This window comes from Pan paniscus, chromosome 5, assembly GCF_029289425.2.
Source record: "Pan paniscus chromosome 5, NHGRI_mPanPan1-v2.0_pri, whole genome shotgun sequence".
NCBI lineage: Eukaryota > Metazoa > Chordata > Mammalia > Primates > Hominidae > Pan > Pan paniscus.
In genome coordinates, this window is record NC_073254.2 from 119,955,157 (window position 1) to 120,099,335 (window position 144,179).

Here is a 144,179-nt window from a genome sequence, read left to right on the forward strand (position 1 = left end):
TCTAGTGCCAGCTATTTCTAAGAGCACAGATCTGATTCTGATCCTGCCCTCCTCAAAAAGTTTCAAGGCATCTCACTGCATTTATAAACCAACTTCTTGGCATGGAATCCACAGCCCCCTACTTTCTGAGTACAGCCTGAGAAAGAAGGATATGGTGGAAACCAGGGAGGGCCTAAGAGTCAGGAGCTTCAAATTTTTGCCCTTGTTCTGGCAACAAAAAGCTTTGTGATTTTGAGTTATCACTTTACCCTCTTTGGGCTCCAGTTTCCAAATCTATAAATTAAGTAGTTTAGTTAACAGTTTTTTAAAAAATATTTTCTTCTGTACAGGATGTGCAGGTTTGTTACATAGGTAAATGTGTGCCACGGCGGTTTGCTGCACAGATCAATCCATCATCTAGGTATTAAGCCCAGCATCCATTAGCTATTCTTCCTGATGCCCTCACTCCCCTCACCCTGCTGACAGGCCTCAGTGTGTTTTGTTCTTCCCAATGTGTCCATGTGTTCTCACTGTTTAGCTCCCACTTATAAGTGAGAACATGCGGTGTTTGGTTTTCTGTTCCTGCATTTGTTTGCTGAGGATAACAGTTTCTAGCTCCATCCATGTCCCTGCAGAGGATGTAATCTCATTATTTTTCATGGCTTCATAGTATTCCATGGTGTATATGTGCCACATTTTCTTTATCCAGTCTATCATTGATGGGCATTTGGGTGGATTCCATGTCTCTGCTATTGTGAACAGTGTTGCAATGAACATACACATGCATGTATCTTCATAATAGAATGATTTATATTGCTTTGGGTATATACCCAGTAATGGGATTGCCGGGTCAAATGTTATTTCTGCTTCTAGGTCTTTGAGGAATCATCACACTGTCTTCCACATGGTTGAACTAATGTACATTCCCACCAACAGTGTAAAAGTATTCCTTTTTCTCTGCAACCTCACTAGCATCTGTTGTTTCTTGACTTTTTAATAATTGCCATTCTGACTGGCATGAGATGGTATCTCATTGTGGTTTTGATTTGCATTTCTTTAATGATCAGTTGAGCTTTTTTTCATATGTCTGTCTTGCCTGAATGTCTTCTTTTGAGAAGTGTCTGCTCATGTCCTTTGCAAGGGTCTTACATCTAGTAATTGACCAGGGTGGAACTTAAACCAGGTCTACTGACACCAGGAATTCCAAAGCAGTCAACACAACATTGAAAATTGAGGAGAGGAGGCCCGGCATGGTGGCTCACGCCTGTAATCCCAGCACTTTGGGAGGCCGAGGCGGGCAGATCACAAGGTCAGGAGATCGAGACTATCCTGGCTAACACAGTGAAACCCCGTCTCTACTAAAAATACAAAAATTAGCTGGGCGTGGTGGTGGGCACCTGTAGTCCCAGCTACTCGGGAGGCTGAGGCAGGAGAATGGCATGAACCCGGGACGCAGAGCTTGCAGTGAGCCAAGATCGCGCCACGGCACTCCATCCAGCCTGGGTGACAGAGCGAGACTCCGTCTCAAAAAAAAAAAAAAAAAAAGAAAAGAAAAGAAAAAAGAAAATTGAGGAGAGGAACCTCATTCCTTATTTCTTATTCCTGGAAATAATTTTGTCAATTGCTTAGGAACAGACTTACATATGGCATTTTAGATAGCTGTTATTAAAAGATGTCTAGTATATCTGCCTTGAGTGTTTTTCAGAGAACTAGCAAATGTATTCAGTTTTATAAATTAGGAAGAACAACACATTTAATAAGCTATAGGAACCACCCGTAGTCTCAGTAAAAATCATATAGTGTTTTAGAAATGCTTTTTTCCCCTCTTCTGATTAAAAGGCTACTTTATACTTTCAAATAGGTTTCTGATAGAAGAGAATACCTTTGAAGTAGTATCCCAGAATTACACTCCCAATGATGGTGTGATGAGTCAGAGGTAGCTTTTTATCCTCAAGAAGCTCAAAGCTCTATTTTCATAATGCAGTGTTAAGTTTTTCTGTTGTTAAGTAGCAAGTTCTTGTGGTTTTGCTGCTGCTGCAATATATTTAATTCAAAATTATTCCCATTTTTCTCAGTTCTTACATGAAAAAGGTAAACATTGTTTGTGAGATATTTAATCAATTTTGACCCTTTGATATGATTCACTTTTGTCTTTAAATTCAGACATTAGTAGCAATGAAATCACTTAATGAAGAATCCTTTCATAAACTGATGAGATGAGTACATTTAATCTTAGAAGAAAATGTACTGACAGTTGTCGATACCGTTTTCTTCCCCTCAATTCTGTGATGTGCATTCCACGTGTGTTTCTGAGGGTATATCTATTAATGTGAATGTTGTGTTTTTACCTCCCAAAGCAGTTATTAAATTAATGGTATATTTTATGAATTATATTTTAGAATCAAGAAACCATTGTAGATTGTTCTCTGGGACACCTAATGGGTACAGTTGATCTACAGGAAGCATAGGAGACACTGGATTTTCAGTTCTTGAGATGAGGTAATGTCTTAGGCATTAAAAAAAATTATTCTCAGTGGAGCTCAGCACAGTGGCTTGGAGATAGAGTGTTCTGTAAATATGTGTTAAATGATGAATTTACAAACACAAGAAATCAAGATACCAATTAAGTATAGTTTTTTGAGTGGACTATAGCTACATCTCAACATTGCTAAAATGGCCAAATGGAAAAATCTGATGCTACCTCTGCTAGGGTAGAGTCATAAAGGAATTGTAACTGTAGGAAGTGTAGCGCTGTTCCTAACTTTAGGTGAGAGAGGAGGCGTTTTGTAGAATGAACTAAATTATTGGTGTAGAGAGCTGTCAACAAAAAATCGGGGGCAGTAAAAGAAAATATTGTTAATTTCTCTATTTTGCTTTGGGCTGATTCCATAGAGCTCTGTGAAGAGAATGGATAATTAATGTCTGCCATTCTGACAAGAAATCCAAGTAAATTCTGAGTCAGGTATTTCTTTAAAATTTGACAACTTTTAGAGCATAATTATACAATCTTGATTTACTCAGTAAACTTTTAAGTATTTGTTATAGCTATTAGCAACTGTATCAGTGTTCCACAAGGGAGGGACTATGGTTTGGTAGAAAGGACTCAGGGCTGGTTTCTAGCTGCTTTTTAGGTGTGGGTCTCTGGACCCACAATGAACTGTGTTAAAAATAATTTGGTTTATTTGTGGCTCATTTTTCTCATCTTTAACACTTGACAGTCTCTAAAGTATGTTTCAGATTCAATGTTCCATGACCCTGTGACATTATAACCCACAAAAAGCAGTAATTTCTGAGACATAATACAAGAATCTAGGTTTCCGACAATTTGGTATGATAATGAGTGCCTTCAAACTACTGGCCATATTTAAGATACATTTTACTAATTCAGAAACATTTGCTCTTTGTTGAGGAGAAGCTATTTCTATTAAGAGAATATAAAATCCCTTATAGAAAATCTTAAAAGTAGAAGCTACAAGCCTGAGGTAAATTAATACCTAAGCAATTTTTACTCATTCATTTTTATTAATTGAGATCAAAGTTTAAATGAGGCACCTAGAATTGAATAAGAATAGAATAAGGATACGATTATTATTTGACTGAGTGACAAATACCCAAGTATCATTATTAACTTCATTTGAAAGTAAACATGTATACATATCATGGCCAAACATAGAAAACACACAAAGAATCTCTATCAAATCACCTCTGTAAATCTGCATATAAATATTCTTATGCATAGAAACGCTATGTAAAGGGACAAAAATAAATTTATTAGTCACCCTTTTTATTTTCTACTTTGATTAAATGCTAAATAAAGCTCCTTACAACTCTTAGTAAATATAATTTAAAATAATTTATTGGCCAATTATTTGAGGACTATTGGGACTGCTACTAGAAAAAGGTCTGTGGTTTAAAGCTAAGTCTTTAAAATCATAATATTTTTCTGTATTAAAAAAACAATGAAAGTAAGCAATTGCTCTTCAATTATCACATAATAAGATGTTTCTGACCCATTGTGCTGGGTCTTCAGAAGTCAATATTATTCACTGAGCCCGGACTGTTGCATCTTAGAAAAGTGAGAATGAAGACCCCTGAAACTGTGGCCATGACACAGCTTCTTATTGACGTTTTATAGGAGCATCCAGCTGCATATGTAGGTCTCTAGACCTCAGCTATGGAAATAAAATGTTTCAGATGCTACCTGTCTCAGTGTGTAGTTCTCATGTGGTTTACAGAACCATTCATCCAGATATGCATTTAGATACTATCCAGTTCTGAAATGGTGCCTAAAAATTCTAGAGTAAAATAAATAGGGTTAAAAAATCACATCTGGGTTGATTCAAATACAAGTTTATCCAAACACAATTGAAATATAAAAATGGAGATCAGATATAAAAATGGTTAACTCTTTTTCTAGAAGGGGCTGGTTGAAAATTGGTTTCAGATGTTTACGGAGAAAACAAATTTAATGTATTTAGATGAAGAAGGTGGGTTTACAGACTTTATCCACAAGCAAAAATAACAATATTTGTCTTAGTGTAGAACCCAGGCATTAAATGCATTGTTTCCTTTCCTAACTATATATAAGTCTAAAGAGGAAAAGATAGATATAATGAATACCTATGAAAATTTAAGGGCTAATTACTTTTTGTACCTTAGAACAAACATGTATACTGTAACCAAAAGGGAATGTTTCTTGTTTTTTTGTTTTGTTTTGTTTTGTTTGTTTGTTTGTTTTTTGAGATGACGTCTCACTCTGTTGCCCAAGCTGGAGTGCAGTGGCGTGATCTCGGCTTACTGTAACCTCCACCTCCTGGGTTCAAGCAATTCTCCTGCCTCAGCCTCCTGAGTAGCTGGGACTACAGGCACGCGCCACCATGCTCCGCTAATCTTTTTGTATTTTTAGTAGACAGGGTCTCACTATGTTGGCCAGACTGGTCTTGAACTTCTGACCTTGTGATCCACCTGCCTCCACCTCCCAAAGTGCTGGGATTACAGGCGTGAGCCACTGCACCCGGCCAGGAATGTTTCTTAATTATGCTTAAAGTCCAGAAGTAAAGTATTATTATTAAAGTGCAGATGCCAGTTTCTACAGTTAGCAGGTGTGAGAACAAAGGTAATCTAAAACGATGCTTAAAACATCAACTCATTTCTATCAGACTTTAGTTCTCCTCTTGTAGGGCTACAGGAGAAAGCAAAAGAAACTCCAAGTTACTGGGTTCTCCAGTGTGATAAGTAAAGGTTGTCAAGGTCGTGCAGTAGAAAAGAAACAGGCAGAGCTGAATGTTAGCTCAGCTCTTAGATAGCTGTTGCAGCATTAGGCCTATCATTTCTCCTTTCTGAGCCTTAGCAAACAAAGGTAATAATACTTATTTCACAGGTTTGTTACATGTAATCTTACACATTGCATGTGTGCAATAAATGGTAACTTATTCTAAAAGGTGGGGCTTAGTTGTTGAGGGTATTAGTATTGGACCATATAAAACTGACATTTTTTATAGATAAAAAATAGCCAAATTTCAGACTTCACTCTAAGGTGATACCCTCCTAGGAACCTTGAGGAAACTGTTACAGTGAGGCCACAGTGTGGAGGGCAAGGTCAGGTTCCTTGGTGAGTTTTGAGTCAATGGTCATGGATGGCCATTTTCATTAGTGACTAGTTTATAATATGCTGAAATAATATACACCATCATGAAGCCTGGGTATCTCAGACTATCCCATTCCCTACCCACAATAGAGATCAACATTTTACATCTTGCTAAAGTTAGCATATTAAGCTCATTGTATTTGCATGGTTACACTTCTCTTCCATGCTGCTAAGAGTCACAAGTACACAAGAAGAATGGGCATAAACATATCGGTACACCTGCCCTTTCTAATAATACCAGTAAGATAGACAATCATGTCTAGACTCATGGTGATCCATGTACTTTCCTAAAAGTGTGATTTCAGAGTGTTTCCCATATTGTTGATTTCCTTCTCAGTCACTCTTCTTTGGATTTGAGGCAGACGTTTCTGGAAATTTCCACTCAGCAGGATGTAGAGAAAAGGGTTAATGCTGCTGCTGGCATAGCTGAGACAGATGGAGAGGTAATAACCCACATAGAAGGCCAGTGTGGGCTGTTCCATCTGTAAGTTCACCAGTTGTATCACATGATAGGGGGCAGCACTCAGGATAAAGACTACCACCAGCACCAGCACCATCTTTGTCAACTTCATCACTCTCTGTTTTGGTACACTGGGATTGCAGCTGCAGAGGAAACATTCAGATAGACAGGGTATAAACAACCATAGAAATTATGGGGCAATGTGTTCCTAGAACCTTTTGGACAGTTCATAATGGCTTTGCAGTGAAATATGAAGCTCATTATTATATTCCTACTTACTCGGTGCATTGTGATATATTCTTTTTTATTCTTGTTGAAAACTTTCCAAAGTTTCCAAAGCTGGAACATTTTTTTGTTGTTGTTAATTTTTTTAATTTTTTGTGGGTACATAGTAGGTGTATATATTTATGGGGTAAATGAGATGTTTTGATACAGGCATGCAATGTGTAATAATCACATCATGAAGAATTGGGTATCCATCCCTTGAAGCATTTATACTTTGTATTACGAACAATCCAATTATACTCTTTTAGTTATTTTTAAAAGTACAATTATTATTGACTATAGTCACCTTGTTGTGCTATCAAATGCTAGGCCTTATTCATTCTTTTGAACTATTTTTTAATACCCATTAACCATCCTCTCCTCACCCTCAGGCCCCTACTACCCTTTCCAGCCTCTGGTAACCATCTTTCTACTCTCTATGTCCATGAGTAAAATTGTTTTGATTTTTAGATCCCACAAATGTGTGAGAACATGTGATGTTTGTCTTTCTGTGCCTGGTTTATTTCACTTAACATAGTGACTTTCGGTTCCATCCATGTTCTTGCAAATGACAGTATCTCATTCTGTTTTATGGCTGAATAGTACTCCATTGTGTACACATATCACATTATTTTTATCTATTGATCTGTTGATGGACACTTAGGTTGATTCTAAATCTTGGCAATTTATATAGCCAAGCTTTTCAACTTGATGCGATCCCATTTGTCCTTTTTTTTTTTTTTTTTTTTTGAGACGGAGTCTCGCTGTGTCGCCCAGACTGGAGTGCAGTGGCACGATCTCGGCTCACTGCCAGCTCCGCCTCCTGGGTTCACGCCATTCTCCTGCCTCAGCCTCCCGAGTAGCTGGGACTACAGGCACCCGCCACCACGCCCAGCTAATTTTTTGTATTTTTAGTAAGAGACAGGGTTTCACCGTGTTAGCCAGGATGGTCTTGATCTCCTAACCTCGCGATCCGCCCGCCTTGGCCTCCCAAAGTGCTGGGATTATAGGCGTGAGCCACCGCGCCCGGACCTATTTGTCCATTTTTTGCTTTGGTTGCCTGTGCCTGTGGAGTAAGAAATTTTGCCCAGACCAATGTCCTGGAGATTTTCTCCAATATTTTCTGGTAGAAGTTTCATAGTTTGAAGTCTTAGATTTAAGTCTTTAATCCACTTTGATTTGATTTTTGTATATAATGAGAAATGGGGCTCTAGTTTCATTCTTCTGCATATGGACATCCAATTTTACCAGCATCATTTATTGAAGAGGCTGTCTTTTCCCCAGTGTATATGTTCTTGGCACCTTTGTTAAAAATGAATTCATTGTAGGTGTGTGAATTTGTTTCTGGGTTTTCTATTCTGTTTCATTGGTCTATGTCTCTGTTATTATGCCAGTACCAGGCTGTTTTGGTTACCATAGATCTGTAGTATTATTTGAAGTAAGGTAATGTGATTCCTCTAGTTTTATTCTTTTTGCTCAGGATATATTTGGCGATTCTGGGTCTTTTGTGGTTCCATATAAATTTTAAGATTTTTTTTTTCTACTTCTGTGAAGAATATCATTGGTATTTTGATAGACATTGCTTTGAATCCGTAGATTGCTTTGGGTAGTATGAACATTTTAACAATACTGATTTTTCCAAACAATGAATGTGGAATATCTTTCCATTTTTTGGTGTCCTCTTCAATTTCTTTCATCAGTGTTTTATAGTTTTCATTATAGAGATCTTTCACTTCTTTGTTAAGTTTTTAGGTATTTAATTTTATTTGTGGCTATTATCAGTGGTCTTACTTTTTTATTTCTTTTTCAGATTGTTGACTGTTGGCATATGGAAATGCTACTGATTTTTGTATGTTGATTTTGTATCCTGAAACTTTACCGAATTTATCAGTTCTAATAGTTTTTTTTGTGTGTGGAGTCTTTAGAGTTTTCCAAATATAAAATCATGTCATCTGTAAACAAGGATAATTTGGCTTATTCCTTTCCAATTCAGATGTCCTTTATTTCTTTCTTTTGTCTGATTGCTCTAGCTAGGACCTCAGTACTATGTTGAATAACAGTGGTGAAAGTGGGCATCCTTGTCATGTTCCAAATCTTAGAGGGAAGTCTTTTAGTTTTTTCCCCATTCAGTATGATGCTAGCTGGGGGTCTGTCATATATGGCTTTTATTATGTTGAGGTATGTTCCTCCTATAACTAGTTTTTTTAAGGTTTTTATCATAAAGAGATGTTGAATTTTATCAGATGCTTTTTCAGCATTTGATATTTCTATTTATTATATTGAATTTAAATGATCATATGTTGATCATTTAAATGATCATTCTGTTGATATGATGTATTACATTGATTAATTTACATATGTTGAATCATCCTGGCACCCCTGGGATAAATCCCACTTGGTTATGATGAATGAGATTTCTAATATATCATTGAATTTGGTTTGCTAATATTTTGTTGTGAATTTTTGCATGAATATTCATCAGAGAGATTTGCCTGTAGTTTTCTTTTTTGTTGTGTCTTTGTCTGATTTTGGTATCACAGTAATACTGGTGTTGTACAATGAGTTTGGAATTATTCCCTGCTCTTCTATATTTCAGAGTAATTTGAGTAGAATTTGTATTAGCTCTTTAAATGTTTAGCAGGATTCAATGAAGCCATTGGGTCCTGGGTTTTTGTTTCTTGGGAGACTTTTAATTATGGCTTTGATCTTGTTACTTGTTAGTGGTCATTCAGATTTTGGATTTCTTCCTGGTTCAATCTTGGTAGGTTATATATGTATAGGAATTTGTCCATTTCTTCTAGATTTTCCAATTTAATGGCATACAGTTGCTCATGGTAGCCACTAATGATCCTTTGAATTTCTGCAGTATCAGTTGTAAGGTCTACTTTCCATTTCTGAATTTATTTATTTAGATCTTCTGTCTTTTTCTCAGTTAGTCTGGCTAAAAGTTTGTCAATTTTGTTTAACTTTAAAAAAAATCAGATTTTTGTTTCACGGATCTCTTCTATTGTTTTCTTCATTTTAATCTCATTCATTTCTGCTGTGATCTTTATTGTTTCTTTTCTTCTACTAATTTTGGGTTTGGTTTGCTCTTGCTTTTCTAGTTCTTTAAGGTACATTATTAGACTGTTTATTTGACATTTTTCATCTTTTTTGATGTAGGCACTTACAGCTATAAACTTCCCATTTAGTACTGCTTTTGCTGTATCCCATAGGTTTTGGTATGTTGTGTTTCCATTATCATTTGTTTCAAGAAATTTTTCAACTTCCTTAATTTCTTCATTGACCCACTGGTCATTCAGGAGCATATTTTGTAATTTCCATGTGTTTGTATAGTTTCCAAAATTCCTCTTATTGATTTACAGTTTTATTCTATTGTGGTCAGAGAAGATGTTTGGTATTATTTCAATTATTTGAATTTTTAAAGACTTGTTTTGTGACCTAACATATGTTCTATCCTTGAGAATGATCCATGTGCTAAGGAAAATAATGTATATTCTGCTGCCATTGGATGAGATGTCCTGTAAATATATATTAGATCCATTTGGTCTACAGTGCACATTAAGTGCAGTGTTTCTTTGTCAATTTTCTGGCTGGAAGATTTGTTCAATGCTGAAAGTAAGTTATTGAAGTTTCCAGCTACTATTATATTGGGGCCTATCTCTCTCTTTAATTCTAATAATATTTGCTTTATATATCTGGATACTCCAGTGTTGGGTGAATATATATTTTAAATTGTTATATCCTCTTGCTAAATTGACCCCTTTTTATCATTATATGGTGATCTTCTTTGTCTTTTGTTATAGTTTTCTAATTGAAATCTATTTTGTCTGATATGACTACTCCTGCTTTTTTTGGTTTCCATTGGTATGGTGTATGTTTTTCCATTCCTTTTTTTTCAGTCTATGTGTGTCTTTATAGTTGAAGTGTGTTTCTTGAAGGCAATAGATCAACAGGTCTTGTTTTTTCATTCAGTCAGCCAGTCTTTGTCTTTTGATTGAAGAGTTTAGTCCATTTATATTCAATGTTGTTATTGATAAGCAAGGACTTACTCCTGCCATTTTAAAATTTGTTTTCTGGTTGTTTTGCGTTCTCTTCCTTCTTTCTTTCCTTCCTGTCTTCCTCTAGTGAAGGTGATTTTCTCTGGTAATAGGATTTAGTTTATTGCTTTTTATTTTTTGTCTATCCATTGTATGTTTTCTGATTTGAGGTTGCCATAAGTCTTACAAATACTATGTTATAAGGCATTATTTTAACCTGATAACAACTTAACACTGTTTGCATAAACAAACAAGCAAAAAGAAAACTAGTAAAAACTCTACACCTTAACTTTGTCCCCCAATTTTTAACTTTTTGTTGTTTCAGTGTATATCTTATTGTATTATCTGTCTTGAAAAGTTGTTGTAGCTATTATTTTTGGGTTTTTTTGTTATTTTATTTTATTTTTTATTTTATTATTATTATACTTTAAGTTTTAGGGTACATGTGCACAATGTGCAGGTTAGTTACATATGTATACATGTGCCATGCTGGTGTGCTGCACCCATTATCTCATCATTTAGCATTAGGTATATCTCCTAATGCTATCCCTTCCCCCTCCCCCCACCCCAAAACAGTCCCCAGAGTGTGATGTTCCCCTTCCTGTGTCCATGTGTTCTCATTGTTCAATTCCCACCTATGAGTGAGAACATATGGTGTTTGGTTTTTTGTCCTTGCGACAGTTTACTGAGAATGATGATTTCCAATTTCATCCATGTCCCTATAAAGGACATGAACTCATCATTTTTTATGGCTGCATAGTATTCCATGGTGTATATGTGCCACATTTTCTTAATCCAGTCTATCATTGTTGGACATTTGGGTTGGTTCCAAGTCTTTGCTACTGTGAATAGTGCCGCAATAAACATACGTGTGCGTGTGTCTTTATAGCAGCATGATTTATAGTCCTTTGGGTATATACCCAGTAATGGGATGGCTGGGTCAAATAGTATTTCTAGTTGTAGATCCCTGAGGAATCGCCACACTGACTTCCACAATGGTTGAACTAGTTTACAGTCCCACCAACAGTGTAAAAGTGTTCCTATTTCTGCACATCCTCTCTAGCACCTGTTGTTTCCTGACTTTTTAATGATGGCCATTGTAACTGGTGTGAGATGGTATCTCATTGTGGTTTTGATTTGCATTTGTCTGAGGCCCAGTGATGGTGAGCATTTTTTCATGTGTTTTTTTGGCTGCATAAATGTCTTCTTTTGAGAAGTGTCTGTTCATGTCCTTCGCCCACTTTTTGATGGGGTTGTTTGTTTTTTTCTTGTAAATCTGTTTGAGTTCATTGTAGAGTCTGGATATCAGCCCTTTGTCAGATGAGTAGGTTGCGAAAATTTTCTCCCATTTTGTAGGTTGCCTGTTCACTCTGATGGTAGTTTCTTTTGCTGTGCAGAAGCTCTTTAGTTTAATTAGACTCCATTTGTCAATTTTGGCTTTTGTTGCCATTGCTTTTGGTGTTTTAGACATGAAGTCCTTGCCCATGCCTATGTCCTGAATGGTAATGCCTAGGTTTTCTTCTAGGGCTTTTATGGTTTTAGGTCTAACGTTAAGTCTTTAATCCATCTTGAATTAACTTTTGTATAAGGTGTAAGGAAGGGATCCAGTTTCAGCTTTCTACATATGGCTAGCCAGTTTTCCCAGCACCATTTATTAAATAGGGAATCCTTTCCCCATTGCTTGTTTTTCTCAGGTTTGTCAAAGATCAGATAGTTGTAGATATGCAGCATTATTTCTGAGGGCTCTGTTCTATTCCATTGATCTATATCTCTGTTTTGGTACCAGTACCATGCTGTTTTGGTTACTGTAGCCTTGTAGTATTGTTTGAAGTCAGGTAGCGTGATGCCTCCAGCTTTGTTCTTTTGGCTTAGGATTGACTTGGCAATGTGGGCTCTTTTTTGGTTCCATATGAACTTTAAAATAGTTTTTTTCCAATTCTGTGAAGAAGGTCATTGGTAGCTTGATGGGAATGGCATTGAATCTATAAATTACCTTGGGCAGTATGGCCATTTTTATGATATTGATTCTTCCTACCCATGAGCATGGAATGTTCTTCCATTTCTTTGTATCCTCTTTTATTTCACTGAGCAGTGGTTTGTAGCTCTCCTTGAAGAGGTCCTTCACGTCCCTTGTAAGTTGGATTCCTAGGTATTTTATTCTCTTTGAAGCAATTATGAATGGGAGTTCACTCATGATTTGGCTCTCTGTTTGTCTGTTATTGGTATATAAGAATGCTTGTGATTTTTGTACATTGATTTTGTATCCTGAGACTTTGCTGAAGTTGCTTATCAGCTTAAGGAGATTTTGGGCTGAGACAATGGGGTTTTCTAGATATACAATCATGTCATCTGCAAACAGGGACAATTTGACTTCCTCTTTTCCTAATTGAATACCCTTTATTTCCTTCTCCTGCCTCATTGCCCTGGCCAGAACTTCCAACACTATGTTGAATAGGAGTGGTGAGAGAGGGCATCCATGTCTTGTGCCAGTTTTCAAAGGGAATGCTTCCAGTTTTTGCCCATTCAGTATGATATTGGCTGCGGGTTTGTCATAGATAGCTCTTATGATTTTGAGATACGTCCCATCAATACCTAATTTATTGAGAGTTTTTAGCATGAAGTGTTGTTGAATTTTCTCAAAGGCCTTTTCTGCATCTATTGAGATAATCGTGTGGTTTTTGTCTTCGGTTCTGTTTATATGCTGGATTACCTTTATGGATTTGCATATATTGAACCAGCCTTGCATCCCAGGGATGAAGCCCACTTGATCATGGTGGATAAGCTTTTTGATGTGCTGCTGGATTCAGTTTGCTGGTATTTTATTGAGGATTTTTGCATCAATGTTCATCAAGGATATTGGTCTAAAATTCTCTTTTTTGGTTGTGTCTCTGCCTGGCTTTGGTATCAGGATGATGCTGGCCTCATAAAATGAGTTAGGGAGGATTCCCTCTTTTTCTATTGATTGGAATAGTTTCAGAAGGAATGGTACCAGTTCCTCCTTGTACCTCTGGTAGAATTCGGCTGTGAATCCATCTGGTCCTGGACTCTTTTTGGTTGGTAAGCTATTGATTATTGCCACAATTTCAGAGCCTGTTATTGGTTTATTCCGAGATTCAACTTCTTCCTGGTTTAGTCTTGGGAGGTTGTATGTGTCGAGGAATTTATCCATTTCTTCTAGATTTTTTAGTTTATTTGCGTAGAGGTGATTGTAGTATTCTCTGATGGTAGTTTGTATTTCTGTGGGATCAGTGGTGATATCCCCTTTATCACTTTTTATTGCCTCTATTTGATTCTTCTCTCTTTTCTTCTTTATTAGTCTTGCTAGCGGTCTATCAATTTTGTTGATCCTTTCAAAAAACCAGCTCCTGGATTCATTAATTCTTTGAAGGGTTTTTTGTGTCTCTATTTCCTTCAGTTCTGCTCTGATTTTAGTTATTTCTTGCCTTCTGCTAGCTTTTGAATGTGTTTGCTCTTGGTTTTCTACTTCTTTTAATTGTGATGTTAGGGTGTCAATTTTGGATCTTTCCTGCTTTCTCTTGTGGGCATTTAGTGCTATAAATTTCCCTCTACACACTGCTTTGAATGTGTCCCAGAGATTCTGGTATGTTGTGTCTTTGATCTCATTGGTTTCAAAGAACATCTTTATTTCTGCCTTCATTTCGTTATATACCCAGTAGTCATTCAGGAGCAGGTTGTTCAGTTTCCATGTAGTTGAGCAGTTTTGAGTGAGTTTCTTAATCCTGAGTTCTAGTTTGATTGCACTGTGGTCTGAGAGACAGTTTGTTATAATTTCTGATCTTTTACATTTGCTGAGGAGAGCTTCACTTCCAAGTATGTGGTCAATTTTGGAATAGGTGTGGTGTGGTGCTGAAAAAAATGTATATTCTGTTGATTTGGGGTGGAGAGTTCTGTAGATGTCTATTAGGTCTGCTTGGTGCAGACCTGAGTTCAATTCCTGGGTATCCTTGTTAACTTTCTGTCTCGTTGATCTGTCTAATGTTGACAGTGGGGTGTTAAAGTCTCCCATTATTATTGTGTGGGAGTCTAAGTCTCTTTGTAGGTCACTCAGGACTTGCTTTATGAATCTGGGTGCTCCTGTATTGGGTGCATATATATTTAGGATAGTTAGCTCTTCCTGTTGAATTGATCCCTTTACCATTATGTAATGGCCTTCTTTGTCTCTTCTGATCTTTGTTGGTTTAAAGTCTGTTTTATCAGAGACTAGGATTGCAACCCCTGCCTTTTTTTGTTTTCCATTTGCTTGGTAGATCTTCCTCCATCCTTTTATTTTGAGCCTATGTGTGTCTCTGCACGTGAGATGGGTTTCCTGAATACAGCACACTGATGCGTCTTGACTCTTTATCCAATTTGCCAGTCTGTGTCTTTTAATTGGAGCATTTAGTCCATTTACATTTAAAGTTAATGTTGTTACATGTGAATTTGATCCTGTCATTATGATGTTAGCTGGTTATTTTGCTCATTAGTTGATGCAGTTTCTTCCTAGCCTCGATGGTCTTTACAATTTGGCATGATTTTGCAGTGGCCGGTACCAGTTGTTCCTTTTCATGTTTAGTGCTTCCTTCAGGAGCTCTTTTAGGGCAGGCCTGGTGGTGACAAAATCTCTCAGCATTTGCTTGTCTGTAAAGGATTTTATTTCTCCTTCACTTATGAAGCTTAGTTTGGCTGGATATGAAATTCTGGGTTGAAAATTCTTTTCTTTAAGAATGTTGAATATTGGCCCCCACTCTCTTCTGGCTTGTAGAGTTTCTGTTGAGAGATCCACTGTTAGTCTGATGGGCTTCCCTTTGCGGGTAACCTGACCTTTCTCTCTGGCTGCCCTTAACATTTTTTCCTTCATGTCAACTTTAGTGAATCTGACAATTATGTGTCTTGGAGTTGCTCTTCTCAAGGAGTATCTTTGTGGCCTTCTCTGTATTTTCTGAATCTGAATGTTGGCCTCCCTCGCTAGATTGGGGAAGTTCTCCTGGATAATAACCTGCAGAGTGTTTTCCGACTTGGTTCCATTCTCCCTGTCACTTTCAGGTACACCAATCAGACGTAGATTTGGTCTTTTCACATAGTCCCATATTTCTTGGAGGCTTTGTTCGTTTCTTTTTATTCTTTTTTCTCTAAACTTCCCTTTCGCTTCATTTCATTCATTTCATCTTCTGTCACTGATACCCTTTCTTCCAGTCGATCGCCATCAGCTCCTGAGGCTTCTGCATTCTTCACGTAGTTTTTGAGCCTTGGCTCTCAGCTCCATCGGCTCCTTTAAGCACTTCTCTGTATTGGTTATTCTAGTTATACATTCGTCTAAATTTTTTTTCAAAGTTTTTAACTTCTTTCCCTTTGTTTTGAATTTCCTCCTGTAGCTCAGAGTAGTTTGATCATCTGAAGCCTTCTTCTCTCATCAAATTCATTCTCCGTCCAGCTTTGTTCCATTGCTGGTGAGGAGATGTGTTCCTTTGGTGGAGGAGAGGCGCTCTGCTTTTTAGAGTTTCCAGTTTTTCTGCTCTGTTTTTTCCCCATCTTTGTGGTTTTATCTACTTTTGGTCTTTGATGATGGTGATGTACAGATGGGTTTTTGGTGTGGATGTCCTGTTTGTTAGTTTTCCTTCTAACAGACAGGACCCTCAGCTGCAGGTCTGTTGGAGTTTGCTAGAGGTCCACTCCAGACCCTGTTTGCATGGGTACCAGCAGCGGTGGCTGCAGAACACTGGATTTTCGTGAACCGCGAATGCTGCTGTCTGATTGTTCCCCTGGAAGTTTTGCCTCAGAGGAGTACCTGGCCATGTGAGGTGTCAGTCTGCCCCTATTGGGGGGTGCCTCCCAGTTAGGCTGCTCGGGGGTCAGGGGTCAGGGACCCATTTGAGGAGCCAGTGTGCCTGTTCTCAGATCTCCAGCTGCGTGCTGGGAGAACCACTGCTGTCTTCAAAGCTGTCAGACAGGGACATTTAAGTCTGCAGAGGTTACTGCTGTCTTTTTGTTTGTCTGTGCCCTGCCCCCAGAGGTGGAGCCTACAGTGGCAGGCAGGCCTCCTTGAGCTGTGGTGGGCTCCACCCAGTTCGAGCTTCCAGGCTGCTTTGTTTACCTAAGAAAGCCTGGGCAATGGTGGGCAACCCTCCCCCACCCTCGCTGCTGCCTTGCAGTTTGGTCTCAGACTGCTGTGCTAGCAATTAGCGAGACTCTGTGGGCGTAGGACCCCCTGAGCCATGTGCAGGATATAATCTCCTGGTGTGCCGTCTCCTAAGCCTGTCGGAAAAGTGCAGTATTAGGGTGAGAGTGACCCGATTTTCCAGGTGCCATCTGTCACCCCTTTCTTTGACTAGGAAAGGGAACTCCCTGACCCCTTGTGCTTCCCGAGTGAGGCAATGCCTCACCCTGCTTTGGTTCGCGCACGGTGCACTGCATCCACTGTCCTGTGCCCACTGTCTGGCACTCCCTAGTGAGATGGACCTGGTACCTCAGATGGAAATGCAGAAATCACCCGACTTCTGCGTCGCTCATGCTAGGAGCTGTAGACCGGAGCTGTTCCTATTCGGCCATCTTGGCTCTTCCCTCCATGTCCTTTTACTTCTGATTGAAGTACTCCCTTTAGGATTTCTTGTAAGACAGGTCTAGTGTTGATGAAATTCCTCAGCTTTAGTTCATCTGGGAAAGTCGTTATTTCTCCTTCATGTTTGAAGAGTATTTTTGCTGGATATACTATTCTAGGGTATAAGTTTTTTTCCTTCAGTGTTTAAATATGTTATGCCACTCTCTCCTGTCATGTAAGGTTCAAAGCTGGAACATTTTGAGAGACCAAATAAATAACAAAGCATTAAATTATGACTCAATGTATGAAAGAAACATATCAGTCTATAGTAATATAAATAATATTGAATAAAATGAGGAGAGAAGAGCCAGACCTTTTTTACAGAAGCATTCCAAATAATATAGGGATTCTTACATAGATACTCCCCTTTCAGGAGATGGAGCTTAATTCCCATCTTCCTGCTTCCCCTTTGAAGGTAGGCTATGTTAGTGACTCATTTCCAAAGAATAGAATAGTGAAAGGGATAAATAGTAGTTTCATGGTGGAGAAACCTAGCAAACACCACCTTAACCAGGTAATCAAGGCTAGTATCAACAGTGATGTAACATGGCTATCATGTGACCCCTGATATACTGTGATTAGAAGAGTTGATTTTTTTAAATAAAAACATGTAAGTACAGTCTAATCATGATATAATATCAGGCGAACTCATATTGGGAATGTTCTACAGGATACCTGGCCAGTGCTCAAGACTATGAAGGTCATGAAAAGTAAGGAAAGAGTGAGAAACTCACAGATCAGAGGACACTGGGAAGACATGATAACTAAATCCAATGTGCTATTCTGGATTGAATCTGGAACAGATTTAGGACTTTAATGGAAAAATTAGTGAAGTCCAGTAAAGAATGGAATTTAGTTAACAGTAATGTACTGCAATTTTCTTTGTTTTGACAAATATCCTAGGTAATGTAAGATGTTAACAATGGGAAAACTGAGTGAGGGGTATTTGGGAACCCTCTATACTATCTCTGTACTATCTGTACTATATCTCTACTATCCACTTTTTTAGAAATGCAAATTATTTTAAAATAAAACATATTTTAAAATTCCCATATTTAATCATGTTATGTCATATTTAGGCATTTAATGGAAATTTCCCTGGGACATGGGGGTAACAGATGAATAAAACTTGGGAATAATTTTAAAAGCATGGAAGCTAAAAATCATTTGATTCCCCTGCAATTTATCAGAGTAGGCACTATCATTCCTCTAATTTTTTGCATTTTGATGTGTATGAGATTTGTTTCATAAGATCCTCTTAGCATTTCTGAGAAAAGAGTCAGGAGCAAAATGATCTGATTTGGAGAACTGTTTAAAAAAGGCTCAAGCATTCTCTCTAGCTGTTGGTATCTTTAATATTCCATATGATTTCATTTTAACCTTCTCACCAACTCAGCTCCCTGGGATACATTTATAAGCTAATTTTTTTTTCTGTAACTGTGGCTACTTCCTTTTTCTTCCCAAATGGACCACACTTTACTAGTGCAAGACTTTCAAAGAATTCCAAGAAACTAAGTGGGAAAAAAATGTTGTGAGCCAACAGACTACTTACAAACCTTTGGTTCAAGGGTTTGCCACAAATTTTGAGGAATGGTGGTTAAGTTGCTCACATTTTTTTAAACAAAAAGTTTGTAAAATTTGTAAATTTGTAGTGTGCAGGGAAACCCAGCAAACTTGCCTTTTCATAAGAAACACAAAAATATATTTAAAATATAATGTTTAATAAATGTAAGTGTGTTTTTAACCAACAGGTTATATAATTACTGACTTATTCATTTGAACAAGTAGATTGTGGAATACACAATCTCAAGGTGAAAATAATTTAGATTTATTTATGCAGCTTTAGAGACAAGTATCTTCAAAGGTCCTTCTCAAGTTTATTGACTTTAGGTTAACTCTTTGGTTTCATTTGCTCCTAATTAATCTTTTAATATTAATAAAACCCTTCCTTTAAAATTCAAATATTAGTGAGACTTTTCTCCTTTAAATTAAAAAAATTGAAACACAAAAATTAAAAGGTTGCACATAACATCTAAGATATTTACATATGCATGCAACTCTGCAAAATGTGCAATGAAAACAGTTAAATAACTTAATAACAAATATAAAATTATTCTTTAAATAGAATCTTAAGTTCCGTATGCATTTTAATGAAACCATTACATCTGTGATTTCAACACTCATCACTGAGAGATTCTTAAGCAGTTTATTTAGTACATGTCTTATTTTCCAAAAATTTTTTCTATAGACATATATCAATGTCCACATGTCTAAATGTGGTATGTTTCAAGTCACTGTTGCCTAAGTTTCTATTGTAGATGTCTTAGGCTATCTAAATTGTTCTTTTAACAAATAAACAAGGCAAACACTTACCATCTGGCATCCTTATTCTGTTGATACATCTCCCAAGTATAGCATAAAATTAAAATATAGCACACCAAAATCAAGGGTAGAGGGAAAAAAAAAGTTGTTATCGTCAAATAAAGTGTATACCTGTAAAATGAGACAGAGAGGAGAGAGAGAGAACAACACCATTACATTAATTGGATTAGGAATTGGCTTTTGCAGTTTCCGAGGCATAATTCTTTCATTTTTCAGGGTCCAGGATGAAAGTCCTTGTGGAAAAGCTCAAGATCTTTGGTTGCTTTATTGTAGAGAAGCCCTGATCTTCGTTGTTCACTAACAACAATGCTTGTCTTTTTTCTAGCCAAACCCAACTGTAATGAGTGTAGAATAGGTGGGGCTACCTATTACCAATCTTCAGTGTTTAATAATGACAGGCAACAGTATGTAACATTTATTATATAGTAGGCACTGTTCTAAGCATTTTGTATATCTTTACTCATTGAATCTGTGAAACCCCATGAGTATGATGACATTAGTGCCCTTATATTACAGAAGAAGAAACTGAGGCACAGAGGAGTCAAGTGGCTTGCCCAAGATTACCCAAGAAGTAACTGGCAGAGGTAAAATTTGAGCCCAGGATAGCCAATGATGGTGGGAGAAGTAATGAATAAACAATATTATCTATGTTTCTTTTAAACAATTTTCGCTGATGCATAATAGATGTATATCATTTCAGAGTATATGTGATAGTTTAATACATTCATATAATTTGTAAAATTCAAATCAGTGTACTTGGGATATCCATCACCTTAAATATTTGCCTTTTTAAAAATGCTAGAAACATTCAAATTATTCTCTTCTAGCTATTTTGAAATGTACAATAGGATATTTTAAAGTATAGTCATCCTACTGATTCACCAAACGCTAGGTCTTATTTCTTTTATTAAAGTGTATCTTTGTATCCACTTAATTATCTTTTCTTCTTTACCCACTTCCTCTACCTTTCCTGGCCTCTGGTAACCACCAATCTACTATCTTTATGTGATTCACTTTTTTAGCTCCCACATATAAGTGAGAAGATGTGATATTTGTCTTTCTGTACTTGGCTCGTTTCACTTAACATAATAGCCTTCATTTCTATTCATGTTGCTACAAATGACAGGATTTCGTTGTTTTTTATGGATGAATGATATTCTATTGTGTATATATATTATACTTTCTTTTTCCATTCACCTATTGATAGGCATTTAGATTAATTACATATTTTGGTTATTGTGAACAGTACAGCAATAAACATGGTAGTTCAGATATCTCTTTGGTATATTAATATTGTTTCTTTTGGATATAAACCCAGTAGTGGAATTGTTGGATCATATGGTAGTTCTATTTTTAGTTTTTCGAAGAGCATTTATAGTGACTGTAATAATATGTATTCCCACCGACAATGTATAAAGGTTCCCCTTTGTTCACATCCTTGTCAGCATCCATTATTGCCTGTTTTTTTGGTAAAAGCTACTTTAATTGGGGTGAGATGATATCTCCTTGTGGTTTTGATTTGCATTTCTCTGATGGTTAGTGATACTGAGCACTTTTTATTTACCCATTGGCCATTTATATGTCTTATTTTGAGAAATGTCTGTTCAGATTTTTGCCCATTTTTTACATTGGATTATTTGGGTTTTTTTGCATTGAGTTGTTTGAGCTCCTGATATATTCTGGTTTTTAATCACTTGTCAGATGGATGGTTTGCAAATATTTTCTTCCATTCTGTGGGTTGTCTCTTCATTTTGTTGATTGTTTTCTTTGCTGTGCAGAAGCTTTTTAGTTTGAGGTAATCCTATTTATCCACTTTTGCTTAGGTTGCCTGTGCTTTTGAGGTCTTGTATGAAAAGTCTTTGCCCAGACCAATGTCCTGGAGCATTTCCCTATGTTTTCTTCTTGTAGTTTTCATAGGTTCAAGTCTTAGATTTAAGTATTTAATTCATTTCGGTTTGATTTTTGTGTATGGTGAGAGGTATGGGTCTAGTTTCATTCTTCTGCATGTAGTTTTCCAGTTTTCCCAGCACAATTTATTGAAGAGACTTTCCTTTCCCCATTCTTGGCTCCTTTGATGAAGATGAGTTGGCTATAAATGTGTGGATTTATATCTGGGTACTCTATTCTGTTCCATTGGTCAATGTGTCTTTTTATGCCAGTACCATGCTGCTTTGGTTACTATAGCTTTCTAGTAAATTTTGAAGTCAGGTAGCATGATGCCTCTAGCTTTGTTCTTTACCTCAGGATTTCTTTAGCTATTCAGGGTCTTTTGTGGTTCCATATAAATTTTAGAATTTTTTGTCCTGTTTCTGCGAAAACTGTTATTGGTATTTTGAGAGAGATTGCATTGAATCTGTACATTGCTTTGGGTAGTAGTGTCATTTTAACAATAGTAATTCTTCCAATTAATCAACACAGAATATCCTTTTTTGTGTCCTATTTCTTGCATCAGGTATTTATGTACATGTGTATTTTTTTAATCAGAGTTTTATAGTTTTCCTTGTATAGATATATCACTTCTTTTGTTGAATTGAATACTAGGTATTTTATATTCTTGGTAGCTATTTTGAAGGCCACTGCATTTCTGATTTCTTTGTCAGATTGTTTATTACTGCATATGTAAATGCTATTGATTTTTATACATTCATTTTGTATCCTGTGACTTTACTGAATTCATTTATCAGTTTTAATAGTTTTTTGGTGAGTTTTAAGTTTTTCTAAACATAATATCATGCCATCTGTGAACAAGGCTATTTGGCTTTTTCCTTTCCAATTTGAATGCCCATTATTTCTTTCTCTTGCCTAATTGCTCTGGCTAGGATTTCTGATATTACATTGAATAAAAGTGGTGAAAGTGGGTATACTTGTCTTGTTGCAGATCTTAGAGAAAAGGCCTTCAATTTTTCCCCATTCAGTGCAAAATTAGCTGTAAGTATGTCATGTATGCCCTTTGTTATTTTGAGGTATGTTCCTTTTATAACCAGTTTGATGAGGGTTTTATCAGAAAGGGATACTGAATTTTATTGAATGATGTTTTGGCATTTATTGAAATAATCATATGGTTTTTGTTCTTGGTGCTGTTAATGTGATGTATCAAATTTATTGATTTGTGTATGGTGAACCATCCTCACATTCCTTGGATGAGTTCTACTTGCTCATGATATACGATCTTTTTAATGTGTTGTTGAATTCTGTTTGCTAGTATTTTGTTAAGGATTTTTGCATCTATGCTCATCAGTAATATTGGTCTGTAGTTTTGTTTTCTTGTGTGTCTCTGGGTAGTTTTGGTATCAGAGTAACGCTGGCTTTGTAGAATGAGTTTCGAAGTATTCCTTCCTCTTCATTTTTTTTTTTTGAAGTTTGAAGAGAATTGGTATTAATTATTTAAGTGTTTGGTAGAATTCAGCAATGAAGTCAGCAGGTCCTGGACTTTCCTTTGATGAAAGACTTTTTGTTACAGCGTCAGTCTCCTTATTCGCTATTGCTGTGTTGAGGCTGTTTATTTCTTCATGGTTCAATCTTGGCAGGCTCTTTGTGTCCAGGAATTTATTTATTTCCTCTATATTTCCCAGTTTGTTGGCTTTTAGTGATTCATTACAGTTTCTAATGACTCTGTATTTCTGAGGTTTCAGTTGTTATGTTTCCATTTTTGTTTCTGATTTTGTTTATTTGGAACTTCTCTGTTTTTCTTAGTCTAACTAAAGGTTTGTTGGTTTTGTTTATCTTTTTGAAAAGCCAACTTTTCATTTTGTTGATCGTCTGTAGTTTTTTTAGTCTCAATTTTATTTATTTCTGCTCTAATCTTCATTATTTATTTCCTGCTACTAATTTTGGGTTTGGTTTGTTCTTGCCTTTCTAATTCTTTGAGGTACATTCGTGGGTTGTTTATTTTAAGTCTTTCTACTTTTTTGATATAGGCATTTATAACTATAAAATTCCTTGTTAGTACTGCTTCTGCTATATCCCATAGATTTTGGTATGTTGTATTTCAACTTTTGTTTGTTTCAAAAATGTTTAAATTTCTTTCTTGATGTCTTCATTGACCCACTAATCATTCAGGAGCATGTTGTTTAATTTACATATATTTGTGTAGTTTCCAAGGTTGCTCTTGTTATTGATTTCTAGTTTTAGTCCATTGTGATCAAAGATACTTGCTATAACTTCTACTTTTTTGAATTTGATTAGATGTGTCTTGTGGCCTGATAGGATTATTCTGGGGGAATGTTCTATATGCTGTTGAAAAGAATTTGCATTCTGCAACAGTTGGGTGAAATGTTCTGTAAATGTCAGGCCTATTAGGTCTAGTGTGTAGTTTAATTCTGCCGTTTCTTTGTTGATTTTCTGTCTGGATGATCTGTCGATAACAGAGAATGGTGTGTTAAAATCTCTTACTATTATTGCATTGCAGCCCTCTCTCTCCCTGCAGATCTATTAGTGTTTGCTCTATATATTTGGGAGCCCCAATGTTGGGTGCAGAGATACTTAAAATTGTTATATCCTTTTGCTGAATTGACTCCTTTATCATTATATAGTGAACTTCTTTGTCTTCTTTTACAGTCATTGATTTGTAGTCTATTTTATCTAAATATAGCTACTCTTGCTCTTTTTGACCTCCAGTTGTATGGAATGTGTTTTCCCATCCCTTCACTCTCAGTCTATGTGTGTCTTTATAGGTGAAGTGGGTTTCTTGTAGGCTGCATATAGTTAAGTCTTGTTTCTTTATCAAGCCTCTTGCTGCCTTTTAATTGGAAAATTGAGACCCTTTACATTCAGTATTATTATTGATAAGCAAGGACTTACTACTGCCATCTTGTTGCTTGTTTTCTGGTTTTGTAACTTTTGTCTTCCTTTCTTCTTTTCTTACTATCTTCCTTTGTGGAAAAGTGAATTTCTCTGGCGGAATGTCTTAGTTCATTCCTTTTTATTTTTAAAATCTATTATGGATTTTTGTGATGTGGTTGCAATGATGCTGACAAAAAATATATATAACAAGTTATTCTAAAGAGATGATAATTTATCTTACATCAAAGAAAAAAGTGGAAAAAAATCTACATTTTAACTCCATTCCCCTACATTTTAACTTTTAGTTGTCTCAGTTTACATATTTCCATATTATCTGTCTCTTAACAGGTTGCTATAGCTGTTACCATTTTTGATAGATTTGTCTTTTGGGCTTCATGCTAGAATTATGAGTGGATTATACACCATAATTACAGTATTAGAGTATTCTGGGCTTGTTAATGTATTTAATTTTATCCAGGGGTTTCATACCTTCAAGTATTTTCTTTTTGCACATTAGTGTTTTTTTTTTTTTCTTTCCAACAGAAGAACTCCCTTTAGCATTTCTTGTAAGACAGATCTGGTGGTGGTAAATTCCTTCAACTTCTGCTTGTCTGGAAAACACTTTATCTCTTCTTCACAGTTGAAGGATAATTTGCTGGATGCAATATCTTGGATGGCAGGTTTTTTTTTTTTTCAGTTTGAAAATGCCATTTCACTCCCTCTTGGCCTGTATGGTCTCTAGTAAGAAGTCCATTTCCAGATGAATTAGAGCTCCTTTATACGTTATTTGCTTCTTTTCTCTTACTGATTTTAGAGTTCTATCTTTGTCTTTGACTTTTGAGAGTTTATTATATGCCTTGGGGTACAGTCTTTTTGGGGTTGATTTTGTTTGGTGTTCTCTGATCTTCCCATATCTGGATATTTACATCTTTCTCAATTTGGGGAAATTTTCTGTTATTATTTCTTTGAATAAGCTTTCTACTCCTTGCTCTTGCTCAACTCCCTCTTGAACACCGATAAGTCTTAGATTTGGTCTTTTGAAGTAATTTTTTCTATATCTTGTATACAGTCTTCATTTCTTTTCATTCCTTTTTCTGACTGTGTATTTTCAAATAGCCTGTCTTTGAGCTCACTAATTCTTTCCTTTGCTTGACCCGTTCTGCTGTTGAGAATTTTTAGTAACTTTTTCAGTTTAGCAAGTGTATTTCTCAGTTCCAAGATTTTTTTTAATTTTTAAAATTATTTCAATCTCTTTGTTAAATTTCTCTGATATATTTCTGAATTGCTTTTGTGTGTTATCTTGAGATCACTGAGTTTCCTAAAAACTACTATTTTGAATTATTGGCCAGAGAGCTCACATATTGCTGTCTCATTAGGGTCAGTTACTGGTTCCCTGATGGTTCACTGTTTGCTGTTGCTTCTTATGGATGTACATCTATGTCTTTGCATTGAGGATTTGCTATTTATTCCAGTCTTCTCTGTCTGACTTGTTTTGGTTTTTATTTCCTGTATTTGCTTAGAGAGTCTTTATCGCTAGGTTGCTGTCTCCTTTTGGCTCTAGGTGGTGCCTTAAGCCCAGGCTTGCTGTGGCTCTAGTGACCCATCAGTCACTGGCTGTCCTGAATTGGGGAAGTCCCAAAGGAGATATCCCAGAGGTGTGGGAAGCCTGGCTAGGGGTTTGTCCAGGGGACCTGCTGAATGTACCTCCTGGAATGTGGTGCTATATAGCCACTCTGATTTAATGTCTCCTTTGGCTGAGTTACAGAGCAACTGTCCCACCTCCCTACTTTGTCTCTGCCTGTTCTCAGGGATATTTCTCCCTTCCAGCACTTATGATACTTCCCATAGGTTAAGGCAGAGACAGGTATTTTGTCAGGGAACCCAAGGTGGTGGGAAAGCTGGTTGTCTACCTTGATCTCGTTTTTTTCAATGTAGAAACTGTGAGTTGGGGGGAAGTTTTTCATGTGTTTGGTGTCAGGCAGAATGGGGGAGAGGGGTGTCATGGATGTGGAAGTCTGATTCTGTTACAGTTGGCTTGGAGGCTTTTTTTTTTTTTCACTTCTCTGAATCCTGAGGAACCATCTCATCCACATATTTGAGTTTTGGAGTTCTGGAGTTCTGGGATATTGCTAATGATAACCTTGGTGCTGTATATTTGTCTTTGATTTTCTGAGGGCTCTGGGAGCGGGGGCATTCAGTCAGCTTGCTTCTATGCTGCCATTTTGGAACTGGAAGTGCAGTCCTATCTACGTTGCACTGTTATGTCCCAAATGTTTGTGTTCCCTCAAAATTGCTATGTTGAAAACCTAACCCCAAATATAATGGTATGAGGAAGTAGGGTCTTTGGGAAGTAATTAAGTCATGAGAGTGGCACCTTCATGAATGGGAATAGTGTACTTATAAGAAGAGACACAAGAGAGCTTGCTTCCTGTCTCTCTCTTTTGCCACATAAGGATAAAATGAGAAGTTGGCAGACTGCAACCTGGAAGAGGGCTGTCATCAGAACTTGATCATGCTGGCACTTTCATCTTGGATTTCCAGCTTCTAGAACTGTGAAAAATAAATTTCTATTGTTTACAAGCCACCTAGTCTATAGTACTTTGTTATACTAAACTGAACTGAACAAGACATGCAAGCATATGAATTTTTTTTTTTTTTTTTTACTGGATTAGCGGATTTGCAGGTCCTTTACCGCCATCTTTCTTTGGCTGTGTCCACATAATGCAGAAATGACTTATCTATTTGACAAGTGATGGAGTAAGAGAAAGTAATCTGCCAGACTGACTTGAGATAGCATATGTAAAAATATCTAACACAGTTATTGGTCATTGGTAGTTGCTCAAATAATTTAATCATGAACTCCAATTCTGTGTTCAAATTTCAAATTGAAGACTTTTAATTTCTTTTTAAATTAAAATGTATAAAACGGCTATGGTAGTTGCATTAGTTTCCTAGGACTGCTATAAGAAATTAGCACAAACTGGATAGCTTAAAACAATAGAAATTTATTCTCTCACAGCTCTGAAAGCTAGACATCTGAAATCAAGGTGCTGGCAAATTTGGTTCTTCAGAGGCTCTGAAGGAGAATCTGCTCTATGCCCCCTCCTACCCTCTCTGCTGGTTTCTGGCAATCCTTGGTGTTCCTTGGCTTACAGACATATCACTCCAATCTCCGCCTCTGTCTTCACCTGTATTCTCTTTTCTGTGTGTCTCTGTGTTTCTTAAAATCTGCTTCTCCTTATCAGGACAATAGTCATTGGGCCCACCCTAATCCAGCATGACCTTAACTTAGCTTGATTACATCTGAAAAAACCCTATTTCCAAATAAGATCACATTCACAGGTATGGGGAGCTGGTGTAGGACTTGAACATGTCTTTATAGGGGACATAATTCAAGCAAACTGCAACTGCATACTGATGAGGTGGAGTCTGAGTGACTCTGGAAATTCCTTACCTCCCTTGATTGCTGCATTCCCACTGCGTCTGGCTGCTATGAATCTTTAAAATCCATGTTTAAATATATTTGTGTCCACTGAGGTTACATGATTGAATTCAAAATCTTTTTCTAAAGGTTACCCTCTCCTTAAAAATCAAACTATCACCTTGATTGTATGTGTGGAGAAACCTAAGTGGAGATACTGGCGAGAAGAGGATCCATAAGGATACTCTTTGAGGCTGCTCACATGTTGACAAGGAGAATGAAGTTCTTCACAACTTAATTCAACTCATTTTTCTTAAGTTTTCACAACTTACCAGAGTACATCGTCAGGGGATGTCAAATCAAAAGCACAACTCTCAACACCGTCTTTAAATTTGATGACCTTTGAGTAGACCCAGACAGGCAATGCCAGGATAAAGGAAGCTGCCCAAAGGCCCAAATTGATCCGGATGGTCTTGTACCTTGTTCTCCAACGTGTCAGTCGAAATGGTTGGACGAGGGCAAAGTACCTGCAAAGGCAGTCAGGAAGAGTTTTGGAACAATCAATAAAAGCACTGAGCTCCAAGGATGAAAGGTTCATGATGAGAGTAAATTATTAGCATTATTTTCCTTTCTGAAGCACACCTCTATCAGGGCAAAAGAAAGTTATATGTATATATATATATTTTAATTTTTATTTATTTATTTATTATTTAATTTTTATTTATTTATTTTTATTATTATTATACTTTAAGTTTTAGGGTACATGTGCACAATGTGCAGGTTAGTTACATATGTATACATGTGCCATGCTGGTGTGCTGCACCCATTAACTCGTCATTTAGCATTAGGTATATCTCCTAATGCTATCCCTCCCCCCTCCCCCCACCCCACAACAGTCCCCAGAGTGTGATGTTCCCCTTCCTGTGTCCATGTGTTCTCATTGTTCAATTCCCATCTATGAGTGAGAACATGTGGTGTTTGGTTTTTTGTCCTTGCGATAGTTTACTGAGAATGATGATTTCCAATTTCATCCATGTCCCTACAAAGGACATGAAAGTTATATTTTTTAAGAGCTGCCTGGTATCTGTAGAGAAAACAATTCTTGACCCTGCAAGTCTGAATAAACCACTCACTGAAATAGTTGTTCCTTCTATGAATACATTGATAATGGTAAAATTCTGCAGTGCAAACTCTTTCTTTACAAAGAGGCTTTTCCTATAAACGAGACTCTGGAAAACTTTGTCTCTGAACAGGGATTTCCTGCAGGAGGAAATGACCCTTTTCCCAGCAACATTTACTGACATAGAGGCAGGAAGGAAGAAAATATGGGGTTAAGAGAATCCCTCAGCAGGAAGGGGTTCAGGCACATAGAACAAACATTTTGCCCCGATGGCTTTATACTTAAGTCACCAGGCTCATGGAGTTTCAGCTCACAGAAGTCACAGTGAGGATTAACAAGTGTGGCTAGTATAGACAATCCAAATTCCTTAAGGAACTTAGGCTAGAAGCCAGAGGGAAGAAATAGGCTAATTTCATGGGGAGGCATTTTTCTTTATTTTTTCTCTTTTCATTTTAGGGCCAGGAAAAAAGGGGTAATCATTAATCAAACTTGAAATTCTGACATATCAAATGTATTTGGTCCTCCAGCAAATCCAAGAATTTTTCAGAGAAAAATGAAAGCTGAGAATGAAAAACAAGCTCAGATTCAGAAGGAAGGCTATTTGAAAAAGCACAGCTTTGCTGGGAGCTGGGGGTGGTGGAGGATAGTATTAGTAGAAATTAAACAAATGTAAAAAATGGTTTTTATGGTCACTTAATTTTCTCCAAGTTTTTGCAAAGCTACTTAATGAAGACTCACAAAAATAACAAATTTCCTGTCCTCTTGCGCTTTCAATTTTGCACCAGAAGCAGGACATTTGCATTCAGTTAAGGGGCCTTTGGTTGCAGAGAGTGGTTTCTGGCCAGGGCTCCTCAGCTACCCATTCTCTGCACACTGCACATGCATTCCGCATGGCTAACGAGGGAAGGGCCTCTTTTCTCCCTGCTGCGGAAGTGGATGACGTAGTGACTGCATAGCAGCCCAGCCATCATTTTTACTGGAATTATAGGATGACGAAGTCATGGGATCAAGCAATTAAGGAATCTTCTCTGATAGCATCCCTCCCCAGCTGAAAACCTTTCAGTGGTTTTCCATCAATTTTCAGAATTCCTCCCATGATCCACAGGTCTTTTTTCCCACCTGGTTCTGCCTGCTGCTCAAGTTGGAGCCTGTGCCAGTCTCTCTCTTGACTTCCTCAAGCTCTTCCCCTTTCAAGGTTAGGCACTTGCTGCTCTACCTGCCTGGCAGGATCTGCCTCTGCTTCTTCTTGCTCTTCCTTCAAGTCCCTATTTAACTGTCTCCCTCTTAGGGAAGACTTCTCTGACCACCCATTCTATAGGAGGGTCCATGACTATAAAAGAAGATTATAGGAGACTCTACTTTTCCCTCCTAGTGTATTATCGCTATGTGGAAATATACAATTACTTGTGGGACTCTTCACTTAATGTCTGTCTACACCACTAGAATGAAAGCCCCATGAGGGCAGGAGCCTTGACTATTAGTTTAAGGCCACTGTATCCCCTGTGTCCGACAATCTCTGGCATATGGTTCATGCTCAATAAATATTTTTTTAATAAATGAATGAATCAATTGCAAATTTTGGGTCATACTTACTGACTCTTGATGTTTTAGAGAATTTATTTATGAGTAGCCACTAATGAAAGTCTAGGTAGCTTTCATTTGAAGGCAAACATTTTTAATATTTTGGATATTTATATATTGTTTTTGTATGGCTATGGAGGTAGAAGCCCACTACTAAATATTCTACACACTTGCAGTTATCACTAATTAGGGAAAGCAAAATGAGTTATTGGAAACACTTGAAATGTATGATCCATTAAACTGGCAATTAAAATGATTTAAATATGTAAACACTAAGGCATACTGATGGCACTGACATTTAGTTATGATCTTACAAAGCGAGCCTCATTTCTCTTTTACAAAATTGCAGATTTTGTTAAACTTTTATGAATTTAGTGGAGTTAGAATTACAAGAAATGTGAGGAAGGAAATGGTTCAGTTTTATAGGCTCTTCACTTGTTTCTTACCACCTGATCTTCCAGAATGAGGGGAAGGAAAGGGCAGAATGTCTTAAATGTGAAATGAAATTTTAGCATACTATGTCCATTGGATTAAAACAAAACAAAACAAAAGACTAGGAGTAAGATACCACGCATGCATGTGTGCACACATATATACACAGAGAAAAACCTGTCAATATTTAAAAACATACACAGTTTGTCTCTTCCAAGGCAGAAAATGCCCATCCACTTCACTTACAGTAAGAGATTTATAGGAGTATACCTGTTTATTTTTTTTCAAAAAAAGCCAATATTCTCCTGCATCCAAGGCACAGTATATAAAGAAGCTCGTATTATCCCCAAGAATGGGATTACTGTTGGTATGGTCTGTACTTTAGGTCACTTTTCTACAGTGAGCCTGGCCTTTTCAAGACCCTCTTCCTGGTATTGGAACCCTGACAAGCTTATGGGGCTTTTCTCATGACACAGCCACATTGGCTGGCATTAGCTGAGCTAACCAGAGCTATGCAGTATATTGATTTAAAAATGTGTTAGTTACAAGTTGAGAAGCACATTCTATATTTTGAAAGTTCTCTTGCAGAAAAACAAAAGGATATTTAAAAATTTACCATTATTATTCATTCTTGTCAGAGTGAATGATTTATATGAACCTTGCAATTCTTTTTTTGTTCATCTGAAGAATGGCTCATCACTTCCCCACCCAAAAGTCTCACTTAGAAGGGTGAAAGAGGCAGGGTTCAGGACAATTTCTGGATGGACCCAGGGAAATTTAACATACCCTTCAAGATATTCATTCATTCATTCATTCATCAATATTTTTTGAGCACCTGAGTGCCAGGCACTGTTACACACACATTTATGATATATTGGTGGACCAAGACCCTGCCTTTGTGGAATTGACATTTGAGGTACAAGGGAACAAGACAATAAATAACACACACACACACATACACACACACGTGATTTATGTAATATATTTGAATCAAAGGAAAAACAGTAGATCAGAGCAAAGAGGATTAAATGTGTTGGGCTAGGGTTGGGTTGGGAAGAAGGCAGATGGAGATTTTAAGTGGGTTGTCCTAGAAGACAGAGTATCACTGTTGGAAGTACTATGGTTGTCTTTAGGCTCTGTTTCTGTTTGGGGTGAGCTGCTAGGACCTGGTGTGGACGTTCTGGCATCTGGATAATGCAGGGCATATCCTAGCTTGCATGCTTCCTAGACAGGCCAGATAGTGAGGCAGTTACAACTATCTGCCATCTCTAGAGTCAGATGGCTTGGGTCTGAACTGGATTCTACCACTTATTGGTTCCATAAGTACTCACCATCACCATCATCTCCTCAAATAACATTAGCTTACATGGATGGTGAAAAGGGCTATGGCACATTTCCAAGACATAGTGGAATACATTTCTAATAATATAAAATAACAGCATTTGTATTAACCAATCACAATAATGTTTGTAAAAGATGATCTCCCTGGCACTGGGAAATTGCTTCATGGTTGTATAATAACATCTATTTACTCCACTGATTCCTTAGAGCTATGAGGCAATAACAAGTGTATGAGACAGTGGACATATCAGAAATAGCCTTGGACAGAGACTAAGGAAACCTACTTTAATTCTTGGTTCTGCCACTAATTCTCTATGTGCTTCTAGCAAATCTCCTCACCTCTCTGGGCCTCAGCTTCTTTACTGTGAAATTGATGGGGGGAATTCATTCTGGTTTCTAATATTTCCTGGTTTTGTGATTTTTTTTTCTTGCACTGAATTGCAAATAAAACTGAGTCGAAAAGAATGATTAGAAAAAAGGAGATTTTTGTGTTTTATGTTTTCCATTAAAAATATTCCTCTGTGAAAGTTGAACAAAATATTCTTAAGTAATCAGTTCTACAATGAAACAAAGGAAGAAAACCTCTGCTGTTATAAACCAAAACTGGTGTTGGAACTGGAATGAGCTTGGGGAAGCACAGGCACCTCTGAATTATATTAAGATATTTCAAAGTCTTTCACTTACCTGTCCACACTCATTACAGTCATGATGGCACTACAGGCAAATTGGTTACAAGTATCCAGGGATGTGATGATGGTGCAGAGAGGTCCCCCAAACACCCACTCTCCCCCTCGGGCCCATTGGTGAATAAGAAAAGGCATTCCAACTATGTGGACCAAATCAGCCACAGCCAGGTTGCAGATATAGATGTCAGGGACTGTTTTTTTCCTGGATCTGAAAGAGATAGAGGAAACTGAGGATTGACATTGAATGTACACAGACTATTCGATATATGCTACCTCATACAAATTTTTAATTGCCATAATGCATTTTAAATGTTAAAGGAAAACCTATACAGATGCATAGAGGAAATGCCTAGTCTTGTGTGTATTTAAGCATTTTGAACTATTTATTTGATAACTTACTGTGGTGGTTTAAAAATATGTCCACAAAATCTTTGATATTCCTTTCAGTAGGTGGAACCTAATTCCCTCTGAGTGCTGACCTTATTAACTTGCTTCTAACAATGAGAATATGGCAGAAGTGACAGTGTGTGACTTTGAAATTAGGTCACAAAGTTTTTGTGGGGCTTTCTCTTTGCTCTTTGTTGGACTGCTCTCCCTGGTGGTAGCCTGCTACCATCTTGTGAGGATACTCAAGCAACACTATGGAGAGGTCCATGTGGAGAGGAATTGGTTAACAACCAGTCAGCACCAGCTTTCCAGGTATGGGAATAAGCTACCTTGGAAGTAGATCCTCCAGCTGCAGCCAAGCCTTCAGATAACTGTAACCCTGGAAGACAGCTTGACAGCAACTTTATGACAGATCATGAGCCAGAACCAACCAGCTAAGCTGCTCCTGAATCCATGACCATTGGACACACGTGAGACAGTAAATGTTTATTGTTTCAAGCCACTATGTTTGGGGTAATTTTTTATGCAGCAACAAGTTATACCAACTTTAAATACACTCAGGCAAAAGATTTAGTCTTTACTCATTCCCAGTATTTAAAACAGCTGAAGACTGAAAATAAATGATTTCTGTTGTCTAATGCATTTTTTTTCTTATTGCAGCTTAGGCCATTGTTAAGATTTCAACAATGACTTAGAAATATTCCAGTAAAATCTAACAAATAGCAAAGACTATTAATAAAGACCCTGAGATCCAGACAGGGAGAGTCATCTGAAAAGAGGGAGCTGGTAGATGGCACTGAGAATGATCTCATGTCTCCTGTGGGGAGCCGGGGGTGGGAGAAGTGAATTCAATGCTATCTAGAAGTGGCCTTCTCATCAGCAGGTGAAATACATTTCTGAGAGCAGAAATTTAAAATTTAGTTGGTTCCTACTTCAAGGAGCTGGCACATTCAATAATAAGCAGGTATCATCTTTATCTGGGAGATTCTGTTCATTAATTCAAAAAACATTTTATTGAGCACCAATTACATGGCAGGCATAATGTTGTGCTCTAAGGCTGTAAAGCTGAACTATGTATAAACCCTGTCATCAAGGAGCTTATAGTCTAGACATGCATAAATAAATGATCACATTACAATTTGATAAGAGAAAACTAGAGACAAGTACAAGGACAAGAAGCACAAAGAAGGGGCCCCCTCCTCTTTCCTGGGAACTGTCAAGACAGGTTTATTGGCAGATGTGGACAAATAAGAATTTAAAGAGCATGTTAAGAACCAGTCCTAAGATTATGCCACAATTGCTAGTTTTTTCCTATTTCAGGGCTAGTGCTCTGCTGTTTGGAAGCTAGTGTGTGTCTTTATTATTCATTGGTTACAACTTCTATAGCCTGTGAACTTCATTTCTCAGCTGTCAGATTCTCATGTGAAACATCAGACTGGGCGAGGCCATCTCTTCTCCAGGCCTTGGCAGCATCCACTGTGTGGGGAAGTTACTGCCATGGAGTCCTTATTCAGCAACCATACTGTACGCATTGTTGCTGCCACTAAAAAAACAGGTTGGTTCCTTTCCCTCAGGAGCTTGGTGCCTCACACCAGAATGACCAAGAGGGAGAGGAGACATGAAGAAAAGATCATGTCAAACAAAAGACCAGCCAGCTGACTGTCCTTGGTCTCTCATCCCCTGTCCTCTTCAGGTCATTAGACTGGGAAATGGAGAGGGGACAGGGAAGAGGGACAGATATTAGTCAGATAGAAAGAGCTCCAAATTAAAAAAAAAATCATAAATCTTAGTCTATAAACAGATGTTATTTGCATGTGAATTGGGATATAAACCATAAGCAGTTGCTTAGGTCTCAATTGCAGCAATTAGATCCATGGCCCTTGCTTTTCTCTAGAGGGGTACCCATCATTTACTGATAATGAATTATGGTAATTCTATTGTGGGAACAGTGCAGGCCATTAACTGGGAATCAAAAAGAATTAAATAAAAGTGTGTCTAGATGATATTCTGTATAGTACAAAGAGAGTTCTGAAGCAACTGATAAATTTATCTGGACATAAGTTACTAGGGCAATATGAATAACACATTATATTTATTATTGTCTTCTTTACTGAAAGCAACAGCATCAAAATTAAAAACAATTAAATAGAAATTGTAAAATTTCTAACTATATAAATTATATCCCTTTTTAGGTCTAATTTATCTTTAGATTTCCTGTTGTCAGACTTCATGAAATTTATATTTCTTACGATGTAAACATTTAATATAAAACACAAAGACTTGTGATAATTTTGGCTAACATGTGCTCCATATGGTTAACATGGTCATATCTAATGCTCATTAATTTGAGGAATGATAAAATAAATTATGGTATTCCACACTACCACACTCAATAGGATGTAGCTGTAGTCATAGTTTGAAAGAATATTTAATCAGATGAGAAAATACTTATACTATTAAGTAAAAGGAAAAAAGAAAGAATATTCATAATGTGTATAGCATGACTCTAAATTTATTTAAACATTTGTTAAAAAATTTGCAGGAACAATATGTCAAGTGATCACAGTGATCATCTATTTGGTAGTAGTATGACTGATTTTTTACTTTATTGTTTGCATTTTCTCACAATTTTTCAAAATTTCTATTAAAACCATGCTTACCTTTTGCCATCAGAAATAACAACATATGATATGAATTAAGTAAAACTAACAAAACATAACACTACGCATGTAGGCTGCTGTGCTTGTCATTCGCCAGCCTGTCCTCAGGCCCCTTTGCCAATTGGCTTCTGATTAGGTTTAGCCAGTCAGAAGCACCAGTGGGAACTGGAGAGTAAGGAGGACAGGAGAAGCCAGAATGTAGCCTTCACTCCATGGTCCAAGATACCAGTGGGGCTCCAGCTCCCACCAGGCAGCCCAGACTCCTGAGGGCTGAAAAACCTCTTTCTCCCTTTTCCCTCCAGCTTGGGGCAGGGAGAGGAAAGTGGTGTTGGGGTGAGGGATGGGATAGGGTGTAGAAGTGGCTTCCTGCTCTTGTTAATCTCTGGGTTGCCTCACCATCCCATCCGGCATTTAACTCTAGTTGAATTAAATTGCTATCATGAGCCTATGCCAGTGGATTAGTAGTCATTTCCTGAAGCACTGTGCTGAGAAGAATTCTGAGTCCTCACACAGGACAGACCTATACAGGACAGATGCTATACAGGACAGACCTGCGTGATTAGAGATGACTGCTAAGGGTAAGAGAGTTTATAGTAGAGTCCTATATTTGCCAACCCTTCCCTAGATACATAGAGTGACAGAGTGGAAAGATAACCTAACTGGGAATTTTATTTTCATTTCTATGCCCTCGCTCATTGTGTCCTTAGGCAATCGATTCAACTTCCTTAGATTCCCAAGCCAGCTTCTCATATTGGCCAACTGGACCACAGCTCATCTGAACAGATGTTGTTGCATGGTACTCTGGCATCGAAAACATATCTGTGCAGCCAAGGGTATGGGTCAATTCCAACAAGAGTCTGTGTATGGCTGACACTTGGAATGGTAGAGGGCTGGGTCAGAGGGAGCTGTTAGTTATTATTTAATCTGGGTGGGGAAAAAAGAGACCTGTGTTCTAAAATGTTTTCCATCCCTGTCAGCAGCTGGAATTCTACCATTAGACAGTATTCCTCTAGGTTAACACATTGTCCATCTCGTAACCTCTGTTTCACGAATTCATGACTTAGTGTGAATTAGTTGACCTGACAGGGAGATGAGGGCAGGAAGTGACAAAATGGGAACTCTATTTTTGGAGGATAGGGCACCTTTTATAGAGACTTTGCCCAGTTGAAGGGAGTCTGTCAGTAAACAGAAGAAAGATGTGTTCAGAAGGTAGATGTGGGGGTCTGACAAAACAAAGTCGTCCCTTTATTGAAGTACAGGTGATTCCCAGGGCCTGCTGTGCCTGTGGAGACCAGTTGAGTAATGGGGTTGAGTTCATCAATCTGTCTCCTGGGAATGCAAGAGGAAAATATTATAATTGGCTCAATTTTCTGCCTACATTTTCTAAACTGGCTTCCTTTCACCTGCTGTAAATTTAATGTACAACAGACTAGTGATGATCAGGCCTCATTATTTTATAGTCACCCTCCTAATGCACAGTTGCTTCTTGCTTTTAAAAAAAGGCACATAGAACATCTTATTCTTGAAGCTTCATCTTCGTTAAACATATTTATTTTATATACGTTTCTAGTCTTCATTTGGCAAAGTCAGAAATTAGTTCATTGCTTGCTTTCCAGCATCATTAATGATTTTATTGACTTTTAGTTCTATTGATGAACAATGGTTTTGATACAATTACTACTGTAAAAGGAAAAGTCATTAAATCTTGTTTAAATGTTACTTATTTCTCCTTATCATTACTGTAGTCTTAATATTTTATTTAATTCACCTGTCTGTTCATAAAGTAACAAATAAAAGATCATGGCAAAGCATGATGAAAACATTAATACAAACTGCCTTAAAATATTTAGAGAGCAATTTACAAAAAAATTGATAAATTCCTAGCCAAATAAATAAATAAATGTAAGTTGCTTTTGAATCACTTTTGAAAGATTAATACATTTTTGGAGAGCCATTTGCAAGGAAAAGTGTTAAAATCTTAGCAAAAAAATTAAAACTGTTGTTTTAATTAAAAGTTGTTCCTGATACTTTTTGAAAGATTAAAATATTTATTTTAAAAGCTCCATTAGCATTTCTTTATCTAATGTATATTCTCGCATTATGTATAAAATGATAATATGAAGAAATGATAGATTTTTCACAATAATGCAAACAAATTGGTCCGTACAATGGCTCAGGTGTTTTTCTCCTCAGTTAAATGATGGTTGACTTTATGTTGAAAATCTGTTTCCATAAGTTACAGCTCAGAATTGAGTTTTAGAAGAGCTCACATTGCCCATGTCTTCCTTTTTTTCAACTTTGTCTCTGTATAAATAGATGGGATTAAGCTGTTATCTATTGGTGTAAATTGAGGGATCCAAGAAATTTCTCTGGCTCCAGACGTCTCTTCAACAGCTTGTCACAAGAGCTGGAATCCCACACTGAAGAGGTTTTGCATATAAAAGTTGCCTGTGAAAATGCAAACATTTCGGAAGGGCTAACACCTAATAAGGACCTGGTTTTTCAATGGTGGTACCAAGGCTTTTGAGTGTAGGACACACCATATGTATCTGTAGAAGAGCAGGGCAGAAATACTGGAGGCCATGAGGGAGAGATGGAAGGAGAACTGGGCAGGTCCAACAGGCAAACGGGAGTGAGCTAGAAACATTCTCAAGTCTGTGGCTATTAACTCTCTACTCAGCACTATTGCCTCTTTGAAGCTCCTTTAGAATATTGATTACTTCCATTTTCTTTCCTGGAACTTATCTGAGCCATCTTTTTTCCCCCAGTTGATTGTTTTTAAAGTCTTTCTTGTATTATTTTTCAAATTATTCCATGAATTTAAATCTCATCTTCCCCACTAGAATATGAACTTTTTAGACAGATGTTGTTTTTTTTTTTTTTTTGGTATTTTCATAAACCCTAGGGCAATGCAGGGCATGCAATAGGTATTTACTAATATATATTGAATTGAATTTCTTCTAGCACTTAAAGAAAACTTTAAAATGCTTGATATTCACAAATAGCTTTACAGGACACAATAAGGAATGCTTGAATTTATTAAGAGTAGAATCCCTATATACTAAATAAATCTTCAGCTGTGACTGGTGTACAAAATACCATTGATCCTCTACTTGTAACCGCAGAGATAGCAAAACTGAAGGTTTGAGAGAGGGCTGGCTGATGAGACGCCACCTGGGGAAGTGACAAGTTACGAGCCTTCTCGGGGTGATAAGCACCATCCGCATGACCATCCTGAGGGCTCCTCTTGCTCTCAATTAAGCCTGTGAGGATTCTTTTATCTTTACAGCAAATCCAACAACTGTCTCTATAATTTTGATGACCTCTTTGTTTTCATTAGTTGTGGAGGAAATAGCCTTGAATTCGGAATAAATCTGAGTTCGATTGCCAGGATCGCTACTTACTAGCTCTGTGATGCTGGACCAGTTATTTACTCATCCGAGCCTCTTGTCTTAAATGGGTATAATAATAGTACTGCTGTGCTTTTTAGGTGTAATATGCTCCACAAAAGTTTGTTGCAGTTATGTGTTAATATGATGCTGAAAACACCTATTAGGTAGTGCAGGTTGGGCATCCCTAACTTGAAAATCCAAAATCTGAAATGCTCCAAAATCTGAAACTTTTTGAGGAATAACATGACCCTACAAGTGGAATGGTCCACACCTGACCTCATGTGATGGGTTGCAGTCAAAACGCTGCTGTATAACACACAGTGTCTCCAAGGGAAAAATGACCCTCCCAGCCCCCTTCAGCTGCTTTCATTTCACAGCTGGTGCAGGTGTTCTGGTGATGTTACTGGGCTGCTTAGTTCCCCTGAACACATTATTTTTCACTGTATTAGCGGTATTAATGGTCATATTTTTTACTGCTAAGTATTGTTGTGTGAATAAGTTTAAGAAAGTGATTGTTTATTGGTTGGATGTCAATATAGAGTCAGGAATGATGGTGATTCCAAACAACCACAGATGTCCACATGGGTGGCTGAGAGAGTGATGCCTTTACTTTCTGATGGTTTGATTTACAAAAACTTTGTCTCATGCATAAAATTATTCAAAATATTACATAAAATTACTTTCAGGCTATGAGTATAAGGTATAAGCGAGACATAATGAATTTTGTATTTAGACTTGGTCCCTTCTGCAGGATATCTCATTATGCATATACAAACAGCACAAAATAAAAAGAAATCTGAAATCTGAACCACTTCTGGTCCCAAGCATTTTGGATAAGGGATACTAAACCTGCAGTCTAGAATATCTTTTATAACATATGAATATGGATGAACGTTTTGAAAATGGCAATTTTAAGTATAATCAGAAACTAGGATGAAAAAGTTAACATCCTATAGTTATTAAAACTAGCAAAACTTACATGTGAAAATAATCAGGATAGTAAATATACCAAGTAGCTATAGGGCTTGTGTGCACTAATTCTGAATCCATTTTGTCAAGTCCCTAGAAAACAAATAATCAGTTCTTATTCTCCAAGTAAAGTTCTTATTCTGTCTCTCTACTTGAGAGGAGGAAATTACCTGAATTAGGTGGGAGATGTGGTGCCCAGGCAGGAGGTACTCAGGGGCAGATGTCTCTCAGTTTGGTTTATATAGGCTGGTCTACATGAAAGGGAACAGCCCACTACCTATGACTTCCTGCATCTTCTGGTGATAACATAAAGTCTCTCTTTTGCCCAAGTGAGTAAAAGAATCTCTTTCACCTGCCTAAACAGGTCAGCTTTTTAGGATAATTCTTATTGCTGGAAAATGAAATGTTGCATTGCAGTTTCAAATCTTACCCGGGCCCTACCCTTAGAGATTCTGAGTTAATGGGTCTGGGGTGAAACTGCATATCAGGAGTTTTTAAAGCTACCCAGATGATTCTAATATGCAGCTAAGACTGAGAGTCATTTCCCTAAAAACTCACTGACCCAGCAGTAAGCATTGGCCTAGGTCTTAGCATGCTGAGATTTGCAACTGAGATGTTACCTAATGCATGAAGTAAATATCTGTAGAATCTTCATTAATTATCTTAATTATCTTAAGCAAATATTTCCAAAATTGCATTTCATTAAGCAAAATGCTACAGGGGAAAGGACTCATTTAGGGAGCTTTGACTGTAGTTTCCTAAAGTATGGAAGGAAAAAAAAAAAAAGGAGCCATTCCTTACCTTATTATAGTGAATACAATGAGGATGTTGCCAACCAGCCCTGTTGAACAGATAATCCCAATCATGGAAGGGAGGATGACTGTATCTACCACACTGGCAGTTTGATAAGCAAACTCTTTATTCCAGGATTTGTTTAAAAGTTCGGCAGAGGTGTTCCAACAAGATGCGTGAAATGGATTCATTGTTCGTGGACTTTCCAGGGATTAAAGCTGTGAAGTAATAGGAAGTGATTTATTTAGTGAACATTCCCTCAATATAACTTCCTTTACCTAATTCAAATAATATTTTTTGGAACCTCTTTTTTTAAAACCAAGATTCCATGGAACACAGGATTCCAGGGTGAGTATGATTGGTCCCTGTTCATAGTAATCTCACAGATTACCATAAGAGATAGGTAAACAGCAAGTTACAGAACAACTTGAGAAGCATCATGATAATCTTTGTATCTTACCACATCTTACTGTACTATATGCTTTGAGCATAGGTGATATTTAGCTAGTATATACTGGTCCTGGTTGTTTACAGATCACGTCTATTCTTATTGGCCTGCAGATCTGTTCATATTGGCTAGTATTCTTGTAACACTTATGTTGTTAAATATATCCTCTCTGTCTGCTATAAAATGCATGGGGTCTACTGAACTCGGATTGTTTAGAAATGGAATGGGTAAGACCTCCTGATGTGATTATTGGACTATCTTGAAGCATGTGGGAGAGTTAGCTCAGCAAAGTAGAGTTGTGGGAAGGGAAAAGTGTTGTAGCCAGTGGAGGCACCATGTGCAAAGAAGTATTCAAGGCCAAATGCTCACTGCCAAAAAATAAACAAGTAAATAAAGCAAAATAGAACTGGAAAATTATTTGCTTGATCAAACTTTTGATAAAAGACATTTTAAAAATATCATCTAAGTCTGGTATTTGGAAATGATAAATTGGATTACTCAGATTAATCTTCCCACTGAAAATAAAATATGCTGGACAAAATGTGTGTGTGTGTGTGTGTGTGTGTGTCTTTATATTTATGTGTGTCTGCGTGTGTGTATACAGCAACTTAAAAATACTCAAGGTCTGAAAAATCAGTGGGCATTCCCTGGCTAGGTTTTGAATGAGATCTTGAAAAGTAAGTGGAATACTGAAGCACCAATGCTATCTTGATTTAGAAGGCACTTATGGATGACATAACATTTGAAGTCTGGTTCCATGTCTGGATGAAGTCCAGAGAAAAATCAGGGTCCAGGGCCTACTGAGGCTGGGGAATCTTACAGGAGATACCCTCCTCTGAGCTGGAGCCTCAGGGGCTTCATAATTAAGTGTATTTTATCTAGTCAGATTAAGAAAGTTCCCTCTATTCCCAGTTCAGCAAGCATTTTTTATCATCAGTAGATTTTTAGTTTAATATTAAAGATGCTTTTTCCATCAATTGAGAGAGAGATGTGATTTTAAAAAAATGTTCTTCATTTTCATTTGGTTCTTTTTCATGTCTGTCATGTTACTTTGATAATTGAATCTCCCCTGAAGAGAACTTTAATCATGAAATGCTGAACATTTCCCTTTCAAAAAATGAAAGAATGTCCACTATCACCACTTTTCTTCAATATTGGACTTTTCTAGTACAATGGGGGAAGAAAAAAATAGGATGTATGAGACTTGGAGAGTAAGAAAGTCTCAGAGTTGTTATTATGTAACTATAAGAGAATTTAGTAAGTTTGCTGGATATAAAAGCAAGCAAAAATTTAATTATATTTCCATATATTTTCTACAAACCATTAGAAAAAGAAAGTTTAAAAGAGTTAACATTTAATTGTTAAAAATATATATACCTAATGCTAAACTCAGCAAAAATTTGTAAGAACTCTGCTGGAAAAATTATAACATTTAACTGATGTTAAAGAAAATTTGTAAATGGAGAAAAATACCAAGTTAATGAATTTGAAGACTCATTAATCTATAGATGTCAATTTTCCCCAGACTGACTTATAGATTCAATGCAATTCCAATAAAATTCCAAGTTTTATTCTGTGAAAGATGATAACATACTACTTCTGAAATTTAAACATAAAAGGCTAAGAATACTAAATAAACTCTTGAAAAAAGAGAATCAGATAGAAGGACTTAATTTATTTGATACTAAGACAAATTATAAAGATACAGTAATCTACACAGTGTGATATTTGAATAGGGATAGACAAATAGGTCAAGGAAACATTAAAGAGAGCCCCCAAACAGACCCATACATATATATTACACTTGATATATGAAAAGATGTCACTTTAGAGAAGTGAGGAAAGAATGGACTCTTCCATAAATGGTGCTGGGACAATTGCCTGTCTAAATGGAAAAAAAAACCAATCTCACCTATATAAATATATATTATACATACACATATACATGAATTCATATATGCTTACATACATTTATATGCACATTGATTTGAAATCTATACGAACATAAAAATAAACTCCATGTGACTTAAAAACAAATGTAAAAGGCTTTTAGAAGTGAATGTAGAGTATCTTTAGGTCCTTGGAGTAAAAAATTCCATAAACAAGACACAGATGTTTAATAAAAACCAGAAAAATTTGATTACAATGAAAAAAAATCTGTTCATTAAAAGACACCATTAAGATGGTAAAATAGGAAATCTCAGACCCTCTTTCTCCCATGGCAACACTGATTCAACAGCCATACATGGAACAATTCCCTTTGTGAGAAATCCAGAAACCAGTTAAGAAACTTGCATCCAAGGCAAATGGGAAGCCAGCTATATCAAAGCCAATAGAAGAACCTGTGGCACCCTCTTGCCATAGTCTCTCTGGCACAGTGCCATATGATCGGGGGAAACTTCCAGCTTCTGGCTTCTCCCTGGGGAGAGAGAGAAAACTGGAGCACATGTCCATTGTTCTAACTTTCAAGGGGCTTCCTTGGGGACAGGTTTTTGTCTCATCTATCTCAGTGTACTGCCAGGAAATGGCATATTCTGGATACCTGGGGGCTCCTTAGAACAAAAGAGCTGGGCAGTGTGCTGCTGCTCCAGAGGACCTGTGGTATAGCTGACAGAGGTCAATGCTGCTTGGCAGTATCTTCCTTAGGAGGAGTGAAGATTGGAGCATATATGCAGTGTTCTGGCTTTTGGGGGGTTTCCAGAGGGACTGGTTTCTCTATAGCCCAAACTGGGGCACTGATGAGACCTCATGTACTCTGGATGCCTGGAAGGCCACTGGGAACAAAAAGAGTCAGATGGCATGCTGCTATTTTGGAGAACCTGTGGTACGAAAGATAGATACCAATGGAAAAAGAAATTATGCGTTCCAGGAAAAAAGAAATTGGTAAATCTCTCTAAGTAGGAACCTAGACACACATGTCCAGAGGAGACATGTCCACAGAAAATGTTTGAGATGTCCCCTGTATCTGTAGCTATGCTGCTTGGTGAAGATGTTTCCCTGTCTGGAGCCAGTCTACAAAGACTGGGAGAGGTAGCTATATTGTTAAAATGTGTAGATACCAATGCAAAGTTACAAGGAACACAAAGAAGCGGAGAAAAATTGCCCAATCAAATGAGCCAAGTAAATTTTCAGAAATTGATACTAAAGAAACAGTTAGATACTAATTTCCTGACAAATAATTCAAAATAACCACCATAAAGGTGATTGATAAACTCATTAAAACAATACAGGAACAAAATGAGAGTTTCAGCAAAGGGATAGAAAATATAAAAAACAACCAAACAGATTTTGGAGCTGAGAAATGCAACAATTGAAATGAAAAATTCACTATAAAGTTTCAACAGCAGACTTGATCAAGCAAGAGAGAGAATCAGAAAATTTGAAGACAACTCATTTGAAATATAAACTAGGCAGAGGAGTAAAAAGAAACAATAATAATAATGATAATAATAATAATAATAGGTAAAAAAAAAAGCCTTAAAGACTATTGGACACCACTGAAAGGATCCATATACATGTTATGGGCATCTCAGAAAAAGAAGAGAAAGAAAGGGACAGAAAGCTTATTTAAAGAAATAATGGCTGAAATCTTCCTAAATCTGGGAAGGGAAATGAACATCCAGATTCAAGAAGACCAGCCTACCTCAAATAGGCTACATCAAAAGAAGTCCACAAAGACAACAGAAAATTTTGAAAGCAGCAAGAGAAAAATTATTCAAGGGACTTCCAATACATCTGTTAGTGGATTTCTTAGCAGAAACCTTGCAAGCCAGGAGAGAGTGGGATGATATAGTCAATGTGCTGAAAGAAAAAAAACTGTCAACCAAGAATACTATGTCCAGCAAAAATATTCTTTGAAAATTAAAGAGAGATAAAGACTTTATCAGATAACAAAAGCTATTCAAGGAGAACTACAAACCACTGCTCAACGAAATAAAAGAGGACACAAACAAATGGAAGAACATTCCATGCTCATTGATAGGAAGAATCAATATGGTGAAAATGGCCATACTGCCCAAGGTAATTTATAGATTCAATGCCATCCCCATCAAGCTACCAATGACTTTCTTCACAGAATTGGAAAAAACTACTTCAAAGTTCATACGGAACCAAAAAGGAGCCCACATAGCCAAGACAATCCTAGGCAAAAGGAACAAAGCCAGAGGCATCATGCTACCTGACTTCAAACTATACTACAAGGCTACAGTAACCAAAACAGCATGGTACTGGTACCAAAACAGATATAGACAAATGGAACGGAACAGAGGCCTCAGAAATAATGCCACACATCTACAACCATCTGATCTATGACAAATCTGACAAAAACAAGCAAGGGGGAAAGGATTTCCCATTTAATAAATGGTGTTGGGAAAACTGGCTAGCCATATGCAGAAAACTGAAACTGGACCCCTTCCTTACACCTTATACAAAAATTAACTCAAGATGGATTAAAGACATAAACATAAGACCTAAAACCATAAAAACCCTAGAAGAAAACCTAGGCAATACCATTCAGGACATAGACATGGGCAAAGACTTCATGACTAAAATGCCAAAAGCAATGGCAACAAAAGCCAAGATTGACAAATGGGATTTAATTAAACTAAAGAGCTTCTGCACAGCAAAAGAAACTGTCATGAGAGTGAACAGGTAACCTATAGAATGGAAGAAAAATTTTGCAATCTACCCATCTGCCAAAAGGCTAATATCCAGAATCCACTTAAACAAATTTACAAGAAAAAAACAACAACCCCATCAAAAAGTGGGCAAAGGATATGAACAGACACTTCTCAAAAGAAGAAAAAAAAAAAGCATTTTAGGAACACTTTTTTTTTTTTTAGAATGTTTTAGGAATGCTTTTACACTGTTGGTGGGAGTGTAAATTGGTTCAACCATTGTGGAAGACAGTGTAGCGATTCCTTAAGGATCTAGAACTAGAAATACCATTTGACCCAGCGATCCCATTACTGGTTATACACCCAAAGGTTTATAAATCATTCTACTATAAAGACACATGCACATGTATGTTTACTGAGGCACTGTTCACGGTAGCAAAGACTTGGAACCAACCCAAATGTCCATCAAGGATAGACTGGATTAAGAAATGTGGCACATATACACCATGGAATACTATGCAGTTATAAAAAAGGATAAGTTCATGTCCTTTGCGGGGACATGGATGAAGCTGGAAACCATTATTCTCAGCAAAGTATCACAAGGATAGAAAACCAAACACTGCATGTTCTCACTGATAGGTGAGAGTTGAACAACGAGAACACATAGACACAGGGCGGGGGACATCACACACCAGGGCCTGTTGTGGGATGGGAGGCTGGGGGAGGGATAGCATTAGGATAAATACTTAATGTAAATGTCAAGTTGATGGGTGCAGCAAACCAACATGGCACATGTATACCTATGTAACAAACCTGCACATTGTGCACATGTACGCTAGGACTTAATGTATAATAATAATAAAAAAGAATATGAAAATCATGTCAAGTATCTTTTCCAACCACAATGGAATGAAATCCATGACAGCCAAACTAGCACGAATTTATTTTTTCCTTCTTCACAATTTCACAGATAGATTTTTTCTCATGGTATATCACATCAAACTCAGTATATGATTTTTAAAATTTCTTTATTAAGTAAAAATCTTTTTACCTTTTCACTTAAAGCACTTTATAGCTTTGCTTTGGCATATCCAAATTGCCAGCATTACTAGTCTTGTGCTTTGGGTCTGTTATTAAGTAAAATAAGGGTTACTTGAACACAAGCACTGCTACACCGTGACAGTCAGTCTGATAACTGAGACAGCTACTAAGTGACTAGCAGGCAGGTAGCATATGCAGCGAGGATATGGTAGATAAATGGACTAATCATATCTTGAGAGAAATGAAGTTACATAGCATGAGATTTCACCATGTTCCAGTAATGGTGCACAATTTAAAACTTATGAATTGTTTATTTTGGAAATTTATATTTACTAGTTTCTAACTGTGGTTGTCCACAAGTAACTAAAATCTTGAAAAGTGAAACCACAGATAAGGAAGGACTAGCGTATGGTCAACTGATCTTCAACAAGGGTGCCAAAGTATACAATTGAGGAGAGGATAGACTTTTCAACAAATGATGTCGAAAAATCTGGATATCTATATGCAAAGGAATGAAATTGGACCCTTATCTTGCACTACACACAAAAATTAACTCAAAATAGGTTAAAGACTTAAATGTATGACCAGAAATGTAAAACTCCTCGAAGAAAACATATGGGAAATCTTCATGATATTGGTTTTGACAATGATTTCTTGGATATGATATCAAAAACACAGGTAACAAAAGCAAAAATAGACAATGAGTCTACACTGAACTAAAAAGCTTCTGAACAGCAAAGGAAACAACAGAGTCTAAATACAGCCTACAGACTGGAAGAAAAATTTGCAAACCACAATTCTGATAAATGGTTAATACCCAAAATATAGAAGGAACTCCTATAACTTAATATTGATAGCAAATAAGCAAATAACTCAATTTAAAAAAAGGGCAAGTAACCTGAACAGACATTTATCCAAAGACATCATAGAAATGGCCAACAGATATATGAAAAGATGCTCAATGTCACTAATCGGGGAAATGCAAATCAAAACCACAGTGAGATATCACCTCATCCCTGTTAGTATGGCCATTACTAGCAAACAATAAAAACATACAAATGACAATTTTAAAAAAAGTGACAAAACAAAAAACCCAGAAAATAAGTATTGTGGATGTGGAAAAGTTGGAACTCTTGTGTACTATTGGTAGGAATGTAAAATAGTGTAGCCACTACGGAAAACAGTGTGGAGGTTCCTCAAGCCAACAGGTAGAAACCATCTTAATGAACACTGATAGATGAATGTATAAAAAAAGTTTACACATACAATGGAATATTATTCCACCATAAAATTAAGGGAATTCTGTCATATGCCACAATATGAATGAAACTTGAGGGCATGATACTAAGTGAAATAAGTCAGTCACAGAAGGAAAGATACTATATGATTTCATTTGCATGAAGTACCTAAATTAATCAAACTTATTGAAGCCAAAAGTAGAATGGTGATTGCCAGGGGCTGGAGGATGAGGAAACGGAGAATTGTTGAATGAATATAAAGTTTCAATCATGCAAGGTGAAAACAGTTTAGGTATTTGCTGTAAAATGTTGTGTTTATAGTTCATAATACTGTACTGTTCATTTATCAATTTGTTTGGGGGTGGATATCATGTTATATGTTTTCTTTTTAATCATAATAAGAAATGCATGTAGAGGACAAAAATGAATGTTTGAGAAATGATGCAGAGTTTACTGGTTCATGTTCTAGGTGTAATATTCCATTCAATGTCCTATTGGTAAACTATGTTTGCAAAAAATAAAAAATAATGGGAATTAAAAATAATGACACAAGAAAGCCAAAAGTCAAGTCTCAGAGTAAAGATATTTCTAAGACATATAAATAACAAAAGGCTCTTGTTCAAAATATATAAACTATCTATACAAACCTATAAAAAAAGATAGAGAAGCCTACAGAAAAATGGCAAGTGACTTCAATAGGCATTTACAAAACAGGCATCCAGCTGGTGAATACACATATTTAAAAGGCATTTAATTTCACTGAAGATAAGGAAAAGGCTAATTAAAAGCACAATTGGATACCTTTGCTTAACTATCAGATTGGTGAAAAGTTTCATGTCTAACAGTTCTAAGTGTTGGAGCCACAGAAACTCCCACCACTGGTGGCAGCATAAATGGATATATCACTCTGGAAAACAAGGAGGCATTATTAAAGTTAAATAGATACATATTGCTGTATGACCCTGAATCTTCCCCTTAGGTAGGATATACCTAAAGATACACATGTTTATATGTACCAGGATATGTGCTCCAGAATGTTCACAGAAATATTCATTTAAAATGCCTTAAACTGAATGTATTAGTCTGTTATCACAGTGCTATGAAGAAATGCCCAGGACTGGGTAATTTATAAAGGAAAGAGGTTTAGTTGACTCACAATTCTGCATTGCTGGGGAAGCCTCAGGAAACTTACAATCATGGCAGAAGGCAAAGGAGAAGCAGGCACCTTCTTCACAGGGTGGCAGGATGGAGTGAGCACAAGCAGGAGAAATGCCACATGCTAATAAAACCATCAGACCTCATGAGACTCACTCAGTGTCATGAGAACAGCATGGGGGAAACTGCCCCCATGATCCAATTACTTCCACCCTTGTTCTGGCCCTTGACACATGGGGATTACGGAGATTACAATTCAAGATGAGATTTTGGGTGGGATACAGCCAAACCATATAACTGAAATTAACCAAATGTCCATTTACAATGGAATGGATAAATAGATTGTGATATATTCACACAATGAAATACTATATAGCACTGGATGGGAACAGACTCTAGGTACACACGATAACATGGATGGATCTAAAATCATAAGGAAGGGCAAAGAGCAGAAATTCATATGTATGATTCCATTTTTATAGAATTAAAAAACAAGGCAAAACGAATCTATATTACTAGGGCTACATATAATGATGGTAAAAATATAAAGAAAAGCAAAGAAGTGATAACTGCAAATGTCAGATTGTTGGCCACCTCTGAAGAGAGTAAGTTGTGACTCGTTAAGTGATTCAGAAGGACCCTGATGAGCCAAAAATGTTCTGGCTTTCTTGTCCTTGGTAGCCAGTGTTTTACGTATGGTTCTGCAGGTTATAATAACAGTAAAAGTATTGTTAAAAAACCAGTCTAACATCTGACCATATGGTTTCAAGGCAATAATCTAACTCTCTGTTCTCTTCTTTATTAATGCTTATCTTAGTCTTAATTTTCTGCCACTGCTCTCTTTTACTTTCCAATTTGATTATTTCAAATTTGAAAAATCAGCTAATATGATGTTAACTTTGATTGTGGTTCTGTTATACGAAAATTTAATGCCAAAGTGTTTACAAAAATGTAGCAAAAGAGCTATTTTCAGGCAACACAGATAAATATGACTGACTGGCTGAACCCATTGAGGAAATTCGTATGGAGAAACATATTCAGTTAGTTACCTCATGTTGTTTTAAAAATCACTGATGTGGCTCTTAAAAAGTCAAAATGATTAATTTATTTTAATTTTCATTTCATTGTTTAGACAATGAAATACTAGTGTTTAAGAGAGATTTAGGATACACGAAAATCTAGTGTTTTGTAATTACAAAATGTAAAATAACCACAGAAAGTTAACTTTTATGACACTTGTTTTTTAAGCACTTCTATAAGTTTAAAAAAGAAAATATGGATCATATATGCAAATGAATAGGTTTGGGAGGCATATGCATTTTTTAAAATGATGATTTCAGTTTAAGCCATAAGCAAACTTTTTCCAATGAATTATGTATAGCAATTTTTATGATCTCACAAATCATTTATGAATTTCAATATCTCTTCTCCAAATATAATCTACAGGAAGATAGCTCGCCACATGTGTTTCCAAGACTAATGGCTTCACGTCATAAGATTTGGGAGTATAATCAATTTGGCTACGTATTAATTTCTTTTAATGCTTAATCAAAAAGAATTGCAGTCAGAAGGCTTACTTGTTATTGACAACTCCCAGGCTAATGAAATCTCAGCCCAAAGCTTTGTAGCCCCACTCTTCCACCTCTCTATACAACTTGCTTTATTTATTTTCCAGCTCTCAAGTCCTTTGAGGAAGATGGGAGCTTCAAAGAGTAGAAAAGAAAGAAATATATTAAATAATACTGTGTGTGGAAAGGACTTTGAAAGTAAACTGTAACCTTTTTATCCTTAAATACCTGAAAAAGTAAGAGCTCTTTTATCTTAGCTGTCACTGTTTTTCTTCAGTGTCAATTAAAACTTCATGTTTACTATCTCCTGTAAATGTTGGAATTTGAAGTAAAGGCAAATTGGTGTATCAATGGAAATTCATCATAAATATAATTTTGTGAATCCTTGTCATATTTGTAAGAAAGTTGTTGCTTTATTGACTTAATATAACTTCAAATTGGGAAACTCACCAAATCAAATAATAAATCCATGTCAAGAAAAATAATCTACTTGTCTTTCTTCTTGTTTTGTGAACTGTGGCAGGTAGCAGCCTGCCTTCCCTCCAGGTGTATGGCTGCTAAATTTGAAGAGTGAATGCCCAACAATATTTGGTACGTCACCGGTTCAGCAAGTACCATATTCTTATCTTTGTGTTTTTAATAGACTGTTTCATTAGTTAAATATATGGAAACAAAATATTAATTCACTGATGGTTGTTAAATATTAGCTGTTGAAAAAGTTTAAGCATTAGTATTTAAATTATGTTCATAATTTTAATTATTGTTAATATTTAATCAAAGGGTTATTTTAAAGGATCTTTTGTATAAAGAATCTCTCAATTCTTCAGTATGATTTCATTATATCTAGGGGCCATTTTCATCCAGGAAAACTCCCCCTAATTTTATAATGAAAGCCAATGCTAAATAAGATTAACTGCATAAAAACTCCTTTGCAAAAGCCCCCTTGCACTATCTCTCCATCTGTGCTCATGTGGTACCTTTGGGTTGAACCCATCCATCCTGAATATTAAAGAAAAAAGTACTTTTTTTTGATACTTTTCAAAGTATAAACTTTTTTCTCATTCCTTAAATTGCAAGTTTTGACACTTACTTGAAATATGACCCCAGAAAACAGGTCTTAAACAGTTAAGTCTTTTGGTAGCAAGATTGTTTTTCTTAAAAAAAAAACAAATTTATGCTTGTGAGGTTGGTGTTGAAAGAAGACTGACAGTGTCAGTTTAATGTATTCTGATTCACATCATTCATCTATGTACACTGACATCTTCATACATACACAATTTATTCATGATGACTAGGACAAGCAAAAGGAGAAATGCATTTAAAGAACATTAGGCTTTTTAAAGCAAAAAGACAGTGTTAAGAAGTCTGAAAAGTGATAATAAAAAATATATGGCAAAGAGGAACATGATGCAGAGATTAAATCAAAAGACCTAACAGATGATGAGCTTACTTACATTGTAGTGATAATTTCATAGTTTTGATTATTTTTTAACATAAACCCTAAAATAATTATCTTCAACTTGTTTCAGTAAACAGTCATGATGATGAGATTAAGTGAACTGGTAAGCCAGCTTTTGGCTGCTTGTTTTGTTACTATTTTCAAGTTAAATATCAGGGAAAAAAATCATCTGGGGAAAAAACCTACTGCTAACGGAAAACCACTGAAGACAGTTCAATAGCCACAATGTGCAAAATAGCACAATTATATTTACCTGTCAACAATCCCCCCTCCATACACACCTATGGATCCAAGTTTTATACATTTTATCTCCAAGTTATGTCCCAACTAACTGGAGGATCTCATTTTTCACCTGATCCACCCATCTCCTTACATTCTATTCAACCTCTATTTGTGAAATCTCTATTTCAGTGATCTCCAGGCATACTCTATCTTATGTCATTCACTCACTTAACACACATTATAGTGTCTATAGCAAACAATTTGGTTTAGTAATCTCTCTTAGTCTCAGGTTCCCCATTGGTAAAACAGTAATAATAATAGTACCTATCTCATACTGAGGTTGTGATGATTAATGTGATAATCGAAAAAAAGTATTGAGAATAATGTATTCTAGTAAGTATTCAATTAATATCAGTTATTACTATAATCATCATGATCATCATTATGCACTAGATTTAGTTTACTGGGGGTATGGAACCCTGGGATGGAGAGGAGGTGGTGGTAAGAACTGTAGGAATGAGTTGTGAACCAAGACAGGGCTGAGGTTAAGGCTCTCAGTTATTAGTCCTTAATCTACAGGGAATGGGTTTTGAAACACAGCACCAGCTTTTAGTTCAAAACACTTCAGACAGTGAAGAGAACCAGAGGAAAGTGGATCACTCCCATGATCCCATCTCTATATATTGATATTGTTTAGACAACAGCTAGAATGACTGGATTTAGATATGGGGAAACTAGGCTTGGTCTCCTCTCATAGCTAGACAGCAAGCTAGGGGTCATTCTACCTCTCACTTCTCAGTTGCCCACATATCTCTAAGTGACATGGAGAAGCTAGACAGAAAAGACTAATGGAGTTTTTCCTAATGAGGAATACACCATTAGTTGGTGATCATGATGTAAAATTACAGTCATATTGGCTGGGATTTTTTTTTTTTACTATCAACCAAAAGGATTTAATCAACATTTATAAAATACTCTACCCAACAACAGCAGACTTAACATTCCTTTCAAGTGTTTATGGAACAAATGTCAAGATAGACCATATCCTTGTTATAAAACAAAGCTCAATAAATTTCAAAGAATTGAAATTATATAGTGTTTTTTTTACCATAACAAAATCAAACTAGAAATCAATAACAGCAAAATGTTCTCCAAACATTTGTAAACTAAACAACACACTTCCTCATAATCTATGGGCCAGATAAATCTGAAGGGAAATTTAAAAATATATTGGACTGAATCAAAATAAAAATATAGCATATAAAATTTTATGACACAGCTAAAGCAGGGCTATAAGGGAAATTTATAGCATAGGTTAAACTTAAGTGCATTTATTATAAATGATGAAAAGTCTCAAATCAATAATCTAAGACAATAAATGTAATTTACCCTTATATCTCTTTACTGTCTCCTTTTTATAATTGTCTTAAATGTTTCCTCTAAATACATTTAGAATCACATCAGATAATGTAATTTTTCAGCCATCTAACGTAATTTAGAAAACTCAAGGGCCAGGCGTGGTGGCTCATGCCTGTAATCCCAGCACTTTGGGAGGCTGAGGCGGGAGGATCACGATGTTAGGACTTCAAGACCAGCCTGGCCAACATGGTGAAACCCTCTCTCTACTAAAAATACAAAAATTAGTCGGACATGGTGGCAGGTGCCTGTAATCCCAGCTAGTCAGGAGGCTGAGGCAGCAGAATTGCTTGAACTCAGGAGGTGGAGGTTGCAGTGAGCCAAGATCATGCCATTGCACTCCAGCCTTGGTGAGAAGAGCAAGACTCCATCTCAAAAAAAAAAAAAAAAAAAAAAAAAAAAAAGAAAGAAAAAGAAAAGAAAACTCAAGAGAAGGAAGCCTGTTGTATTTAGGCATATTTTTGAGTAAAGCATTTTTTCTTTTTTTTCTTTTTTTTAATTTTAATATTATTATACTTTAAGTTTTAGGGTACATATGCACAACGTGCAGGTTTGTTACATATGTATACATGTGCCATGTTGGTGTGCTGCACCCATTAACTCGTCATTTAGCATTAGGTATATCTCCTATCCCTCCGCACTCCCCCCACCCCACAATAGTCCCCAGAGTGTGATGTTCCCCTTCCTGTGTCCATGTGTTCTCATTGTTCAATTCCTACCTATGAGTGAGAACATGCGGTGTTTGGTTTTTTGTCCTTGTGATAGTTTGCTGAGAATGATGGTTTCCAGTTTCATCCATGTCCCTACAAAGGACATGAACTCATCCTTTTTTATGGCTGCATAGTATTCCATGGTGTGTATGTGCCACATTTTCTTAATCCAGTCTATCATTGTTGGACATTTGGGTTGGTTCCAAGTCTTTGCTACTGTGAATAGTGCCGCAATAAACATACGTGTGCATGTGTCTTTATAGCAGCATGATTTATAATCCTTTGGGTATATACCCAGTAATGGGATGGCTGGGTCAAATAGTATTTCTAGTTCTAGATCCCTGAGGAATCGCCACACTGACTTCCACAATGGTTGAACTAGTTTACAGTCCCACCAACAGTGTAAAAGTGTTCCTATTTCTCCACATCCTCTCCAGCACCTGTTGTTTCCTGACTTTTTAATGATCGCCATTCAAACTGGTATGAGATGGTATCTCACTGTGGTTTTGATTTGCATTTCTCTGATGGCCAGTGATGGTGAGCATTTTTTCATGTGTTTTTTGGCTGCATAAATATCTTCTTTTGAGAAGTGTCTGTTCATATCCTTTGCCCACTTTTTGATGGGGTTGTTTGTTTTTTTTCTTGTAAATTTGTTTTGAGTTCATTGTAGATTCTGGATATTAGCCCTTTGTCATATGAGTAGGGTGCGAAAATTTTCTTCCATTTTGTAGGTTGCCTGTTCACTCTGATGGTAGTTTCTTTTGCTGTGCAGAAGCTCTTTAGTTTAATTAGATCCCATTTGTCAATTTTGGCTTTTGTTGCCTTTGTTTTTGGTGTTTTAGACATGAAGTCCTTGCCCATGCCTATGTCCTGAATGGTATTGCCTAGGTTTTCTTCTAGGGTTTTTATGGTTTTAGGTCTAACATGTAAGTCTTTGATCCATCTTGAATTAATTTTTGTATAAAGTGTAAGGAAGGGATCTAGTTTCAGCTTTCTACATATGGCTAGCCAGTTTTCCCAGCACCATTTATTAAATAGGGATTCCTTTCTCCATTGCTTGTTTTTCTCAGGTTTGTCAAAAATCAGATGGTTGTAGATATGCGGCATTATTTCTGAAGGCTCTGTTCTGTTCCATTGATCTATATCTCTGTTTTGGTACCAGTACCATGCTGTTTTGGTTACTGTAGCCTTGTAATATAGTTTGAAGTCAGGTAGCATGATGCCTCTGGCTTTGTTCTTTTGGCTTAGGATTGACTTGGTGATGCGGGCTCTTTTTTGGTTCCATATGAAATTTAAAGTAGTTTTTTCCAATTCTGTGAAGAAAGTCATTGGTAGCTTGATGGGGATGGCATTGAATCTGTAAATTATCTTGGGCAGTATGGCCATTTTCATAATATTGATTCTTCCTACCCATGAGCATGGAATGTTCTTCCATTTCTTTGCATCCTCTTTTATTTCATTGAGCAGTGGTTTGTAGTTCTCCTTGAAGAGGTCCTTCACATCCCTTGTAAGTTGGATTCCTAGGTATTTTATTCTCTTTGAAGCAATTGTGAATGGGAGTTCACTCATGATTTGGCTCTCTGTTTGTCTCTTATTGGTGTATAAGAATGCTTGTGATTTTTGTACATTGATTTTGTATCCTGAGATTTTGCTGAAGTTGCTTATCAGCTTAAGGAGATTTTGGGCTGAGACATTGGGGTTTTCTAGATAGACAATCATGACATCTGCAAACAGGGACAATTTGACTTCCTCTTTTCCTAATTGAATACACTTTATTTCATTCTCCTGCCTCATTGCCCTGGCCAGAACTTCCAACACTATGTTGAATAGAAGTGGTGAGAGAGGGCATCCCTGTCTTGTGCCAGTTTTCAAAGGGAATGCTTCCAGTTTTTGCCCATTCAACATGATATTTGCTGTGGGTTTGTCATAGATAGTTCTTATGATTTTGAGATATGTCCCATCAATACCTAATTTATTGAGAGTTTTTAGCATGAAGCGTTGTTGAATTTTGTCAAAGGCCTTTTCTGCATCTATTGAGATAATCATGTGGTTTTTGTCTTTGGTTCTGTTTATATGCTGGATTACATTTATTGATTTATGTATGTTGAACCAGCCTTGCATCCCAGGGATGAAGCCCACTTGATCATGGTGGATAAGCTTTTTGATGCGCTGCTGGATTCGGTTTGCCAATATTTTATTGAGGATTTTTGCATCAATGTTCATCAAGGATATTGGTCTAAAATTCTCTTTTTTTTTTGTATCTCTGCCAGGCTTTGGTATCAGGATGATGCTGGCCTCATAAAATGAATTAGGGAGGATTCCCTCTTTTTCTATTGATTGGAATAGTTTCAGAAGGAATGGTACCAGCTCCTCCTTGTACCTCTGGTAGAATTCGGCTGTGAATCCATCTGGTTCTGGACTCTTTTTGGTTGGTAAGCTATTGATTATTGCCACAATTTCAGAGCCTGTTATTGGTCTATTCTGAGATTCAACTTCTTCCTGGTTTAGTCTTGGGAGGGTGTATGTGTCGAGGAATTTATCCATTTCTTCTAGATTTTCTAGTTTATTTGCATAGAGGTGTTGGTAGTATTCTCTGATGGTAGTTTGTATTTCTGTGGGATCAGTGATGATATCCCCTTTATCATTTTTTATTGCGTCTATTTGATTCTTCTCTCTTTTCTTCTTTATTAGTCTTGCTAGCGGTCTATCAATTTTGTTGATCCTTTCAAAAAACCAGCTCCTGGATTCATTAATTTTTTGAAGGGGTTTTTGTGTCTCTATTTCCTTCAGTTCTGCTCTGATTTTAGTTATTTCTTGCCTTCTGCTAGCTTTTGAATGTGTTTGCTCTTGCTTTTCTAGTTCTTTTAATTGTGATGTTAGGGTGTCAATTTTGGATCTTTCCTGCTTGCTTTTCTGGGCATTTAGTGCTATAAATTTCCCTCTACATACTGCTTTGAATGTGTCCCAGAGATTCTGGTATGTTGTGTCTTTGTTCTCATTGGTTTCAAAGATCATCTTTATTTCTGCCTTCATTTTGTTATGTACCCAGTAGTCATTCAGGAGCAGGTTGTTCAGTTTCCATGTAGTTGAGTGGTTTTGAGTCAGTTTCTTAATCCTGAGCTCTAGTTTGATTGCACTGTGGTCTGTGAGACAGTTTGTTATAATTTCTGTTCTTTTACATTTGCTGAGGAGAGCTTTACTTCCAACTATGTGGTCCGTTTTGGAATAGGTGTGGTGTGGTGCTGAAAAAAAATGTATATTCTATTGATTTGGGGTGGAGAGTTCTGTAGATGTCTATTAGGTCCTCTATTAGGTCTGCTTGGTGCAGAGCTGGGTTCAATTCCTGGGTATCCTTGTTAACTTTCTGTCTCGTTGATCTGTCTAATGTTGACAGTGGGGTGTTAATGTCTCCCATTATTATTGTGTGGGAGTCTAAGTCTTTTTGTAGGTCACTCAGAACTTGCTTTATGAATCTGGGTGCTCCTGTATTGGGTGCATATATATTTAGGATAGTTAGCTCTTCTTGTTGAATTGATCCCTTTACCATTATGTAATGGCCTTCTTTGTCTCTTTTGATCTTTGTTGGTTTAAAGTCTGTTTTATCAGAGACTAGGATTGCAACCTCTGCCTTTTTTTGTTTTCCATTTGCTTGGTAGATCTTCCTCCAGCCCTTCATTTTGAACCTATGTGTGTCTCTGCACATGAGATGGGTTTCCTGAATACAGCACACTGATGGCTCTTGACTCTTTATCCAATTTGCCAGTCTGTGTCTTTTAATTGGAGGATTTAGCCCATTTACATTTAAAGTTAATATTGTTATGTGTGAATCTGGTCCTGTCATTATGATGTTAGCTGGTTATTTTGCTCATTAGTTGATGCAGTTTCTTCCTAGCCTTGATGGTCCTTACATTTTGGCATGTTTTTGCAGTGGCTGGTACTGGTTGTTCCTTTTCATGTTTAGTGCTTCCTTCAGGAGCTCTTGTAGGGCAGGCCTGGTGGTGACAAAATCTCTCAGCATTTGCTTGTCTGTAAAGTATTTTATTTCTCCTTCACTTATGAAGCTTAGTTCGGCTGGATATGAAATTCTGGGTTGAAAATTCTTTCTTTAAGAATGTTAAATATTGGCCCCCACTCTCTTCTGGCTTGTAGAGTTTCTGTTGAGAGATCCACTGTTAGTCTGATGGGCTTCCCTTTGTGGGTAACCCAACCTTTCTCTCTGGATGCCCTTAACATTTTTTCCTTCATTTCAACTTTGGTGAATCTGACAATTATGTGTCTTGGAGTTGCTCTTCTCGAGGAGTATCTTTGTGGTGTTCTCTGTATTTCCTGAATCTGAATGTTGGCCTGCCTTGCTAGATTGGGGAAGTTTTCCTGGATAATATCCTGCAGAGTGTTTTCCAGCTTGGTTCCATTCTCCCCATCACTTTCAGGTACGCCAATCAGACGCAGATTTGGTCTTTTCACATAGTCCCATATTTCTTGGAAGTTTTGTTTGTTTCTTTTTATTCTTTTTTCTCCAAACTTCCCTTCTCACTTCATTTCATTCATTTCATCTTCCAACACTGATACACTTTCTTCCAGTTGATTGCATTGGCTCCTGAGGCTTCTGCATTGTTCACGTAGTTCTCAAGCCTTGGCTTTCAGCTCCATCAGCTCCTTTAAGGACTTCTCTGCATTGGTTATTCTAGTTATCCTTTCGTCTAATTTTTTTCTCACAGTTTTTAACTTCTTTGCCATTGGTTTGAATTTCCTCCTGTAGCTTGGAGTAGTTTGATTGGCTGCAGCCTTCTTCTCTCAACTCGTCAAAGTCATTCTCCGTCCAGCTTTGTTCCGTTGCTGGTAAGGAGCTGCGTTCCTTTGGTGGAGGAGAGGCGCTCTGCTTTTTAGAGTTTCCAGTTTTTCTGCTCTGTTTTTTCCCCATCTTTGTGGTTTTATCTACTTTTGGTCTTTGATGATGGTGACGTACAGAAGGGTTTCTGGTGTGGATTTCCTTTCTGTTTGTTAGTTTTCCTTCTAACAGACAGGACCGTCAGCTGCAAGTCTGTTGGAGTTTGCTAGAGGTCCATTCCAGATGCTGTTTGCCTGGGTATCAGCAGCGGTGGGTGCAGAACAGTGGTGGCTGTACAACAGCAGATCTTGGTGAACCGCAAATGCTGCTGCCTGATCGTTCCTCTGGAAGTTTTGTCTCAGAGGAGTACCTCGCCGTGTGAGGTGTCAGTCTGCCCCTACTGGGGGGTGCCTCCGAGTTAGGCTGCTCGGCGGTCAGGGACCCACTTGAGGAGGCATTCTGCCCATTCTCAGATCTCCAGCTGCATGCTGGGAGAACCACTACTCTCTTCAAAGCTGTCAGACAGGGACATTTAAGTCTGCAGAGGTTACTGCTGTCTTTTTGTTTGTCTGTGCCCTTCCCCCAGAGGTGGAGCCTACAGAGGAAGGCAGGTCTCCTTGAGCTGTGGTGGGCTCCACCCAGTTCGAGCTTCCAGGCTGCTTTGTTTACCTAATCAAGCCTGGGTAATGGCAGGTGCCCTTCCCCCAGTCTCGCTGCCGCCTTGCAGTTTGATCTCAGACTGCTGTGCTAGGAATCAGCAAGACTCTGTGGGCGTAGGACCCTCTGAGCCAGGTGCAGGATATAATCTCCTGTTGTCCCGTTTTTTAAGCCTGTTGGAAAACCGCAGTATTAGGGTGGGGGTGACCCAATTTTCCAGGTGTCATCTGTCACCCCTTTCTTTGACTAGGAAAGGGAACTCCCTGACCCCTTGTGCTTCCCAAGTGAGGCAATGCCTCGCCCTGCTTCAGCTCGTGCATGGTGCGCTGCACCCACTGTCCTGCACCCACTGTCTGGCACTCCCTAGTGAGATGAACCTGGTGCCTCAGATGGAAATGCAGAAATCACCCATCTTCTGCATCGCTCACACTGGGAGCTGTAGACCGGAGCTGTTCCTATTCAGCCATCTTGGCTCCTGAGTAAAGTCAGGAATGTATTTTAAACATACTCACTACTTCGTTTCTGCCTCTTACCCATCTCCTTAGGATAAGTAGTGGCTAAACACTTAAATCAGTATAGCTTAAACAACTGAACTTTATGATAATTCTTGACTGACAGAAAGGCATGTCACTTTTCAATCACAAACATTCATAGCATCCTTCATTTGAATTCTTTTGCTAAGTGACCAAAGAGAAATTTCTGTCTGCTGGAATGATGCAGGAATTGAATCTCACAGTTTGAGGGTGGGTATGCAGACAGTCAGGAGCAGGTGCAGGGTTTGTGGATCTTTCAGCTTATACAACTAGGGGAAGGTCTTTAGGAAAAACACAAATTTACAAACACAAATATAAGGGCAAAAAAGATATGACAGCACATTACAAATTTAAAAAAGTTAAAAATATCCCAAAGATAAAATCCAGGAAAATAATATAGTATTTTGATTAACTGCCTAACAAACCTATATCTTTCTTCAACATGTTTGGGTTGCATAATCTTTAATTATCTCTTCAAATGACAATGATGATATAACATCCATTTCTGAACATCCAGTTCAGAATCTATAGCCTTAGGAAACTATGTGATTTTTGCACGAGTCTCAACCTTTTTATGTCTGCGCATTTTCAGCCTACATGAAAACCAGCCATAATCTGGTTGGCACCAATTATGTGCAGCTTTGGGGTACCTCCAGGTGGCATTAGTGTCCTAGGAGATGAAGCATGGATGGTGACTGATGGTGTGAAGGAGCAGCACTGCTGTAGGCCCTAGTTGTGTAGCCATAGTTGCGCCACAGCTCATCTCTCAAACCACCATCTATGGCTTTTCGTCAAGCTACTCCAGGTGTGGCTGCTGCCAGCTAGCCACATCTATCTACTTTCGTGGAGCACCACCTGTGGCTTTTTTACAGTGCTCCCCAGCTACTTCATGTTTGCCAATGCACCCACCTGGACCTCTAGCCATCTTCAAAACCCTGTCTCCTACTTCAGTTCACCTTCTGACACCTGCTTTTGCACCATCCCCATCCAGCCCTGCATAGGGACTGCCTAAGCCTTGCTAAGGTAAGGCCTGCTGACTAGGAACCAGGGCCTACTGCTCAAATTCCAGTTTTGCCTTTAAGAAATTGACATCCTTTGCTGACATTCTTGCCTCACACGCTTGCTGGCCCCTTGCCACAGATATTTTTGTCAGCAACTCATACATTCCACAGCATCAAAAGCAACCTTAGGTGAACGGAGGCCAGAATGCCAATATTTACCTGACCTGCTGATTTTCTTTTGACTTCATTTTTATAACAAAGTTATATTTTAGTGATTTTGGTTTGGTATAAGTAAATACTTAGCTTTTGATAAGCACCTGGGGTCTGAGATACAGTCTGACATGTTATCCTACTCATTCATGAATCACTGTCAAAATGCATGCATAAAAGTTAATTTTCTTCTGTTCAAGCAATATCTAACATTTTAATTAGCATGTTCAAAATCTCCTTTGATCTTGAACTGTATTAGCTGGAAGGGAATGTTCTTTGAGGATTTGAAAAGAAGTTAGGGAGCTCAGACTCAAGTTCTATGCCTTCTAAGACCTATTAGATTCTTAGGAAACCTCCAGTTCATCATTTCGCTAGAGAAGTTTTCACACATAGTTGGAGAGAAATTTTGAAGAAAATTTACTCTGCTTAGGAAGAACACAAGAAAATGTACCCTGCTCCTGAGACTGTTCACAGGAGTTTTGATACCATACAGAGTAGGGCTGCATCATTACTTTCATGGGCTCTAGACACTTTTGTCTTTGTGAGCCCATTCCTCTGCAAAGAAAAAAAAGTCATATTTACCATTGCATTGGTATAAAGGCAAATGTACTTCAGGTTGGGGTACATTTATTTTTTTTCCCTTCTGAATTTAAAAGAAATGTAAACATTTCCATTGACCCCTAGAAGTCCTGTGGGTCCTGGGCATAATAGCTACTATGCCTAGTGGATAAGTCGGTTCCACTTATTCTTATCCTTTAAAAAAAGGTAGCAAAGTTTTAAATTAAAAACTTGAAATGTCATGCTATTTCCTCAGCTTCAGAATTAAGAAGACTCATCTACTTAAAAACAAGGCTACTGCTAGCTAATTCAACCATAATAAAGTTTGCTAGATGATAAGTATAATTTATGATGTTAATATTCAATCTTGGACCATATCACTGCTTTTCTGGAAACTAGTACAAACAATGTAAATACTTTGAATATGAGGTAAACTCAAAAATTATACCCACGAAGTGAGCAGGCACAGGGAAGAAACACTTTAAGAATCAATATAAACAGGGATCCCGACATAATGTGGCAAAGGTATAGAGGAATGCAAAGGAAGAAAGTGCAGCCAATGGGCCTCTCTGGCAGGGCCACAATCAGAGACAAGGTAGGTTTCCACGTGATTAGCAGCATTTCAGCAGCTCCAGGGAGATGCCCCACCTCTTACTTACCTGACATTTAATTTAACTGAGAATGTAGACTTTCATCTCTATAGTACAAATGGTGCTTATAATGTGAAAACCTTTAAGATGAAGTATTGTATTCAATGCATGACACAGAATTAAGGACTGCCATCTGACTCTTCTCTGAAAGCAGGTTGTGTTAAGAGGACATTTCCTACACTTGCCCATCTTACAGAGTCTGGAAGAGGCTATGGGAGGTCAAGACAATTTTTTTTTTTTTTTTTTTTTTTTTTGAGACGGAGTCTCGCTCTGTCAGGCTAGAGTGCAGTGGTGCAATCTGGGCTCACTGCCAGCTCCACCTCCCGGGTTCAAGTGATTCTCCTGCCTCAGCCTCCTGAGTAGCTGGAACTACAGGTGCCCACCACCACGCCCAGCTAATTTTTTGTATTTTTAGTAGAGATGGGGTTTCACCGTGTTAGCCAGGATGATCTCGATCTCGTGACCTCGTGATCTGCCCACCTCGGCCTCCCAAAGTGCTGGGATGACAGGCGTGAGCCACCATGCCCGGCCCAAGACAGTTCTTTAGAAGAAAAGCTCATCCATTGGCCCTCCCTGAAAGAGGATGATAGCATGTTGGGGGTGGCTAAAAAAGGCTAGGACACCAAAAAAATGTACCCTGCTTCACAGTTTGTGCTGCAGTCAGTGTGAGATGGTTAGTGGGCTTTTAATTAGACGGTCCTGTTCTGACGTTGGTTGGAGTACAGGCAGGGAAAGAACTGGGGAAAGGAAAAGGTGCCATGGCCAGTACTAGGCAAAGGGAATAAGCAGGTCTTCTGGTATGGCTGTGCAGGTTGCATACTGCTCAAAGGTGCCACATCCAAGTGGTAGGAGGTGGGGCGGAGGGAGGTGGGTTGGATGGGGAATATCATTTACTTCATAGACATAATAGGTTGGTGTATTTAGTAAAACAGTTTTTCAGTTGATAGTGGTAGAGCGTCTTGTTTTAATAAAATCAGCACATTATGCCCATTTTCTGACATATGGAAGTCCAGTGACTTGGGAACACAGAGGGTCTCTAATTGGCAGAAAAGTCCATAGAGGCAGCACTGTACACGCAAGGAAAGAATCTGTCCCAGCCTGAAAGAATCCCTGCACTTTGCTCACTGAGGGCAGGAGTCATGTTTTATTCATCTTTTTTATTTATTCCTATCACCTAAGACAGCAGCACAGTATGCATGTTCCATTGAACTTCCCTACAACCCCAGTAGCCACTAGCCACATGTGGCTACTGAGCACTTGCAATGTGGCTTGTCTGAATTGAGATGTGCAGTAATTGTAAAATATGCACCTGATTTTGAAGACTAAGTATAAAAAATGTAAAATAAATCCTTAATAATTACTTTATATTGATTACACATGGAAATAAAATTTTTAATAGACTAGGTTAAATTAAATGTATTATTAAAATTAATTTCACCTGTTTCTTTTTACTTTTTAATGTGGCTACTAAAAAATTTAAGATCACATATGTGATTTGTATTTGTTCCTCCTATTTGTCTTGGGCAAAGCTGCCTGGGAAAGCTGACTATAGACAATATCCTTGACAGCAATTCATACAGTGATTATTTACATTGTTGCTATTTTAATATCCTTTAATTAAAATAATTCTGATTTACCTTATATCCCTTTTAAGAATTCCACGAGGAGGGATCTTTAATAGGGTTAAAGAAGAAAATTTCTGAAAAATGTATGCTCCTTTGCAGAGACAGTTAAATTAAGAAGAAAAAAATTTGTAAATGGCTTGGCACTTTGCTCAACTGATCTACAAGATTTTATTTGGTGAAGAGAGTTGTTTGTTGTTGAAATTTGCTAGCATTAAAGTACTGTCATATGAACTTGGTGACACATGCTTGTTAAAGATCTTTGTTTAATTTGATCATTTCAAGTTACATGATGATTATTCTGTTTTATAGTTTATCTATAAAGTAACGAGAAAGTAAACATTCTAAAAGCACAGTAGCACACTTGACTCCACCTGCTATGGGCCCTTGTTAAACACTAGTTCTCAGGTACACATATAAATTTTCCCAGCACCACAGTCTCACCTATGGGGATGAGTGAGATGTTTTAAAAGAAGGCAATGTGCTCCACTGAATCTGGACTAAGCTCACTTTAAGGAAAAATATCTTACTTGGGACCATCTGGTTGCCAGGTCAGGGCAGGCTGAGATGGAAGTTGTTTGTGCTAATGGCCTGGTCGGATCCAGTTCTGAGAGCCTGGGGGAAGCTATCGGAGGTCAAGATAATTCTATAGAAATATGGTTCATCCATTGGCCTTCTGAGAGGCAGGGAAGAGCTGTCCAAATAGTCAATGGGATGGACTTGAGAAACTTCATGTGAAAGCGTGTGTGTGTGTGTGTGTGTGTGCTCACGCACATGAGTGCAAGTGCGTGAGAGTGAAAGAGAGGAGAGTGACAGAGAGAGACAGAGAAAAAAAATTTTCAAGATATAACCTTTCCAAGGACTAGATACTACCACTGGCAAAAAAATACCCTCTATATTGGGATTTTCACTTCTGAATCAAATAATGGATGACCTAAAACTGTGAGCGAGGTATTTAACAGCAATGAGAATGTGGAATAATTTTTTATTCTGCCAATATTCAGTGCTCCACTGACAGGTACTGATTACATGAAACTAGCTCCAAAAACATCAAAGAAAAGATATATCCATTCAGCCACCACAATCCCAAAAGGATTGCATGAAAATATTAGCATTCATTTCTGCTGCAGGTTTTATGATAAAAAGTTATTACATATTTGAGTGGATGTCAAAGCAAGGTTGCAAATTTAACAAAGGAAAAATCCTTAGATAATCTTCATGTCTTTCAAATAGGTCAAATGCTTATAAAATAAGAGACATTTTACTTTGACAATCAGAAATCTACCACAGTAAAAATAAGCATCTAGAGGTTTTTATAGCTGTCAATCCTTTTGCTTATTTATTATTATTATTGTTGTTACTATTTTTACTTTAAAAATACAGATTGTCCTATGCTGTGGTCCAAACATTAACATAGCAATCCTATGTCTATCATGTAACATTCTAGATTGAAGGCAAAAAACAAAGATGTCTTATTAGAGTTGAGATAAAATTGACTGGTACTTTTCTGCTAAACACTTCCCTGTGGGGTAAGCGTTTCAAGCACAAAGAAGAGGGTGGCCATAAGAAAAAACATGTTTCACTACTGGACAGTGGCTTGTGACTGGAGCTGTTTTCCAGTCCCTGGAGTCCGACCTCTGGGAAAATCCTCTTTCTCTGTGGGGATCTGGCCAGTGGTATGTGTGGTTAAACATGGAGATGTTGGGACTGAATCCAGGTTCTACCCCACAGGGATTGAGAACGGGGTCAAATTCATTAACCTCTTTTGTAACCTCAGTTTCCTATTTGTTTAATGGGAATAATATAACCCATTGCATAAGGCTGTTGTGAGGAAATGAGATGTAAGGCACCTGGCACATGGCAACTAGGAAATGAGTGTTGGTTACCATTGCTGTTACTATTAATTTCATATCTGTGCTTTCTCTCATGTTCTCTCTGCATGAAAGTCTCTTTCCCTCCTTGTTGATGTGGAAAGTTCTTCTTTTCAGAAATGGCTCACCTCTAAGAAACAGTCGGTGATTAATTCCAGCTCTTTGAGTCTCCCCTTTCTGTATACTGTCAGGCTTTATACACACCTCATAATTATTAGTTGTGTGTTTACATGCACTTCCCCAAAACTGCTAGCGACTGTAAACATATGGTGTAAGCTCAACACAAGGCTTGTTGACTGAGGTGATGGTTTTTCTCTCTAACCCTTTATCCCTCCCGACAACTTCCCACATATCTTGCATCTAATTCCATACTCTAGATACTGATTTCACATCTCCCTAAACCCCCCGCTCCCTACCTGTCTCTGTTCTATTCAGATGGAACATCGGGTTTTCCTCCTCACAGCTTCATTGCTTCCTTCATTACTTCTCACTGCAGTTATGGCGGCCTTGTTTCCCACTTCGACAAAATTCCTTCTCAGTCTTTTGTGGTCCATTTCAAATCTGCCTCCTAAATTAAGCCTCAGTTAACGACTCACATCAACCCACCTTCCCCAACCCTACTCAGGATGGCTGTTCAGAAATCTAATATTGATATATAAAACAATTTTAATTGGGGCCGGGCACAGTGGCTCATGCCTGTAATCCCAGCCCTTTGGGAGGCTGAGGTGGGCAGATCACTTGAGGTCAGGAGTTCAAGACCAGCCTGGGCAATATGGAGAAACCTTGTCTGTACAGAAAAAAAAATAAATAGCCAGGTGTGGTGGTGCACATCTGTAGTCTCAGCTACTCAGGAGGCTGAGACAGGAAGATCGCTTGAGCCTGGGAGGTGGAGGTTGCAGTGAGCTGAGATTGCACCACTGTACCCTAGCCTGGGCAACAGAGTGAGACCTACTCTCCAGAAAAAAAACCACACCCAATTTTAATTGGGGTGCTATTATGGGTGCCATATGAGTTGGGTGGATGAACTCTTGATGGAGAAGTGGCTTTTTCCATTTCTCCCTAAACCTCTGATGCAGGCTGATCAAATTGAGCACTCAAACATTAGATGTTAGGAAAAGAAGTTACTATTTAGATGCTGAGACAAATGGAAAGTGACACTAGATGCTCCCTTTCTCCCTTTTGGACTCAAGACAGAGCACTGTCTTGGTGAGTGTGGTCTTTCTTAAGGTATATGTGGCTGGTGCCAGCCATGATGTTTTTGTTTTTTTGTTTTGTTTTGTTTGTCTTATTATTATTAGAGTCAGGGTCTTGCTCTGCTGCTCTGGCTGGAGTGCAGTGGTGCAATCACGGCTCACTGCAGCCTCAACTTCCCAGGCTCAAGTAATCCTCTCACCTCAGATTCCTGAGTAGCTGGGACTTCAGGAGGGCACAACCATGCCCAGCTAATTTTTGTGTTTTTTTGGTATTTTTGTAGAGACAGGGTTTTACCATGTTGTCCAGGTTGGCCTCAAACTCCTGGGCTCAAGTGATCCTCCATCCTTGGCCTCCCAAAGTGCTGGGATTACAGGTGTGAACCACCATGCCCAGCCCCTGCCATGGGATTAGTAACAACTCTTGGAAAAGAATTGTTTTCACTCCTGAGTCCTCATACTTAGATGTTTGTCTATAGAGGATGTCACAAGTAGAATTAGGTCTCACCATCCTGGCTAACACGGTGAAACCCCGTCTCTACTAAAAATACAAAAAAATTAGCCGGGCGTGGTAGCGGGCGCCTGTAGTCCCAGCTACTCGGGAGGCTGAGGCAGGAGAATTGGCGTGAACCCGGGAGGCGGAGCTTGCAGTGAGCAGAGATAGCGCCACTGCACTCCAGCCTGGGCGACAGAGCGAGACTCCGTCTCAAGAAAAAAAAAAAAAAAAAAAAAAAAAAAAAAAAGAATTAGGTCTCAAAAAGCCATCTGAGCTAGCAGAATATGCATGTCACTCATCTTTCCTTTTACTAGGCCCTATACATACTATTTTTTAAATGGACCTGCCCACTACTCTGAACTTTCTGAAGCAAGCCTGATCCCAGTTGTTCCCCAAAAAAGAATTTGAAATCGTCACAGTCAAGCTTTTGACTCACCACTCTAAGAAAACCATTGTTTTCAAGGTTACTTAATCTTATTGTTGGCTAAATCCAAGTAATTCTTCTTTGTCCTTATTTTAGTTGGTTTCCTGGCAACAACCCACATCATTGCAAATTTCTTCCTCGAAACACTCTCTTCTCTTGACTTCCTTGACATGATGCTCACCTGTTATTAAAAAAGAGTGCCTATGTTTGCATTTACCAGATACACCTTCGCCTATATTTTTATTTTTCAACCTTTCTGAACTGCTTTATTTAAGGGATTTTTTTTCTACAGCATAGGGTTGGATATTCCATTATAAGCCAATTTGAAGTTATTTTTCTATATTAGAGATAGAATTTAACTCCTTTACATCTATCATAATGACAGATGTGTTTGTTTTTAGCTCTGGAAGGAAGGATTGGACTCTTTACAAGGGGCTTCTGATTAGGTATTCTTTAGCTGGTAGGTGAATCATTTGGGATGTCTTTGCTAGTTTCAAAAAACTCTATACAAATGGCTTAAACATAAAGGGTATTCATTATCTTGCATAATAAAGAAGTCCAGAAGTATTTCATATTTTGTCTTCTGTTATACACACATACATGCACATACACATGTATACATACATATATATACACTTATACATGAAAGAGAAACATTTATTTCTCTACATTTTTCACTGTATCTTTTTGTTTTTTATTTTTTTATTTTTATTTATTTTTCTTTTTTTATTATTATACTTTAAGTTTTAGGGTACATGTGCACAATGTGCAGGTTAGTTACATATGTATACGTGTGCCATGCTGGTGTGCTGCACCCATTAACTCGTCATTTAGCATTAGGTATATCTCCTGAAGCTATCCCTCCCCCCCACCCCCGTCTTTTTGTTTTTTAACAATGTTTAGGAAAATGTACATTTTTATTTTATAGGTTATATTTGTTTAATTTTACATGCTACTTTTAGACTTTATTTCTTTAGATAACATCTTTTAGTTCTTTCATATGTGACTCACCACATACACAGAATTTTAAAAAACCCTATGGTCACATCAATAGATGCAGAAAAAGCATTCCGTAAAATCTAGCGTCCCTTCATGATAAAAACCCTAAAAAAACTAGGCCTAGAAGGAACTTATCTCAAAATAATGAAGGTTACATATGTTAAACCCATATCAACATCATAGTGAATGTGGAAAAGTTAAAAGCATTCCCCCTTAGAATGGGACAATACAAGGATGCCCACTTTCACCACTACTATTCAAACATAGCACTGAAAGTCCTAGCTGGGGCAAGCAGGCAAGAGAAAGAAATACAAGTCATTCAATCAGAAAAAAGTAAGTCGAATTATTTCTGTTTGTTGATGATATGATCTTATGCCTAGAGAACCCTAAGGACTCCTTGAAGAGACTCCTAGATTTGATAAATGACTTCAGTAAAGTTTCAGAATACATAATCAATGTACAAAAATTAGTAGCATTTTTTTACAAATAATGATCAAGCTGGGAACCAAATCAAGAACTCAATCCCATTTACAATAGCTACCAAAATAAAATAAAATACCTAGGAATAGATTTCACCAAGTAGTTAAAAGATCTCTACAAAAAGAACTGCAAAACACTGATGAAAGAAATTAGAGATGACACAAACAAATGGAAAAGCATCCTATGCTCATGAATTGGAAGAACCAGTATCATCAAAATGACCATACTGCCCAAAACAATCTACAGATTCAATGAAATTCCTATCAAATTACCAGTATAATTCTTCACAGAATTAGAAAAAGCAATGCTAACATTCATATGAAACCAAAAAAGAGTCTGAATAGCCAAAGCAGTCCTAAACAAAAGAGAATAAATCTAGATGTATCACATTACCTGACTTCAAATTATACTATGGCTATAGTAACCAAAACAGCATGATGCTGGCGTAAAAACAGACACATAGATCAATGGAACAGTACAGAGAACCCAGAAATAAAACCACATACCTCTACAACCAATAATCTTTGACAAAGTTGACAAAAACATACACTGGGGAAGTACACCCTATTAAATAAGTGGTAATGGGAAAATTGAATAGTCATATGCAGAAGAATGGAATTGGACACGCATCTCTCAGCATATACAAAAGTTAATGCAAAATTGATTAGACTTAAATGTAAGACCTGAAACTACAAAAATCCTAGAAGAAAACCTAGGCAAAACTATTCTGGACATTGGCCTAGGCAAAGAATTTATGACTAAGTCCTCAAAAAGAAATACAACAAAAACAATAGGCAAATGGGATTTAATCGAACTAAAAATCTTTTTTACATCAAAAGAAATAATCAGAGTAAACAGACAACCTACAGAATAGGCGAAGATATTTGCAAACATTGCATCTGACAAAGGGCTAATATTCAGAATCTACAAGGAACTGAAACAAATCAACAGGAAAAAAACTCAAATAACCCTATTAAAAAGCAAGCAATGGACATGAACAGACATTTTTCAAAAGAAGACATACAAATGGCCAAAAAACATATGAAAAATGCTCAATATCACTAATCATCAGAGAAATGCAAATTAAAACCATAATGAGATACCACTTATACCAGCCAGAATGAATATTATTAAAAAGTCAAAAATCAACAGATATTGGGAAGGATGCAGAGAAAAGGAATACTTTTACATTGTTAGTGGAAATGTAAATTAGTACAACTTTACAGAAAACAGTATGAAGATTTCTCAAGGAAGTAAAAAAAGAACTAAGCTTTGATATAGTCATCCCATCACTGGGTATCTACCCCCAAAAAAGAAATCATGTATCAAAAAGACTCCTACACTTGTATGTTTATCTAATGCTGTTTACATTAGCAAAGTCATGCAGTCAACCTAAGTGTCCATCAACTGATGAGCAGATAAAGAAAATGTGGTATATATGTATACTATGGAATCCTACTCAGTCATAAAAAATAATGAAATAATGTCTTTTATGGCAACATAGATGGAACTGGAGGTCATTATTCTAATTGAAATGACTTGAAACAGAAAGTCAAAAACCACATATTCTCACTTATAAGTGGGAGCTAAACAATGGGTACATGTGGACATACAGAGAGGAATAATAGACACGGAGATTCCAAAAGGTGGGAAGGTGGGAGGCGGGTGAGGGATGGAATAATTCCTATAGGGTACAATATATCCTATTTGGGTGATAGGTACACTAATAGCCCCAGACTTCACCACTATGAAATATATCCATGTAACACATGGATATATTATATACATGGACCCTTAAGTATATACATGGACCCTTAAGTATATAATATATATACATGTATATTATACATACGTATAATATACATGTATAATATATACACGTATAATATACATGTATAATATATATACATAAGTATAATATATATACATGGACCCTTAAGTATATAAAAATATAAAAAAGGAAATGATAACATTGGCATATTTCCCCTTCCTTGCTTTTTTCTTCTGGCCCTCCACTGCTCAATTTTGGTCAACAAATGATATTTTTAGTTTTAGCTTTGTACATTTTAATGTTCTTATACTCTATTGTATTGTGTTTGTTGTGTTGTGTTGTGTTGTATTTATTTATTTATTTATTTTTTGAGATGGAGTCTTGCTCTGCTGCCCAGGGTGGAGTGCAGCGGTGTGATCTTGGCTCACTGCAACCTCCGCCTCCTGGGTTCAAGCGATTCGCCTGCCTCAACCTCCCAAGTAGCTGGGATTACAGGCGCATGCCACTGCACCCGGCTAATCCTTATACTTTAAATACTTGTTTTGTCAGGTTGAATAATATATCCTTTGACTCAGATATATTACACGAGGCCATAAGTGAATTTACTCTACCTTCCACCTTCTTTCCCTCTTCCTCTTCCAGTTTTGGATAGGTATGTAATTAAATTTTTTCACAGCATATAGTATGCCATCCAAATCCCCACCCTTGCTTTAGGATTAGTTCTACAATTAAATACATTCCACGCTCGCTGCCATTCTTTTTGCTTTGGGTTAAGGAATTTGTCAAAAACTATACAAAAATTAGATAACAGAGTCAGGATTTAAACCAAAGTTTGACACAACATTCCATGCTTTTTCCACTACATTATGCTTCTTCTGAAAGTCTGCATACACACACATACAGACATATGCTTTAACTGCACTGAAAGCAAAAGAGATCAAAACAGTACACAGAAAAAGTAAGCAAAATATAAGACATTAAGAGTTAAAAAACAGTAAAAATTGAAATAAATGGATAAACATATAAAAGTGACTGAAGTCACTTCATTAGCACCCCAAAATAAACACTGTTTTAAAATTTTTCATGTGGGCACAAAAGGTTATTTTTTATTGATAAGATTGGCAGGCCAATATTGAAAGAAAAGAAAAGGAAACAAGAGACCAACAAGTCTATAGAGGGTTAATCATTTTTTCAAAAAGGCTTTAAAACAGGAGGCTAAGTTAAAAATCATTAGGGATTATTTGCATCTCTGGAACTAAGGCAGCCATAGACTTCAGCAGAATATTTAACTCATTTGATGTCCCAAGGGATGGATTCATTGCAAGAGTTTTCTGATTTGGTTCTCTATGGCTGGTGTGTAAATCATTTGGGCTGTCTCCTACTGTCAGTTTCAGAAGACCCAGCCCTAAATAGCTTAAACATAACAGTGAAGTCCATAGGGTAGACTTTCACAGGGGAAGACAGGGTGGTACTTTCAAGATTGCTTATTTCAGTGGCCTAATGGTGACATCAGAGTCCAGGTCTTTTCCTTCTTTTCCACTGCAGCTATCCTCAGTATACAAATCTTTTCCAAGGATGGTCCCCACAGGGATACCAGATGATTACAGCAGCTAGTCCTCATCCTCATGTAAGCACAATAAAAGCCAGAAAGGACCATCCCTTCTTTGTGGACATTTTAAAGAAAGTGCAGTCCTTTCCCAGCAGCCTCTTTTGCACACTGGCCCACAAGTATCAATGGCTGGAATTGTGTCACATGCTCTTTGCCAAACCAATCATTGCATTGGTAGGAGGAGTGAAATTACAGTAATTGGTCTAAAATAATCTCAATTCATCCCCCCACCCACAGGGCTAGAAATGGACACACACTTGCCTGAAACTCAGAGCCACCCAAACTCAAGGCAAGGAAAAACGAGATAATCAATCAACAACATTTCTCATAGGTAGAAATAGAACAGAAAGACCTTCCTTTTACCCTCTGCCTCTCACTTTTGAACATTCTTAAATACTATAGAGGATTAGAAGACACATCACTCCATCTTTTTTACGTGCATCTTCTAATAGTTGATTGTTATTGGGCACAAGTTGCTACTAGCAGGCATATAACTTTTTCCATACAATGAATGGCATACTGGGTTTCTCTTCCAGAATGGCCATCAGGTAGTATTTATTTATGACTAATGTTAGCTTCTCAAGGCCGTTATGAGTCAATTAAGAGACCAGCCTGAATGTCTCCATGAGCTAAATGGATATTTACCCACATGCATGTACATAGTCATACTTATGAAAACACTTATGACTCCTATGAGAAAAATAAATATTAAACACAGGTTAAGAACAAGCACTTCCAATGGCTGAAAGAGGGTCTAAGATCATATGAAATACACCACAGGTTTAAAGTTACTACCTACCAGAAGGATCATTTGAGCCCAGGAGTTTGAGGTTACAATGTGCTAAGACTGTGTAAGTGCACTCTAGCCTGGGCGACAGAGCATGACCCTGTATGAAATTCAAAAAAAATTATTGCCTAGATTTTCATGAAGGAAGACATAAAAAACAAGATAAAGAGGTAAAGTACCAATTATAAGCAAGATTTATAGAATGTTTGTAATGTGCCAGATACTGTATTAAGTACCTTATGTACATTACCTCATTTAAAGTTCACAGTCAGATCAAAGGTAAAATTACTATTATCTTCATTTTGCCAAAGAGAATACTGAGGCTAAGAGGGTGAGGATATTGCTCAGGTTCCTCTGTAAGTGAGTGGTGGGCCAAAAATTGAACCCAGTTTTGTCAGGCTCTAAAACTATGTGTTGACCTTTGACCTCTACCCTGAGAAGACGATGGGAACAATGGTCCCCCTGAAATGTTTCCTCTCTCTTTAGGGTCCCAAACTGCTCCTGAAGAGCTACATAGACTTTGCTTAATAAGCCATCACTGCTGCTTGAAAGAATCAAGACATATTTCGAGAACATTACATAAGTCTCTGATACAGAGGCTCTCTGTAAACAACAAACTGTACTCACCTTCCACTTTTTGAAAATATAAAATATTTTAGGCAGAATTTATGCAATGAAATGCCTTAATAGTACACAATTTTATAACATTTTTATTTGAAAAAATGTTTTTATATGTGCTCCGTGAAATAATCTCCCTCAAAGAGAGCAGCTTCTTTTAAATTTCTGAAGAATTTTAGTTGGAGAAAAAATTCGCCTAGATTTTTTTAAGTAGCAATATATAATCTTTTTACATTTCTAAGATTAAAAAGCATTTTCAACCAAGTAAACTTGCAAGTTCATTGGCTTTAAAAAACAAAACAAAAACTAAATTCCATCTTAATGAAAGTGAGCAGAGCATTGTAAATGAATTAGCTCAATTATTTAGAAGGTTTGGGATGTCAGGTATATTTAGAACAAGGTGGGACCCAGGTGATGAGATTTCAGTGTTTTGCAACCTTACATTAAAATTGGAGTAATGAGCTACTAAATGTGTCAGACTTGAGTTCAGCATAGCAAAAGCTTTGCCAATATTTTACATGCTTAATACAAATCCCAAAGATAAAACTTGTTCTCATAAAACGTGGTTTCTATCTATGTCTCTCTTAATGTTAGAGTCATATGATAAACACACTATTTACCCTGTATGTGTGTGTGTGTATTCATTTACTTCAATGATGATCAGATAATCATGCCAGAAGCTAGTATTCAAGAGAAACTTTATTAGTCCTGAGAGTATAGAAAGATTTTAAAATGTATGTTAATTAAGTAAAATGTACGGTAAAGTTATTTGGAACTGTATTTAATGAAATACACAATTGTTACTGAGCTGCATGGCAATTAGCTGTAAGTCATAAGAAATTTACAAAAGACTGTCATTTCATCAGCATTAATTTTACACAATCAATCTAATTTTTAAAAACTTTTCTATAATCATAAACTTTTCCCTGGATAAAAGCCATTTACATAATTCTGTCTCCTCTCTGTCTCTCTCTACATTTTTTTTTCTTATCTTCCTGCCCTTCACCAAGACAGAGGAGACCCAATCCTGGACCCTGCCCAGGGCCTCAGTATCCACCTCTCCTCCTTCCCACCCTGATCAGGGTATCAGCTGCTTGGAAGCTCCAGGCCCTCGGTTCTTCAGACCTTGGAGCCACATCTAGTATGTCCTTAGATATGCGTCTCCTGCTTTATTTGGAGGGGTCTTTATGAGATTCCCAATAATGTTGGGATGGGACAGAAAGAAGAAACCCAAGCATGTGGTAAAAGGGTGGTAACCCCAGGGAGAGAAAGGGCATATGCCAATGGTTCTGAAATTGTAGCATCGAACAGTTTGGGGTCAGAGGAGTGAGAAGGTGCGGGCATGGAGATAAAGAGTGGGGAAAAGAGGGGAGCAGAGCCGTCTATGGGGCCCAGGACCTCCACAGGAGACCCTAGCGGTGAATACATGCTCTCCAGGCACAGCTTCTGGAAGATTTAGCCTCAGTGCATCCTCCTCAGGGAAGCTGGGAGACAGATGGGGCTGGAGGACAGAGCTGCTTGGGCTTTTCCTGACAGCCCTCACCAGCAAAGCATAAAGGCCTTCCTAGAAGACTTTGATAAATTTGGACCTAATCTTGGCTCTGTCATTTTTAGCAGTGTGACTTTAGGTAGTCACCAACCTGTCTGAGCCTCAGTTTCCCCATAGGTGAGGTGAGAATAATACTCTCTACATAGTTATCGTGAGGATTTAATGAAATGAAGCATCTGAGGCCGGGGCGCGGTGGCTCACGCCTGTTAATCCCAGCACTTTGGGAGGCCGAGGCAGGTGGATCAGGAGGTCAGGAGATCGAGACCATCCTGAGCAACATGGTGAAACCCAGTCTCTACTAAAAATACAAAAAATTAGCTGGGCATGGTGGTGGGCGCCTGTAGTCCCAGCTACTCTGCAGGCTGAGGCAGGAGAATGGCGTGAACCCGGGAGGCGGAGCTTGCAGTGAGCAGAGACCGCACGACACTGCACTCCAACCTGGGTGACAGAGTGAGACTCCGTCTCAAAAAAAAAAGAAAAGAAAAAAGAAATGAGGCATGCGAACATTGCCTAAAACAGAGCAGGCTCTTGACAAAAGTGTTTTTCTTTTCTTCAGCCCTGAGGCATGAAGAAGGTTCTTCTTCTCATTTCCAGCTTTGCTCTAATTTCCCCACCTGTATATATTTCATTTCATTTCTGAGAATCAGAATGTTAAAAATAAATGTATAAGGGATTGGAGATGAGTAAATTGGAGGCTGAATAAGTGATAGCTTGGGTTTCTTCCAGCTGGGTTGAAGGAAGAGGAGTCATGTTGGGTGAGGGGGTGTCACTGCAGAAGGCAGAGGCATCCCGGCATCTTCAGGGCACAGGGACATTTTCCATCCCTTGTGGAGTGGGAGCTGTGACTGTCCCTTGCAGGGCATTTAGGACCTCTGACTAGACAGTGTCCTGAGCCATAGTTCTAATGGGCATCCAAAGGTCCTGTGAAGGGGGAGGCTCCCTCCCGCACACCTGACTCTAGGACTAAAGTGCTAGGCGGGGGAATTTGGGGTCTGGTAGGATAATTGCTGCCTCTTATGCATTTAGCCCACAACTTGGGTTAAATCTACAGGCTTGCCTCTCAAAATAGACACTGGACTTAGCAGTATACACAACAGACCTCCCCTCAAAATCTATTTCTAGTTTTTGAGGAGAGCCAGGCTGACACTAAAAATGAAATTGGTTCTCTCACAGCATCTTGGACCCGTAGGATTGTTCCTGGCTCCTCTTTACAGTGCCTGGTGGCTTTTCCTTCCCTATTCAATCTCCGTTTAACTATCTACATTAATATTTCAGAAACATTCTGTGGCCTGTACATTGGTGGTACTTTATTCCCCAGGCCTGAAAAACTTTTTTCTTGTAATTGGAATGCTTTGTGCAGTCTAATAGTCTGTGTTAGGCTAAGAGTCGAATAACATTGCCCTTGTAATTATCTTGTCATAGCCATAAGACAGTAAGTGAGGGCATGTCTGCTCTGCAAAAGGCCAATTCAATTGTGACATTAAACATATGCCTGATCCAAATGAAACACAAATAATGGGTTACCAACCCAATCCAGCCATTTCCAGCCAGTCAGCATCCCCACCCCCCCATCTCTACCCACTAAGTTATACTAACAAACAGGTTATTATTTAAGTAGAAAAATGCATTATTAAGAAGTCAGAAAACATTCATTGAAAACAGATTGCCTCCCCATTTGCCCTGAGCTAAGTTCTATGAAATTAGAACTGCGCATTCCTCAAATCCAGAAGATTTTATGTTCATGCCTGATTCTTTAGTGGTAGCTTCAGGGCCATTTTAATAAGAAGATTCCACCTCAAAGATATTAGGCTTTGGGGCAAAGCCTCATTAAAAAATACAAGAAGCACATTTTTAGAAAGAATTTTTCAAAGGCTGTCAGAAGCCCCAGCTGAGTTGCAAAGGGCCTAGGCTACCACCTGCCTCCTCTCCCCAGTTCTCTGACAGCTGCTAACTAACTTCCCTAGGGCCACTGAGGAGTTCAGATGACCTGACCGTGCAGGAGTCCTGTGACAGAGGAATAATATTAACTAAGTTAACTAAGTGGGAAGGGGGGCTTCACAGAAGGCCGTCCGGAGGCGCGTACAGGGGACACGGGGATCTACCTGGAGGAAGAACTGAATTTGTCTTTTCTAGTTCAAAAAAGCCTTCCCGAACTCTTAGCAAACAAGCCAGTGATCGCCTCCTCGCCTTCGCCACTTCAGTTCAGCCTCTTTAGTCCCCATGGAGAGCCGGGATGAACTAGCCCGGCGCGCTCCAGCGGTCTCGGTCGGGGCCGCTGCTTCCCGGAAAGCCACTCCCTTTTTCTTTTCCCACCTGTGTTTCCATTTTCTTTGCCGAGTGTGAAACCAGCCGGCCACCCACCCGCCCCGCTCCGTCTCCTAGGTGCCTCCACAGAGCCAAACTTTGTACCTTCTGGGGATGGAGGGGGATCCCCCAGCAATCAGACACTACCGGCGAGCCAGCCCCGGGGAGGGGCGACTGGTGGACCAGGCGCCAGACCTTCCCGGGAGCGCAGCCCACCGGCCCTGGGGCGCGCCCACGCCAGAGCCCGGCCCTCGCGCGGCGGCCCGCGGGACGTCACCTGGGTGCTCGCGTCCTCCCCGCGCGGCGGACAGCCCGGGCGCCCTTCCTCTCTGCGGGACTGCAGATCTATCCGCTAAGCGCGCGTGACCAAAAACGGCTCTCAGCGGGTCCCAGCTGACGGAAGGTGGGGGAGGAGTGCGAGGGTCTCTGAGACAGGTTGGGAGCCAGCCCCACCTCCATTTCCAAAGCGGGGGTCCAGGCACAGGAACAGCCAAACGCCCGAACCAGCGGGGTTACCTTTGCCACTTCATCCAATCCGAGCATCGGGTGCGTCGTGCTCTTTTCTAGGAGCGTGGGGTGCCTTCGCGAATAAAATCTGAAGGCATCTCTGCTCTCGCGGAGCTTGTTCTTTCTTATTTTCAAGTGCTTATCTAGACTGGTAGTCACTAAAGTTCCTGTGAACATTTGTAGGTGTTTTCAGCTAAGCAGTAATAGAAACTCGACCTTCATTTTATATGAACAAATGTTTATTGATGTACCAAAGGTTTAAAGGAAGGGAAGGGGGAAAGGAGAGAGGAAAGAAGAAACCTATAATACCACCAAGGAACTTGTTTTGTTTTCACGAACTTTTAATCCACCCAGTACAACTGCTTTATAATGATCTTTAGCCTCATGCTTGCACCCTGATCAAATCTGCTGGCCTTAGTAGCTACTTAGCAAATAAGGTGACAAGGACGAAGCTGGAGTTGGATCACTTTCCACCCAAGGGAGCCTCATACGATTTTGGAGACAGGCAGCCCGCCCCGCATTCCACCTCAGCTTTATCATTTACTGTTAGGCATATGACCTCGGGCAGGTTCTTTAATGTTTCTAATCCTCAGTTGCTCATTTGGTACTACCAGAATTGTAAAACTTCCCTCCCAGGGATGCTAAGAGGCTTCACTGGCTTGACATATGCAAAAGCCCTCAAATCAGGCCTGCCATGTAGTTAGTGCTCAATATGTGGTCCCTATGATAATTATAGTCATTAGAGCACCTTTCAGAATCCTTCCTTCATCTATAATATGAGTAGTCAGAGTGGCATGGCAAAATGTCCTGTATTTCACATTAAGTTAGGAAAATGAGAAAAACTTGAAAGGTTAGTGAAATTGGTTAAAATTTCAAAATTCAACAGATCAGAATTTTTAAAAGCAAGTGTAGAGTCAATGATTATACATTTCAGAACTGGAAGTCGCCTTAGAGTTAGTGTTTGTGCAAAAAGACATCATCTCTAAAATCTCTCAGAAAAATCAAGGAGATATGAGGATGGGAGATTAAATTTAAAGAGAATTTGGATTTCAAAGTGGGAGATTTCAAAGCATCTCTTAGGAAAGAAAAACAAGAAGAAACACTTGACCCATTTATTAGGCTGATTATCTAAACACCCTCTACAATACCCTTGTGGAAAAGCCTTTTCTAGTTCTCTGATAATATAAAAATTCAGTCCACTATAAGTTTATACACCTTATGTTTTTTTCCAAGTTAAAATTTTGATGTATATTTTCCTGTTCAACTTTCCTATCCCTGACCAAATGTTAAGTCGTTTCAAAGAAAACTCAGAGTGGCTTGTCTTGAATTTCTCATTTGTAGGCAATCCATTTTAAAAAAAGACAGGAATATTGGCAATGCCAATTTTTGCTACTTCAATTCTTTGTTCCAGTGATTGATAATGATGAGGATGATGATGTTGACGAATTCTATCTAGTTGTGTACTCTAAATGAAGGATGAATAAATCTCATTTTGTTGTTGTTGCTAAATTGAAAAGTGAAGAATACTTTTTTTTTCTAGCCCAATATATTGTATTGTGTTTTATGGAGCATTGGTGGCTAAAAAGCCTGTGCTAGACATCACTATTTAGGGAAATATTAGCATATGAGGCTTAATTGCATCCTTGCTTATGTTTGACAATTTCTATTGGTGTCAATGGAGGATATGTGGCCTTACCTTACATTTTGGTGCCACTTTTTATGCATACTTTAAAAAGTATCATTACATTATTTTTATAATAATTGGAAGGTACACAAGATGGGTGTTATCCCATTTTACTAATAAAGAAACTGAGGTTAAAAGTTAAAGTAAACCATAGACAGTGAAACAGAGGCTGAACCAGAAATAGAATCCCACCTAATTCTCACCCTGGACCTTGAGCTTTCTGATGAGGTAACATTCTTTAGATAGCAGTAGGAGAGCCAGAATGCCCAGTTAAAACCCCACCCCTGTAAAGTCCCTGCCTTTTTTTCTCAGCTGGAAACTGGGAAGTTTGTCAGACAAAACTCTTCAGGTTACTGGCAATTTATGTGCTGGGAGGTGGATTTGTGGGCAGAGCTCCGGCTGACCTGGTGTTGTCCTACTATGGCTACAGACTTCTGACTATGCTTATCAGAAAAACTTTCATTTGGTTCAAGGATTTTTGGTGAGTCTCATTAATTCTGGTTTTATAAAAATAAAAGAGATTGATGCAATGACTGACCCCTCATGCTGATGAGAATGAGGCTTATTGTGTTCCAACCGTGTATATACCATGGACTGCAGAGTGTCCGCAGCGGGTCCTGATCTCTATTCCTTCTCATTAAGGGATTGTTCAGGAACATCTCTCTGCTGACTTGGCATGGCTTTCTTCTGAGGACCCAGGCTGTTCTTGAGCTCCTCACTGGCCTGGGCTGGGATATTACTTGTCTCTGCAATCATCTGCTACCCAGCTTGGTCTTTGGCTCTGCACTTCCTCGAAGCACAGTCTCTGAGAACTTAGTCTTAATCATCCACTCCTATCAAAGCATCTGATTCCCTCCAACATCCTTTGCAGAATCCTGACTGAGGCTCTCTAGGAAAATGATCTCTCTCTAAACTGAACCCGCTGTGTCCATATTGACTCTATAAGCTGAATTTTCATTGAGTTTTCACAACAGAAGGGATTTTAAAGACCTATTAACAAGAAGAATTTCTGCTAGGAATCTAGTAGTGGGTTCCATTTAGATTATAATATTTTAAAATGTCTCTCAGGCTGCAGCATCTCAGGAAATTAGCCTGAATTAGGAAATTCTCAGAAAGTTAGTCAGATGTCATTTTGTGCCCACTAACATAAGCATTGCATAAAAAGCAGTGAGATATTGCAGTGTTTCCAAAAGTGTGTTCTGTGGAGCACTAGTTCCATGAGATGATCCATAAACAAAGAGTTTTGTTGTGAGACAATTGTTGGTCCTAGCTCTTTAACCCCTCCTTAGATCCACTCCTTGCAATGGCCTCATCATGGATGGAGCGTACTTCATCACTCCCTGACTTTGGGCTTGGCTATGTGACTTGCTTTGTCCAGTTGAATATGGATTACAGACACAGTATGACAATTTTAGGAGTAGGACTTAAGAAACTTAGTGCATTTTCACTGCCTCTTTTGTACCTCTGGCATTGTCCAAGAAGAACATGTCCTGGCTAGCCTGCTAGGCCAAGGAGGATGAGAGAAGCATAGAAAACACAAATTCCCAGGCCTGCTGCTTGAAGCAAAAGTGTTCCAGTCAAACTTCAGCTCTGTGAGAATAAATGAAGATTGTTCTGAGACACTGAATTTTGGTGTGGTTTGCCATCTGGAATTATTGTGGCAGTAGATAACTAATATAATAGTCAAAAGAGTTTGGGACACATATAACTCCCTCTTCTCAGAGTCATAACCCACATTAATATATTAAAGGCTCTGAGAAGGACTGCATTATTTCATTACTTCCCAAACTCATTTCATTTTTTACCTTTATATTATAATAATATTATATAAAATATACACTTTAGATTAAAAAAAAAACAAAGAAGAGCAGTTTGCCTAAGTCCTAAACTTGCTATTAAGAAACGTGGATGAACTCTTAGAACAACTGACAATGATTTTCAAGCCTTACCAATCAATCAGATTCATAAAGTTTACTTATTAGTAAATCCCCATTTACCTTCTCATGGCTGCTGAATTTCACATCAGTGACTTGTCTGGTATGGCTCTAAATTTCTAAATGAGTAAGAATTATTTTCCACTTCTGGTGCTAGCCAAATTTCAGAATGATTTTATAATCAGTATAAAGAACATTCATTTTTTAAGTAAATGACCAATGAATTATATTGATCAATTTTAATTAAATTCTTTTTTTCAAATAACATATCTAATATTTGCTATTAAAATTACTTAGCAGCTATGTTGGTGTTAAAAATGAGAATGAATAACCTAAAATACTGGCTGATCTCTTTTTCTCTTAATTTTTGAGAAATGGGGAGCACTTTCAGGAGAATTCTTTTTCAAGCTTAGTCACAATGCCAAGGCTTGGGACTGCTTTCAAGCACAAAAGAAAACACATGGGTTTCAGGAAACATATAGAAAACACCTCCTTTTTCATTTAATTTGGTAACTATGATTCATTGTTGATATCTGTTTATATTCCCTAAGGGGCCTTGGCCTGTGCTTTCATTTCAAACACAGGTGCTCATGTTCAACACCATTGGCAGTGATGTTTGTACAAGAATTTATTTCTTTCCAACTTCTTGAAGAATGGTCATAGCTTATCATATAAGCTGTCTCAGTAAGCATAAAACATTATGACTTGGAATGTCTTAAAACAAAGTGAAAAATCAGTTGACCTTTTATACTTTTTTTCCTTCTTCTAAGTGGACTTCTTTCTTCTCACTATATTTGCCCCTAGCTGGCTGGTCTATGGTAAGGTGCTATCTATTAACTAAAGCGTTAGTAAAATTCTTTCATTTTAAAAATCTTTCATTTTATAAGTGGTACTTTTAAAAGACATTTATTTCCAATAATAAAATGCTTGGAGAATTATTCCAGATACTAGGGGTACAAAGATGAACAAGATATCATCCCTGCCAATGAGGACCTTCAAATCTTGTGGTGAAAATAAACACATGAATAGTTACAGTGCAAATGAAATGAAAGTATGATATGCATTCTTAAGATAGAAGTAAGACATGTTAATTGAGTATTCTTAAAGTAAGTCATTTTTATGAGTTTGCTCATGTTGGCTAGCAGAATTGTGATGTGTTAGTGAGTTGAGGTATACAGCCTAGTTTTTATTCTTTGAAAAAACATGAAGGGTTTTTTCATGTTTTTTACCTTGGGTTCTAAGAGAGACAATCACCAAGATTCACTGTGAACTACTGCCTTTAATATTTGGAATGAGAACTACGTACTCTACTAAACAGTTTTCCTAAGCCTAGTTATAGATAATAAACTATATATAATATAAATAGAGAAAGTGGATGTTAATATCCAACTCCATCCTTAGGAATTATGAGAAACTTTGAGGAAACACATTTAAATGAACTGTCTTTGGCTTAATCCACTCTGTATTTCTCCTGCTGCATCAGGTTCCGTAACCCTCTGCTATGTCTCCAGTGCTTCTTGGGCTAAGGTAGAAATGCCAGGGCTAGTTTTCAGTCTCAGTTAATTTGCACAAGTTTCGCTTTGGCTTCAGAGTTTATAGGGATAATTACCTCCCCAAATGCTCTGGGAAATGCATGCTCTTATTACAAGGGTTACCATATATCTCAGTTTATCTGGGACAATCCCAATTAATGCCTGCTGTTCTGGTGGGACTATTAGTTATATCTTATGCCAGTGTAATGGATTAACGGGGCAGCCACCTATTAGTCCTGCTCACCCTGTGGGAAAGGGATGGGAGTGTTATAGTCTGCTCCCTTTGTCTTTGAGATAACAGCTGAAAACAGAGCAGAAATGTGGGTGCCATGAAATTTCCTGTGTGCACATTAATATCTTTCTTGGGGGGCAGTAGCTCAGAATTCTAAGGTTTTACCATTTCATGTCCCCATCAAATTAGCCTCATATCTTTACCTCCCATGCATTCATTCTTTGAGAGTGAAATGTTTAAATGCCTGCATTTAATATTTACATTTGTTTTTTGAATTATAATGATTTATAAATAATTTATAAATGACCTTCATTTTACTGGAATAGATATTCAGAGAATGATTTAATTTACTCAGTTTTAGTGTAGCACCACCATAAATCCAAAGGGAAATTGAAGAGAACTCACTGGTTTACTGTTTCTCAATCTTGGTAAATTTCATCTCTTTATTTCAAGGATACATTGTGTCCTTGTGTATTGAGTAAAAATAGCTCCACTATCTCATAACAAAGGCATACTGTATTTGACAAATTCCAGATTATAAAACATGTTTATAGTGGGATTGATAAAATTCATACAGTAGGGAAGACAGATCTATGTAATGGGTCTAGGTATGGATTGGAATCAAGTCTAAAGGCCCCTTGTGTAAGTTGTGTGCTTTGAGGGAAGTCATTTAATGTTTTTGAGCCTCAACTTCATTATGGATAAAATGAGGAAGTAAAACTTGCCCTACCCACTTCATAAGGCAACAAATGTGATTAATGTAAAAATAATTTATCAAATGCAAAGCACTATGTGATCATAAGTGGTAGCAGAGAGCTCTGTCCTTCAGGCTATTTAGAGGTATTATACTCACAGAAGAAAAGATATCCACTTGAAAAGTGAGATTTCTTAGTCTATCTCTCTTTCCATTGGCAGTTCCATTCCCCCTATACAGACTAAAGCTCAAACAAGTTCAAGCCAACAAGAATTTGTCAGGAACTGATCAGGATACAGCAATGGGTTTGAGGTGGGCAGAAACTGCTAGTCAATGGGGCATTTCAAAGATGCTAGTGTTTGCAAATTCTGTACCACTGGTTCCTACTCTTGCCAGTGCCTGAACTTGATTTGGTTATAAAGATAAATAAGACATGGTTCTGCTCTAGGGAGCCCACAGTTCAATGAGGGAGACAGACATACACAAGTTAATTTCAATATAATGTAATAAAGAGTATAATTTTAAAAAAAGTCACAGAAGAATGTGGAGACACTTAGCAAACCTGACTCTCATAAGGTAAGTTTAAAGAAAGATTTCAGGTGCCAACAATATTGTGTATGTCTGAAAGCCTTCTGTGATGACCATTATGGCACAGTTCTCAGGTGTAACAAAGGGTCAGAGATTACACCTCCTTGCTCCTAGTATAAAAATAACAACCACAGATTTTGTTGTAGAACACACCAGTGCCTAATACCTCATTCGGTCAATTACTTGCTACATTTCTGAGCTTCAGCTTCTTCATCTGTGGTGCAGGGGTAATCATATCTACCTCAGTCTACTGGAATGTCAGCTCTACAAGGGCAGGGACTTTGGCCTCTTTTGTTTATTACTGTGTCTCCATCACTTAGAACATGGTAAGCACTATGGATGTTACCTTATATAGGAAGTACTTACCTGGCCCATGGTAACTACTCAATAAATATTAATAGTTGTAGAATTTGTTTAGTAAATGAAGGTAGCTATTCATCTCCCAATCACCATTTTTTTTCCCCTAATTTTAATGAAGATCCACAGTAGAGTCAAGGAGATATTGGACCAGGTCCACTGGTTTACTCTTTGCTTCTCAATCCTGACCAATTTCAACTTTTTGTCTTTCAAGTATGTATTTCAAAGGTACACAGTGTCCTCGTGTATTTAGTAAAAATGGCTCCATTACACAAGACACAGGCAAAAGGCAATGGACAGACCATGCTCATGATGCTTCCCCGTGTATATCCATGTGGTCTGCCGTGCTGCAATGTCCTTCCCCGTTGAGAAATTTGCAAGGATCTGAAGACTCAGGTCTGTATATAGAAAGGGTATCATCAAATATGCTTACTTTTTCTGTTTTTCAATGTTTGGAGTCTCTGTTTTTATAAGTGTACAGTTATTCTGAAAACAACCTTTTCCCAAATTGTCAAAGAAAAAACTGTGACTATGCTAGAGTAGTTCATCCATCAAGCTACATCCTTTAAGTACTTTCTCATCTAAAGGATTGACAGATTGCACATTTCACTGGAAAGCTGTCACACAAATATTTCCCGGGAGAGTTGGTAGCTCCAGAGCTGGAGAGTCGGATCTCAGAACGGCAAATACCTCATTGAGAACTAGCTCTAACACCAAATGCAGTTCTCCCAACTGGCCACTTGGTGGCAGTGCCAACTAAGTGCCAGCTCAAGCCATTAGATTGCACACAGGCATGTGATTCCTAACTTCTATTTATTCATTCAAATTTTAGGACCTACAAGTGGTTTTTGGTCAATCACATGGGCTAAGGCAAACTTTGCTTACTGACAAAGAGGCTATATGACAATTTTAAAATACATTTCTTACCCTAATTTATGACATTATGTTAGGCCCCCAGTTAGGATACACCTGAAAAGGTGAATAATGGCAATTTCCTCAGTGTCTTTTAATAATCTCTATCTTGACATTATACATAGGTCAAACATAATCCAGGTCCTATCCCAGAACTGGTTATTACCCTGAACTTCTCCACCTCATAAATCTTAAACTCTGTTCTCTGACCACAAACATCTATCTCTCCCTCTTTGCTGTTACAGCAAAGGTGTGCTTTCTCAGAGATCACAGTCTCTTGAGCCCTTCTCTTTTTTCCTGTTTTCCAGGTTCCATAGTCCATCCTGCAACCCTTCTGTGTTAGGGTTCTCCTGAGAAACAGAATGAATAGAATGTAGATGGTAGATACATAGATTAGATTAGAGATAGATAGATATAGAGATAGATAAAGACTTATCATAGAAATTGGCTCATATAATGATTGTGGAGACTGAAAAGCCCCACGGTCTGGCATCTGCAAGCTGGGAACCAGGAGAACTGGTGGTGTAACTCCTGGTCTAATTCCTAAGTCCGGAGAACCAGGAGCTCCAATGTCCAGGGGCAGGAGAAGACAGATGCCCCAGCTCAAACGGGGACAGTGAATTCACCATTAGTCCACCTATTTGTTCTGTGCAAGCCCTCAATGAATGGGATAATGTCCACCTGCATTGGTGAGGGCATGGGCTCATTGCTGCACCTCTTTTGCTGTGAAGTGAGTTTCTGGATCAGAAACAATGCTGTGTGGAAAACCATGATGGTGGATAAGGCATTCTGTAAATCCACAGATGACAGTTTTGGCAGAGAAGCATTGCAGGCGAGAAAAGCAAGTTTTTATCCAAAGTAAGTTTCTATTTTAGTATGGACAAAACACTGCCCCTTCCATGATGGAACTGGTTCAGTGTAATCAACTTGCCTCCAGGTAGCTGGATGATAACCATGGGGAATGGTGTCATATTGGTGTTCAGTGTTGGTTTCTGCTGCTGGCAGATTGGGCACTCAACTGTGGCCATATCCAAGTTGACTTTGGTGAGTAGAAGTCCATGTTGCCGAGCTCATGCATAACCACCATCTCTGCCATCATGGCTACTTTGTTAATGAGTCCATTGGCCAATGACAGAAGTGGCAGGAAAGAAAGAGACTGACTGGTATCCACAGGACAGGTCATTCTATCTACTTGATTATTAAAATTCTCCTTTGCAGAGGTTACTCTTTGGCAGGCTTTCACATGGGACACAAATATCTTCATTTTTTTGTTTGTTTGTTTTTGTTTTACTCATTCAGAGATGTTTCCTCTCTGTATGTTGGCTCATTCTTTCCCAGGCTCCTTTGACAACCCTTTAAGTGTTGCTGGAATTCTTCCTTAGACTTCTTTTCTCTCTATACAACCCCATGTGACCTCTTTTATGGCTTCAATTATCAATTATATACGGAAGAATATACTCCTGAAACAATATCTCTAGGCAGCTTGTCTAAACTCCCCATTCCTTCATGTTTTCTACCAAGTCTTTTATTTTATTTTATTTTTTTAGATGAAGTCTTGCTCTGTTGCCCAGGCTAGAGTGCAGTGGCATGATCTCAGCTCACTGCAACCTCTGCCTCCTGGGTTCAAGTGATTCTCGTGCCTCAGCCTCCCAAGTAGCTGGGATTACAGGAGTGCACCACCACACCCTGCTAACTTTTGTATTTTTTTGTAGAGATGGGGTTTTGTCATGTTGGCCAGGCTGGTTTCGAACTCCTGGCCTCAACTGATCCGCCCACCTCGGCCTCCCAAAGTGCTGAGATTACAGTTATTTACCAAATCTTCTCATCCTTTATTCTTCATCTCATTAATGGTTCTGTTAACCACCTCGTTATCAAATTGGAAACCTAGAAGTCATGCTTTACTCCCTCTCTCTCACTTCACACATCTATGTAGGCACCAAATTCAGTTAAATGTAGTACCTTTACATCTACTGAGATAGTTCACTTCTCCATCTCCATAGCCACTGTCTTAACTCAGGCTGTCTTCATTTTCCCCCATAAATTACTGAATAAGTTGCTCATTCCTTGTCCCAACAAACCAATTCTCCAAACTCCTGCAAGAGGGAATTTCAAACAGGAAGATCTGATTTGCTTAAATTCATTTTTGGTTTTTCATATTGTTCAGCATAAACTCCTAAGCATAAAGTTTTGGAAATGCATTCTGAAAAAGTGAAACAAATGACAACTTTCTGAAGCTATTGGAAACTTAGATAAAATGTTTAACATTACAGAGAAAGTATTTGTTTTGTGGTAATGACATGAATTTAAATTTTGGTGGAGCAAGGCTTTGTGGTAAATATAACATTTGTATTAATATAAAAATCTATGGAGAAGAAATAAATTTGAAGCTGTTTGTCGTGTACGGATAAACCATAATTGTATTCAAACAAACTATGATATCATATCTGTTAAAATAGAGTCTGTAGTTGTTGCAGTTTAAAGAGTTTAACATATCTTACCTGGTTAATGTCATAAAATATTTGCTATGAAGTTGATGTTGAATAATAAAACAAGCTTTGACATGGCAAATTGCACTTTATCTCTTTTCTTCCCATCATCAATTGAATTTACAAGTGTTTTAGCCTTTGAAGAACTACTTTGCAAATCAATGTTAATGTTCTACAACAGCGTTCAACTTTTTGTAAATGAGCTTTTTAACCTTTTAGTATATTAAAAAGTCAACTGTACATCTATCAATCATTAAACCATTCTGTGAATGTAATGCCAAAAAGTCAGCTTTGGCAGCATTTACTGAGTTGAAATTATTAAAAAGAAAGCCTGCACCCAGATCCCAGATGTTGCTTTCTAAATATCATTCTCCAATAAAAGCAACCAGGGGTCCTTAGAGAAATGGTTGATGTCAGCAACTCTCAGTTTCGGCTAGGATTGGAACAGGGAAAATATAAGATGAGCTTGAAGCATTTGTAGCCCCAGGAAGCAAGGAAGAATCCCTAAAACAAAGGATAAAGGCATGCCGAAGGGACTAAAGAGCCAACCTGAAAGAGCTCCCAGTGGCCACATTGGAATAATTTGAAAAACAAAATAATAATAATGTTGGATTATTACTGAAAGCATAGTATGATTATACATGAATCTGCACTGAATACATATATACATTTCCCCTGGAATGGAAGTATAATTCCCTCCTCCTTGAGTATGGGCTGGGCTTCATGATTTTCTTCCAAAAATAGAGCATGAAAAGGAAGAAAAATAATAACTTTATTGTAGAGAAACCTGGCAAACACTACCTTCAGCAAGTGATCATGGTTAACATCACTAGTGCTATGGTATGTTGACACCATGTGATGAGGAAGGCATTTCACCTTTGTGGTATTCTCCCAATCCCATAACTCCAGTGCACCATAAGAAAAACATCAAACAAAAATCGAAGAACATTTTATAACATATCTGACCAGTACTCTTCAAAACTATCAAGGTCATCAAAAATAAAGACAGACTAAGATGAGACTAAGGAGATATGATGACTAAATATAATGAGGTATCCTGGATGAGATCCTGGAACAGAAAAAGGACGTTAGGGAAAAACTAATGAAATCAGAATAAAGGGTGGAATTTAGTTAATAGCAATGTACCAGTGTCGATTTCTTAGTTATGACAAGTGTACCATGGTTAAAGCATGATGTTAACAAAAGGAGAAACGGGGTGAAGGATATACAGGAATTCTCTGTACTACTTTTACAGTTTTTATGTAACTCTAAAATTATTCTAAAAGAAAAAGTTGATTTAAAAAAGAAAGCCTATAATATTGAAAATGTTAAATGCATTAATCCAGAATTTTGGGAGGCCAAGGTGGAAGGATCACTTCAGCCCAGGAGTTGGAGACCAGCCTGAGCAACATAGGGAGATGCCATCTCTACAAAAAAAATTTAAAAATTACCCAGGCGTGGTGGTGCACACCTGTGGTCCCAGCTATTCAGACAGCTGAGGTGGGAGGATCACTTGAGCCTGGGAGGTCAAGGCTGCAGCAAGCCGAGATCACATCACTGCATTCCAGGCTGGGTGACAGAGCGAGACCCTGTCTCAAAAACAAAAACCAAAAAACCTTATTTCTACAAAACCAAGGAGAAACTGAAGAAATTATGGGGAACTCAAACAGTGTGTACAGGAATAAATTTTGAGTATCTTGACTTGTAGAAAGAATATTTTGATGGAGCTCCAATTTTTAATTTGATAATTTATATTGACGTCTGGAATTGAAAGATATTGAGAACTCTTAGGTTTTGCAGGATTTATATTTGGCAAAAAATTCAAAAGTATATAAATTCAGGCTATGTTTTTTTAGAAGTTCTTTTTTTCCTACAAAATAATTTGTCAAAGAAGTTGTACTCTGAAGGAAAGCAAAAAGCAGTGCTTGTGACAATATTGGGGTAAAACATTTATACATTTCAATTAGAAGAAATTAGATTTGAGACTATTCTTCATAACTGGCTCCGAGTTTGCCAGGAACCTCAGTGCCTATGGAGAGAACATACTATCAAATAAAAAAATAGAGAAGTATCAATTTCGGATGTTAACAATTTCAAATGTATTAACCACCAAAATAACGCTTTGCAGATTACAATTTGATGAACAAATTAAAAATAATAAGATGCTTATTGAAAAAACTGCACTCTTCAAGAAAATACTAGTAACATATTAGAGACAGATGCAGCTAAGCAACTGAATATGCATCACAGTCATTGTTTTGTTTATTTCATTTTTAAAGCATTCAGGTAGTCAATATAACAAAATAATTTTTAAAATTGTTTAAGGTGCATGAATGTATGTTATTTTCCATTTTTAGAAGTAATTTTATTTTTTAAAAGTTTTTAATAGAACTGCCAATGTAATACAATAGGACCAATATAGTAAAAACCCAATTTGTTGCTCAATAAATATTTTAATTATGTAATTTTCATGATTGTGTTAGCATATTCTCTTTCACTCTCAAACACGCTTTCACGTGGATAAATTCACTTAACATAAAGATATCCTTGAGCAGCCTGCAGACAGGCAACAGTTTCTTATTCATTGTTGTACCTTCAGCATCTAGCATGGGGATATTTAATACATGTTTATTGAAGGGATGAATAAATCAATGTACGTTTTGCCCTGCAGAGTGTTCAATGGTGCTGCTACTAATGAAAGGTAAGCAGTAGCAAAGCTTGACATGAATGCTTTTCCTGTTAGCAGCATGTGGACCTTTAACACCTGGGTGAACCCTAAACAGGTGGTGCATGGTGGAAACCCAGGTGCAGAGCGGAGTGCCTCATTCATCTCTCACAGCTGCTCCCTCCTTTTGGGGTTCCTATAGCCTCAACTTTTTTTCTTTTGAAGCTTTTAAAATCTACCAAAAAATTGAAAGAAGAATATAGGTAACACCCATGTTTCTTTCACTTCAGAAAATTAATAATTTTATACTGTCAAACATGCACTTAAATTTTCCTGATTGTCCCCCAGATATTATTTTTAGCTGCTTTAAACCTGTATCCAATGAAGTTTCAGGCATTGCATTTGTCTGTGTCTCTTTTATCTCTTTTAATCTAGAACAGTCCCTGCCTTCTTTTGTTCATTTTTCACATCCCTGGCTTTTTCAACAAGTCTTGCAGACTGGCCTTTTGTCTACTCTTTAGTTTTTAAAATGTTATAAAGTGAATTAAGAACATGTGGTCAAGTTCCCTTTTACTAGACAAGGATGATTTAGGGAGATGGGCTTTTAGGCAAAAATGCCAGTCAGAGAATGAGGAGAGATTTCATTTAACATACAAGACTTAGGGGCTCCTTTCCATATAGTCAAGGAAAAAAATCCAGCTATTTCACTGAAGAAGTAATCATTTAGAATTCATTGATAATTACTCCTCAAAAATATTAGGTAAAATTTTCATCGAGCAATTTCTGAAGCACAATAACTACATTTGAAAAGATATTTTACACATTTAAGGCATTATTTTAATTTAGGTTTTTCCACATACATTATATGTGAGTACATTTAAAGTTAAATGACCTGCTACCACATGTTAATTATTATTTGTGCTAATAAACAACAAAATAGGGTGATAAAGAGGTATTTTAAATTGTATTCCATTTTTCTATACACTCTTGCTAGGAAATTAACTGTGCATTTTTTGGGGGGGGGCAGGGAATAAAGCAGGCTTAGGCACCAATCCAAATCGATTCTCCTTTCATTAAAACAGACTGATTTGTTGCATTGAATCAATGAATAGCAGTTACTAGGTGCTGAGAAGAGATAAAAGATAGCAAATATATATAGTATAAATAAGAGAAACATGCTGATACATGTTCTTTTACTTTCCACTTTTTGGTATATACCAAATATTTTATATTTGATAGGTATATATAGTGTGTATATATATCCTATATATCTATATAGCATACATATATCTATATATGTATCTATATATCTATATATATCCTATATATCTATATAGCATATATATCTATATAGCATATATGTATCTATATAGATATCTATATATCTATATATGCTATATAGATATATATAGGATACTATTATAAATGCTTCATTATCCATGGCCTTAAATCTTCTTTCAGAATTTGTACAGAAAATGGTAGGCACTCAATAAATGCCTTTCGCACAAATGAACTCGAATTTGTTCCATGCATATTGCTGTTTTCAAATTGATGTCACACATGGTCTGAGTGAATTTCATCTGCATTGAAATGTGGAGGAAGCTCTTGACAGATGACAGTGTGAGGCCCTGCAGGGTGAGAAGAAAAGCTGTGCCAGCCTGATGGAGAATACTGTGACCTTAAGGCTGCCCTTGAAAGACAGCGGGATTGTGTGGCTCACACAGCACCCCCAGCACATCCGTGCTGGGGTAGTGGGTCCCAGGATGTGCACAGGAGTAGAAAACAATAACTACATTAGCATTCAGAGCCATCCACACCAAATCGCTGCCTCCTCCAATGTCATCTGCAGATGGGAAATCTGGGGATTTTTAGATGGTTTTTATGATAATTATAATGCCACTTACATGCGCATCCTTCTCTAAAACACTGCTCATGAAGTAACTACCTAACCTGTTATGCTGTTGTTAGAGGAGGAAAAAAATTAAAATTACTCAATTTCTTTGTTTACATGGAAGTCTTACCATGTAGTATATATTTGCATACATTTAGATAAAATGTATCCCTTCTGGCACCAAACAGTGTTGAATCAGTCCCTTCACCTCTCTGAGATTTAGTTTCCTCATAAGTAGAGAATGAGTAAAAATATTCACTATGTTTATCCCTCAGAGTGGCTGAAAAATCAAATGAGAAAATGAATGTGTATGAAAGTAAAAAAAAATGTGTTATTACTACTATTACCTGTCTCTTCAGCTCATATGTTTGTATATGACTCACATCCATGGATGGAGAAAGGATGAAAGTTTATTCACTAGGGTCAGAACATCTCCCAAGAATGACCTGGGACACTTTGAAGTCAGGAAAGAGGGTGGCTCTATTGGCTTCTTAAAGTTTTCTCACTCTCTCTATATCCACCAAAACCCAGTTCAGTATTTTCCTATCCAACTTAGTGGTGCTGTGCATCCCCACCCAGAAAACATTATGAGGTGGTGGAAAGACTCCAAAAACAAAAAACAGCAGGGATGGAATTTCGATTCCACCTTTGTGTTAGTTCGTTCTCATGCTGCTATAAAGACATACCTGAGACTGGTAATTTATAAAGAAAAGAGGTTTAATTGGCTCACAGTTTCACCAGCTGTATAGGCGGCATGGCTGGGGAGGCCCCGGGAAACTTACAATCATGGCAGAAGGCGAAGAGGAAGGAGGCACGTTCTACATGGCTTGAGCAGGAGAAAGAGAGTGAAGGGGGAGGTGCTACCCACTTTCAAACAACCAGATCTCTTGAGAACTCACTGGCTATCATGAGAACAGCAACGAGGAAATCTACCCTTGTGATCCAGTCACCTCCCTCCTGGTCCCTCCGCTAACATTGGAGATTACAATTCAATATGAGATTTGGGTGAGGACACAGAGCAAAATCATATCAATATTTAATTTGGTGTGTGACCTGGTACACACTACTGAATCTTTCCAAGTCTTATTTTTCTTCTTTGTGTAACAGTATTGTTAGTCAGTTGTGTAACATAGAATGTGTGAAGCAATACATAGGGGGCTTTTAGAAAATAGTTTACTTTGCTCAAAATCGGCAGCCCACACACCTTGAATTTCCTCATTTTAGTATTCAAATTAATGAGACAATGTATGCAAACTCCAGCAAGGAGCTTGGCATGTGGGATGTAATTAATTCATTCAGGCTTCAGCCTTGTAATGGTAACATAGTGAGATGGGGCTGGAGGAGGAAAATCAAAGGAGTCTGTGGCTCAGACAGAGACCTAGGTCATGAGGAAAATAACCTGTGCTGTGTGTAATAGGGCTGAATTGAGTCTGCTTGATCAAGAATTTCTTAGTAAAACCCACATTCTATTTTTCCTTTGTTTTAAAGATACAGCAAGTGCCAATCGTTAAGTTTTTCATGCCTGACTTGTATGTTGACACTGCTGCCTAGAAGGGACTTGGACTAGCAAGTGCAGAAGCTTTTTCTCTGGTGTCAGTAGGCTGGAACATAGGCTTGCCATTCATTGCTCTCCTGATCTTTATTTGGCCTGAAAGAGGAACTAGAGTAGATGTGGGAGAGATACAGTGTTTTCTAACCTGTTTTTTCATACTTAAAAATTTAGCATAAATGCTCAAGTCCCAATCTGGCAGTAAGTTCTTCTTGTCCCTGCCTTCAAAATATATTGTCTATTCACTTCTTTCCACCTCCACTGCCACCAGCCCAGGTCAAGTCATTATTATTTTTTAAATTATTATTATTATTTTTTTGATACAGAGTCTTGGTCTTTCGCCCAGGCCAGAGTGCAATGGCGTGATCTCTGCTCACTGCAACCTCTAGCTCCGAGGTTCAAGCAATTCTCCTGCCTCAGCTTCCCAAGTAGCTGGAATTACAGGTGCCTGCCACCATGCCTGGCTAATTTTTTGTATTTTTAGTAGAGACGGGTTTTTGCCATGTTGGCCAGGCTGCTCTTGAACTCCTGACCTCAGATGATCCACCTGCCTCAGCCTCCCAAAGTGCTGGGAATATAGGTGTGGGCCACCGTGCCTGGCCCACTCTCAGCTTGTAAATGGACAACTGTGTCAAAAGTATTCTATCTGATTCTGCTTTTTTTTTTTTTTTTGCCATTCCTCCCTGTAGTAGACATGGTGATTGTGTTGACAGCCTCCAGTCAACTCTCTGTATTATGGCAGCTGTGTGGTTCGTGTGGGATTGACCCCACCACCATCTCTAGGGAAAACCCTGATGGCTTAAAGCCTATCAGGAAAATCCATGTGCTGTTGTTGCAGCACTCGGTTCAGACAACCCAGGACTAACCCAAGCAGCTCCTGATATTTATCTGGCCAAAGGATTGGTTCAAGGTAGTTCAATTGTGCAAATCTTAGGGCATTTGTCAAATGGATAGAGGGAGCCATCCTGTTCTCTCCTCCTGGATGTGAAGGAGAAAGCATGATGTGGTGTACAGACTGGTAGCCATTTTGCCCAGGCAGCCTGAGAAAGAAGCCACCAAGTAGGAGGCAAAGCCACTGGAATCTCAGAGAAGTGGAGTAAAATCCCCAACTAAACCACGCCTAAATCCCTTTCTTCCTTTGAACTTTCAGTAACATGGACCAATAAATCCCTTCTAAGTCATTTTTGCATTCTTATAATGGTTCCTAATGGCTTTATTCTCTATACTATAGACAAAGTGATCTTTTCAAAACATAAATGAGACTATGTTACACCCTTGCTTAAAATTCTCTGCTAAGAATTTAAGATACAGTATAACTTCTTAATTAAACTGGACATGATGCTATATAATGAGATGTTAACTTCTCTGACCTCTGTGGCTGCCACCTACCCTTTCTCTCACTACACTGCAGATACCCGTGAATTCTTTCTATGCCTCAAATTCATCAGGTTTATTCTAATCTCAGATTTACACTTGCTGTTTCCTCCGCCTAGAATGCTCTTCCTTCAGATCTTAAATTGTTGATGTCCTCTTCTCATTCAGGTCTCAAATCAAATATTGCTTCCTCACAGAACTTTTCCCTAGCTACTCAATTTCATTTTTCTTCTGATCAATGCCACCCTGTATACTACTAACCTGTTTAGTTTTGTTCATAGCAGCATTTGGTATCTAAAATAATCTTATTTCCTTTTTTTAGTGTCTCCCCACTAAAATAGAAGCTTCTGGTGAGAGAAGACCTTATCTTTCTTCTTCATCCTGTATCTTATTGTCTAGGGCAGTTCTTGGAGCCATAGTAAATAGTAAATAAATATTTGTTGAATTAATGAAAGTCACTAAATATAAGATGATATATTTTTAATACTCTATTATATGAATGTCCTATTTATTTTTTATTAACTTTTGATAAGTCCTTATGTTGAATTCAATTTTCCAGATCAGCAAAGGACCCGGTGGTCTCCAAAAATAGTTTTAAGTCTGGTATCCTGTATGTCTGAATAAGAGAATACCAGGAACCCATCTCTCCTACGCTTTCCAGTCCTTTGGTCTGCTCTTCTTCATTAGGTTCAATCTCCCTTTGGCTGATGTGAACTCATTTGCATAGAGTATAATTTGGATAGTGCTCCTGGAGTTTTTCAGGGCCTAGGTTCAGATCTGATCTTGCCTTCTAATTGGTTGGTTCCCTCCCCTGGGCTGGATATGTTTTCTTCATGTTAGCCACTATGTGGCCTGAATGTGGGTCCAAACTACCAAATCACTGGACCACCATGAATCATGAGATTGCTTGTTTTTCATACAGCTAAGGGCTAGAGGAACCTGCTGCTTTGTCTAACTCAGTAGATGGGCATCTCTTGGACTGTGTTGCCTACCTACAGAAAGTTAGAATGTGTCACCTATTCAGCCCATCACAGGCAATACACACAGGAGCTTCCTCCACTCCCCTGCCATCTTCCACCCATGAATCTTTTCAATTTAATTTTATTTTTTTGAGATGGAGTCTCACTCTGTCACCCAGGCTGGAGTGCAATGGTGCGATCTCGGCTCACTGCAACCTCTGCCTCCTAGGTTCAAGCGATTCTCTTGCCTCAGCCTCCCGTGTAGCTGGGATTACAGGCACCCGCCACCACACCCAGCTAATTTTTGTATTTTTAGTAGAGATGGAGTTTCATCATGTTGGCCAGGCTGGTCTTGAACTCCTGACCTATGGTGATCTGCCTGCCTCGACCTCCCAAAGTACACCTATGAATCTTATTGGGTAGTTTCTCTTTTTCTCCTTGAGCCAGTTGTGGAGGAGCCAGCATGACTTGTGGCTGATCCTACTTCCACCTTAGAAAGATCTTGACCACTTTCCTCCAGGGTATTCTTGACTGTTTTCCTTCCGGGCACTCTTAACCATTCTCCTCTGAGCTGCATTGTCATCAAAGGGGACAGAAGGATAAATAACCAGTCAGTGTAGGAAAGTGGATTATGGAGTGAAGGAACACTTCAGTTGTGAAAGAGTTAAATCCAAGAGATAGGACAGCTATATTTTCTGTTAACTATGGACATAAAGTGAAGACAAATAACACAACTATTTAGCTGTACTTCCCAATCAACCCCCTGGCTTGCCTTTGTCTTTCCTGTCATTCACATGTGGAGTTGCAGCAGACCAGAGATTACTGGGAGCAGGCAAAGTGACAAAGTGGAGTATCTCTCAGTTCAGAATGTACTGTCTCTTACACCACAGAGGATTTATATTGTAATGTGCAATTGAGAGACCTAAGGGTGTCTTACAGATGAAATGTTGTCATTTAGGAAAAGAAGTAATGCTGTGCAAAAGAAAGTGGGCTGACTTGTAATTTAGAATTTCAAACACTCAGATCTTTTTTTTTTTTTGATAATGGTACTGATAAATGTTATTTTGTCTACACCTTTCCTTTTAGATATCTCCATCATTTATTCTGATTTTTAATAACAAAGGCAAAATCCTTTAGATGTAAGGCTTTAGTGACCACCATGTTTTAGATTAATCAAAGGTTTGGGGACCAAGTCGGCAAAAAGTGCCATCACCTTAAATCTCCTTGCTCTTCCCATTACTCTTACAGGATTTCAAAGGGGTATTATCACCTGTAAGAGGCCTTGGCTGAGGGGTCCTGCTCCAATTACTTCCAGGATGACCCTGGCACCAAAATTCTTGTGGCTCTGAGCCTCACTTCATACACATGTGAAACAAAAATCACTAAAAACCTTTTTAACTGTTCTATGATTCTAACTCTATTTGTGGCTTTGTTTGGGAATAACTCAGAAACAAGGTGGAAGTGTTAATAAATACCTTTGTGTTCTAACCCAAAAAGTATCTGTGACAGGTCTCAATCAGTTTAGAAGTTTATTTTGCCAAGGTTAAGGACATGCCTGGAAGAAAAGAACATAACATCGCAGAAACAGTCTGTGATTTGTGCCTTTCTCCGAAGATGATTTTGAGGGCTTCAGTAATTAAAGGGGAAAAGCAGGCTGGAGAGAAAGAGGAGGGGTACAGTAATCCACATGTTGTTAGAGAAAAGAAGCAGACAGGGGAATCGTGAATTATGTAATAGTCTCACGCTCAGTAAATCGGCACTTTACATAAGATAAGGTGAACATAGAGTAGCTACCTGTGCAGATATTTAACCTTTTATCTGTAGCTATCTGCTTAGGAACAATAGGAAAGGCAGTTTTTTTGCATGACAGCTTTTGGCTTAATTCTTTCCTTTTGGCATAGTGAATTGGGGTCCCAAGTTTTTTTCCTTTCACACTGCTTACACCCTACCAAAAAGTCCAAATGCAAATAGACATTTCATCTGAAACTCTGTCTTTATGGGAGTACCCAGTAAGTCACAACCAGAGTTTTAGAATCTTAGTTTTAGTCCTTAGAATACTACTGATTGAATTTCTCTCACGAGTTTGTGGTTTGGCCATTCTGATAGATAAGAGAAAATAGTTTCTTTTTACTAAGAAATCTTCTAGACCTATACAGTTCTAATTTATGAACTGTCACAGTATAGGACAAAGAGTGGGGTTTAAGAGAATAATGAAAAGTATAAACAAGTCATGGGGGGTTTATAAATCTTGTAAAGAGAATTTTGTGTGTAATTGGGTTGGCTGGGATTAGAAGGGAATTGCTTATAAGTTTTTCTAAGAACTGGGCATTAATGTCAGGAGTGTGCTGATACAGGACAGAATCTGATTCTCTGTGTTTGAAGCAACAAGGTTTTCCTAGAATGTTGATCAACTCTTAGTAAAAAAAAATTGCAAGAGGTTTGGATTTTAATTCTCAAATCTATTTCTTTAAATTTTCAACCATCTTCTGACCTACAGGTTTTCCATGTTTTACAGCTTCTACCTAATTTCAAGTTAGAAGTGCTGTTTTCACTTAAAATGATAATTACATTTTTTGAGTAGACTTTTCCTCTTAAAGCCTTTCAGATTCATATGCCTAGGGTTTGGCTTTTTACTGCATCTCACTACGTGTGATTTGCAGGTCATGCATCATTGCTTTCTGCTTTTCTTCCTTAGCTCCTTGAAAATAAGATACATATTTTTGCTTAACTAGAGTGGTTACTTTATTCCTTAACCTTTTCATCCATTTCTGTAGCCTTTTTCCAGGTTTGACTCTGCTATTGTGGTCTAATACTAAGAAAGTTTGTCTTAAAGGACGAATAAAACAATATCTCTTCCATTATAACTTGATTCTACACTCTTGGCTTTTCCTGATGCCTCTAAATTGTTCCATGTAACCAGACAATTTCACATGCTTTTACTTTTTCTCAAAGCTATAGATTCCCCTGCTCAAGGTAATGGTTCTCTTGTTTACGTTGTTATTTTATAATAGGGTGTACACTCATAATCATGGACATACACTCTTTCAGTGTCCAATTTAATTGAAGTAACTTTTCAACAGGTTTCTACTTCAAGGTTATCTAAATGGGCTTCCAATAAAGAGAAGCACTAATACTGCAGGAGGTGTGTGTGTGTGTATGTGCATATGTGGTTGTTTTTTAACGTTTTAAGTAATAAGCCTAAGAAACAGGATTTTTTTTTTGTCTTATTCATATAGTTTCTTGTGCTTTCTGCTGTCCTTATTAGGTTTTTGATTACTTAGAAAAGCTGAATCATCTCTAATTAGTGATGCTAAATCTTTCTTAAAATTTATTTATATAGATGTGTTGATGTTTTAAAAATTATGTAAAATTTATAAAGGTCTGATAGTCCTTTTGTGACACTGTCAGTTGTAATTCTGGTCATCTTAAAATACGGTAGAAGTGACTAAATTTCCTTGTGTTAGTAACAAAAAATTCTCATCAGATTTTTAACCATGGCTATTTTAAGTTTTTGTCATTTACGGTTTTGATTTTTCTCTAAAGGCATCTCCAATCAAATTCATAGAAAATACTCTAACAAGTACTTCTGAATACAGTTTCTGATAACTTTAAAATCAATGCATGAAGTAAAAATGTCCAAAATGCTTATAAAAAATAATTGAGGAGTTCATGAAACTGCTAACCAAGATCAGACAAAGCAAGAATTAATTATATGGACTAAACTGATAAAGGAATATGATTTTTATAATATTTATTTAAAATATTTATGGTTCTTTAATGAATTATGGTTCTTTATTTTTCAGATTTGAGGAAACTCATAAGGTCCCTCCAGTGTACAACAATTTGGTAAAATATACTGTGAACAGAATTAAAATATTTGCCTTTTCTCTCTATCTGATCCCTTCAAAACTGAAAAACTATTTGTGGCTATATTTATTTTATGACCACATATTTATTTACATAAGTTCAATACAAATATTTTCTTTATCACAAGATATAATTTAGAATAGTAGCAAGATTTAACTAGGTTGTCATATTTAAAGTTGTTTGTAGGTACTATGCTATGGAATTGTATATTTTAAACCAGTTAATTTTATGGGATATAAATTATAATCACAAAAAAGATTTTTAGAAAACAAAAACCAGTTTATAGGTACTACAGATAAAACCTAAAGCCCACCTTGACTTGTTTTCCTAGCCTTGAAAATTTTTCTAAGTCCAATATGAAATCTAATCACTATTATTATTATATTTATGTAAATAATAAGACCAAATCTCATAAAATTAGATTTATTTAGAGCAAATTAGTCTTAATCTGATTATATTTGGCAAAAATTGAGATGAATACGATATACTTGTTATTGGCTTACTGTCTGAAACATGTTTTCAAGTTTTATTATCTACCTATAGACTGAACTGGATCCTACATTTTTCTAGGTTCTTCCAATCCAATTTTCTCCCATGGAATTACTAAACAAAAACTTCTTTTCCCTGAAGTCCTTTAATAATATAACTTTTCAATAACACTTCAATGCTCAGACACTGACAAACATTCACAAGCATGGAGACCATCCAGGAAAACATGACCTCACCACATGAACTCAATAAAGCACAAGTGACCGATCCTGGAGAGACAGATATGTGACCTTTCAGACAGATGACTCAAAATAGCTGTTTGAGGATGCTCAATGAAATTCGAGATAACATAGAGAAGGAATTCAGAATACTATCAGTTAAATTTAACAAAGAGATTGAAATCATTAAAAAGAATCAAGCAGAAATTCTGGAACTGAAAATTACACTAGACATACTAAAGAATGCATCAGAGTACCTTAACAGCAGAATTGATCAAGCAGAAGAAAGAATTAGTGAACTTGAAGACAGGCTATTTCAAAACACACATTTGGAGGAGAAAAAAGAAAAAAGACTAAAAACTATGAAGTATGCCTACAAGAACTAGAAAATAGCCTTAAAAGGGCAAATCTAAGAGTTGTTGGCCTTAAAAAGGAGGTAGAGAAAGAGAGAGAGGTAGGAAGTTTATTCAAAGGGATAATAATGAATAACTTCCCAAAGCTAGAGAAAGATATGATATTCAAGTTAAAGAATGTTATAGGACACCAAGCAGATTTAACCCAAATAAGACTACCTCAAGGCATTTAATAATCAAACTCCTAAATGTCCTAAATGTCTAAAGAAAGATCCTAAAAGCAGCAAAAGAAAAGAAACAAATAACATATAATGGAGCTCCAATATGTCTGGCAGCAGGCTTTTCAGTGGAAACTTTACAGGCCAGGAGAGAGTGGCATGACGTATTTGAAGTGCTGAAGTAAAAATTTTTTACACAAGTATAATATATCTGGAAAAAATATCCTTCAATCATGAAGGAGCAACACCTTGGAATCTATGCAAACACATGGAAATTAAACAATATGCTCCTGAATGACCAGTGGGTCAATGAAGAAATTAAGAAAGACACTTAAAAATTTCTTGAAAAAAATGATAATGGAAAAACAATGCACCAAAACCTATTGTACACAGCAAACGCAATACTAAGGAAAGTTTATAGCAATAAGTGCCTACCTTAAAAAAGTAGAAGAACTTCAAATAAACAACCTGATGATGTGTCTAAAGAACTGAAAAAGCAAGAGCAAACCAAACCTAAAATTAGTAGAAGAAAATAAATAATAAAGATCACAGCATAAATAAATGATATTCAAACAAAGAAAACAATAAAAAAAATTGATAAAATGAAAAGTTGTTTTTTTGAAAAGATAAACACAATTGACAAAACTTTAGCTAGACTAAGAAAAAAAGAGAGAAGGCCCAAACAAATAAAACCAGAGATGAAAAAGTACAGATTACTGTTGATACCACAAAAGTTTAAAGGATCATTAGAGGCTGATATGAGCAACTATATGCCAAGAAATTGGAAAATCTAGAAGAAATAGATAAATTCTTAGACACATAAAATTACCAAAATTGAACCCTGAAGAAATCCAAAACTTGAACAAAGAACATGTAATGAGATAGAAGCCATAATAAAAAGTCTCCCAGAGAAGAAAAGCCTGGGGCCTACTGAATTCTACCCAACATTTAAAGAAGAACTAATATCAATCCTACTCAAGCTATTCTGAAAAATAGTGGAGGAGGGTGTACTTCCAAACTCATTTTACAAGGCCAATTTTACTCTGATACCAAAACCATACAAAGATACATCAATGACATTCTTCGCAGAAATAGAAAAAATAATACTAAAATTTATATGGAATCGCAAAAGACTCAGAATAGTTAAAGATAGCCTAAGCAAAAGGAACAAAACTGGAGGAATCACATTACCTGACTTCAAATTATACTACAGAGCTATAGTAACCAAAACAGCATGGGACTGGCATAAACACAGACACATAGACCAATGGAATGGGATAGAGAACCCAGATATAAATTCATACGTCTACAGGGAACTCATTCTTGACAAAGGTGCCAAGAACATACACTGGGGAAAAGACAATCCCTTCAATAAATGGTTCTGGAAAAACTGGATATCCATGTGCAGAAGAATGGAGCTAGACCCCTATCTCTCACCATATCAAAAAAAAATCAAAATGGATTAAATACTTAAATCTAAGACCTCAAACTATGAAACTACTACAAGAAACTTTGGGGAAACTCTCCAGGACATTGGTCTAGGCAAAGAATTCTTGAGTAAATATCCTACAAGCACAGGCACCCAAAGCAAAAATGGACAAATGGGATCACATCATGTTAAAAATCTTCTGTGCGGCAAAAGAAACGGTCAAGAAAGTGAAGAGACAACCTACATAATGGGAGAAAATATTTGCAGACTACCCATCTGACAAAGGAACAATAACTAGAATATATAAGGAGCTCAAAAAACTCTACAGGAAAAAAAATCTAATAATCTGATTTTAAAATGGGCAAAAGATCTAAATAGATATTTCTCAAAAGAAGACATAGAAATGGCAAACAGGTATATGAAAAGGTGCTCAATATCATTGATCATCAGAGAAATGCAAATCAAAACTGCAATGAGATATCATCTCACCCCAGTTAAAATGGCTTTTATTTAAAAGATAGAATAATGAATGCTGGTTAGGATGTGGAGAAAAGAGAATTGGAGGTAGGAATGTAAATTAGTAAAGCCACTGTGGAGAACAGTTTGGAGGTTCCTCAAAAAACTACCATTATGATCCAGCAATCCCCTGCTAGGTATATCCCAAAAGAAAGGAAATGAGAATGTAGAAGATATGTCTACACTTACATGTTTATTGCAGCACTATTGACAACAGCCAATATTTGGAAACAATCTAAATGTCCATCAATAGATAAATGAATAAAGAAGATGTGTTACGTAAACACAATGGAGTACTATTCTGCCATAAAAAACGATAAGATAGTGTCATTTGCAGCAATATAGATGGAACTGGGACATATTATGTTAAGTGAAATAAGCCAGGCACAGAAAGGCAAACTAACTTCACATGTTCTTACTTATTTGTGGAAACTAAAAATTAAAAACACAGACCTCATGGAGACAGAGAGTAAAATGATGATCAACATCATTGATCATCAGAGAAATTCGGTGGGTGGGAAGGGTAGTGGATGGTGGGGAAATAGTGCTCATTAGTGGGTAGAAAAATATAGTTAGATAGGATGAATAAGACTTAGTATTTGATAGCACAACAAGATGACTACAGTCAACAACAATTTATTATACATTTTAAAATAACTAAAATAGTATATTTGTATTTTTGTTAAGAAAAGAAGCTTGAGGTGATGGATACCACACCTACCCTGATGTGATTATTACACATTGTATGCCTGTATCAAAAAAATATATAGAGAGAGTACACAGGATATTTATATATATGTATTATATATATAATATACTCACAAAAATTAAAAATTAAAACAAATAAAAATAAATAAATTAGAAACTCTTGAGGTGAAAAAAATATCAAATGTCAGCTGTGGAGACTAAAGGCATGTCTCCCGCCTGCCTGTGGTCTGGAGGGTCTGTGCTGAAGTTACAGGCCACCTATTCTGCTCTAGGTAGTTTGGGCAGTTTTATTAGAATAACCCATAATAATAAAATATGTGGTTTTAACTTTAGTAATATAATTATTTATAGCAGAGACTATTAATATTAATTACAATGTCAACAGGTTATTTTTACTAATGACTTTTTTTGAGATCTGAATATTTATAATAGAAATCATTTAGGCAGAGCACCATGTATATAAAAAAATTATTGCATATAAACCATTTGAGCAGTGTTGGGTACATTTGAAAACTCTTCAAATATCTAAAAGCATAAAGTTATATATTCACAGAACAATGCTTTATAGATACGTCACAGCTCCAGGAAAGCACATAGTCAAAAGCTCAACATTGATACACTTACTTTTCCATAATTTTTCCAGAAAGTGTCTTGAATTTAAACATCAACATAATAAAAATTATATTTTCAAAGTTTTCCACTCTCCTTAATTAACTAGTAAGGCAGTATTCTTTAATGTCCTAAGAAACAAGCACATTTTACACTACACATTTTTGCATATGGCTTTGATAAATTTCTGCATATTGCCTAATTCTGCATATTGCTTTATGAGAGAAATTCTTGTATTTCCCTTTAATTCAGTTAGCAGACATTGATTGAAAAGCATAGAAAATGCATGGCACTGTATTGGTTACAGATGAGTACTTTGACATGGAAACCCTGAGTCCAGACTGACCTGCAACAATCCTAGCACCGCTTATGAATCATTTATAAGCTGGGATGCAAGTAAGGCTGGAGTGAGATGTGTACTATGTCATAGGTGCTTTTGAGAACCAAGACACATGGAAGGTTATTGCTACTTATATGAAAAGTTTAATAGGAAATTAACAGCTAATACAGTATATAGAAGCTGTATAGGATCAATTTAAAATAGAAATTATCTTACCTAGATTGAAAAAACGGAATACTAATTCTAATGATGCAAAAAATACTACTGCAAAAAACAAAATGAATAGATGACACTCTACAGAGTGTAATAATTTATTGAATATAGACACTAAAGCCTGGAAATGCCAGGTAATGGAGAGGCCAAAGAGCTGAGGTAGAGAGATTAATCTAAAAAAAATGTTCTCTATGTTACTTGGGAAAAATGCTATATTTAATAACTACAAATTAATCTTTGTCCTAATTACAGACTTACACATACATAGCATTGTTCCAGTCATTTCTTATGATGTACAAGTGTCTTTGGAGATTTTGAAATGTATCAAGTTTTAATTAGCTTAAGCTATTTAAGGTGTTAGACTTTAACTAGAATTTTATAAAATTTTATTACATCAGTCTAATTCAGTGTTTACATGCCAATAACCAGATGAAAATTAAAGTATTAAATTATTGGCTTTAATTGCATAATTCAACAGCTGTCATTGGGCACTGACTTATGTCCTCAAGAGGCCTATAGTTTGATGACCTTTGAGTTGTATAAATTGGGACATCCCTGACACTTGCATTCTGGTCTCACTTGTTTACTTCTGAATTTATTACAACTGCAATGGTGGAATTTGGATGAGATTTTTATGAGGGAATAATCTACATATACCCTGGGAAACTGAACAATGATAAAATTTCTGAAGGCATTAATTGCCAACGGACAATAGGTGACTGAGTAGTCAGTGACGTACTGGTGGAGAAGTTGAGGGGGCGAGGTGGTGGGCCAGGATTATGAAAATTCTACATTTGACTACTGCACTGAAGGGAGGAAAAAGGGAGAATGGGAAGCAAGCAAACTGGGGATACTAGCTCATTCAGCCAGGAAGAGGGGTGGAGGCTGTGTCGGTTCCGACTTCTTGAGACAAGGAAGCTCCCTGGGAGGCTGAGTGAAGAGGGAGGGAAGGGAATGTGATGTGGGGGTCAGAACACACATCATGTGGCAGGAAGGCCTGGTCTACCCCATCAGGGAGGAAGGAACCTCTGATAGAAATTTGCCAGATGAAAAGCCCTGATTGATAGATTCCAATACCATTTTTTTCTTTTTCAGAAAAATAATCATTTCTCCATCTGTCTTATTTTAAAGCATTTAGCAAACATTATTTACTGAAATTTCAAAACATACATTAATGATTATCTTGCGTCCTCAATTGTTTTCTTATTTTGCAAGATAGTTACCTACTCTATGCAAATGTAAAATACAGATTTTATTACATGTAAAAAATTCTGTTTAGAGTATAAGCAAATAAAAAAATTAAGCAGGCCCCATTTTAAAGAATTGGACAATTTGGATTTTCCTGTTTATTTTTTCAGTAGTTACCAAAGAAGAGATCCAGTCACCCCTTAGCCAGTGTTTATCGCAAAACTGAATATCTTTTCATTTCTTATGATTCCATCAATATAGAAAGGAGAAATTTAACAGAATAATGTATACCTTTTAGTAGAAAAATGTATTGTTTTATTTTCCAATCATCTTCAATAGTTTAATCCTAATTAATGCCATGTGTTGGTTAAAATAAGTAGATTTTCCTGAAGAATCCCTGATAATCTCAGAGCTCTAGAGTAAAAGGCAAAATCTTTAATACTATAGTAGACATAACTAAAGAATTTTGATTATGGATGCGGTTCTGATATATATACAGCACATCCTGTGTTTATTGACTACAGCAGGTAGTTAAGCATCATTTAGAACCAGTGTTCACATAAAGATTGCTTATTCTTGAATAATGTATATCATTATACACATCTGGCATTTTCCAGGGACAGACCACATCTATACTTTCTAAGTCCCAGTACACACTGGAATGTTAGAGAAGAAGGGATGCATGGAATGTCTGCATTGTTGGCTAACCCGTGATGTAATTAGTTGGCATTACTTTGAAGTGTTAAGCTGTCCTTTGGTTACAATTGTAGCTAGTGCCATCTGATAGCCTTGAAAAAGACTGTGAGAGCTCTAATTTTTACTTGTAGTGGAAGCAGGCATCACAAACGAGAAGACAATTTATCTTTAAGTTAAATAAAAGTGATGTTGGTGAAGGTGAAGGTGAAGGCTGTGGTCAAGGCACAAGGATGAAAGGCACCTATTTCAAAATTTCTTCTTTGGGTTCAGAAATATTGCTTGAATGAAATGTTCTAAAATATTGGAAATAGAAGCAGCATAATTTTCTTATACTTATCAGAAAAAAGTTAATGTCCTCAGATTGATGTTTATATAAAAATGATTTGAAATCCAATAATAATGGCTACTAGTACTTATTTTCTAGTTTAAAAGTCATCCATGGGAAAAGTAATTTGTATTATGTTTTAAAAATATGTAGCCTAAAGAAATATTGATAATTATATTAAAAATCCTCTTTTAACTCGAAATAAAAGCAGTGCTTAACAGTAGCAAGAAATTCCGCCTTTGGCTAACATGAAGTAGCAGGGACTAAATTTATCCTCACACGTAAAATAACTAGAAAATTGGGAAAAATGTGAAACAATTGTCTTTCAAGAATTCAGACATCTGACAATGAAGAACAGTAATCACAAAGAGATAGGAAATTGATGTGGCATGATTGCCCCAGCTTACTACCCCTCTCCAGGAGAGTTTCCAGGCCATGGCTCACGGAGGGGGGACCCAGGTGGAACCCAGCAGTATCCCTGGGAAGAGGAGATGGAGCTGGGACTCCAGGCAGGCCAAGGTAGTCAGAGTTTGTAGAGCAGTGGAAACGAGAGAGCTGCACATCAGAGCACCCTGGAGAGCTGCAGAGGGTCTCTGAGTCTTCATCTGAAGACTGATCATCACACACTTGTGAGGAAAAGACCAAGGCTGGGACATGAACCTCTGGAAAGAACTACAAGTAATTATCTTTAGAGATTTCACAGGACCAGGAATAATTCCTATTTTCCCACCAGCCAGAGTAGAAAACCTCATAAATCAAACATTATGTAGGATACTCAGAAGAATTTTTCCTCAGTAGTGGGGCAAAATTAGATCAAAATTAAAAGCTGCTCTGTTCCCACCTAATAAAGCTGAAAAGCAAGATCTGAATGGATCAAACTGTTTCCAAGTAAATTAGTTATATCCTACATCAAAGCTCAAGAATATTTATAGGAGTATAAGAATATTCAGCATCCCAAAGGTACAATCCACAAATTCTGGCATCCAATAAACAATTATTAGCATGCAAAAAAGTAGTGGTATACATATTTGAATATAAAACCCATATTGAGAATAACCAATTAATTTGAGACCAAACCAGACCTGACACAGATGTTAGAATTAGCCAACAAGTACATTGAAAGCTATTATAATTGTATTCTATGTGTTTAAAAATTTAAGTGGAGATGGAAGATATAGCGAAGAGCCCAATTAAACATCTAGAGATGCAAACCACAATGTCTAAGGTGAAACTTTATTATAGGCTAAGAATGAAGAAATGTTCTCGGCCTATCAAAATGGAGTTACTGTTAACAAACATTTATGAAAAATATTCACCTCACTACATCAAAGGTGCTAAAACAATGTACCTGCATTTATCAGAAGTAAGTAGAAAGGCCATCCAATTGTTTTTAGATCAGTCCAACCAGAAGTGGATTTCAGTAGATGAGAGTCTCAGGCAGAATGGTAACTGAGACTTTCTCTAATTGCCATTCTTAGATATTGGTTTCACATTTGTTTACCAGTGGGAGAAAAAAAATTATTTTTTAAGTGATAGAAGTTACATATCTCTTTGTATTGAACATTTAACATTTATAGTAGCCATGGAATATAAAACATATTTTAATTTATTTCGATAGTCTTTTTTTCTCAGTAGTTATTTCTCAATTATTACTTATAACTGAATAGTGTTAATTACACAGAATCTCTAAAAACAGAGGCAGTCCTGCTGGATACACTCACCACACTTCTACCCCTTGCTCTTTGCTACAGGAGGCTGATGGACTACATCCATGGGCTACTTTGTCCTCTGGCTTCCAATTAGATTCAGACAACAGGAAGCATCAACAGCTAATGGGAGACGAAGAGGAAAAATTGGGGTACCTATTCCCCTAGATTACTCCCTGCTTATTGCCTCAGAGGGGCTTCATCCTTGCCCTGGTTTCTGGAAAACACTCTTTCATTGCCCATGCAGGCCTAGGAGTGATGATGCCTCACTGGATGGCAAAGTCTCTTATTGGTTTCCCTAAATCTTACTCACAACTTGTAGATACTCCCTCTATTAAATCCTTTTCAGTTACCCAGTTTGAGTGTGCAGTCTCTTTCCTGATAGACTTTTACTGATATAGTGTCCTTCTTGAGCTTAGTTAGAAAGTCATTTTCAAATCAAGTTCATGTCTAAATCATGTTTTCTCTGGCTTCCATGTGTGCAAAACATTTTCTATATTTTTGTGTCTCTTAATCTCTTCAGTTTCTTTTGTGAAACCAGGAAACTTCTGAGAAAGGGTAACAAAGCCTTTTAAATTTTGATTTATATAACAAATAGCCCACTGAATCAACAGTAAACAGATTTATGTCATGCATTATTTGGTTTCAGAATTTCAATCAACTGCAGCTATTGACTTTAGCCAATATCAAGTTGAGTATTCAGCAGAGAGAGTTTAGAGCCACTACCTTCCCTCCCCAACTCAAGAGTGCTACATGCTTTGGTAGGAAAGTAACCAATTTACAATTTGTCAGCTTTATGTAAGAAAGTGAATGAAGAAACTAAGTGATGTGAAAGCATCATTTTAATTTATTTAGGTGATGTTTTAGTTCACCTTAAAGGCCTATTCCTTAACTCAGCTTCGACAGGCATTGTTTCTCTAGTTAAAAAAACATTTGGGCTTAAGGTGGAAGTAAGGCAAAGTCTGGCCAATTTTGAGACTTGGTCTTTGGAAAGAGTTTGGGAAAAGAATATAAAATAAATAATGATAGCAAGAGGGGGAATGTCTTAATAAATATAGTCATCAGGATTAAATTGGGAATTCTCTCTCATGTCACAGAAAGGAAACATTAGGATTTCATTGGCTTCATTTTACCCTGAGTATATTTTGCCTATTGAATTAAATTAGCAAAGCAAGAATTCTGGCACCGATGCCTCCATAACCTTCTCTCTGACAACCATAAGTAATTTTTTTTGTCTGCTTAGTCTTCAGAAATGTTGTTGGTAGATCTGGAATAGCAGTGTGCTGGAGTAAATGTGGTTCAGTGTTGAGTAAATTTCAATTAAAGTTAAAAATAAAATTCCATAAATTTAAAAAAGTCATCAGCTATCTTGTAAGAATTTTTGATTACATGTAAACTTAAATAGATATATTAATGACTATTAATGGCATTTAAGATACAAGACTAACCACTTCATACCCATTAGGATGGCTGTTAAGGAAAATAACTAGAAAATGGCAAATATTGGCAGGAATATAGAAAAATTGAAACCCTTGTGAATTGCTAGTGGGAATATAAACTGGTGCAGCTGCATGGAAAACAGTATGATGTTTCCTCAGAAAAGTTAAACAGAATTATTACACAATTAAGCAATTCCCTTTCTGGGTATATGCTCAAAGGAATTGAAAGCAAGGGCTCAAACAGATATCTGCATACCCATGTACATAGTATTATTACTCACAATAGCTAAATGGCAGAACCAACACATGTGTCCATCAGTGGATGAATGGATAAATATAATGTGATATACATATACAATGAAATGTTATTCAGCCTTAAAAGAGAAGGAAATTCTGACATATGCTACAACATGGATGAACCTTGAAGTCATAATGCTGAGTTAATAAACCAGTCACAAAAAGACAAATACTGTATGATGATATCACTTTTATGAGATACCTAGAGTAGTCAAATTCACAGACAGGATGGAATTGTGGTTGCCAGGCACTGGAGGAGAGGAGAATGAGAAGTTAGTGTTTAATTGGTACAGAGCTTCAGTTGGGGAAGATGAAAAGTTCTGGAGATGAATGGCAGTGATGACTATAGAACAATGCAAATTCACTTGATGCCAGTGAACTGTACAATTAAAAATGGTTAAAATGGTATATTTTATGTAATGTGTATTTTACCACAATAAAAAAGACTAAGCATAGTTTACTGGGGAGAGTTACATATTTTAAGTAAATATTTGGAGTTGGCAATGCTAGGAAAAGAACCTAATAAATGCAGCAACATTATGTAATGGCCTTCTTTGTCTCTTTTGATCTTTGTTGGTTTAAAGTCTGTTTTGTCAGAGACTAGGATTGCAACCCCTGCCTTTTTTTGTTTTCCATTTGCTTGGTAGATCTTCCTCCATCCTTTTATTTTGAGCCTATGTGTGTTTCTGCATGTGAGATGCGTTTCCTGAATACAGCACACTGATGGGTCTTGACTCTTTATCCAATTTGCCAGTCTGTGTCTTTTAATTGGAGCATTTAGTCCATTTACATTTAAAGTTAATATTGTTATGTGTGAATTTGGTCCTGTCATTGTGATGTTAGCTGGTTATTTTGCTCGTTAGTTGATGCAGTTTCTTCCTAGCCTCGACGGTCTTTACAATTTGGCATGATTTTGCAGCGGCTGGTACCGGTTGTTCCTTTCCATGTTTAGTACTTCCTTCAGGAGCTCTTTTAGGGCAGGCCTGGTGGTGACAAAATCTCTCAGCATTTGCTTGTCTGTAAAGGATTTTATTTCTCCTTCACTTATGAAGCTTAGTTTGGCTGGATATGAAATTCTGGGTTGAAAATTCTTTTCTTTAAGAATGTTGAATATTGGCCCCCACTCTCTTCTGGCTTGTAGAGTTTCTGCCGAGAGATCCACTGTTAGTCTGATGGGCTTCCGTTTGTGGGTAACCCGACCTTTCTCTCTGGCTGCCATTAACATTTTTTCCTTCATTTCAACTTTGGTGAATCTGACAATTATGTATCTTGGAGTTGCTCTTCTCGAGGAGTATCTTTGTGGCGTTCTCTATATTTTCTGAATCTGAATGTTGGACTGCCTTGCTAGATTGGGGGAGTTCTCCTGGATAATATCCTGCAGAGTGTTTTCCAACTTGGTTCCATTCTCCCCGTCATTTTCAGGTACACCGATCAGACGCAGATTTGGTCTTTTCACATAGTCCCATATTTCTTGGAGGCTTTGTTCATTTCTTTTTATTCTTTTTTCTCTAAACTTCCCTTCTCACTTCATTTCATTCATTTCATCTTCCATCACTGATACCCTTTCTTCCAGCTGATCGCATTGGCTCCTGAGGCTTCTGCATTCTTCACATAGCTCTCGAGCCTTGGCTTTCAGCTCCATCAGCTCCTTTAAGCACTTCTCTGTATTGGTTATTCTAGTTATACATTCGTCTAAATTTTTTTCAAATTTTTCAACTTCTTTGCCTTTGGTTTGAATTTCCTCCTGATTACATAATGGTAAAGGGATCAATTCAACAAGAAGAGCTAACTATCCTAAATATATATGCACCCAATACAGGAGCACCTAGATTCATAAAGCAAGTCCTGAGTGACCTACAAAGAGACTTAGACTCCCACACAATAATAATGGGAGACTTTAAGACCCCACTGTCAACATTAGACAGATCAATGAGACAGAAAGTTAACAAGGATACCCAGGAATTGAACTCAGCTCTGCACCAAGTGGACCTAATAGACATCTACAGAACTCTCCACCCCAAATCAACAGAATATACATTTTTTTCAGCACCACACACACCTATTCCTTCTACCAGAGGTACAAGGAGAAACTGGTAACATTCCTTCTGAAACTATTCCAATCAATAGAAAAAGAGGGAATCCTCCCTAACTCATTTTATGAGGCCAGCATCATCCTGATACCAAAGCCAGGCAGAGATACAACCAAAAAAGAGAATTTTAGACCAATATCCTTGATGAACATTGATGCAAAAATCCTCAATAAAATACTGGCAAACTGAATCCAGCAGCACATCAAAAAGCTTATCCACCATGATCAAATGGGCTTCATCCCTGGGATGCAAGGCTGGTTCAACATATGCAAACCAATAAACGTAATCCAGCATATAAACAGAACCAAAGACAAAAACCACATGATTATCTCAATAGATACAGAAAAGGCCTTTGACAAAATTCAACAACCCTTCATGCTAAAAACTCTCAATAAATTAGGTATTGATGGGACATATCTCAAAATAATAAGAGCTATCTATGACAAACCCACAGCCAATATCATACTGAATGGGCAAAAACTGGAAGCATTCCCTTTGAAAACTGGCACAAGACATGGATGCCCTCTCTCACCACTCCTATTCAACATAGTGTTGGAAGTTCTGGCCAGGGCAATTAGGCAGGAGAAGGAAATAAAGGGTATTCAATTAGGAAAAGAAGAAGTCAAATTGTCCCTGTTTGCAGATGACATGATTGTATATCTAGAAAACCCCATTGTCTCAGTCCAAAATCTCCTTAAGCTGATAAGCAACTTCAGCAAAGTCTCAGGATACAAAATCAATGTGCAAAAATCACAAGCATTCTTATACACCAATAACAGACAAACAGAGAGCCAAATCATGAGTGAACTCCCATTCACAATTGCTTCAAAGAGAATAAAATACCTAGGAATCCAACTTACAAGGGATGTGAAGGACCTCTTCAAGGAGAACTACAAACCACTGCTCAATGAAATAAAAGAGGATACAAACAAATGGAAAAACATTCCATGCTCATGAGTAGGAAGAATCAATATTGTGAAAATGGCCATACTGCCCAAGATAATTTATAGATTCAATGCCATCCTCATCAAGCTACCAATGACTTTCTTCACAGAATTGGAAAAAACTACTTTAAAGTTCATATGGAACCAAAAAAGAGCCCACATCACCAAGTCAGTCCTAAGCCAAAAGAACAAAGCTGGAAGCATCATGCTACCTGACTTCAAACTATACTACAAGGTTACAGTAACCAAAACAGCATGGTACTGGTACCAAAACAGAGATATAGACCAACAGAACAGAGCCCTCAGAAATAACACCGCATATCTACAACTATCTGATCTTCGACAAACCTGAGAAAAACAAGCAATGGGGAAAGGATTCCCTATTTAATAAATGGTGCTGGGAAAACTGGCTAGCCATATGTAGAAAGCTGAAACTGGATCCCTTCCTTACACCTTATACAAAAATCAATTCAAGATGGATTAAAGACTTACATGTTAGACCTAAAACCATAAAAACCCTAGAAGAAAACCTAGGCATTACCATTCAGGACATAGGCATGGGCAAGGACTTCATGTCTAAAACACCAAAAGCAATGGCAACAAAAGCCAAAATTGACAAATGGGATCTAATTAAACTAAAGAGCTTATGCACAGCAAAAGAAACTACCATCAGAGTGAACAGGCAACCTAAAGAATGGGAGAAAATTTTTGCAACCTACTCATCTGACAAAGGGCTGATATTCACTATCTACAATGAACTCAGACAAATTTACAAGAAAAAAACAAACAGCCCCATCAAAAAGTGGGCGAAGGACATGAACAGACACTTCTCAAAAGAAGACATTTATGCAGCCAAAAAACACATGAAAAAATGCTCACCATCACTGGGCATCCGAGAACTGCAAATCAAAGCTACAATGAGATACCATCTCACACCAGTTAGAATGGCAATCATTAAAAAGTCAGGAAACAACAGGTGCTGGAGAGGATGTGGAGAAATAGGAACACTTTTACACTGTTGGTGGGACTGTAAACTAGTTCAACCATTGTGGAAGTCAGTGTGGTGATTCCTCAGGGATCTAGAACTGGAAATACCATTTGACCCAGCCATCCCATTACTGGGTATATATCCAAAGGACTATAAATCATGCTGCTATAAAGACACATGCACACGTATGTTTATTGCGGCACTATTCACAATAGCAAAGACTTGGAGCCAACCCAAATGTCCAACAATGATAGACTGGATTAAGAAAATATGGCACATATACACCATGGAATACTATGCAGCCATAAAAAATGATGAGTTCATGTCCTTTGTAGGGACATGGATGAAATTGGAAATCATCATTCTCAGTAAACTATCGCAAATCATCATTCTCAGTAAACTATCACAAGAACAAAAAACCAAACACCGCATATTCTCACTCATAGGTGGGAATTGAACAATGAGAACACATGGACACAGGAAGGGGAACATCACACTCTGGGGACTGTTGTGGGGTGGGGGGAGGGGGGAGGGATAGCTTTAGGAGATATACCTAATGCTAAATGACGAGTTAATGGGTGCAGCACACCAGCATGGCACATGTATACATATGTAACTAACCTGCACATTGTACACATGTACTCTAAAACTTGAAGTATAATAATAATAAAATAAAATTTTTTAAAAATGCAGCAAGAAACCTAAAGCACTTTAAAAAATGCAGAAAAATCCAGTATTTCTCTTAAAGGTATCAACTATCTCACTATATTTTTTTAAAAGCCACCACAAATTAGATATTACACTCAATAATTTCTTTGAACTTGAAAAAATGTTTAAAATTATGTGCCATAAACTTTATTAAATAAGGCATTAGAGGATTTTCTATCTTGGTCTTTATGATGGTTTTTACTTTTTCAAATACATATGATTTTTCTAAATGTATTAAAAAATCAGATGTGGTAAACCCAATTATGCTAACTAGGCAGAACTTTGTGGTTTTGGAAAGAAAATGTTAAGTCTGAATAAAAAATTAGCATTTTTTTCTCTCTTCTAATAAGAGGAACTTCCATTTTCTCAACAATTGCTCTTCCAAGATGCTGCCTCATTTCAGAGCCATGTTTCACTCATGAGCTGGTCCTGTCCAGAAAACAGCCAATGTTCATTCCCGACACTTTCTTGTCACTGCTCTTTTCTGTGAGTGAATTTTGTGACATTCTCCTTAAAGATCTGAAGTTACAAATTGTTTCTTTGTTTCTGTTTTATGAAAGAGAAAAGTAGCCAGGCACATTGGCTCACACCAGTAATACCAGCACTTTGGGAGGCTAAGGCGGGTGAGTCACTTGAGTCCAGGAGTTCAAGGCCAACCTGGGCAATACAGCAAAACCCCATCTCTACAAAAAATACAAAACTTAGCTGGGTGTGGTGGCACGTGCCTGTGCTCCTAGCTACTCAGTAGGCTGAGGTGGGAGGACAGCTTGAGCCCGAGAGGTCGAGGCTGCACTGAGCCAAGATCGCACCACTGCACTCCAGCCAGGGTGACAGAGTGAGACCCTTTCTCGAAAACAAAACAAAACAAAACAAGGCCCCGTATCAGGGAAAATTGACCTGCCGTGATCAGCACTGAGACGTATCCTAATATAATTATTAGACTTTAAAAATGTCCTGAGCATCTCCAGGCCAAAAAATAATAATAATAATAAATAATTTATAAGGGCAAGATAACAAACTGCATTTGACCTCTCAAAATCAAAGTAAGAAAACAAACAATGAAGCAGCCTTTTCAAAACACTCAAGAAAAAAAGAGTATGAACGAGATTATATATTCAGCCAAGCTCAAGTATCAAGCTTCAAGTATCAAGACTACAGAAAACATTTCCAAGAGCCTGAGGGCCAGGATAAACTGTGGCCAGCTAACCTATACAGGCATCATTGAGAATTGATTCTACATAAAGTGTATTTTGAATATTTTAACTTATCTAATTTAAATGGTCAGCTTATGGTTCCACAAAATAATTAATCAATATAATCTGATAGTATCAGTGTTATGTGGACTATAATTTAGAGAAAGTTTACCTACATCAATGTGTGATATAGACTACATTACAGTTAGCAGTTCTTGCCTCCTGCTAATCCTTCCTACCACATGTAGGATGAAAATTTGGGGTAGCATAGAAGGAGTACTCATTCATAGCACACTTCGAGCCTACCACGTGTGATACCTTGTGATGGGCACTGGGGATACAAGTATGAATAGGCTAGAAATGATGCTTTTGGCACTATCTTGAAAATAGGTTCAGAATATATTCACTTCTTACTCTTACTCTTGTGTCACTCTTGGTCCAAGCTAATCTCATCCGCCTCTACCCTTAGCTTCCTAGTTTGTCAGAGAGTCTTTTTAAATCCAAGTGAGAGCATGCTATTCCTTTGCCCAAAGTCCTCCAATGGTTTCTTATCTCATTCAACATGAAAAATGAAATTCTTAAATTAATCTACAAGGACCACACAGATGATATTTATGTAATGTTAAGATATAAAAATCAGTCCTGTGTATAATTTATGAATTCATATAGGTATAGGACATTATAAAACATGGATACATATCAACTTTAGGATAGTTGTTATTTCTGAGGAGGAAAGAAATAAGTTTGGGAAGCTTTAATAGTACACATAAAGCTTTACTTCTTAAAGAAAAGTATTTGTGCAAGTGCAGCAAAATGTTTGCTTTTGCTAAATCTGCATAGTGGGTACTAGGGTATTCACTATAATAATTTTATGTTTTGTATATGTAAAATATTATATTTAAAACATTTAAGTAATACATGTATCTAAATATGGGTCTATTCTCAATAATTTTTCAAGAAATAAGATAAATGATTTAAATTGACACATTTAGACAATGTTTTTCAGTTTTAGGGATTCCCTCTTCATTAATATCTTGATTTCTCCTTTGAGAATACCTATCACTGGAGGACCAAATCTCTATTGTCTCCTCTTCTTAGCATCATCTTCTTTCTCATTTTGCATTTTTAATTCCTTTTAATCCTTCTTTATTTCACTCAGATCAGACAATATATCTCAGCATATTGTCTTTATAACTTATTGTGTTGTCTTCAATCGACATGTTCTTTCTTCATGATTTTCTTTCATAAATGAAATCATAAAATCTTACAGCCTCTTTTGATAATACTATTCTTTTAAAAATGTTCTCTGGTTATGGTAGTAAATTATTTTGAAAAATATCTTTTACTCTAAATTTTCAGGATGATCTTCCCTTTCTTCTGCTGTTCCATATTTTCAGAATTCCATGTTATTTTCATTTACTCATGCTGAAATGGCATGACTTGTCTCCAATCCTGACACTTACCAATAAGCAGGATAAGTGGTTTCTTCCCCATCTGGCTTCCTGTCTACTTGGACCTTGGTAAAATCACCTTCTCAGATCTTCAGCTGGAAGACCGGTTGGTATTTTATAGTTTCTCTTCTGGCCGGGCACGGTGGCTCACGCCTGTAATCCCAGCACTTTGGGAGGCCGAGGTGGGCGGATCACAAGGTCAAGAGATCAAGACCATCCTGGCCAACATGGTGAAACCCCGTCTCTATTAAAAGTACAAAAATTAGCTGGGCGTAGTGGTGCACGCCTGTAATCCCAGCTACTCGGGAGGCTGAGGCAGGAGAATCGCTTGAACCCGGGAGGCAGAGGTTGCAGTGAGCCGAGACTGTGCCACTGCATTCCAGCCTGGTGACAGAGCAAGACTCCATTTCAAAATAAATAAATAAATAAAATAAAATAAAATAAAAATAAAAAATATAGTTTCTCTTCAAATTCCGTCTTCCAACAGGCATCACTTTAGAATAGCTCTGAATTTAGTGGTATTTTCTCCTGAGAGGGACCTTGTACATATCAATATACATTGTTTCCAGAGTCTGTTTCTACCGTGTGTTGTTATGACTCAAAGAAGTAAAATGCTAGATCTCTAATGTGGCGTAAATCATTGTTAGCTCTCTTTACTTCATATTTCCTGGTGTGTTGGTTTCCAGGTTAGTCTCTGAAGAGAAGTAGAAAAAGAGGCATTAGGGAAGTGGGTTGCTTCCGAAAGTATCCTGTTCTGAGGAATAGCTGCTGAATTTCCTGTTGCAATATCCTCTGAGTCTCTGTGAAGGATTTTGGGAGTAATGAGGGTACAACATTTCCCTTTGTTTGTCTTTAACCTGGTAGATATGTTCCACTTATGGCAGCAAAATATGCATAAGCAACCATGTGGGATTCTGAAGTCAGCTCCATCGATCATGCAGTTAGTAGAAAATCCTCTCATTTCCTGGCAATAAGATGGCTTTGAGTCATGATTTTCTGTTATGACTTGCAATCCTTTTTTGTGTTTTTATGAATCTATTAGTGAGAAATTGGAAGAGACCAAATCTGAAATGGAAAGCTATGTCCTATACTTTTGAGTCATGAAATTGCCCTGAATATTTTAGTTGACTGATCTGAATAGATGAAAAATCTGTGATTTGAAAGTACTCAATGACTTCTTCGGTCACAGAGTCAGAAACAGGAAGGGTACAATATTCAACCCCAACTTATGGAATAATTTGTAAAGGAAATATCTAAAATAAACTTAATTATGAAGGAGAGCTGACAGTCATATAGGTCAGCCAGGACTTTGCTTCCCTCTTCCTAATGTCCTGTTAAACCCTTGTCATATTCATTTTTATTAACACTTTATCAGAGGGCAGAAAGAGGTGATATTTCAATCTGTCAACTTCACTGCTCATTAGCAACTCATGTAAAGGGCAGTAAGGGGGAGGATCAAAGGCTAAATTGAGGTTACAAGTTTTCTGTGGCTGTCACTTACCCTGCTGTGTCATTAGCACATATAATAGAGAGAGAGCTGTATTAAGGTATTAAGAGTTCAATGGAAGCGATGCATGGTGAAAAGCTGAAGAAGTGTTGAGACCCTAGATGTGGTAATTCTATCTGGGAGCCATCGGAGCTACAGGCATGCATAGGAGTTAATATGACACTGTGCAATGTTGCACACAGATAAGCATAATTAATGGTCTTTGTGTGGTTGAAGAAAAAAAGGATATACTAGTAAATTACATTTAAAACCCATACCAAGTGGTGAGGTCCTGAAGAAGGACAGATAGGTCATCTTTAAGGATGTGCTTAATTCACCTGTGAGAACCAATGTGTGCAGATCTGTGCATGGAACATATTTGAAAAAAGTAAAAATATTTACAGTAGAATTAACACTACTTTCAGGTCAGCAGAATGCACTCTTGCTTAATTATCTTTTCTGCTTTTCACTAGTTAATATAAAATATAAATCCTAAAGGTACACTGCATGAAATTTAAATACATGGCTTGATTTTTCCCTCGATACATTAGGCATCTTTCATCAGATAATTTTGAACTTTTCAAAAAAATATCAATATGAGAATAAAATCATGGTGAGCTACAGTGATAAAATTAAATAATTTGAGTAAAAGGACTAAGTAAACAATAATGTGCTATATAAATATGAAGAATTTTACTTTTATAATAAATTCTTTTTTAAGTATCACATATTGTTATTTCTTCTTCCTATTGTTCTGCATGTATTTACACATACAGCACAAACATTTTATTTTCTTCTTTTCTTTCTATATCAGAATTTAAAAATAACTTTACATCTGCATTATTTGTAGGCCACTTTCAAGGTGAGATTCCAGTGAATATCAATCGATCACACAATCTTTAAAAATTTCAGAGCATCTATTTTATTTTAGGACATCTATGTTATTTCAGGCAATGTTGGGAATAAATGCAATCTTGTCTTCCTCCCTAAAGGGCTCATAATAAAGTTGAGGAATCATAAAAACCTACACAAAGATGTGAAAGAGACCATGCAGTATTAAATATAATGCAAGAGGATTTCAAGTTAGAGCCAGAATAACTCTTAAAACTTGATAAAGGCTTTGATGGGTGGAAAGGACTTGAAATTTGGCTATGAAAATAGTTTTCCCTTGAACGGTCTGAAGCTTCACTTCATGAAATGATCAGCCATTATAAAGGCAGTTTATACCTACTTCCTTAGATATTTTTTGAGCTGAAAGTGGTCTCAGTAGGGGGCAGCAGACAGTGGTTAAGAGCTTAGCTTCTAAATTAAACCTGGAAGACAAGTCATTTCTGCTTTCTTCATCCCGTAAAACCTCCCTACTGCACCTTTGTTCTACACCATCATCTTTTCCTGGAGTTTTCCAATAGATTCCTCACTGACTGATATGGTTTGGCTGTGTCCCCACCCAAATCTCATCTTGAATTACAGCTCCCAGAATCCCCATGTGTCTTGGGAGGGACCTGATGGAGATAACTGAATCATGGGGGCAGTTTCCCCCATCCTGGCATCATGACAGTGAGTGAGTTCTCATGAGATCTGATGATTTTATAAGGGGCTTCCCCACCCTTCACTCAGCACTTCTACTTGCTGCTGCCATGTGAAGAAGGATGTGTTTGCTTTCCCTTCGGCCATGATTATAAGTTTCCTGAGCCCCCCCACCAGCCATGTGGAACTGTTAATCAATTAAACCTCTTTTCTTTATAAGTTACCCAGTCTCAGGTATGTCTTCATTAGCAGCATGAGATGGAACCAACACAGTAAATTGGTACCAGGAGTTGGGTGCTGCTATAAGGATACCCAAAAATGTGGAAGCAACTTTGGAACTGGGTAACAGGCAAAGGATGGAACAGTTTGGAGGGCTCAGAAGAAGATGGAAAAAATGTGGGAAACTTTGGAACTTCCTAGAGACTTGGAGGGCTCAGAAGACAGAAAGATGTGGGAAAGTTTGGAACTCCCTACATACTTGTTGGAAAGCCTTGACCAAAATTCTGATAGTGAAATGGACAATAAAGTCCAGGCTAAGGTGGTCTCAGATGGAGATGAGGAACTTTTTGGGAAATGGAGTAAATGTCACTCTTGCTATGCAAATAGACTGGCGGCATTTTGCCCCTGCTCTAGAGATCTGTGGAACTTTGAACTTGAGAAAGATTATTTATTGTATCAGGCTGAAGAAGTTTCTAAGCAGCAAAGCATTCAAGAGAAAGCAGAACATAAAAGTTTGGAAAATTTGCAGCCTGAGGATGCAATAGAAAAGAAATACCCATTTTCTGAGGAGAAATTCAAGCCTGCCCCAGAAATTTGCATAAGTAACAAGAAGCTGAATGTTAATCACCAAAAGAGTAGGAAAAATGTCTCCAGGGCATGTCCGAGACCTTCAAAGCAGCCTCTCTCAACATGGGCCCCCTGCTACGTGCAGCCTCGTGACTTGGTGCTCTGCATCCCAGCTGCTCCAGCTGTGCTTAATAGGGGCCAAAGTACAGCTTAGGCCATTGCTTCAGAGGATGCAAGCTCCAAGCATAGGCAGTTTCCATGTGGTGTTGAGCCTGTGGATGCACAGAAGTCAAGAATTGAAGTTTGGGAACATCTACCTAGATTTAAAAGAGTGTATGAAAAAGTATGGATGTCCAGGCAGAAATTTGCTGCAGAGGTGGGGCCTTCATGGAGGAGTTCTGCTAGGGTAGTAGAGAAGGGAAATATGAAGCATACACAAGTATCAATAGCCTAATTGATTAAGTGGAAGAAAGGATATCAGAGATTGAAGATCAACTTAATGAAATAAACCATGAAGACAAGATCAGAGAAAAAAGAATGAAAAGGAATGAATGGAGCCTTCAAGAAATAAGGGACTATGTGAAAAGACCAAACCTACATTTGATTGGTGTACCTGAAATTGACAGGGAGAATGGAACCAAGTTGGAAAACACACTTCAGGATATTATCCAGGAGAACTTCCCCAACCTAACAAGGCAGGCCAACATTCAAATTCAGGAAATACAGAGAACACCACAAAGATACTCCTCGAGAAGAGCAACCCAAAGACACATAATTGTCAGATTCACCAAAGTTGAAATGAAGGAAAAAATGTTAAGGGCAGCCAGAGAGAAAGGTCGGGTTTCCACAAAGGGAAGCCCATCAGATTAACAGCAGATCTCTCTGCAGAAACCTGACAAGCCAGAAGACAGTGGGCAGCCAGTATGCAACATTCTTAAAAAAAAGTATTTTCAACCCAGAATTTCATATCCAGTCAAACTAAGTTTTATAAGTGAAGTAGAAATAAAATCCTTTACAGACAAGCAAATGCTGAGGGATTTTGGCACCACCAGGCCTGCCTTACATGAGCTTCTGAAGGAAGCACTTAACAGGGAAAGGAAAAACTGGTAGCAGCCACTGCAAAAACATACCAAAATGTAAAGGCCATCAACACTATGAGGAAACTGCATCAACCAATGGGAAAAATAACCAGCTAGTATCATAATGACAGGATCAAATTCACACATAACAATATTAACCTTAAATGTAAATGGGCTAAATTCCTCAATTAAATTATTCAACTAAATTAAATTCCTCAAACTAAATTAAATTAAATTCCTCAAACTAAATTAAATTAAATTCCTCAAACTAAATTAAATTAAATTCCTCAACTAAATTCCTCAATTAAAAGACACAGACTGGCAAATTGGATAAAGAGTCAAGACCCATCAGTGTGCTGTATTCAGGAGCCCCATCTTGTGCACACATAGGCTCAAAATAAAGGGATGGAGGAAGATTTACCAAGCAAATGGAAAGCAAAAAAAAAAAAAAAAAAAAAAAAAAAAAAAAGCAAGGGTTGCAATCCTAGTCTCTGATAAAACAGACTTTAAACCAACAAAAATCAAAAGAGACAAAGAAGGGCATTATATAATGGTAGGGGGATCAATGGATCAATGCAACAAGAAGAGTGAACTATTCTAAATATATATGCACCAATGCAGGAACACCGAGATTCATAAAGCAAGTTCTTAGAGACCTACAAAGAGACTTAGACTCCCACACAGTAATAGTGGGAGACTTTTAACACCCCACTGTCAATATTAGACAGATCAATGAGACAGAAAATTAACAAGGATATTCAGGACTTGAACTCAGCTCTGGACCAAGCAGACCTAATAGACATCTACGGAACTCTCACTACTCCAAATCAACAGAATGTACATTCTTTTCAGCATCACATCACACTTATTCTAAATTGACCACATAATTGGAAGTAAAATACTCCTCAGCAAATGCAAAAGAACGGAAATCATAACAGTCTCTCAGACCACAGTGCAATCAAATTAGAACTCAGGATTAAGAAACTCACTCAAAACCACACAATTATATGGAAACTGAACAACCTGCTACTGAATGACTACTGGGTAAATAATGAAATTAAGGCAGAAATAAATAAGTTCATTGAAACCAATGAGAACAAAGACACAATGTGTCAGAATCTCTGGGACACAGCTAAAGCAGTGTTTAGAGGGACATTTATAGCACTAAAGGCCCACATGAGAAAGTGGGAAAGATCTAAAATCGACACCCTAACATCACAATTAAAAGAACTAGAGAAGCAGCCGGGTGTGGTGGCTCACGCCTGTAATCCCAGCACTATGGGAGGCTGAGGTGAGTGGATCACAAGGTCAAGAGATTGAGACCATTCTGGCCAACATGGTGAAACTCCATCTGTACTAAAAATACAAAAAATTAGCTGGGTGTGGTGGCAGTCACCTGTGGTCCCAGCTACTTGGGAGGCTGAGGTAGGAGAATCACTTGAACCTGGGAGGCAGAGGTTGCAGTGAGCTGGGATTGCACCACTGCACTCCAGCCTGGCGACAGAGTGAGACTCTGTCTCAAAAAAAAAAAAAAAAAAAAAAAAAAAAAAAAAAAAAAAAAGAACTAGAGAAGCAAGAGCAAACAAAGTCAAAAGCTAGCAGAAGACAAGAAATAACTAAGATCAGAGCAGACCTGAAGGAGATAGAAACACGAAAAACCCTTAAAAAATCAATGAATCCAGGAACTGGTTTTTTGAAAACAATAACAAAATAGATTGACTGCTAGCCAGACTACTAAAGAAGAAAAGAGAGAAGAATCAACTAGATTCAATAAAAAATGATAAAGGGGATATCACCACTGATCCCGCAGAGATACAAACTACCATCAGAGAATACTATAAACACCTCTATGTAACTAAACTAGAAAATCTAGAAGAAATGGATAAATTCCTGGACACATACACCCTCCCAAGACTAAACAAGGAAGAAGTCGAATCCCTGAATAGACCAATAAAAAGTTCTAAAGTTCTAAAATTGAGGCAGTAATTAATAGCCTACCAACCAAAAAAAAAGCCCAGGACCAGACGGATTCACAGCCAAATTCTATCAGAGGTACAAAGAGTAACTGGTACCATTCCTTCTGAAACTATTCCAAACAATAGAAAAAGAGGGACTCCTCCATAACTCATTTTATGAGGCCAGCATCATCCTGATACCAAAACCTGGCAGAGACACAACAAAAAAGAAAATTTCAGGCCAATATCCCTGATGAACATTGATGTGAAAATCCTCAATAAAATACTGGCAAACTGATACAGCAGCACATTAAAAAGCTTATCCACCACGATCAAGTTGGCTTCATCCCTGGGATGCAAGGCTGGTTCAACATATGCAAATCAACAAATGTAATACATCACATAAACAAAACCACATGATTATCTTAATAGATCCAGAAAAGGCCTTTGATAAAATTCAACACCCCTTCATGCTAAAAAACACTCAATAAACTAGGTATTGATGAAACATATCTCAAAATAATAAGAGCTATTTATGACAGACCCACAGCCAATATCATACTGAATGGGCAAAAACTGGAAGCATTCCCTTTGAAAACTGGCACAAGACAAGGATTCCCTCTCTCACCACTCCTATTCAACATAGTGTTGGAAGTTCTGGCCAGGGCAATCAGGCAAGAGAAATAAATAAAGGATGTTCAAATAGGAAGCGAGGAAGTCAAATTGTCTCTGTTTGCAGATGAAATGATTGTATATTTAGAATACCCCATTGTCTCAGCCCAAAACCTCCTTCAGCTGATAAGCAACTTCAGCAAAGTCTCAGGATACAAATCAATGTGCAAAAATCACAGGCATTCCTATATACGAATAATAGACAGAGAGCAAAATCATGAGTGAACTCCCATTAACAATTGCTATAAAGAGAATAAAATACCTAGGAATACAACTTACAAAGGGTATGAAGGACCTCTTCAAGGAGAACTGTAAACCACTACTCAAGGAAATAAGAGAGGACACAAACAAATGGACATTCCATGCTCATGGATAGGAAGAATCAATATTGTGAAAATGGCCATACTGTCCAAAGTAATTTATAGATTCAATGCTATCCCCATCAAGCTACCATTGACTTTCTTCACAGAATTAGAAAAAACTACTTTAAAGTTCATATGGAACCAAAAAAGAGCCCGCATTGCCAAGACAATCCTAAGCAAAAAGAACAAAGCTGGAGGCATCATGCTACCTGACTTCAAACTATACTACAAGGCTACAGTAACCAAAACAGCATCGTACTGGTACCAAAACAGAGATATAGACCAATGGAACAGAACAGAGGCCTCAGAAATAACATTACACACTTACAACCATCTGATCTTTGACAAACCTGATAAAAACAAGCAATGGGGAAAGGATTCCCTATTTAATAAATGGCATTGGGAAAACTGGCTAGCTGTATGCAGAAAACTGAAACTGCATCCCTTTCTTACACCTTATACAAAAATTAACTCGAGATGAATTAAAGACTTAAAAGTAAGACCTAAAACCATAAAAATCCTAGAAGAAAACCTAGGCAGTACCATTCAGGACATAGGCATGGGCAAAGACTTCATGACCAAAATACCAAAAGCAATGGTAACAAAAGCCAAAATTGACAAATGGAATCTAATTAAACTAAAGAGCTTCTGTATAGCAGAAAGTATCATCACAGTGAACAGGCAACCCACAGAATGGAAGAAAAATTTTGCAATCTATTTATCTGACAAAGGGCTAATATCCAGAATCTATAAGGAACTTAACCAAATTTACAAGAAAAAAACAAACAACCCCATCAAAAATTGGGCAAAGGATATGAACAGACACTTCTCAAAAGAAGACATTTATGAGGCCTGCAAACATATGAAAAAATGCTCATCATCACTGATCTCTAGAGAAATGTAAATCAAAACCACAATGAGATACCATCTCACATCAGTTAGAATGGTGTTCATTAAAAAGCAGGAAACAACAGATGCTAGAGAGGATGTGGAGAAATAGGAATGCTTTTACACTGTTGGTGGGAGTGTAAATTAGTTCAGCCATTGTGGAAGATAGTGTGGTGATTCCTCAAGGATCTAGAACCAGAAATACCATTTGTCCTAACAATCCCATTACTGGGCTGTACCGAAAGAATTATAAATCATTCTACTATAAAGACACATGCACACGAATGTTTGTTGCAGCACCATTCATAATAGCAAAGACTTGGAACCAACCCAAATGCCCGTCAATGGTGGACTGGATAAAGGAAATGTGGCACATATACATCATGGAATACTATGCAGCAAAAAAAAGAATGAGTTCATGTCCTTTGCAGGGACATGGATGAAGCTGGAAACCATCATTCTCAGCAAACTAACACTGTAACAGAAAACCACACAATGCATGTTCTCACTCAGAAGTGGGAGTTGAACAATGAGAACATATCAGCACAGAAAGGGGAACATCACATATCGGGACCTGTAGGGGGGTTGGGGGCAAGAGAAGGGATAGTATTAGGAGAAATATCTAATGTAGATGACGGGTTGATGGGTGCAGCAAACCACCATGGCACATGTATACCTATGTAACAAACCTGAACGTTCTGCACACGTATCCCAGAACTTAAAGTATAATGAATGAATAAATAAATAAAAATAAAGCTTGAAAAAAATACAAATAAACTCGAGTTTGACAGACACTTTGTGAGCTTATGCTCTGGCAGGTTACACTTAACCCCTCTGAGAAGACCCAGAGCTCAGACTTTGACAGGACCACACCTGGTTAGCCTCTGAGCTAACCTCCAAAGCATCGCCTTCTAGTACTGGCATTGCCCTCTAGCATACAGGAATCTTATGTGTCCATGGAGAAATGCTCATATAAAGGTACACCTCAAACTTTAATTTCCACAGACTTTTCTTTCCACAGAAGCCTGCATCCATCCTAATAAAGCAACTAGACTTTAATATTTTGGAACTCACTCACAATGTGGTTAATGTATTTGGTCTATCAAGTATGTTCTCTGTGAAATTTGTTTACATAATTCATCCCCTCTTTAAGCATTGTGAAGCAAAAGAAAAGAAAAGAAATCTCTTTATATGGCAACAAACTATGTGATCTGTGAAATCATGCTTTAATTATCTCTTTATTTTAACCATACAAAACAGGAGGGGAAGTGTTTTGTATGCATTTAGTAACAAGAGAATAAAAGTTAGGTGGAACTGAATCAAAGATGAAAAGAATCAGAGATTATTTTCTTAGAGGGAAGATTTGAAGACACAGGATAGACTGAGGAATGAAATGAAGTAAGTAAATTCATGACTTAAAAATTTCCTGGGGTGTGATGATGGCTCATCAATGATTCAACAATAAGATTTGTTCCTACATACGGGACAGGACATAAAATAAAACTTAATTATACTTTGTCCTTAGAACAATGTCTTATACACAGTAAGCTCAATAAATATATGTTGATTAAATATGAATGCGTGGAGGAGATAAGATTCTATCTAAAGACATGAAAAGTATGACTATAAACTAAAGCAGTGTGATTTCAAGTAATAAAGGTACATGTTAAAGCTAAGATAAAATTCAATGAAAACAAGTAACTTATGAAAACATTATGAAAAATGATATATAAAAATATAAATTCAAATTAAGACATTCTTCCAAAAATTTTATTATATTGTATTTGATGTCCTTAAAACATGAATGAATTAGATCTAAATTAACTAAGTGCTTATGGTCTGTATGTTTGCATTTCCTTCATGTTTATGATTCTCTATTAGCACATTGCAGATTTCTGGAGGACAAGGATCATTACTTTTGTTGAATTTTTATTTATTTATTTGTTATAACATATGATATTCATACACTAATATTTCACAAACTGATATACGTAGCACAAAATATGTGAATTTAATTGTGCCTATTTTAATTTATTATTGCTAACAAAAATGCTGATAATTGCCTACTATATAAAAGATAAACACAGTTTTGTGGCCACCACACTTCTTTCCTGATTTAATTCTATTTCCGTAGGTACCTTCTAAACCTATTTTGAGCTTTATGCATCATTAATTCAAAAAGGTGATATTAAAACTCTGTTCACAGGTGGCATAGACCTTTGAGATGTCAATCATTATGAGTATGATTGGAGAAAGAAGTGGTTCATAGAGAACTAAAACCAGGCTTGAAATACAATTATTTAGAGTCTTTAAACCAGGGCAACTCTATGCTCATTTCACGTGACATGTGTTAAGCATATAGATTTATATTGAGATTTTAGAATATGACAGTGACAACAGAGCTCTTGCAAGTTTTGATAGATCTCCGAAGAGCCTAGGTTTTAAAATAATATTTATTAGCTGTAGTAAACGCCTTTATGTATGATTTTGAAAATTGACTATCCAATGTTATATTTTAAAGAACTTGTTTTTAAAAAGATGTCAATCATTCACTTGGAATCTACATATAACATGACAAAGCTAAGAACTTTGTTGAATCATGTCCCTGCCCCAATTAGCCCCACACTCTCCTCTCAATTCTCTTCAGTATAATGAATGTCTGTGCTATGTTTAACCATCTTTCAAGAATCACCTCTTAGAGAGTCTCCGAGAAATTCCATTTGAATGTTTAGCTATTGCCATTGTCAAGTAATGCTTCAGTAAGATAACTTTCCATTGTGTATACAAACACATGCACAAATTCCCAAAACAAAATCTAAAGGGATATGTTTTTGTTAAATGACCACCTTGCATCATTCTTTAATAGCTGGAGATCTTAGTAAAGCTCAGGAGCTATCTGGGTTTGAGAGGGCACATAAAATACGCAGTTAATCTTAGACTTTAGATTGTCACAGGAAGTTCATCTTCACTGGGAAGTAAAATAGCTGGTCCCACTCTGCATGCATTCATTCCTTCTAATGTACATTTCCCCCATTTTTCTTTATAACATAACCTTGAAAAATGTGGCCAGCTAAAAGACTATGGTTGACTCTTGAACAACACAGGTTTCAATTGCACTTACACACAGATGGAAAATACAGAATTGGCAGAATGCAAAACCTGAGTACAGGGAGGGCTGACTTTCTGCGTTCATGGATTCTGCAGGGCAAATGTGGGTTTAGAGTATATGTGGATTTTGGTATTGGGGGTGGGGGAGTCTTGGAGCCAATCCCACGTATACCATATACCTAGGACAACTGTATTTCCCAAACTCTCTTTCAGCATTATGTGGCCATATGATTAAATTCCAGGCAATGAGATGCAAGTAGAAGCATGTGAGACTTCTGGGAAAGATCTTTGAAAGCATAGGTACTGGCCTGGAATGTAGACATAGAAGCTGAAGCTCTAGCAACTATCTTGTTTTTGAAGTGACCTTGAATATGGAAACCACGCACAGGAGACGGTGGAGCCTGGGCCCCTAATAGTTATGCTTCACCATCTCCTGTGCATCTCCTGTGCTGCCAAACCAGGCCTGGACTTTCTATCTCTGGATTTCATTTAGATTAGAGTAAAATGAACTTTCCTATTATTTAAGCTACTGTTATTTTTTCTTTCTGTTACATGCAGCTGAATATAATTTTAACTGATATGTCACATAAAAGCTATGAATGCTAATCCAAAAAGTGGACTGATCCAAAACTTTCTCCCCTAACAACTTGCCCATATGCCTAAAATTCTCAACATTAAAATTAAGTTATTTTGCAACAGGCCCCGGTGTGTGGTGTTCCCCTTCCTGTGTCCATGTGATCTCATTGTTCAATTCCCACCTATGAGTGAGAACATGCGGTGTTTGGTTTTTTGTCCTTGTGATAGTTTGCTGAGAATGATAGTTTCCAGCTTCATCCATGTCCCTACAAAGGACATGAACTCATCATTTTTTATGGCTGCATAGTATTCCATGGTGTATATGTGCCACATTTTCTTAATTCAGTCTATCATTGTTGGACATTTGGCTTGGTTCCAAGCCTTTGCTATTGTGAATAGTGCTGCAATAAACATACGTGTGCATGTGTCTTTATAGCAGCATGATTTATAATCCTTTGGGTATATACCCAGTAATGGAATTGCTGGGTCAAATGGTATTTCTAGTTCTAGATCCCTGAGGAATCGCCACACTGACTTCCACAATGGTTGAACTAGTTTACAGTCCCACCAACAGTGTAAAAGTGTTCCTGTTGTGGGGTGGGAGGAGGGGGGAGGGATAGCATTTGGAGATATACCTAATGTTAAATGACGAGTTAATGGGTGCAGCACACCAACATGGCACATGTATACATATGTAACTAACTTGCACATTGTGCACATGTACCCTAAAACTTAAAGTATAATAAAAAAATAAAATAAAATAAAAATAAAATTAAGTTATTTTGGCATTAAGGCATTATTTCTAAATGCTTCTATTAAGATATATATGCTCCATAAGGGTGAACTAAGTAAGTTTGCTTAATAAGGGTCTAAGAGTAGAGCTTTGAGAGTGGTAGAGATGGTGCAGGCATAATAATGTTGCCATGGGCAACTGGAGCTGTGTCTAGGGCAAAAAAGGAAAAGGACTGGGCATTGCAGATATGTTCACTTACTTTGCACTATTGCCAATAAGGAAACATGACCTCATGGAAAATATTTTCCTTAAAGTTAAGTTTTGCCTTAGAAATGATGTGATGCTAAATCATCTTCAAAATCTATTATTACATTAAAGAACTTTAAAAATAGCTCAATGTCTTAATAGTTAACTAATTCAATAAAAATATTTAAACTCTTAATATTTATTGCTCTTTTAAAAATCTAAGTTCAGGCCGGGCGCGGTGGCTCACATCTGTAATTCCAGCACTTTGGGAGGCCGAGGTGGGTGGATCACGAGGTCAGGAGATCGAGACCATCCTGGCTCACACGGTGAAACCCCGTCTCTACTAAAAATACAAAAAATTAGCGGGCCGCAGTGGCGGGCGCCTGCAGTCCCAGCTACTGGAGAGGCTGAGGCAGGACAATGGCGTGAACCCGGGAGGCGGAGCTTGCAGTGAGCCGAGATCGCTCCACTGCACTCCAGCCTGGGCGACAGAGCGAGACTCCCTCTGAAAAAAAAAAAAAAAAAAAGTTCAAATTACTAATATTTTTATTCTCCTCATGCCATTGATATCTTATATGACCTGAAACATCCTTATGCTCTTGTAACTAGGTTTCTCTAGTGTATTTGGAAACCGTGTTCTAAGGCTTGATTGTGTCCGTTTTTTTACTCAAAAGTCAAAAATGAGACTTTATTAGGGTGACACTACCTATGGATGGATGGAGGGAAGAGGGTATACTCTGAAGCTAAACTTCCTGGATTTGAAACTTGACTCTATCACTTACTAGCTATGTGAGCCTAAGAACGTTGTTTAACCTCACCATGCCTCATTTTTCTCATGTGTAGAAAGGAAATAATAATAATGCCTACCTCATAGGTTTGTAGTGAGAATTAACTAAGTCAATTTTTATAAGGCATGTAGAACTTGGCCTACATGTTTGCTAAATACATTAGATAGATACAATTCAGTTAGTATATGAAAAGAATGTAGGATTGAAACATGGGTTTTAGATTTTTTTAATAGAAACCATGCTACTTTATTAAAATACTGAGTTTTATTTCATATGTATATTTTTGTCTCCCCCCCATTTCCATGTCCGACCACCACTACTACTGTGTCCTATCATAACATTCCCTACATACTTAAAACCAACTAAATGGTGGAGTTCCATCTTTAAAAACTAAACATCCATTTTTAAAAGTTTACTTTAAGTTCTGGGATACATGTGCTGAACATGCAGGTTTGTTACATAGGTATACATGTGCCATGGTGGTTTGCTGCACCCATCAACCCGTCATCTAGGTTTTAAGCTCCGCATGCATTAAGTATTTGTCCTAATGCTCTCCCTTCCTTTCCCCCCCACCTCTCGACAGACCCCAGTGTGTGATGTTCCCTTCCCTAAAACAGGCATTTTGGACAACACATTCTTGGCAATGGAACATTTGTCAAACGTGGTAGGAGAAGTTCTCACTCTGCATTATAAAAAAGACAGCCAGATATCAACGGTTACAGAAATGGAATAAGATGGAAAATTTTTAACAAATTGTTTAAACTATTTTCTTAAAGAGACTTCCTCCAGTGCCAGAGATCTTGAATAGCCTCCTGGTCAGTCATCCACAATCAATTCTTCACATAATTGATGAACTTGGCTTCCACTTTGAGAAGAGAACCACCTTTTTCTATACTTGCATTTTTGCTTTGTTTTCTACAGAACTATGTCCTTTATGTGTTTCAGGATTTTTTTCCTGTTTTTTGAAGGATTCTTGTCCTTTTGATCTTGGTGTTGATTTTTGTCCTTTTGATCTTGGTGTTGACTCAAAAGGCTTTGAGTCTTTTCCATTCTAGTTTGACTTTTGTGCATTTTTGGCTGGAGTATCTCCTATAGATTTCTTCACTGCAGCTTTTTCTTCAGTTTTCTCATCATCAAAATCACCATCATCATCGTCTTCATCATTATCATCATCATCTTATTCATCAGCAGCAAGTTTTACTTTTCTCTGTGGAACCTTGCTACCACCTCCAGGGGCAGATCGCCTTCCAGGTACACTTAAGAGTTTCACATCCTCCTCCTCTTCATCTTCTGACTTTGCATCTTCCTCCACAACTACTCAGTGCTGTCCACTAATATGCACTGATCCTGAACAACACTTCAATTATAAGACCACTGGTAGTGTGATTTCAAAGCCCCCAAGGGAAACTGTTGGCTGTACAAACATTTTCAAAGTTGCCAGTGTTACCTTAGTTGGACTGCCTTCATAATTCATTGTCTCTGCTTCAACAATGTGCAACTTATCCTTTGCACCAGCCCCTAAACTGACCGTTCTTAAAGATAACTGGTGTTCATTTTCATCATTATCCACCTTAAAGTGATAATCTTTGTTGGCCTTTAGTTCACAATTGAAAAGATAGTTCTGGGGCCTCAGGGTCATGTCTATGTCCATCAAATCTTCCATGGGATAGTGGCATGCACTTAGGTGGAAGAGAAGGCAGACAGAGATAAATGACTACTGCTCCAGAGAATGGCCATGCAGGACGGAATCACACCAAGGGGTTTAGATTCTAATATGGGTTCTGCTACCTCCTAGTTGTATGATCTTGATTTATTTAAATTGTCTGACACTCAATTTCCTTACTTGTAAATGAGGATGATAAAGCCAACCTTATGGGGTTATTATAATGAGTAAATAGGATGGCCAGGTAAAATACAGAATATATGGTTAAATATGATTTTTCAGATAAGGAATGAATAATTTTTCAGTATGAGTATGTCCTTTGTAATATTTGGGATATACTAATACTAAAATATTTCACTGTAATCAAAATTTAACTGTCCATCCTGTCTTTATCCTCCGTAAATCTGGCAACCCTGTTAGTAAATGAGTTAGTTGGCAGTCTCTTCATTTTTCATAAGAGGACATCAATCTTATCTATGTATAATATATGTATAATATATATAGAATTCATGTCGAAATAACCCTTCTGTGATTTTCTGTATGCAAAGAAAGCATTTACTGTAGTTGCCTATATTACTTCCCAAATTCCCCAATATTTTCTTTTTAAATAGAGGTGAGTACTATACCATCACCTGGATTAAGCTTAGCAATATCCTTTGTGGCTTTCATTGTCTTATTTTTCTATTACAAAATAATTGTGACTCTATGAATTGCATAGTAACCAGGGAAACTCATTTGAATCGAGTTCTCTTAGTGGATAATTATACCTCTAGCAATAACTTGGTGCTAAAAACAAAAATGACACTTTAAGCATGGCTATATCTGTATTTTGAAGGGGCAATTTGCCCTGTACCCTACAACTAGAGAAGGTAGAAGAAAAAACATGAGAAGACTTTGACAAGTGAATCTGAGCAGCCTTTACCTTCCAGCAACCTCAGCTAATGACAGGCAATGAGCTATTCTTAAATTTAACTTCTTCTATTGCTGGATAAAGACAATTTGTTCTTCCTAGAACAACCATCTTTTTTTTTTTCCTTCTAAGCTGCTATTCAGAAATGAAAATGTAAAAGTGAGGATGAGAAAAGTTTACGGTAAAAATATTTTTTCTTGATTTCTTTCTCAAAAGTTTTAGAAGTTAAAGAGCTTGTGAGAAGAAAAAAATATATAGACTGAATTTTTAAGCATGAATAAATATGTTTTTCTCGTAGAAATTTTTGAGGCATTTATCGATGAATAAAAACAGAAATATTAAGATTTAATCACGTGTATTTATTTGCCAACTTGAAATTGGACAAATGTACTAAAAATAATGTGTCAACATTTTGTCTTTTGCTTAATCATCTGAAAACATTGCTTAGTGATTAGTGGCTTAGAAATCTCCTGGTGAAAACAGTAGAGCACTTTTAAAGAAATGTTCATCATCGTTGCTTTTCGTGCACAGAGGATGGTATTTGGGGGATAATAAGCATGTCTCTGACTCTGGGGAGAAAGGTGATTCAGAACTGCCCTTCGACCCAGGCTAGAGGGGCCCTACCGTGGGTCCTGCCCTTGAGAGGATTGCGTATTTTGCACACATTGAAACGCAAATGTGTCTTATTTTTTTTTATATTTTGTAGGTAAGTCTTTGGAAAGTTTGGCATCTGAACTTTCCAGAATTATGGCTGGTGCCCACACACTTTCTAGAGGAAGTGGGGCTGAGGGTGGAGGGAAAGGGTTCTAGATTCTACTCTGGGAACCCAGAGAAAGAGTGGCGCTTTGGTTTAAGTTGGTGCCTCCACACCACACAGTGTGGGTGTCTAGGCAGGGCAGGGTCCCAGGAAAACAGTGTGTCTTCCTCTCCTCTAGCTGGGTGGTATGGTTTTGGGAGGTCCTGAGAACATCTTGAAAATCCTGAAGAAAAGTGAGGCTGGGGAAGGGGAATGTGTTTTTCCTGTCTCCTGGGGAGCTTGACATGGTTGGGACAGGTCTACTCACCACCCAGGAGTCTCGCCCCAGCTTCCACTCTGCCCGGGCCTAGCTAGTCTCTGATTTATAGGAGGCAAACCTGGTGTGGGACGAGGGGGCTCCTTTAGCCTCTGGGTAGGGTAATTCCTGGAGAACATAGGTGAGAACAAGGTCTGGGCTGTGGTATAGTTTTGAATTATAACTTCCAACTATTTAGAAATATAGCACGTTGGCCTCCACTTGTATTTTTTTCCCGGGCTCTCCCAATGTTAGTGGTGGGTCTGTACAGAAGAATTGAACTCTGAATATGAAAAAAATTTTAGGAGTACCTAAATGGAATGTTTTTGCTTATTTTTGTATGTATGCCCTAGAGTAATAACTTGTTGTAAAAGTCTACATTTGAAGAAGTAACCAAGGGGTCTTATTGTCAGTCTTAATCTAAGTTTCAAAAAAAGTATATGTCAGTTTATTTTTAAAATTATTTTACTTATTAATATTATTTTTGATTGACAAATCATAATCATATACGTTTATGGTATACAGTGTAATGTTTTCATATATGTATACAATGTGGAATGACTAAATCAAGCTGACATATCTATCACCTCTCTTAGCTATCTTTTATTTATTTATTTTTTATGAGACAAGGTCTGCCTCTGTCACTCAGGCTGGACTGCAGTGGCGCTATCTTGGCTCACTACAACCTTCACCTCCTGGGCTTAAGTGATTCTCCCACCTCAGCCTCCCCCGGTAGCTGGGATTACAGATGCATGACACCATGCCTGGCTAATTTTTGTATTTTTTGTAGAGACAGGGTTTTACCATGTTGCTCATGATGGTCTCCAACTCCTGAGCTCAAGTGATCCACCTGCATTGGCCTCCCAAAGTACTGAGATTACAGGTGTGAGCCACCATGCCCAGCTTTACCTATCATTTTTTATGAGACATTTTACATTTACTCTCTTAGTTATTTTGAAATATACATTATTATTAACCATAATCATTCTGCTATGCAATAGGTCTCAAAATCTATTACTATTGTCTACTATTGTCTATCTAAATCTTCATACCCTTTGACCAGCAATTCTTCTTTCCCTCCCTCCCCAACCCTCTAGTAGCCTATGGTAAGCATCTTTCTACTCTCCACTTTTGTAAGTTCAATTTTTTCAGTTTCCACATATAACAGATTAGCTGTTCCACATATAACAAGCGATCTGAGGCAGGTGGATCGCTCAAGCTCAGGAGTTGGAGACCATCCTGGGCAACATAGTGAAACCCTGTCTCGACAAAAAATACAAAAATTAGCCAGGCATGGTGGCATGCACCTGTAATCCCAGCTACTGGGGAGGCTGAGCTGTTGTATGTGGAAACTAAAAAAAAAAAAATGAACTTACAGAAGTAGGGAGTAGAATGTGGCATCTGTCTTTTTGTGCTTAGCTTATTTCAGTTAGCATAATGTTCATCAATTCCACATGTTGTCACAAATGACAGGATTTTCCCCCTTTCTAAGGCCGAATAGTATTCCATTGTGCATATACCCTACCACATTTTCTTTATCCATTCATCCATTAAAGGCACTCTTAGGTTGGTTAGTCATAGCTTGACTATCGTGAATGATGTTACATTGAACATGAAAGTGCAGATATCTCTTTGACATATTGATTTCAGTTCCTTTGGATATATATACCCAGAAGTGGGATTAGTGGATTATATGGGAGTTCTATTTTTAGTTTTTTTGAGAAACCTCCATATGATTTTCCATAACAGTTACACTATTATGTAACTGTACACAATTTCCACCAACAATGTAAAGAGTTCCCTTATCCCTGCATCTTTGTTATCTTTCATCTTTTTGATAAAAGTTTTTCTAGCAGATGTCAAGTGATATCTCATAGTGGTATTAATTTTCCTTTCCCTGATGATTAGTGATGCTGAGCATTTTTTGATATACCTGTTGGCCATTTATGTGTCTACTTTTGAGAAGTATCTATTCAGATCCTTTAACCCCCACCTTTTTTTGAGACAGGGTCTCACTCTGGAGTGCAGTGACACACATAGCTCACTGCAGCCCTGACCTCTGATATGGTTTGGCTCTGCATCCTCACCCAAATCTCATCTCAAATTGTAATCCCCCCATGTCAAGAGAGGGACCTGAAGGGAAGGTGATTGGATCATGGGGGCAGTTTCTCCCATGCTGTTCTTGAATTAGTGAGGGAGTTCTCACAAGAGCTGATGGTTGTTTTAAAAGTGTTTGGAAGTTCCTTCTTTGCAGCACTTCTCTCTCTCTCTCCTGCTGCCATGTAAGACATGCCTTGCTTCCCCTTCACCTTTTGCCATGATTGTGAGTTTCCTGAGGCCTCCCCAGCCATGTGGAACTGTGAATCAACTAAACCTCCTTTCTTTATAAATTACACAGTGTCAGTTAGTATCTTTATGGCAGTGTGAAAATGTACTAATACACCCAGATTCAACTGATCCTCCCACCTCAGCCTACTGAGTAGCTGGGACTACAGGTGCACACCACCATACCCAGCTAATTGTATTTTTTGAAGAAACGTGGTTTTGCCATTTTACCCATACTGGTCTTGAACTCCTTGGACTCAAGTGCTCTGCCTGCCTTTTCCTCCCAAATACAGACATGAGCCACTGTGCCCAGCCCTTTGCCCATTTTTAAATTGAGTTATTTGTTTTCCTGCTATTGAGTTGTTTGAGTTTCTTATATATTTTAGATATTAACCCCTTATTGTATCATGGCTTGTAAATATTTTCTCCCATTCTATGGATTTATTTTCTTGTTTCCTTTGTTGTGCAAGCACTTTTTTAGTTAGATGTACTCCGATTTGTCTATTTTTGCTTTTGTTGCCTATGCTTTCAGGGTCATGTCCAAAAACTTGTTGCTCAGACCAATGTCCTTGGAGCATTCTCTCTGTTTTCTTCTAGTAGTTTTACAGTTTCAGGTCTTTAATATTTAAGTTGTTAATACATTTTGGGTTGATTTTTGTATACAGCTTGTTTTGTAAATTGGATAAGGATCAACTTTTATTCTTTTATATGTGAATACTTAGTTTTCCCAACACTATTTTTTTAAGAAACTGTTCTTTCTTCATTGTGTGTTCTTGAAATCTATGTCAAAAATAAATTGATTATAAATGTTTGGGTCTATTTCTGGGCTCTCTGTTCTAATCCATTGGCCTATATGTCTGTTTTTATGCTAGTACCATGCTGTTTTAATAACTATAGCTTTGTCGTAAATTTTGAAATCAGAAATTGTGATGCTTCCATCTTTGTTCTTTTTGCTCAAGATTGTTTTGGTTATTAAGGGTCTTTTGTGGTTGAATATAAACTTAGGGACCTTTTTTATTTCTGTGAAAAATGACACTGAATTTTCATATGGATTACATTGAATTTATAGATTGCTTTGGGTAGTATGGACATTTTTACAATGTTTATCCTTTCAATCCATAAATATTGGATATCTTTCAATTTATTTGTGTTTTCTTCAATTTCTTTCATTAGTGTTTTATAGTTTTCAGAATACAGGTATTTTATCTCCTTAGTTAAATTTTCACCTAAGTATTTGATTTTTTTGTTGCTATTGTAAATGGAGTTGTTTTCTTAATTTCCTTTCTAGGTAGTTCATTATCAGAATATATAATGCTACTTATTTTTTGTATGTTGATTTTGAATCCTGTAACTTTACCAAATTTTTAATAAATTTTAACTTTTTTTGGTAGAATGTGCCGTAATTTAATGGGAGCATTTTATTTTTTAGTGGAATATAAAGTATTTGTGCGCCTTACAATTAATGGCATTTTGAGTTTAATGATATGTGATGGATCACCAGTCTCATGTTTTCTGAGCTAATGCAATGCCATGGGTGGAAGCCATGAGGACTGTGTGGCTGCAAAGTTTCCATAACTGACATTAGGATGTGGACATTGTTGAGGCACCTTTTGGAGGAGAATAGCAGAATAGCCCTTCCTCAGTGTTGTGGGTCAAGAATAAGGTGAGAAAATGACTCGTCAACATACCAGCAGGGTGTGGTTAGTGGGTGAGCCATTCAAGCGTGCCTGGGAGAGTCTGAGCCTTTGTGGAAGCGTTAATATATCAGGAAAAAGTCCCACGCTGAACAGTGTCCACCCTGAAAGAGACTGCCAATTAATTATAAAGTTACCAAATAATAAAGGAGAGCATATATTACCAAATATAAATATATTATTAACAAAATAATTCAAATACTTCTCAATTCGTTTACAATCTATATCCAATAAGTCCTGATACTTGGAAAAGGCAATAAGCAGTCCAACAGGTTTGCATAAAGAGATCCGGGGGCTGGGTTTGCTGCCCTTTGTCCTCCCCACTCCGAGAGAGGATGAGGGAGGTGACAGACCATTTGTCTCTCAAGCCTGACGAGGAGTGCAGGAGTACTTCTGAGCACAGGTTCATCTTGGGCATGAGAAAGTGGTTCCTTACCTGGAAAGCAATTTCCCTCCTTCCCTCCCTCCCTGCCTTCCTCCCTTCCTTCTTTCCTTCCTTCTTTCCTTCTTTTTTTTTTTTGAGACAGAGTCTGGCTCTGTTGCCCAGGCTGGAGAGCAGTGGTGCCTCTCGGCTCACTGCAACTTCCGCCTTTCAGGTTCAAGCGATTCTTGTGCCTCAGCCTTCCGAGTAGCTGGGATTACAGGCACACGCCACCACGCCTGACTAATTTTTGTATTTTTAGTAGAGACAGGGTTTTGCCATGTTGGCCAGGCTGAGGCGGAACTCCTGACCTCAAGTGATCCACCTGCCTCAGCCTTCCAAAGTGGTGGGATTACAGGCGTGAGCCACCATGTCCAGTCCCTGTGGCTTCTTTTTAATTCCAAGTTGTCAGGTCTCAGTACATTATAGCAGTCTACGTAAGTTGCAAAAATAAACTTCCTGATTCCAAAGCACACCATGTTTAATGAGTCATCTTGGACACTGAATTTCAAAAGGATTAGAGATTTATTTCTGGGTCTCTTTATGAGAAGAATGAGCAAGAGTCTATGCAACTATTTGAAGAGGAGATTCAGTCTTTAGAGATCTTTTGGTAATAATATAATCACACACTAACTCAATAACTATTGAGACTTATAATGCTGTGATTGAGGAAAGTAAACATGTTGCTAAATGGTTGAACCTTTCTAGACCTTAAAAAGCGTAAAGTTCTAAACAGATTTACTTCATTTTTATTTCCATTCCTATTTTTAGAAATAAGCGAAACGTTTGAGTAAAGCCAGATTTGAGGGGTCTTTTTCCCTTCTCTGCCACAAAATTTGCTGGATAACTGGCCTCCTTAGTAGATTTATATTTGGGTTGCCAGATAAAATACAGGACATACAAATATTGCATAGGACATACTTATACTAAAAATTATTTGTTGATTATATGTAATTAAAATTAAACTAGGTATCTTTCTTTGGTAAATAGGGCCATCTTAATTTATATGTACTTTGTATGGCTGTTCTTATTTGCTACACATAAGTTTTTTTTTAGGAGAAATAGCATTTCTGGATTAGTTGACTGTTACTGTCAATAACTCATAATATTAAAATTTGATAATCTTGTCAGTTTATTAATTTGTAAGATGGATTCTTGGTGCGTTGGGCCCAAATATTCTGTAACTATAGCATGTTAAAAGCAGACCATCCTTTTTTCTGAAGAATCAGAGTTGTTTAGTGAATTATTGAAATGTTATCCTCAACAGTTACCAAATGCCTGGCAAGGTAAGGTTCAGCTGGCTTTCTTTTTTTTTTTTTTTTTTGTAAGTCAGAAGACCTCTCCAAATTTTTTGTATTATAATTTTGTATTATAAAACTAGCTTTTCTTCCATTTTGGAAGTCAAATCCAGAATGATGGAGATCTGAAATTTTGAATCCTTTATGATTGCTCTTCCTTATTGACCCCAAATCAGATGATTGCTCTACTGTTTGCATAGATGACCTTAGTAATTGGATATACTTTAACATCTTCTGAGAATTACCAGAGACAGTGCTTGAATAAACATCAGATTTTTAAAAAACTGTATAAGCTGAGTGC

General features: G+C 37.4%; 1 protein-coding gene and 1 pseudogene across 6 annotated transcripts; both read right to left on the reverse strand.

The window, feature by feature from the left end:
• Positions 1–3,481: 3,481 nt before the first annotated feature.
• MCHR2 (melanin concentrating hormone receptor 2) lies at positions 3,482–79,603 on the reverse strand. 6 transcript variants are annotated; one of them, XM_055113984.2, is made up of 8 exons: positions 79,066–79,225; positions 68,856–69,024; positions 67,150–67,301; positions 40,940–41,148; positions 32,729–32,938; positions 27,903–28,097; positions 19,359–19,478; positions 3,482–6,229 (listed from the first exon to the last, which is right to left on the reverse strand). In XM_055113984.2, the coding sequence occupies exons 4-8, from the start codon at positions 41,119–41,121 to the stop codon at positions 5,914–5,916; spliced, it is 1,023 nt and encodes a 340-aa protein (XP_054969959.1). In that variant the 5' UTR covers positions 41,122–41,148; positions 67,150–67,301; positions 68,856–69,024; positions 79,066–79,225; the 3' UTR covers positions 3,482–5,913. The 6 variants fall into 6 exon arrangements, with proteins under 6 accessions (XP_054969959.1, XP_034818479.1, XP_034818482.1 ...); XM_034962588.3 differs by lacking the exons at positions 67,150–67,301; positions 79,066–79,225 and adding an exon at positions 79,238–79,506; XM_034962591.3 differs by lacking the exons at positions 67,150–67,301; positions 68,856–69,024; positions 79,066–79,225 and adding an exon at positions 79,477–79,603.
• Positions 79,604–135,285: 55,682 nt separating this feature from the next.
• Positions 135,286–136,178, reverse strand: LOC100986706 (nucleophosmin-like; annotated as a pseudogene).
• Positions 136,179–144,179: the final 8,001 nt, after the last annotated feature.

Coding starts and splice junctions, on each gene's coding strand:
- MCHR2 (XM_034962591.3), bottom strand. CDS start 41,121: ATGAATCCATTTCACGCATCTTGTTGGAACACCTCTGCCGAACTTTTA. Junction 32,939..40,939: donor ATTGTATTCACTATAATAAG/GTAAGGAATGGC, acceptor TATCTCTTTCAG/ATCCAGGAAAAAAACAGTCC. Junction 28,098..32,728: donor ACTGTAATGAGTGTGGACAG/GTAAGTGAAAGA, acceptor CTGCCTTTGCAG/GTACTTTGCCCTCGTCCAAC.